The sequence below is a fragment of the Molothrus ater genome, chromosome 7, assembly GCF_012460135.2.
Source record: "Molothrus ater isolate BHLD 08-10-18 breed brown headed cowbird chromosome 7, BPBGC_Mater_1.1, whole genome shotgun sequence".
Taxonomy (NCBI): domain Eukaryota; kingdom Metazoa; phylum Chordata; class Aves; order Passeriformes; family Icteridae; genus Molothrus; species Molothrus ater.
In genome coordinates this window covers 7,469,018-7,613,196 of record NC_050484.2, presented here as the reverse complement: position 1 = coordinate 7,613,196, position 144,179 = coordinate 7,469,018, and the positions used below count along the sequence as shown (strand labels likewise).

Below are 144,179 nucleotides of genomic sequence, written 5' to 3'. Positions count from 1 at the left end.
CTTTGGGAGGACTGTAGAGAATTCTTGGCTTGTGATCTATGGGCTGAAAGAGCTTTTGACATAACTTTGCTAGGGAAAATTACTCTGTGTAACGGAAGCAGGCTGGCTTTGCTTTTAATGGCCACAATGATGCGAAACCTTGTGCCAGTGTGTTTGGCCAGCACTGCTGGTAAAGGATGGCATTCCTACATAGTAGAGAGTCAGAGTTCAACGTTAGGGATGCCATTTCTTGACTGACACACTCCCTTTGAGGGGAGTAAGCAAATCTGTTTTGAAGTCATTTTAGTGAACCCAAGTACACCCTGTCTGTGACTTGAATTGCCTCTAGAGGTTCCTATTCATCTCTGATCACTGAGGGGAATACAGCAAGCAGTACCTTGGGTTATATATATCAGCCAAGTGCTTAAGATTTAATGTGATTGATATCTTGTTGTTTAAGACGTCTTGATAAATTTTTCTACTCTTGCCACTATAAAATTGATATTTTCTACTATCAACTTATACAATTGCATTTTGCATTAGGTTCTCAGAGGAGGGAGAAGGTGAAGAAAAGCAAATCAGTTAACTTCAGCTTAATAGTACTAAAAAAAGAAATCTCTTTGCTAAGAGAGAATACTGACTGTGAGAGAATTGGAACGTTGCTCTAATTGAAAGGAATGCTGAACTAATGTTTGTATTAGAATAAATTACTGGAAAAAAACAAGAGCAAGTATGAAAACATATCTAGACCACAGAGTCAAAATAGATTAAATTTTAAGAGAACATAGGAATGAACTGGAAATTTCCTGTTATTCTCCTGAGTTAGATTTGTAATAGAAATAAGAAAGTGGTCTTAGCTAGAAATGTATTCTATTCTTGTCTCTTTTTTTCTTTTTTCATATTACCTTGAAAAAACAGGATAATGGGTACCAAAAATAAGAGGTCCATATGCCCTAGCGCACATGCTTTTCTGATTTATATTTTTGTTGGAAAAATTCTAATTCATATTTGTGATGTAAATTCGGGTATGAATGATATGAAAAAAAACCCCAACTTTTTTCCCTAATTGAGAATAGAGGGTACTCCCTACCCTGCCATGCCCCAGGATCTGTACACAGAGCAAAAGGACATGAAGGAATGGGAACCCTTGAACTTTAGAAAATATTGAAGTATTATCATTTGTTGTTTGATGTTGACATTCTCTAAAAGGAGATAGTGGCTAATAATAGACTTTAACCTTTTATGTGAATTTATGTGAATATTTATATCAGACCTTTTGTCTGTGCTTTTTAGCAGTGAGAACTCCTACAAACTTGGGCTTTTTGGCAAATATCAAGATTTCCATCCTTTTTTGGGGGGAGAGAGGAAGAAGACCAAAGGGAGACCAAGCTCAAAAATAGGCAAAGCAGAATAAGTCTATATCATTTTATGGACATTGTTGCATACCTTTTGCAAACTTACCTCAATGACAGCTCAGTTTGTCTTGCACCCAAAATCCTGTTTTTCTTCAAGGAAAGTGCAAAGAGTTTTATCAGCTATAGGGGCTGCTTCTGAGATGTTTGCCTCCAAAATTATCCTGCCTACTACTCCATTTCACAGTACTAATTTAATTCACTTCTAATCAGTAAAGATGTTTTCTCTGACACTCCCTTTTCCAAATGAGTTTCTAGGTTGGAATATGCAGCTATGAGTAAGAAAGGATCTGGATATTTGTATTGTCCATTTAAAAGTTGTATTTCATATACTGTTGCATAAACTATCCTGTCAAGGAAAAACCCCTTACCCCTGCTCCAAACCCCAACCCCTGCCTGGGGCCATCTTTGTAATTCCTGTCAACCTGTAGGTACCTCAAATACTCAATTTAGCCAGGAGATTATTTCTAATTGTACATTGCTTAGTCATCCTATCTGCTTATTCCTTTTTTAGTTCTGTCTGTGATTTGCAATCCCATCTCTTACACTCATTTCTCTGTTACTCTTTCCTGTTTTCACCATAATGCTGTTACAACATAAACTTTGCCTGGTACCCTGGTACTTCTAAGACCTTCCACAAAATAAAATTAAGTCATCAGTTGTTTGAGTATATTCTGACAGGAGTAATTTAAAATATGTTCAAGCTGCAATAACTTGGTTAATAAATGGAAATACTGGTCTATTTTAGAAATATGTAGAAGCCAAAAAGTAGCCACAGCATATATTATAGCTTATAATTCTTGAAGAATTACAACCTGTCAGTGTATTTCTAGTTGTGTAGTAGGACTGCAATTTAAATACTCTATTTACTGAAATATTCCTGCTTGGTGGTAGTATGACCAACTGAAGTTATGGAAATGGTATGTTAATAATGTTTTGAGAGATGAAGTAATATTTTGAGTACTAAAAAGGATTGTCTTTCTTTAAGGATTTTTGTCTTGATCTTCTGAAGAACTGAAGAGCTTTCATTTGTGTGGATTTTATGTGTTTTATCCAGAGGGAAAAAAGTTATCATCTTCTAGTTCAGTGACACAGATCCAAATCCTATTGAAGTTTAAGAACTTGCTATCTGTTTCTGTAGATTTTTGCATCAAGTTAGAAGAGAATATCCCTTTGACTTTCATGCAAAGTGATCCACTTGTGTCTCAGATCATAAATCTAACAAGCAGTGGAAGTCAGACAGAAGAATGCCTCTTTGTAGGCACTGAGCCATTGTCTAGGATTTTTACACACACTCTTTCTCTTCTTGTTTGCAAGTAATGACTGAGCAGGACTCTGCTTTCCAGGGGGAAGGGCTGATGAATCTCTTCTTCCCCATTTTTTCCTCAGGGAGCAGACAAATCCCATCCTTCCCCAAGCTTGCCCAGCATGGTGTCCTCCTAAGAAAGCAAGAATAAGAAGAATGTTTAGCACAATTCTTTCTCACATTTCTTCTTTTAATAAGTCCTGTGTTTTATTTTCCTTGTACTGGATTTACTCCAAATGTTTCATCATGAGCTCAGAGTTTTACTTAAATTGTACATCTGTTAAATTAATCTATTTGTGTGTGGCAGACTGCTACAATGATTAATATTTCCCATCTTGGTGTAGACAGTTGATGCAAAGCACAGGATAATATATTTAAAACTGAACATTTCTAACTAGAATCCTATTAGTCATCTTTTCTAGACAAAAATGAAGGGTCATGTCTACACTCAAACTGAGGTTAGTTTAAAAAGCAGACAGAAAATATCATGTAAAAGCTCACAGCATTTTCAGACCATGCATTGATATATGTAGCTTTAAAAAATTCCAGGGTGTGAGTTTTTTCATTTCTGGAAGAAAATACAGATGTTCAAACTCCAGCATTACCCACAGCCCTAGTCATGTTTTCCAGGTTGGCTTCCTAGATGGACTGTGGCTTCCAGTCTTATATCTCTGGGATTCCTCTTCAACTACATCAATATCTGGCACAGTGATTTTATACAGTTTTGTTACTACTTTCCCCATTTAAAATACATACACCATGAAAAATATTACAGGATGGTGACATATATTATCATACAAAGGAAAAAGGTTGTGCTGCAAAACATCACCTCTGCTTTAATGGTTAAACATGAAGATTTAAGTCATGGGAGGATAGACACCCTGGTCATAACTTTGATTTAATTTTATTTTTCTTACCACTGAATAAGAACTTTGATCAAACAATAATCAGTAATAACCTAGGCATCTGAGTCATGCAGAATGACCAGTCTGTGGAGCAGTGGAGACACCAAGGAAGTTCTCAGTCACAGCCCAGTGACCTTTAGAGGGCTGCTGTTGTCCAGGCCTCCCTTTAGCAGCACTGAAAAATGCTGCTGAGAACAGAAGGTTTCAAAGAAGGGAAAGTCAATCATGGTTCTTGTTTATTCTACTTAAAGATGACAAAGCAGGTAAATAACCCATGTGTTGAACAAAATTGAGTTTTGAGAATGAAAATAATGCCCAAGGTGAATTTGGGGCAGACGGGATTGTGACAAAATCAGTTGACAAAAGGTGACTTCATAGAATTACAGACTTGGTCACTTTAGATCACTTCTACAAGTCTTTAGTTTGCAGCACCCAAATTGCAGGGGTTTGTCTTCAGTCTTAAATCACTCATTAAAAAAAAAAAAACATGCTGTATTTCCATTGCCTTTCTCAATTCCTCATTTAAAACTATGGCTTTTATGGCTTTTATACATTTAGTTTTATATGAGGCCTGTGCTTTATGATGTCATATAAGGTAATTTCTACTATTTCTGCCCAGTTTCTGTCAGAGTTTCCTTAACATGTAGCTCCATGTGCTGCAGATACAGTTAGAGCTGCCAGAGCTGTATCTCCATGTTACCAACGTGGCTGAGCTGCACATAAAGTCATCTTGCTGGGTCTCAAAGACCAGGGGTTTGCAGGACTTAACTAGCTTGAACTTGGTGACTTCCAAGGATACTGGTAAATAAAATGTCTCTGCCAGGCACATTAAATATTTCTATTTTAGATTAAGGAAGAGGAAAGTAGTAGCTAGCCAACATTCTGTGTTTTAGTTTAATTGCAATTTGTGTAATCAAATTAAATCATCTAGTGCCTTAGATGTAGATTTCAGAAATTGATTTAAAATTAATAATAACAGAACTATTAATTCTTACATTTAATCTAGTTCAGACTGTTCCACAACCCAAAGCAAAAAGGATGGCTTATATGAAATTTTATCTTCTAAGTTTTTCATTTAATTAAGTAGTCCTACATGTCTGTCTTTTTCTTTAGTCTGACAATGGTAATTGGAATTCACCACTTCTGTGGAATGAAGGAGGGGAGCTGAATTCTGAGTACAGTAGTAAATGTAACTACCTATATTCCTTCCTAACAAGGAGTACCCACTGCCCTGTAATTCAGAGAGGGGTGGCCAAAGCTGCCTATAAGCATATAGTCATAAAATAGGAGCCCCAAACATTAAACCTTGATGTTTTCTTTGATAAGAATGCATCTGAATAAATCAATTAATAAACACTTTTATTCCTCCCAAACTCTCCTAGCAGTTATGCCATTGTAATGTCTTGCTTCCTGCTCTTCCTGCTTGCATTCTCAGAACTTTCAGAGTACAGTTTGACTTTCTACTGTAGCTTCTCAAGTTTGCCAGAATTTCTGAACTGTAGTCATCTTTGTAGCTGCAATCATGGCAAAGTCTCTTGTCTTGTGCTCCCCTGAGAGTGCCTCTTATTGGGATTCTTGGAAAATAAATCAGTGACTGTTTCAGCCCACGTTCTAGCGAGTGGCCGACCTCTGTATCCCTTTGGATAGCTCTGAAGTGACTCACAAGTCTTGTCCAATCCTGGCTTTCCTAGCATTTTTCCATTCACTTCAGTTGCAGAACAGTGTTTTTCCCTGCACTTGGGCTCTGAGAACATAAGGGAATTCTATTTAGCATACATTCAATTAGCAGACTAAGTCTGTGCTCCTTACTAACCTCTTCACGTGGCACTTCATTTCCTTTTCCCTGCCATGATCTTCTGAGGTAGAGTGCTGAGCAAGCCAGGTGGGCATCTCCTGGCTGGCCCTTGGCTCTGTGTGCCAGCAGTGTGACTGACTTCTTCTGGCACTCCACAGATTGCTGCCATGCTCAGCCTGATTAAATTTACCCCTTTGCACAAATTGTATTTTGAAAAAGAAATCTGGCCACACTGATATGTGGAACAGTGCGTTGACAAAACCTCTGTGCTGCACTGCAGGAAGTTACTCATCTGTTTGCAAAAATGGACAACCCAAGTAAAGTATGCAGCCAGGACATAAGATTTTTAAAGGTACAAAACCCTACCAGGAATATGACAGACATTAGACTTAGTTCTCATACAGCATTTCCACTAATAACCCTTCATTGAAAACCAGTTACAGAAAATTATATTCCATTCCATGTACTCCACCAGAACAGATAATGAGACCTTGAGGGCTGTGGGTTCACCATGAGCAGGTTTCTGTAACTAGGAAACCATGGCATCAGTATTGGCTCCCCACATTTTGGGGAGGTAATGAATTTCAGCAATCTGCTCTATAAGACAGCTTTGTCCAGTCCATCAACAGAGTTCTTTTCAGAGCTTCCATAAACTCTATCTCAGTTTACAGTACTTTGTAATTTACTCCATCAAAGAGCGTGATTTCTTGTAAGAAGTAAAACTGAATGTTGTAATATTTCATAAACTATGAAAATGTATGATTTTCTTTGTATTTTTCTAGTTTTGGGAATTTATCATAGGTGTCATACTTTGTCAGACAAGCAACCTGAGATTTAGAATCATGGGATGATTAAACCCAGGTTATTGGAAGTATTTATTCATCTTAAGAGTCACATCAGATGTCTAAGGGCAGATCTAAAAGACATTTAAACAGCCAACAAAGTGCTGGTTTTGAATGCTCCCTCTGAAAGGCTTTATAAAAAGTGAGCAGTGTCAATTTTAGTTTTGTTCAGGTTTTGAACACAGCACGAGTGTGGTTGCTGTACCAGTCCCCTGCTCTTGCACAGAACCTCCTGGGTCTGTCTGGGTAGTCAGGCTGTGCCTGGGGTTTCACTGATGTCAGGTTTGGGTTTTAGTCCTTACCTGTTTCGAGTTATAGCCCAGCCTCAGTTGCTGGGTTGTCCTTTCCATATTGCAGACAAAATCCTGTCAAGCCAGATTTAAGATCATACCACATTCCATATAAAACACAATATCCATCTGCTGTGACAAAGTTTAGCAATCACAATGATGGATTTATTGTGTGGTGTAAAAGGCGCAGGTCTCCTGATCTGAGTCCTGAAAATCATCTTGTATGCATAAACATGTTTATGAAACAGTCATTACAGAGGGGAAGGCTCAGTTGTTTGAAAACAAAATGTGTAATTTTACAAATACAATTTTGTAACTGGAAATTTTTATCAGCAGATTTGATCTACTTTACAAGAAAGATCTATTTTGATGAAAAAGATTGGATCTGAGTGATGGAATCTTTATTCTCAGGGAGAGATTGTATGCAGTAAGTAGCAGAAATATTTTGTGATTCTTACTATATTCTTCAAATGTTTAAGACTCCAGCATAGTGTGCAGTAGAAATTATTTTATTGAGGCTGAGTTAATGATGTTTAATACTACTAGCTTCTGGAATGGCTAGAGCTCAATTTCTGTAAAGGGTTACCTCCCTTACATAGTTAATATTAATTTGGCTTCCCCCCCTCCCCTCACCCCTTTCCAGCTGAAATAACCTAGTTTTAGTCATTTAACAAAATACTGTTCTATGGCTTCACAGAGCTGAATCCAAGGGCACTGATACCTTTCTGTATTTACAGTACCTACTGCATTCTTCCAACTTTCACTTCCATGTAGTGGGTGAAAGAGAAGACTCACTGATCTCAAGTAAAAACAGCTCTCAAAGGTGCTGAAAAATAAAGATCTGAATGTTAGATTAAAAATATAAAGCTGCATTTCATTATAACAGCCAGCATTGCATTTCATGTGTTCCAGTATCAAATGGAGCTTTCTGTGCTAAACCCCACCCTTTTAAAATTTGTCCTTTTTGAAACACTAGAGATTGTTTTTTTTCAAATAGGGTAATGTCTTAGCAAACCTATGCCAGAAAGGTGTGTCTTTTTAAGAATAATTAACTGCTGAGAAAAGACAGCTTTGAAAAAGTATAGCAACCAATAATTGCAAAATGTTAATTAAAAAGCTGGCTTTACATCTGCAACTGATTACATTTCTGTGATTATTTTTCACAGCAGCCAAGAAATAGGTGCTTACTTGTTAGCAAAAATAAATTTTAATGACAGCTCTGAATCATCCAGGTTGCCAAGAGGTTAATTCGCAAACCAGGTGGTACTAGGTGGAGTGGAAAAAGTGTGCCAGGCACTGTAGGAACTTTTCCACAAGCAGTCAGGAGACACTTCCAGTACCATGCAGCTGTGTCAGCTGGAGGGTCAAGGTAGGTGAATTGTAGCCTTCACAAAAAGCTTGGGCAAGTAACCCTTGGATGCACTGTCTTTGACCTGGACTTCTAAACCTGCAAAATGTTAAAGGAAAAACCAAAATGAATCAACTGCCAAGTGGAGGAGTTGATCTCTTCCTGTTCCTGAGAAGTGATTCAGGCGGCTTCATTTTTTATGTATTTCACTTGCTTTGAAAACAGCAACAACAAAAAACCCAACAAACCAAAATTCCACACCAAACCCTGCCTTCCCAGAATCCAGAAAAGCCCCCACCTGAATATATGCATCTGTGAACCAGATTCTTGTGATGTTTGCCCTCATAGAGCTTGTTTGTGATAGAGTATCTGCAGTTTCTAATCTTCCCTCATATATTTTCCAGAAAAAAAAAGAGAGATATTAACTAGAGCAGTAATAGAAATTGCTAAAAAAATTACTTTTATCTTTTTGAAATAACCATAAAGAGCTTTCTCTGCAAAATTCTACTCTTTTTTTGGGTGGGATTTCTACTTATGTGATAGGATTTGACCACTTGGTAAAAATTACCAAATCCTCTAGATTCCAGAAATCTAGAGCTATGTGGGTGGTGTTGCCACCAAGTCCAGATAACTGAAAGTATCAGTTCTGACCTCCTCTATCTTTATTAGAACCAAAGAACTCTTCAGAGATGCCAGTTTACTGCAGTGATAAATCTTGAGGAGTGGAATTTTTATTGTTTTCTGTTAAAGGTTTTAAGAACAGAGTGTTGCAGGCCAATTGCTGAAGTTTATGAATCAGAGATGTGACACAAAAAATCCCACAGGTAAACTCCCTGTGCCTCTGGGGCTGGTAAATCACCCAGTATGTGGAATGCTAAGGGATCAGTGGTAAAAACTGTAAAATCAGTAACTAGTTGAAATTTTTTTGTATGTGCCAGCATTTGTGTCACAAAAAATGTGACCAGTTTTTGAAGGGTTATCTTAAATTCCTCTTTGAGTTTCTTTCTGCAGGCCTGTGTGGTGTCACTGAACTGCATTTACCCAACAAAATTGATTTTACAGGTGGGATATTTTGGATCAAAATGACAATCCTGTTTGTATAGAGTTTTGTAAGTTATAAAGACATAATTGGGCATTTTATATGAGCAGTATCTAAGAATGGTTGTGTTTTATCAATTTGGAAAGCAGTAAAGCTTGCACAAATTGTTTGCATTAGCCTTTGAAGTCTGCTGTCTTAACATCTTGAATTCTACTTTGGCTTCCTGGCTTTGTGACAGAGATGCTCTCTGGAATAATTAAAGAGTGGTAGCAACTACACTTGATCCCAGCTGCTTCAGTGAATCCAGGCTTTGGTACATGGTTCTTATGGCTTCCAGAAAAAACTATAATTTAAAATTGGCCAGAATGAGGAAGTCTCATTTGTAACATCAGTCATAGTAACACACTCCTTGAAACTCCTGCCTGCTAGAAAAGTTGCAGAGTTGAAATTGTATGAATTTGTTCTGTATTTCTACGAAGTAGAGCAAAAATTCTAAACTTATGTATTATGTTTTTTTTGTTCCCTCTCTCCTCTCATAGGAGCTTAATAGGCACTTTAAGCATTGCAGTAAGTCACTGCAGGTTTGATGCTCTTCCATGCTGCACAGATGTGTGGGGTTTTTTCTTAGCTGTGATTCTCATCAGGTAGTTTGGACTCTAAGTTATGTAGCAGAGGAGAAAAGAGAAGAGGCTTGTGAAAAGAGAGACATGGACTTTAAGACCAAATAATAAATGGGAAAGGAGAAGAGAAACTTTGTTATCTCCAAAGGAAAAAAAAAAGGTGGGATTTTTTTCCTACTGGGTTTTATGAGGAAGACTTTCACAGCTGTATGGTGAGGTATTCCCACTCAAATTCAGCTGTAGTTGAACACTGAACTCCTCTGGAAACTTCCCAGAGTACATTTGAGTATTGGGAAAGGGCTGCATGGCTCCCTGCAAGCTTGTGCAATGACTGGAACATTCAGAGAGCAGCTTAATTTGTGGCTTCTAAAATCACTGTTTGTGAAAATGATTAATAAAATGTGGGGAAGGAAATATTTTAAGAATTACACTGATGAAAAATTATGAGAGAACTTGTAAGAGAGCAACAGCCAAAATAACCTGAGCAACAACAAAATTCCAAACCAACTGAACTGCTGATATCAGTGTTCTGTAGTTAAAAAAAAAAAAAAAGCGTACACCCCAAACCCCCAAAAAACTCAACCCAAAACCAACTCAAACCTGAGATTCTGTAGTGTTGTAAACCCATGGTATGCTATTTTTAATGTGAAAATTCAAAGTGACTGAATCATGCATTCCCCCAGTTTAATAACATATAAGCCAACAGAATATACTTCCTAAAACTCTGACTACAATTGCTCTTTTTAGATTAGGCTGACAAACCAAAAATTCTATCTGTTTATTAAGGGTTTTGTTTTCACAGTGGGTTAAATTGTGAACAGACTATTTCCCTGAGCATCCTTGGAAAAGTGAAATTTTGTATATATTCTAGAGTGTATTTTTGGAGTGAAAAAGTTTTATAAATACTCCATACCTGTAGGACAAGAACACTGTAAAATTAGAAAGGTGGAGAGGGGAATGCAGTGGAGAACACAATGCTAAATCCCAAAGAAGCTGTGTTTTTCCTCACCCCTTTTTGGCAGTGGTGTGGGAGCTGTTGTCACCCTGAGCTGCTAATCACTTCCTGGGTGACATTTGCTGACAACTAACTTTACAGTCATCAGAAGAAAATTCTTTAAAAGGCACTTGTAAATTACCCTAGTTCCCTTATTATATTCTATGTATTAGTAATATAACTCTCCGAGTTAAAAAGGGAATTAAGTGCCTTTGATGTAATGCATTGAAAACCCATATGGGCAGTGGTCTCAGGGATTTCTGATGCCTGGCACTTTGCCCTGGCTCATGTTTCCACAGATACTCTAGAGATGAGTAAAAGGACACTTTTCCTTCAGTCTGTAAAAAGCTGATGGAGCATTGCTTTGGTATGAAAGACAAAGACCTGTCTATGAATTATGCAGTGGAAACTATATGGGAGAAATTAATACTGTAGGTATGGCTCTCCTTCTGCTGGGTCTTGGCAGTAGTTCCAGGATATTCCTGTGCACAAGTGCTGTGTGTTACTGACAGAGGGGAAACTTCAAGGCCCCATGCAGGTCTGGAAAATTGCTTTAGGAAAATTCAGTCATGTCAGACCAAGTAAAACAGTAATGCAGAAACCGTAATAGGAACAGCAAAAACATTTGCAGTGTCTGCCTGCCTGGTCTCCTCTTGCTACTCTTCCTTTTCACTCCTGAGCACCTCATGGCTGTCAGAACTTCTTGGTTTTGTCTGTGCAACTGCTGCTCATGTTCTGATTGACTTACTGAGGAAAAAAATGAAAACCAAAACCCTCCAGAAATTAAGATGAACAGTTCCCACAGAAAGCAAGAGTGAAGTTTAAAAGTGAGGACTGGAGAGGACTTTGACAATTCTTGTCCTGACCTCCTTAATGCTTTATCTGAACTTCTATCTGAGTTTTTGTTGAGGATTTTGGGCAAAGATTGATTTATCACATATACAGTTTTCATCTAAAGCTGCACTCAAGTCATGAATGGGTAGGATAGGATTTGCTTTTGTGATGGCATTATAAAAATAGCACTGTCTGGAAGCAATTGGAAGAGTCCCTGCAACATGAACAGCACACTTTAAAGGCTTTCTGACTTATAAAATATTTTCTATGCCATCAGACTTAACTCTTCAGTGACTGTAGATGTGTAGCAGTAGACAAAATACATACAGTGATGTGATCTAGCAGGAGACATGCCACAAAGGACATAAAATTAAGATATTATAAAGTCAGAGGTATGGGTATTCCAAAGATGTGAGGATAAATTATTCATCTAAGTAGCATACTGCAGATTAAATGTCCGAAATACTTGTGGGCTTTTACTAAATATTATATAAATATCATATTTACATAGATGCATAGAATTGAAATACATGTGTGTTTTGTACTTTAGATACATTTTTCATGAATATTAACTGGGTTTGAAGTCCAGAAAATACTTGGACTTAAACTGTTAACAAACACTGTCCCAAGGGCACTTTCTTTAGAGAGAGCTTTTATGTAGGTTGGAAATGCTTTGCTGTTGATGCATAAGTGCATACACAATATGGACATTATAGGTGGGTGTGTAAAACAGCATCTGCAAGTGGTTTGTGGCCAGCTCAAGCTGCAAACTTCCATCTGTGCCCAGGGATTTCACTTCTTGTAACAACAATGAAAAGTGTTTAGTTTGCTCTAAAACTTTGGTTTCTCAATTGCATTTTTAGTATAAATAAAAGATGTGTCTTGTCTGGAAGTAGCTGATAAGACTATTATTCTTAGCTTCGTGTTGTCTGAGCTGCTCCTGAATTGAATTGAAGTCCACTGCAATTTCCCTTGTAGCTCTTAAAGAAAAGTGAACTGTTGGTTTGTGTTTCCTTAAAATTGTGTGAATTGTGCCAGCTGAGGAGATGATTACTGAATATTCCAGTTGCCTCAGGCAGCTGAGGCGACTGTCTCAGCAATTTTCCCAAGCCAAGTCGTTTGTCTCTGTGGTCAGTGAGCTATGGCTTATTTCTCTTTTCCAGTGTATTTTGGACTTTAATGTACAGCTTTTTCTATTCCTTTTTCCTTAAAGAATCATGAATTGCAGTGTTACTGTGCTGAGAAAAAGAATGGCTGGTGTCCCAATAAAGGCCTGGTGGCTGAGGCAGGCAGGGCCAGTGTGAGGAAGGGAAGCTGCTGCAATGCAAGTGCTCCAGACAGGGTAGCACAGAGAGGGCTCGGATGGAGAGAAGTTTACTGCGTGTCTGTATAGTCTACATTGAGGAGAACATCTTTCTCCATTGATATGTTGTTTTCCTATGTGATTGGATAGATTATCTTCTCTAGCTGAAAAGCAGAAGGCAGAAAAATGCAGTATATTAGAGCAGGCCAGAGGTTTCAGGTTCTATGAGCAGCGAAACACATTTCTGGAGGAGCATATCTTATTGCATAACCTCTGCTTAGCAGCTAAAGGAGAAAGCAAGCACTTTCTCCAGGCTAACAGCCACTCAGGACATGCTTTTTACTCCAGTCTGAGAAGCTCACAAAATAGCCATTTACTCTGTACAAGTTTTCCATGTGAGCTGAAAGAATAGCTAGAGAAGATAATCTATCCAATCTGCAGCTATTACTTTCATCCAGTGTCAATGCTGTGTTCCAAAAGGTCTGTGTTTAGTCTCCAATGAATGAAAAAAAAAGTTCCCTGCTCCTACTGAAAAATCTTTCATCTTTTCCAAATAGTTTCTGTGTGAAACAGAGGATGTGTCTGAGCAGTAGAGGTGGCAGCAGTTATGCTATGCTTTGGCTACAACGGGAATTTGCAAAGTTCTCTCTGTCTGTAATCCAGGCTGAACAACCCTGCACTTGACATGCCCATGAGAAGGCAGGATAACAGAAGGAAACCATGTCTCTTGTGCTCCCTGCTTAGGGATGCACACGAGCAAAGCCCTAAAGGACCAAAGCCTGAGTGAATTTCAAAGTGCTTTCCTTTTATGAAATGTTTGCTGCTTTACATATTAGCTTTCCTCTTTATTTATATACCACTAAACAACTTGGTGGAGGATATCTAATTAGGAAAAAATATTGCACCTTCAATTTTGATTTTTATTTTAAATTCGTTTCTAAGATTAAAAGTGCAAGCATTTTACAATAATGATTCTTTAGCATTTTAAAGAAATATTAATTCAGTGGGATCTTTTTTATTTGAAAGTAGTATTGAGACTTACCATATGGCTGTAAGAAGATTTTTAGGTTATTCCAATCTGAAAACCAGAATCAAAACTGCATTGTGTCCTTACTGTTCTTCATACTTGTACAGAAGCAGTTTATGAAGCTGTTGTCTTAGAGAGGTGGGGGTTTTACACTGACCTCCATCAGGTAGAAATAGGTCTGCAAAGAACAAAGCGGAGGGAATCAGTCTCTGGTGGCTCAGTGCTCTTTAACAGCTTTACATATGACGTGCAAGTTCTCCATCTGTGTTTCAGAAGAGAGGGGTTGGTTACAGCAGTGCCCTGGCCAGATTCCAGCAGGGAACTCCAGAGCTCCATCTGCCAACTCCCTCCCGCAGTTACAGATGGGTAACTCTTGCCTAAATAAAGCATCCACCCACTGCAGACTCACTCCTGTGCACAAGTACATGCAGTATGCACAGTTTAAGTGTCTTCATGCCTATGTCTAAATAATCTTCCTGTTGTGATAGCACAGGAGCTTCTCATTGTTGTGTGTTACATGGCCTGGATGCTTGACCCCCACCAAATTTTCTGAAATGCCTAATTATTTTCTTTTTTTCCCCTCATATTTAAGCATGATTTTGGCTTTAGAGAAATTTTTTTTACTCTCTATCAAGTTCAATACTGAGGAGGAAATTGGCAGGAATTTCTTTTGTGATAATGTCTAAAAGTATCAAGTGCAAAATGAAGTACTATTATATAGGAGCTGGCAATCTCTGTGAGGTAAAGCAGAGAAGGCCTGGCATCTCTCAGCCTGAGGATACTGGAAGGAGGGAAACTTCTCTCTCCATCCAAAAGTAGGATTTAGGTTTTACAGCAGACTTTGACTTTTGAAGACATGCTTCAAAGAAGCAGTGATTGTAGTTTTACCTTCAGGAAATCTACAGTGCTTGTCATGGACAAACTAAACGTGTGTCTTTAGCAGGATATAACTGAGCATTTTTTTCCAGCCCTGCATTTTGTCTTTGCTTATTCCAAACTGCTCCTTTGAACAAGAGACAATAAAAAAGAAGCTATACAACAGCCTCCCAGGAAGGAAAATGTTTGTTTTAATGAAAAGAGAAAAAGACATGCAATTCAACAGAGGCTTCTGATTTGAAGGATATTTGCAGACAGTGGCAGAAGGCAGTGTTAGTCTGACACAATGAACATCCTGGGCCAACAGTTGCGTTGCCTTTTTATTTTTGCTGTCTGCAAACCAGAGAAATTAAGTCAATTTACCCTGAGCATTAGTGTTATGTATATGGTATTTGCAGGCATTTTCTGACTGCAAAAGAAGTAACGAACATCTTTATTTGTTGCTGAAATAATATTTAATATTACTGTTCGAATGTATGTTTCTACTGTTACAGAAAAATAACAATTGTAGAACCATTGCCATGCTGCTGCTTCTACATTATTTTTAGTTGGATGTGAGGGAAAATGAAGTTCCTTATCTCTAGTTTTCAATAGATTTCGTTTTCCCATTTCCCCAAGGTTTGAGAAAGCAATTGCTCTTTGGCAGTCAAATTTGCAAACAGATTTCTTTGGCGTATGTGCTTCTGGCATGGCTGTATGTTGATAATCAATTTTACAACAGAATTGATACAAGAAGTAGATGATGGTAATTTAATATTTCTTGGATAATAAAAGGGTTATTCAGTATGTATTTTTGTACCCTAGCCCCAGACTTATGTTAATTGTTGCTAGACTCCTGCAGAATTCAATTATTTATAAACTCTTTTCATTGTCAGAATAATGGACAGTAGTTAAAAATCTGGGCATATCAGATGCTAATAGGACTTCCAAAGTGATAGGATTTCACCCTTGGATTATGCTGAGAGTTCTCACTTGAGAGATGCCTGAAAGCTTAAGCAATTTCTCTTTTTTTTTTCTACTGGGAAATAAGTTGTGTCAGGCTTATGTCAGAATCCATCCGAGTGGGTATGGAAACAGGCAAGTTCCAAAATCACTTTAAATTAAAAATCAGGCCAATGATAGTTCACATTCCCTGCAAGCAAAAATTTCTCAGTATCCAAATATAGCTTTAAAATACATGGCCCCAAGAAAGGATTAGTACCATCTTATGATAAATATGATTAAATAGAAGAGTCTATTTGAAGTTCCTCTGGAATTTGCCACTCCTATATTTGCACACCTTTAGCTACTCCTGGAGGAAAGTGAGTGAAAGGAATTTTCCTGGGATCTGTATTTGAAAACTTCTAAGAGTGAAGGAGTCTTACATTACTCTAAAATTTATTTGGAATATGAGAATGTGAGTCTATTCTCTTTTTTTGTATTTTATCATATTGCTGATAAACAAAATATTGTGATATTTCAACCACAAATCCAGAAAAGCTGTCAGTCTTGTAATGCAGTAGAAGGTTTGGGGAAGTTTTGAGTGAATGGTTTCTTTTCTGAATGTCTAGTAAAATGAGTGTGAAGAATACACAGATTGAATTTACATTCTGAAACAGAATTTTGTGTTGAAAATAAGGAAAAAAACATGCAAGGGCTATCCTCTAAGCAACAATCACAGAATAAAAGTATGAAAAAAAGTATTCTAAAATGTATCATTTTAATCTCCATGTTTTGTGAGACGTAGCAGGCTGTCACAGTCTTGGCAGAAAATGAATGCATTTAAAACTTAATGTGAAAATACAGGAGGGCATGACACAGGCAATGGATGTTCAGGGCGTTGAGTACTGTGGTGGTTTGGTAGATGATGGCACTGTGTGGCTCAATGGATCTTCTCCCTCCCTCATTTGGGTGATTGCTTGACACCAGCAATTTATTTACAGATGCAAACAGGACGGGGCTGCTATGGAAAGTGTCTCAAGCTATTTATTTTTTTCAGCATCAGTCTCATTACATGATTATGATGATGGAAAGATGCTAACAGCTCACAATCTAGGCAGCAGGCTAGAAAACTTAATGTTACAATATACTTTATAGGCTTCTCGACCAATCAGGCAAAGCAAAAGCATATTGACAGTAGTTGTATCCAATCACCATAAGCACACGTAGCTTTGGTTAAAACAATGCTTGCTTATTTAGAATTCAATACCCGTTTGTAAGAAACAACGCACAGAGCTCCAATCCTAAGCTTAACCTTCCCAATATCTTGCTAGATAAACTTTCTGCAACTTAGAAAGCTATTCAGACAAGCACTAATACATAGATTTATTGTTCTATTTGCCCTTATCTTTTCTACAGTTAAATAATTTTTTATGCTGACCTATTTCAAAACTGCTGCTTTAGCACCGTTCACAATTCTGCTGTATCTGAGGCCTGCCTTTTACAGCTTTCCTAAAACCCTCTAATTTTATAGATTCCCACAATTCCTCATATCCTCAGGACTTTTGTCTGAACAATTATTGTCATGGAAATCACCAGGTGAGCAGTTCTGTAAATGATTGGTACAACAGGTACAGAGGTAGAATTTTTGTGGCTGCTAAAGCTGTTTAGCCATAGGCATACTTAAGGGATCAGGAATAAGTGTTTCCCTGTTGGATGCTGCCCTCGTACTTCATTCTGTTTGTATGGATTCTATATGTATGTATAAATATGCATGTGTAGAGCGCATATATCATGTAGAGTGAGTGAATTTCGTAAATGGAAAATTCTAATTTGGCAGCATTATTAGGCAAAATGGTTGGGAATTAAGGAGATTCTGTCAGGACAGTAAGGTCTCAGATTTTTTTTTTTTAATTTAACCAGACATAATACTTGTGAGAGGTGTCATGTTGATAATACTAAAAAATAAGATTTATCTTTTATGAGGACAGACTCAGTTTGAGCAGGTATAGATCAAGCTGTTAATTTACTTACCCTAATTCAGAGAGACAACTTTAAAACATATTGCAGCCTCCAGGGCATCTTTTGATGGATAGGTATGACAGTTTATGTACTAATAGCACTTGTTCACTAGAAAATAATTTTGAAACCATAGATTGCCTATGTAGTAATCCCACAATTTAACTATCCATCATTGTTGGAGTCAACTGCATTTGAGTCACAAGCCTACCAGTCAAAATTTTTATCTTTCTTTATGAACTCTCTGGTCCTGTTTTCTCCCCAGAATTATTTTATTTAGGCAACTAAATAAGCTGACATTTATTTTAACATAATTAGGGTAAATAATATTGGTAACTTAGAAAATCAAAGTAAAGTAATCTTGGGCAGGGTTATGAGAGATGAAAGGTCAAGCTGGTGTGTACAAGGTGGGTGGCCTTTACAAAACAGAGCAAATTCATTTAATAGTGTAGCTTTAAAAATTCATGACCTTAAAAATTCATTCAGGTTGCTGGTGTCTCCTTTGCAGTGTAGGTAAATAGGCTGCCTTTGACAGCTGCAGACACCATGATAGCATACAGGCCTCATATTTACTGTGAAAAGATTGAATAAAAATTTGCAGTTCTTTGACATTTCTGCTACTCTTAACACTATCATAAGTGCTTCTTCCCTCTTGACTGGCTACAGTGTTCCTTTTTTATAGTGGAAAACCATGGCTGATGGTGAATCATCAGACCAGCAACTACTGGCCTTGTCTGTAATGATGTAAGTGGTAGATGCATGTGAAAGGTAGTCATTATCTGAAGCAATGCTGAAATTACAATATTCTAGACAAAAAGAAAAAACCCAAAAAAACCAGCTGCCACAGTAAAAAGGTTGCATTTTGAGCAGGATACTTAGGTTACTCAGGATACTCTGAAAATTATCATAGAGTGATGGGTCATTTCTTGTTTGAAGCAGACGGGGTTGTTCATATGTAAGTCTCCTGAGGAGCTTCTGAGGAACTCTAGACATGATATGTCGTATTTGTCCTATAATTTTACTATCATGTGCTGTATTGCTGTGCAGTTGACTTTTAAGTTGCAGTTTTAGATGTGTCCCTGATGTGTTAAGTTTAGAGTGATCTATATTTAGCAAGTGCCGTGGTTTTCAGGGTAGCATTTTTCAAATTTTTTTGGCATATTGTTCTGTCAAAATGCAGGGATTGAAACAGGTTTGTGCAGAATTCAGTGCTTGCTGAATGGAAGTCCATTCTTAGCACCTAAAATGGCAGCAGGTCCATGAGCACTGAAGATTCACAGCCTATATATTTTAAACAATGGAGAACACTTTAAATGGACCACATTTAAACGTTGTACTGTCATGGAGGTACTATTAATGCTTTAATTAAGATCTGTTCTTAGTCTGCTGCTCAAATGCCTTTCAGACTCAAACTAGAAATGCAAAGCGCTTCAATGCACAGTTAAATGACTTATGCTTGTGTTGAGTCACATCCTGCCCCTTAAAGGAAATGAACACTGGAGACATTAGATTTTATGCCAGCAATGCTTAATGTGAAACACTTGGCCCTAACAGACCTCATTTTCTTGCTTATGCTGATTTTGCAGATTGGTAACTGCACTTATTTCAGTGGTGCTAGTGAGATTTCATCTTGGAGAGCAAAGCTGTGTTCACAAAGGGTAGAATGCAATCTTCAAAATGCATTAACAATGGCTTTGGGGAGAGCAAGAGTTTTTCATTTTCTACTCTACATGAAGATACCCATAATTTCTACACTAAGCTCCTTATGCTGGCTGGGAGAGGCAGTATGAATTCATTACAGCCTGGATAGAGAAGGTTGCTCTCAAAGAGAGCTTGAAACAAATAATTGTAATATAATTTTACTTTATTGGCATTGGTAATTAGGCACAACAGTTGCTGTGAAGTTCTGTAGGTGTTTTAGAGACAGAAATAAAATTAAATTATATATTTTCTGTGTCTCTACAAATCATTCTGTGAAAATCTGTTTTTTAATGAGACAGAGCTAACAATTTTTCTATCATTAACCACACCAAAATGTGGTGTAAGATGACTTTAGTTAAACTCTTGAATAGTTTCATGACTGCCTTGAGATTGCAATTAACTTTTTGTTTCATGGAGTACAATGTTATTAATAGCCAAGAGAACAGTGAGCTAACATTGTAACACAAATGTCTTGCTCAAATGGAGAATTAAAAATGGGAAATGTTAATGCTGCAGTGGTCTGTGAAGTGAATTGTTTATGGTTGATCTGTGCTGATAAAAGGTAGTTATCAAAAAAAAAAAAAGATGGTGGGAGAGGTGCAGTTTTAGGGAATTTGATGACAGATGCCTTGAAGGTGGAGAGATGCTCCCTTAGTCTGGAGAAATTGTTGTAAGCGCCCAGAAAAGTCTGCTCCAAAAGCAGCATTGGAGAAACAATCAGCAGAGTTTGTCCAGTTTGTGGCAGCTGACAGGCAGGAGGTGACTCTGCTTTGCTTCCTTGTGGCAGGACAAGGCTCTCCAGCTCCTCCAGAGAAAGGGGCTGTGCCTGGAAGTTTGTTCCAAACTTTTCATTCTGGTCATAGTGCAGTATTTCCCTTTAGGTTCAGGTTTCAAACTTTTGAATGGATTTTTTAGCAGTATTGAGAGTTTGGACACATAATTTAGAGTTTATACCAATTTACTTTTTAAAGATGTGTATGAGGTTCAGTTCTTGCCCATGTTTGCTCAGCAAAAGTATTTTATTAATTAGGCAATGGAATATGACTGCCACACCTAATTTAAAATGTTGTAGGTACTTTTAAAGTCAAGAGGTGTGCAAGAAAGAACCTATTCAAATTTCTTTTTTCACAGAATCATAGAATGGTTTGGGGTAGAAGGGACCTAAATGTTACCTTGTTCAAACTCCTCTGCCATGGGCAGGGACACTTTCCACTATCCCAGGTTGCTCCAAGTTCCATCCAACCTGGGCTTGAACACTTGCAGGGATGGGGCATCCACAGCTCCTCTGGGAAACCTGTGCCAGGGCCTCACCACCCTCACAGTAAAGACCTTTTTCCTAATATCTAAGCTAAACCTGCCCTCTTTCAGTTTGAATCCATCTCCCATTATCCTATAACTAAATGCCCTGTTTTTTCCTATACAAAGGTGTAAACCATATTTACAAATCTTAGAAATTTGCATTTCTAAACTAGCAGATTTCAAAAGGGTACCATCTGCACTGTTTCTTGAAAACATATTAAAAAGGCAAGACAAGTGATCTGTTCTTTAAAGAAAAAAGGATATTTTAGAATGCCTGGGGCTGCACATATACAAAATAAGGTTGTTCTTTCCTCATCTTTTTCCTTTCCTTCACTTGAACATAGTTGTGGAGAAGCTTAACCGCTCTGGAATACCAGACTACTTTGGTAGGAACATAAATGATGACAGATGCAGCTATTTTAGGGACTCAAAGATGCTAATCCATGTAATTGTAAAAACACATGAAACTCCATAACAGCTTTTTTGTACACTGAAATGAAGATGTCCACTTGCACTTCTCTTTGAGCTTAATCTTAAGAACTCAGGGCAATCAGACTTCCCAAGAAATGGGGGTACCTCAAAAATAGAGTCAAAATTTTGGCAACCCATCTAGCAGTAAGTGGAATAGGCAGGTTGTGCTTTCCCTGCAGTGAAAATCCAGCTGTGATCCCTGAGGATGTCAGCAGGCAGCAGACCCCCAAGCTGGGTCTCAAATGACATTGTTTAAGATCCACTGCATCACTGTAGTCAGAGGATCACCTACTACTCTCTGCTCTGAAATGCCAATATTTGATCATTTAGAGTCTCCTCTTAGAGGGCACACAGCTGTTTCCTTTTATTATGCGTGGCTGCACATGTGAAAAGGCTTCTCTTCTATAAGCATAGGTTGGAAAAAATTCCATCAGAGAATCAAACTTGTCCAACCTGTGTAACTTGGACAAAATTTTGCTTGGAAGCATAGATTTTTGACATAATCTGTCAGTGATGGGTACAAATCAAATTAATTTGAAGATCAGAACTGTAGAAAAGCCAGTTGGCTTCCAGGTTAAGAATAAGGTGGATTGAAATCTATTTAACAACAATTAATAATATCTGGGGAACAAGATGATCTACCAAAAATATCTGTAACAATACAAATAATATAAAGGTAAATATAAGTGCTATATATTAGAAATCCATTACATAAGTTTTCAAGAAAGAGAAATGACATCTGTTTTTACAGAATGTAAAAACATTTGCTATTTCATGTAGCAAACAGGACACAAATTCAGTGAAATGTCAGTTTAGAAAAGTGTTGCACAATTGCTACATTTTGTTTTTACATGACAGGCAGATAGATTTCTCTGCCTGGAAATGGCCTTCATAATTGCTGTCCCTGTTTGTGCCACTGAGGTGAGACATCTAGCAAAGGGACAAACATAAAAAGGAAATGTCCATAGGGAAATTCTGCACAGAAGTTGGGTGTGCTGATGGAAGAGCAGCCCCCATTATATGATGGTGGCTGGGCTGGATTCTTCATCACTGGTTTTAAAGGGCAAGAGTATCATCCAATTGCATTTCTCCTTTCACACTAGGATACCATCAGGTAAAACTGAGGTCTGCCTGAAAGACTTTTGTTCACTATCAATTAGACTTGCAATGACTGAAAATCATTGAAATAGCAGGCAACTGAGTGGAAAGACTTCCAAAGTAAAAAGTCAGTTGCTTGTTTTATACAGTTTCTCAACCTGTGTGTTCCCTGTTCACTTGAGAGCATCCACAGATGCTTGGCAGTGCAGGAAATGATGCATAAATCATTACTTCAAGGTTAGTAAATTTACTACTGGAAGTTAAAAGTTACTTGTGGTCAGAGAGAAGCAGTAAAACCTTTTAAATAGAGGCTGAAGAACTGAAATAAAATTTGAACAAACAGACAAATATTCTAATATTATGTATGTGTTTCTACTTTTCTTTAATAATGGCTAATTTAAATTTTTGTGTTTAAGGGAAACTGCATCTTTGGCTCTTTGGTCTTTTCTGAAAATGAGAAATATCACCATTAATGTGGAAACCACTTTTTTATGTTTTATGGGAAGATTTTACTCTCTGTATTTCTATAGTGGTGATACTTCAGGTAAAGCTGTGACATTCTGTGTCTGAAACTTGACTTTTCTGCCAGCAGCCCACGCGCCCCTGGCACTGTAGCTGCTCTCTGATTCTTAACCCCTTTTTTCCTGGCTGAATCTGTTTTGTAGGCTCTTGGAGGTATAAAGGAGCAATAGCAGCACAGAGGTCTCGGTGTCTCTGTTCCCCCTACTTACATCCCTGTCAGACAGCTATGGTTGCCCACTCCTGTGGGAGCTGGCAGCAGGGATGTAGCATGTTCCTGTCAGGCTGGATAGGTATTTCACCATCAGGTATTCCCAGTGCTTTGGTGAAATGCATTGAGGCCCAACAAGCTTATTCAAGGAGTTTCATTTAATTCAAGTGCCCTTATTATCCCTCAGTTACCTGCTCCCATTGTGATGGTGATGCTCATTTAATTTCTGTAGGGCAGAGCTGCCAGGACATGGGCACAGTCCTGGGTAAGAGCTAAAACACTGGCTCACGGAAGGAATTAAGAATTTGCTTTTTGCTTCAGCCTTCTGGTATAGGGCAATTACAAATTGCAGCTTCCAGAAAGGGCACATCGCAGCACTGCTCCCCTGCACACTGATGCACTCTGAGATCAACAATCTGGTCATTCCTTCCAGCTCTGGGAGTATGAATATTACATGGACACGTGGATGCTTTTAGGCACACAAATAACTTTCATAATTTTCTTGTCTCTCTTCCTTGTAGTTATTTTGTACTTTTCTTCTTATTCTTTTACTTAAAATTTGTCTCAGATGTCTTTCTTACTGCCTATGGCCTTCATCTGATTGCCAAGGAATGGGGTTTGGGTGCTGAATCTTCTGGCTCAAGTCTTCTTCCATCCCTAGCTCAAATAAAAGTGAATTGCTTCTACAAAAATAAATGCAATAGAATCACTGAACAGTATTGAGGATAGGAGTAATTTTTTATAAAGAATAATATGTGGCCAGGGTTTTTTTCCCCTATTTCAAGACATGTAATCAATACTGCTAGTTATCCAAAAATACTGTTTTTACATTTCGAGCTTGCCCATTCAGGAATGATAGTATACCTAATCTAGGACCACTAATGTAATGAGTGGTCCTAGCTCCAATTTTTCCTACTGTTGGCCTGTCCTTTTAACTTTGCCTTGCTGGGTAATTTTTTAGTGTAATGGTCTGTGTTCACTTCTGGACCATCATCTTCATTTATCAGGCAAATTAAAATTTTTCTTGTTTTCCACATAGGCAAACTGATGAAACTCTCATCTGTTGACTTTGGTAAGCTTCAGTCAAGGCATTGCTGATATTGCATCTGAATCTGCACCTTGTGATCTGTCATGACATCCCATAATGTGGATTTTTCAATGGTTTCCAACATGCCATCTGCAACTTTTTATATGCAGTTGTTATTGCGGTCTTTCCCTTTGCTAATTTGTTAATTTCAAATTTTTTTTTTTGTTAATTTCAGATTTTCAGAAAAATTTATGTTAGGAGCTATCTCTGCATGCTAACTAAATAAACTTTAAAAGCCTGAGGATTGTTATGAACACTGACTCCATCCAAGTCAAATTTTATTGTGGCTATTAATATATGGATATTGGTATTTTCAGCTGTGGGCAGAGATCCAAAAATCCATGCCCATTTTCCTGTCTGATTTACTTACTGACTTGTGTGTGCATGTATGTGTGTGTGTGTGTGTGTGAAGTTGAAATATTTTATCCTGGACCCAAGGCACAGGTACTGAAGCATGAGAATAAAGGATGAAAACAATTAGGGAATAAACACCATTGCATGGAAAAATACCATTGCACAGTGTTTTAAAGTAAGCTATGGAATTGGCCCAAGTATGCAAATATTTTCTAATCTAATTTTGAGTAGGTAAAGATGTGCCATGCCCCAAATGCACAATTGTTTTTCCCATTACCTGTACTTGAAGAGAAATAGGGCCTCTTATAACATCAATTTTTAAAGGAGGGCAGCCTAGCACAAGGAGTGTCCACATAAAACACATTATGTTTTTTCTCACCCTAGGCAGCTGTATGTAACCTTGTCTTTAAGCAATGTAATCTTTATGCTAAGTCACTTTGGTTTAATGCTTGAAGTGCCCATGGGAATCTCTCAGTTCAGCAGCAGCCTCTGTGTCATAGTCTTTGAGGTGACATGATGCATCTCAGAGTGACATGTTCATCTGGATGCGCTTGAAGAATTTTTAAGTGAGATATCATCTTCCTCTACAAAAGTAAAAGGCAACAGGTTTTTAATTGCTTCAGTTGCTTCCAAAAAGTATTATTTTTCTCTTATCTTTTGCATGTTATCCAAAGATTAATAAGCTTTAAAGTCTCATTTTTAGCCCTTATTAAGACCTTGCATTTTAAACCATGTTGCTTTAGTGTGGAACCGTCTCTTCACTGGATGTTAATAAAAAGCAATTGCAAAAATAAAAAGCAGGATGTAGTTATCTCTCTCTCCTGTTTACTTTTAATTAATTTTCACACTTTTCTTTTCATGTAATGTATGTCTGCCAGGTTAATTTAAAATAGGGTTTCCTTTTCTAGGCAAGTAGCAGACTATGTGTTACTTTTGAGAAATATTTTGGTCATCCTTTCACAAGACTTATTATTTCTGTACATTAAAAAGGTAACTTCTTCAGAGCTTTCCTGGAGTCAGGAATACCTTAGCCATTGAGTCAGAACCTCTTCATTCTGCCTTTTAATAACTTTCCAGTTGCAATGATTGTCTGCATTGTTTTTTCTAAACCCAAATATGTAAAAAAAAAAAAAAATTCTAATTAAGTGAAAACAGACTGAAATGTGACTCATCCTTCTTGTCAGGGATTGGTTTGCAGCTGTAATTTTACTTTCTATAGCCAAAACCTGAGAATAGTTATAGCTAGTCTAACATGATATTATGTTTCTGCTCAACTAAATTAAATCTCAATACTTGTAAAAAAAGTTGCAATAAGAATTATTTTCTTTCAGCCCTCCGTTATTAAGTAAATTTGAGCACTCCCCAAATCAGTCCTGCACTCCTGCATGTCTCACTAGAACTTAAAAATCCAGCAGGGAATTTTTAAATAAAAGAGCAGCTTTTGTGTTGCAGTAAGAGGGATTCCTGGTTGATGACTGCACAGCTGTAGTAACCTCATTGTTCAGGGGAAAATGAGGTATTCCTTAGCATAATGCTGAATTTCCAATCTCCCTCTGTATTTTCTGGGGAACTTTGCTCTGAGACCAAAAAACCCACTTTCAACATTGAATTGCCACAGAAATACACAGGAAGTTAATTTTTGATACATTATACATTCTTTGGTGCCAAAATACTTTAGCTCACAATCTCTTTGCTTGCCTTATTATTCTATTAGCCTGGCTGGGAAAAAAAAGACTTTAAAGTTCTTATGTGGGAGGAGGAGGGAGGAGCAAATAGATTAACATCTGAGAGAGAATTACAAAGCTGGGAAATAAAAATAGCTTTTGGGACAGTATTGTGAAGTGAGTCAGACTTTTGGTTAGGGACTTAGATGAGGCAGGGCTGGGTAAGGAAAAAGCCATCTGCTGAGGGATGGCGTGGTGGGAGGATGCTTGGCCATCTGATGGAAAGGGGAAATCTCAGGCATGTCTGCTGCTTGAAGAAAATGATTTATTTCATGTTTCTCAGCTCTCCTAATCTAGCCAGAATTGTGTTTCTTGGAATTTGCAGACCTTTGAATGTCCTCGGTTGGGCATGAAGCTTGCACAGAACTGTCTTTGAAGCGGTTTTTGGCTTTTGAGCTGGTTTGAAACAGTTCTGGTTCTCTGTTTGGCTCTGCCCTAGCCCTGACCTGCTTTTAAAGCCCTAGAAGCTTTCATAGCAATTTAAAGGGATGTATTTGGAACCCTAGTGAGAGATGGAAATGGGTCCTGAGGAAAGAGGACCCTGCCAAACAAGGGATCAATTGTGTCCAATCCCCAGAGCTGCTGCGTGAGCCCTTCTGGAATTTCATCACTGGGAGCAGACACCAGCAGCTCTCCTCATGGCCAGGTCTCTTTCTGAGAAGTGGGAAAGCTCAGAAAACAAGAGGCTGAGTCACATGGATGAGCCCTCCTTTGAACTGGCACGTGTTGGGCTGCCAGGCTGAGTCCCTTGCTGTCCCCTGGCAGTGTGGGGACAATGGGAGGAGCTGTGCTAGTGTGAGCCACAGATGTTGGCAGCTCCAGATCCAGCTCCCAGAGCTAAGTCTAAGCTAACACAAAGCCAAAAAAGTTGATTAATCTGTTGAAACATACTATGGCTTTTGCAATTTTAAATTATAATCTGGCCTACAGTCATAAAAAGCCATGAAAATGAGCAGTCCTTCAAAAGATCTGCAGCTGTAGGAGAGTGTTTTGCTCTCAACAAATGTATAAAATGTTAGTTAAGTTTAATGAGACTTACACAGGTGCATGATGACCTTGGGATTTCAAAGTATTTAATTTTTTGTTTGAGTACTAGTGATTGAATTTTCCTGCCTGGCACACAGCTGTCTTTCTTACAAAAATATTTATCTCCAGTTAGCCATTTAAACCCTTCCCCATTTCCACAATGGGAACAGAGAATTGCACAGATGAGGGACTGTGCTAATTTCACCTGATTTCCCCAAACAAGTTCTGTAATTACTCATTGAGTATACACATAATTATAAAACTGAATGTGGCATTACACCCTTAGGGAGGGTCATTCCACAGAAATTCTGCATTCATCAGTTCAAATGTGAAAAAGTAATATTTACATGAGTTGTTTGCTAGCTCTTTACTTTAGAAGTACATTTGCTTTTAAACGGATACTGTGTCACTTTTAAAAGATATGGAAAAAGTATTCACTGGGAACATTTTCCTAGATTGTTAAATCACAAACTACTGAAGTGCCGTAGACATAAATCTTCAGAGATGGAGGAAATAGGTGAATTCCTGTAGAATTCCAGGACCAACAGAAATAACTTGGAGAAGGACCAAGTTCCATAGGCCTGGTGTAGATCATGAAGGTTTGCTAAAGAAGCAGATCAAACTTCAGTTATGTCTATCCTCAATAATATGGATAGATACACTTCTGAATAAAAACAGGAAAAAAATATTTAGGGCATGCTTGTCAGGATAAGTACTGGGCACATGTATGTTTAGAGAGGAGTATTATAGACAAGCCAAGCTGTAGGATTAAAGCCTTCCAGTAGCCCCTGTGTAAATGTGAGTGAACAAAAGACAGAACTTTTGTTCCGTCCAATACTTTTGGTATATCCTTCTTATTGATAATGGAGAATGATTTCCATGAAGGCTGGTAAATATCAGAGTTTAGTTTCAATAGCACTTACAATAATGGTTTCCACAGTTTCTTTGACTAATTTCTCACCATCATTAGAAAAACATCATTTGGCTTTGAGTTTTCTGACATTGGCTGACATCTCAGGGCATTTAGAGCTGACTTGATTCTGACTGTGTAAATGTGACACTAAATAAAGCTTGAAAATAAACAACTGCAAACAGCCTTTAGATGAATTGAAGGATTTACTGAAGCATCCACTGTTGTAGAAACTAATGGTTCTTTGGGTACAAAATACAGTTTAAAACCTTACAATAGCACTAAAGGGGTATGCTGTTGGAAGGGATCCAGCTGTGTGAAAATAAAGTAATCATTCTATGATTCCTTTCTATTATTTTCTTTCATATATAACTTTGGGTAGTGACTTTTTTTTTGAGTTTGAATTCTTTAGTTCCTGCAAAAAGTGCGTGATTTGACCATGTTCCTGTTTATAGAGACCTGTTCTCTGCCAAAGAAAATATTTGTCTGTGTACCACTCTAACTAAGTACTTCCTCTAGTCTATGTGTGTGTTAGGTTCAGCTTGGTGTTCTGATGGTCTGTTGGAGCATATACATATAAGATTGTGGGCTTTTAAAATTCCTTGTTATAGGTCCAACAGCAAGCATTCAAATAGCCACTGCAAGATTGTCATAACAACATTGTATCAAGGTCTGACATCCACAGAGAGTGTAAAAAGCTCCATCTACCTTGTTGGTTTTTTTCCTACTGGAATCTGTATTTTATTTTGCTGGTGACAGGCAAGTTGATTTCCTTTGCTATCCTTTGGTGGAAGTCCTATGCCAGGATATGCTTTAGCAGGTCAGTGGGCTGAGTTTCTTCTACTACTGATCCTGAAGCTGTAGTGCAATGAGCTCTTTGTGGTCTATTGGTCCTCCCATCATTGGAAATGGCTTTATTCTAGAATTTGAGTCATTTTTCAGGGGCCTAAAAATTCTCCTTCATGAGTATAAATAATATTTTTAAAGATCTGTGGCGCTGAGAGGTTAGGAGTAACTTTTCCCCCCTCCCTTCTCTTTCTATTTTCTACACATTAGAAACCTCACAAGATTATTCAGAAGGGCTGATGTACAAGCCTCAATCTAAGATTTAAAAAAAAAAACTAAGAAAAAGAGAAGATGTATTAAATAAACTGGGTCCTGAAGACTGTCTAAGCCCTAGGGATATTTGACCAAATGCTGATAACTTTTTAAGAATTTGCTATATCCTTGAGTTAACATCTGCATGGAGCCCTGTGGCTTCAGTGGGGAATTTTTGACAATTCGTAAGGGAGTCTTGCAGGTAAGACTGGGATCTTTGTCAAGTTCCTGACAGGACTTTACCTCTGAAATGTGTTTACTTTCTCTTCAGAGGGACATTGTCAGAGGCTTCCTGAATGCAAATAAATTAGATCAAGATTTTATATTGAAACTTTTTCTGTGTTAGAAGAGTAGGGCTAGAATTTCACAAGTCTCTTATTCTTAGGTGTAATTCTAAAAGGAGTTCCAAGGCACAAATGATAAAATCTGAAAATTCTTCCAGCTTCATTAAAATTGTATATGAATTGATATTTTCTATTGCAACCTTTGTCAGTAACAATAAAAAATATGATATGAATTGATAATAGCAGATAGTTAAAACTTGCATTCTAGCTGCAAAGGATAAGGTTTTTTACACTAAGCAAAACCACATACTTTATCCTGCTTGAAATGATCCTTCATGCAATTTAAACTTTGCTCTTCATAGGAGAATTAATGCATTGCTGAATGTTGGAAGTATAGAGAAGAAATTGAATGAGCATTTTCATCTGTTTTCTACCCAGTGTATGAGATGTTTAAGTATAAGGATAAAAATAGCCAATTACAATCAAACATTTAATTCCCAGTATCACAAAATCTGTGGAACATCAAGTACTTGGTATTCAGGTCTCTCTTCTTCCTAAAGATGTGATTGGGAGTGTATTTTAGAGACAATAATAGTCACATTAAATAACAAAGCCAAACAATCCTTTTGCAAGTATGATGATGATGATCTTACCTGAATGACTGGTAAGAATATCATGATCAAAATGATAGTACAATATGAAATATCAAAACAATATGAAATATCAATAAACCAGCCTGATCACAAGAAATAAGTAACTCACAAGTAACTCATACCTCTGCTTGGTTTTGTGGATATGTTTGTGCTTGGATTAAGTAAAAAAGCTTAGTCCGGTAAGTTTGAATATATGTGACAATTAGAAATATAAAATAGTGGACATGGAATGAAGTGGACAGAGACTATTAAAAATCTGTCTTCCTACTGCCCATGTGCAGAGTGCCCTGCAGTGCCAGGCCTGTGTCCCTGAGCAGTGGGGGCTGCACTGTATGGGTAATTTCCCACAGGACTGGGTTTGGTTAGGGGACCCACATAGAAAGCACGTTAGCTGATGGAAATAAGCATGGTGAGAGAGATCTCTGGGGTTTGCCCACATTTTGTGCAGAGCTTTTTCACACATGGCTCAGCTTGCGTGGGCTTTGCTCTGTCTAGCAGTGATCAGATTTGATTTGCCTGCTGAGGTGATGTGGGTGTAATTTAATGTCCCAGCAGATTTGAGGAAGAGTATATGTGACATGGTCTGGTACTTTTCAAGTACCTGAATATGAATAATTTATGCAAACCCTTGCTTTCTAACAAGAACTCTCAATCTTTTCCAGATAGCAAACAGCCATTAACTCAGGGGAAAACGAGCAGTCCAGTTACCTGCTGTGGCTGTCACTTATCTCTGGGTGCATTTCAAACCCCCCCATCACTGGATCCAGGGCTACAAGGTGAGGTTGTGTCCATGTGCTGCAGGGCCACCAGGTTTGAGTATTTCAGCTGCTGCCAGAAATGATGTAACAAGAGGTATAAGAAGATTTTGTATGGTATTTTTTGCCTGCCATGAGGATCTTAGGGTAGGGGGATTTTTGAAAAGCAAATAAGTTATGCTATTGGGGAAATGCACAACCATCTTTAAGCTTTAATAACTATTTTCTAAAATGACTGAGGCTCATCTAAGCTATCAATCTTTAAAAAGGGTAAGAGGCAGATTTCCTGAACTACATCATAAAAGCAATCAGTTGAGTCAAAATAAAGCATATCAGTGAGTATGGAGAGTAGATATTCTCTTCCACAATCTGTTTCAGTCCATTAACCAGATGAAAATCCACTTGGTGATGGGTCATAACTTAGAAAATAAGCCTACCTCATAAAGAGTTCTGCATTGAAATAAAAATTTAAAATTTTTTTCTAAAAGGGCTTAGTTTGCACATTTTTCCACAGAAAAAATTAAATGTAAACTTGATGAATTGTTTCTGAGTAAACTATGTTTTCAATTAGCACTTAATGTTTAAAGGCAGTCCAAAATGTGCTCCACACATGCATTGACAGAATCTTAGTGCAGTAAGGCTCATAAAAGCTATAAAATATTGGAAAGAAGATAGCATGGAAAGGAAATAGAAAAGTAAAGCAGGCAGAATAAACCTCTTTTGCATTCTCTATTTTAACCTAGACACAGCTGTACTGACATTTATTTAATGTTCTGGGCTTATAGTTCTAGTAGTGACACCAACATCCCCAGTGCTAGAATTATACCTCTGTTACAGAAATTTTTCTTTGTTTCAGCTTTGTGTGAATGTGATGCATAAATTCAAGTCTTATATCCCTGACCCACACAAATTCTGATTCCTTTTTTCCCCCTTTTTCTCTATTACATCCTTCCACTGCTGTTGTTATTCCCATTTCTTTTATTAATTATCCATAATTTTGTCCATGTTGGCACAGTTTTCCCCTGTCTGCTTAAAAGAAAGAAATAGGGAATATCCATGTCAATATGGAAAACACTAAAAAGTTTTCCTTTTCCACAAGTTTTCCTTTTTCATGATTTTTAAAATTGCTTTTAAATTGGGTTTTATGAATGCCCTAGTTTTCCATTTATCAGATCTTACTACCTGATAGAGGTAGATCCTATTTTATAGAAGACTCACTTTTAAGAAAGAAGATAGCCTTTATATAAATTACATTTTCTTGCTAGAAGAAAAATAGTGCTCAAAAGAATCTAAAAGAATCATCTCGATTATTCCAATCCTTTAAAGCAGATGAAAGTTTATGTATTAACAGAGTGATGAAAGGATGGGTAAAAAGGGGGTGGAAGCTTCCATGGGAAGAGAAAACATTAATTCAGCAGCTGAAATATTGCTGTTAACTTCAACAGGGGCAATCTTTCACCTCTGTGTCTACTGCTTTGAGTTGTTGTCAAAAATGCCTGCCCCAAAATTATTAAATCTGTTTTTTTCTTACTAATTAAAGATATTGAATAATGTATTTTAAGAAGGTTACCTTATAGAAATCTGAGCAATTTCAGTAAGATGCTGAGCAAGGTAAGTTCCTTTTGTCAATGGAGCCTTTCCCAATTTTAAATGGTAAGTAAGTGGAATCAAAGGCACTTCAGCCATCCAGGACAAAAACCAACATGTTTAAAATTGGGGTTTTTCTGGAAAATGTATATTTAATATAGGGCATTATATCATAGACTATCTTAAGTTGGAAGGGACCCATCATAATCATCCAACTCATGCCCAAGCACAGCACACCCCAAGAATCCCACCACATGCCTGAGAATGTTGTCCAAATGTGTCTATAGATACTGAACATTCACTAAACATCTGCTAAGGTTTTTTTAACATGGGAAACAATATCCTGTGTAAATGGATCCCTTCAGTCCTACTTTATAATGTGTGTAAAGTCACAGGCACTTTGTTTCATATGGATGTAGTAATAAATGTGGGGTTTTAGGGGGGAAAATATATTCCTTATTTTAGTGGCCCTTTCCATGTGAGGGAAGACACTCCTTGGACCTGTCTCCACTTTTGGCTCGCACAGTGCCCCATCTGCTCAGGACACTCCCTTCTGCAGGCCACCCAGCGTGGTTCCCCCATAGCTCCCTGCAGGCAGCAGGCTCAGGCCCAGAGCCACTGCTGACAAAGTCTCAGTTTGAGCTCACACACATTCCAGTGCATTTGGTCACCTTGGGGTTTATCTTACTTGGAAACTTAGTCTGTAGAGCTTGATCAGTAACTAACTCTCCTTGGAGCATTATGTATATATTTTTCTCGAAGATTTATTTTAACATATGTGTTCTGTGACTGGCTTGGTGATTCTAAAGTCCCTCCTGGAGCTGCTTTAGCCATTCTCCAGTCACATCTGTAGGCCAGCTCTGTTAATTGGCATGTAGTGTGTACAGGCTTCTCAGCATTTTTATTTTACCAGGAAATCAGATGTAACTTGGGAGCAGTGTGGTTTGTAGGACTGCATTCTGAACTTCTTGCTCATGTTATGGTTGGTAAGAATGTTGCTACAAACTTAAATGTTTCATTCTCCAGTTTTCAAGTAGATGAGTCCATCAGCTTTAGATGTTCTACAAATTCAATTCTAAGGCTGAAGATCAGTGCTTTAAAAATAGGAGTGTAATGATAGGGAAAACAATTGGCTGGGGTATTTACTATACTTTGGTCACAGCCTGATAGTGGCCCCTGGGATGTTAGTCCATGAGACCAAAATGGAAACCATGGGCTCTTTTTTTTACCCAAACGGAAACAATTATAAAGACAGGAGAGCTGAACACAGGCCGGCCCAGGCAGCATGCTGTGCTAATATGACTATTTTTGCTTCTGGTAGTTGAGGACACACACTCTTAGGTCCATACCTTGCACATTAATACAGGTGACTAAAGGGCTCCATCTGCATGGGATTTCAGATAAGAGCGTGGGCAATGAGTTTAAGTGAGCTCCACATCATCTTCCTGTTCTTTCAGTGGGGTCATTGGTGCTTCTTATGTTGTGAGAATAAATTCTGTAATATTTCTGAATATGTGAAACCTGCAGCAATTTAAATTTTAAATTAAAATTCACATCTCTTTAAATAAACAGCAACAGATACAAAACTTAAACAACCATAGGTGAAATCAATGCATAAGATTTTAATCATGTCCTTAGTTTTCACAATTTAAACTCTCAAAGACAGATACTGTGGGTTTTTTATTCTTGAAGACATGTTGTGTTATACTAGAACATGATGACAAGTTACCAAATAGCTCATTTTGTGCTTGGGGCTGCACTGAGCATATTAAAGCATAGTTCAGTGGTCTGAAATCTGTGTTAGACAAAGTAGTTCTACATAGTCTTGGATTTGAATTTTAAAATAGAAAAATGAAAATGAAATAATACTATTTTAAAACTGTGCATAAAGTTTAGTGGTGGTGATTAAGTAATCCTGAGCCTCAATATCTTATAGCAAGTTTATGCCCACAAGAGAATAGGGTTAAAAATAAACTTTCAGCCAAATTCTTTTTTTACAGTCCCATTGGTTTAAGTGATTCCCTAGGTCAGAAAAATTATTGGAGTTATGAATATGCTTGTTGCATAGGTCTTTAACTGCTTTTTCAGGGACTTTCAGTCAGTGAAAAGGAACAAAGTAAGCTATCTTAGGGTCCTCAGGTAAATTATTAAATATTAGGAAAAATAGTGAACGCCATCAGCTGGGACCCATTTGAATTACTGATTAGCATTTGCCCTTGCCACTTAACTGGGTAGCTTGCTGTGATCCTTTTATGTTCTCACTTAATCAGTTTAAGTTCTTAGGCAGACAAAAGCCAGCTTGACAATGAATTTGTAATAAAGAATAAAATAATGATGCTGTTTTTCCTGTTCTAGGTAAAGAATAAGTATAGTTTTCAGAGGACTTCATGCAAGACTTTCCCTAATTACTTCCCTAGTTAATTCCTTGACTTTTTTGCTTAGACTAATGTTGAATTTAATTTAATTGAGACATTCTAAAGGAAAGGCTGCCAGTGCCAAAACCTTATTGAACTTACTGGGTTTGTAGCTCCTCATAGCAAAAGCCTATTTATGGTGACTGACATAATCCAAGACTCCTCACTAGCAGTTTTAAAGCAAAGCATCATCCTGTGTCCCAAAATTAAAATAACTGAAACATTACACAGGCTGCATGCAACCAAGAAAGATATCTTTCCTCTATTAGAACTTGAATCCATTTATTAAACCTTCCTACTCAAAAGTTGATGGGAATATTCTCCTACAACTGGGCAGCAGTGTTACTGGTGTAGCATTGTTTAAATCTCTACCTATTCTAGTTTTTTTGATGGATTTCTCAGCAGGAAGATTATGATTTGGAGGCTGTGCAGTTTGCAATCTAGTCCATTTAAAATATGATTGAAAAGTAGTGTAATATTCCTCTGTTTTCATTCTTGCCCTTTTCTGTAGTTTCCTATTACATTTTCTCATTTTAAATAGCAGAATTTTCTTTCCTTTTACTATGTGAAAGACCTGTATAAAATGGGGAAACTGATTCCTCATGCAGTAATGGTCTTAAAAGTGCAAAGTGAACACACTTCAAAGGTAGAACTATTTTCCTCTCATATATTATTTCAGTCATGTTCTTTTTAATGGTTAATTCCAAGAAAGGGCAAGCATTTTATGTGAACTATATTTTTGCAAGTTAAATATATGGTGTGGAAATTTCCTGCCCTTTTTTTTTTTTTAAGCTAAGTGTGTGATCGAAGAAGTTATACAAGGTGGAAATTTCAAACAGCACTTACTGTGGATTTAACTGCCTACATAAAACTTGATGGCAACTCTCACATTGGCATGAGCTCCCTTTGGTGAAACCACACTGCTTTTGAAAATCTTGCTTGTCTTTGAACAGATACCCTTTGAATTCAGCTAGAGTTTATTTCCAGTTTCCATGAATCCACTGATTTCATATTGATCTAAAGCACTGGTGCAGGTTCTCATATGTAGCAGATGGCTCGCACATTTACGTGAAGATACTTTCTATCAACTTGGCACAGATTAGTTTAGAACAGGAGCACTGTCACTCTGTATGTAAAACAGTGTGAAAGGTGAGAGAGGCTCTTAAATTCCATTGGAGAGATCCTCATGGAGATTGGATTTTAATTGCTCATATGTATGCATGCTTGGATGCATCTGAAGCTGCTAATTGAGTTTCTCTGGCCCGACTTTGAGATTTTAAGTGTGTGAATTATATTTTAATATATTTCTGTGTCCTCACAATTACATAAGAGTATTCCCTAGCCACATCTATCACTCACAATGTGCTTTGACTTTTGAGTAATTTTGAATTTTGCATGTGACTTTTAGGTCAGATAACTTACAGTACTGACTTACTGGCTGAAAGTAGGTAATAGCAGCAAACAGGATATTAGGGAGTATTTAGTTATATATTTTTTCAGAGCACTGTATCTTGACATTTCTAGGAGTGTCCTAGCTTTGGGGAGCTCTCATTTCACCGAGACTTTTTAGAGCTTATCACTGAGTAGACACTGCTTCTGTGTGAAGATTTTGCTGTTGTGATTTGTTGTTTCCCTACCTGTTGTATAAAGATTCTTAAAACATGATGATTGCTCTAATGTGAAGCATGAAACACCTCTCCTGTGGCGACAGGCTGGAGGAGTTAGGGTTGTTCAACCTGGAGAGGGCTCTGGGGAGACCTTATAGTAACCTGCCAGTACCCAAAGGGCATCTGTCAGAAAGATGGGGACACATATTTTGGCAGGGCCTATTGCAATCGGACAAGGGGTAATGGCTTTAAACCAAAAGAATGTAGATTCACACTAGGTATAAAGAAGACTTTTATGATGAGAGTGATGAAATTCTGGAGAAGGAGCCTCAGGGAGGTGGTGGATGCCTCATGTCTGGAAATCTTCAATGTCAGGCTGGACAGAGCTCTGAGAAGCCTGATCTATTTGAAGATATCCCTTCTTGTTGCAGGGGGATTGGACTAGATGACCTATAAAAGTCCTTTACAACCTTAACTATTCTGTGATTCTATTAGAAAGTGATTTTTTAATCATGTCATATCACTTTTTCATCTCCTGTGAGTAATCAGCCACAAATTGATAGACGAGGCAATCCTGAATTCAAAGTGTCTCCTGCTGGTGGAAAGAGCCTGGTTTTGTTTCCTGCTTTTCCACATTTATTCCTCTACTGAGATGGACTAGACGAAGAGGATTCAGTCCTATGACTTCTGCAGTCTCTCTGTCTACTAAATTACTGAGGACTGTAAGCTGGATGTGTAACAATGAAGGAGGATTGGGGAAGAATCTGCTCCAGGAGTTGGGGCCCAGGATTCTCCTCCCAAAGAATTTTCTTGTTGTGTAAGTTTTCCTTGGCACAGAAGAAAAATGAGCTCCAAAAAAGGCTTTACTAGTGAATCCATGACCTTGGGCTAATTTGCGAAATTCCACATTCCTCTGATCTTACAGAATCCTAAAATCTATGGAAAAATGTGAAAAAAAAAACCCTTGGAGAGAAGTTGCTGCATAAATATACAATATTATTCTATGCAATGTTGGCTTCTCCCCTATTCAGAGGAAGAAGGGAGAAGTGACTCTGAGCATACTTGGACTTATTTATCTGCCCACTCTTAATTACCTGGTCTGACTCTATTCACAGTAGTGGTACCTGAAGATTTTCTCTCACTCATATCCAGTGGAATGCTATCAAATAGCTTAGACCTGGAAGTGAATTTGTTTAAATGAAAAATGATAGACTTAATGATTCCATATGATGCTTGTAATAAAACTGAAACCATCTCTAAATGCAGAACCATGATAGAAGGAAGTATTTATAAGGGAGCATAAGGGCATGGATTCAATTTGTGTCCTTTTCTATTCTGTTGTTCATCTGTTTCAGTTACATGTCATAAATTGGTGGTGGAACCAAAGCAGAAATAGATATGAAGGGCAACTTTTAGATATCACTGTAGGAATCTCTTCTAGGAGTGAAATCAGAGAAGCTATCTTTGAATACCTCAGGGAAAAAAAAAGTGTCAAGGCAGCTTGGTGCAAGAGAGTAGAGAACTTTGATGTTGTTCTCTTTCAGTGCATTTTTATGGTCATCACTGGTTTTGCTATTCGAGTAGGTTTGATGTAGCATTGCAGGACTGTAGCCCATTTTCTGGGTTACCTTTCTTCTTCTGGGCATTCTGGTCCTTTGAAGAGACAGAAGAAAACTTCACAGGTTTTAGAATTCTGCATCACTGAGAGGTGCTAAATCATCCTGTGATTAGCCAGGGAGTTTCCAATCTGTATGAATCCAGGTGAAGATGTTTACTTCAAATAGGATTGTTCTCGAGCTGAAATAGCTGAACACAGAAAACCTTCCAGCAGATGAATCTGTATTTCCCTGCAGCAGGTATAGATGACCCCATTCTTAGCTAATGAGGGGATTAGTGACTGAGCTTCCTTTCAGCAGACCATAAACACTGTGGGAAGAAAGAAATTTAACATTCTACTCCCAGTTGCAAGTGATCCACAAAAGAGAGATTTGCTTAGTGCTCACGCTAGAATGCTAATTAAGGCACATTGTTAAGGGCTAAATACTAGGCTGGGGCTTAGGTAGGTTTGTCAGGGAACAGGGGCAGAGAACGCTGAAGAAAAGCAGGTATTTGAACAGGCATTCTGGTATTAAAAATGTAGAGCATCTTCCAGTGATTTCCAACAGTCTGTCCAACTGGTAGGACAGTAAATATAAACCACGTAGGCATTCGAGGAAAGATTATTCAGCAAAAGAATTCATTTGAGAATGATTATTTCCCTTTGGGTGAAGGGGGCTTATTTCCAAGTTGCTGAAGCAAGCTGCCTTATTTTAGCTCTGTGAGCCCCTCTCAAGGGACTGGAGTCCCTACTGATAACACAGCGAGGCAGGGGGCAGTTATCAGGGGAGAAGAGGAAATCCTCCTCTGGCGTGCTGGAAGCGATCGAGTTCCTAATAAGGGAATCGGCTCCAAGTGGGGCTATACCCTCCATTTCCAGGAAGCGTGTGCTGGGTGTGGTAAAAGCAGAGCTTTCTCTTCCTGACAGCTTCTTAAAACTCTGCTTTTGCTTGCTTAATAAATGGTCCTGAAAAAGCACATGCACTGCACAGCAGCATGAAAGTATCCCGCAAGTGTGCTCGTAAAGAGAAAAGTTCAAGGAAGAGTGAAGCCGGCTCTGATTCGGTTATTTACCATCAATCAGACTGTTGCTTGGCAGGGAGTGGATGGTTAGGAGCCTGAACGAGCTGAAAAGGGGCAGGAAGAAAGTGGAGGCAGCATTCTTCCTATTTAAAGCTGCATCCCCTGAAAGGAGTGTTTGCAGACTGCGCTGGAGCTGGTGCTGAAAAGAGGGCTCGCAGACTTTGTCCTGGAACTGATGCGGAGAGGCAGAACGACTCCTCAGCTGGCTTCATGGTGCTAAAATAACCTTACGATTCTGCACTTTTTGCTGCCCAGGGAGGATACATGCCTAATATCTAGGCATGATGGCAGTCTCGGTACAAACGAGAACTTTTTTCATCCTCGCTGCTTTATTAGGCCGATTTGTAACCATAAAAGCGCAAGAAGTGGAAGAGTATGAAGGTGGTGAGTTTCTCTCTACCTCTAAAACAATTATCATAATCCCCCCTCTTTGCATGCGGTGTGTTTATTGTGAGATTTGGCTAATAAGTGGAGCGGAAAACCTCTGGGATACCAGAGTAAGACTTTTGCTTTCACGTTTTGAGAAGGGGGCAGAGAGGGGTTTGCGCTTTGGCTTTTTGAGCGGAAGACCGAGGTTTGCGGCGCTCGCTGCGGGCGCAGAGCGGGAGGGGCGGTCAAAGGCCAAGTGCTGCCGCGGGGCGCTCGGGCTGAGCCCCCGTCCCGGCGGGGCTGCGGCCGCTGGGAAGTTCCCAACAAAAGAAAGGGCTTGGGACGCGGCTGGAGGACAGCTGGGCAAGCGAGCTGGGAGAGTAAACAGCGAAGCCTCGCAGGGTGGAGTCGTTTGCGCTGAACTACATCTGCTTTCTCACATTCTTTGTTTTAGAGAAATGCAGAAACGTGGATTCTCCCTTTTTTCACCCCTCCCCCTCCTCCTTTTCTTTTCATTTTCCTTTCTTTCCTTCTCGGGCTCGTTTTCCCCCAGGCTCTTGCGGAGGGGCTGCCTGACGCCGAGGATGGCACGGAGCCTCCCCTCCGCCCGGGGGCTGGCGGAGCGGGGCAGCGGCGGCTCGGGGCGAGCTCCGTGCGGGCAGGAGCGCTGGCGAGCTGCGAGCCTCACCCGCCCGCCTGCACTGACTGCGGCTGCTTGGTAGCCCTTCGTGTTTAGTGCCATTTCAGTCCCTGCGAGGGAGACACTGATGGTCAGGAGAAGGCGTAGTGACTGTACTCTTTCATCAGTCGGGATGGATGTCGTGATCTGTGTTGATTTCCTGAAATGTGAGCAGGCTGGTGGTGGGACAGTCTGGAGCTATTGTACTCCGGAGCGTACTTCCTAGCCTTCTTATATGTAACGCTGGCTTCTTTTCCAAATTATACCCCACAAAGTCGCTTTGTAGGGCATTCCAGCACATTGTAGGATGTACCCTACAATGCAGTTTGCACTTACTTTATCGTGTATTTTTAAGAGTCTAATTTTTCTTGTAACTGAACCTCTCTGGTAATACGCTGGATTGCATAAGTGAGGAGGAGTCAAAGCCTGATGAATAAACCAGTGCAATATTTCTGCAACTTTTGTTCTACAAAGCAAAATGAGACTGTCGTGCCCGTGCACAGCTGTGTGAGAAGTCCCATAGAGGGGGCACTTTATATAAACTTGTGAGTGTAATTCATATACTTGCTATAAAGGGAGGCATATATTATGCACTTTTCAGTTACATGTAACAGCAAACAAAACACTTGTGAAAGTACTGACTCCATTTTTGGTACCCATTTAATAAAAATTATAGCTTTTTGCCTATTTAAAAAAATTGCAAAATTTATATGAGTTTTCTGTGGGGCTATTACATTTACTAGATTTTTGGAATGATGGAAATTATGGGATAAGCCAGTAATGTAGCAACACGTTCTGGGATGTATTTCCAATGTGCTGATGGCTGAGGCCACTGAGAGCTACGTGGTAAGTCAGAGAGCAAAATATGTTGTAATAAATTAGTGACATCTGTTTACACTTACATCACTTACTCATCTTCCTGTTTGAGAATTAATAGCTTTTGTCTATTATACAGACCCTTTTCCAATGTTCATTATATTAAAAGAAAACCAAGCCCAGACCTATTTTAATGTGGTGTGAGGGCTGGTGCAGTGAAGGTAGAAGTAGGGTACATTCTACACATTGGTCTGGTTTAATTGTATAAGAAAGGGATTTCACCCTTCATTTAGTTCCTGATGGGTGGGCTGGAATGCTGAAGAGTGGGCAGGTTTTACCCTTAGTTTGTCTTGGGTTTGGTATTTGTGTAGAGGTCTAACATCAGCCAACATTGTATTTTACTGCAGGTGACATTGTCTGTAGAGTTGCTTTATTTCTCATTCATTTATGTACTACTTGAATATAGGTACTATCAGATAAACAAATATTAGAGGTGCCTGGGAAAGCAAGAAGGGCACTTCAGGAAGTGTAGCTTAGAAAAATCTATCCATCTTTCAGAAAGGATGTAAACCAGTGTTGTACCAGTCATTTTTCATGACAGTCCTAGAAAAAATAAGGGTTGAATGCTGCTTGTCAACTTTAGATGCAGTGGCAGAAAGAAATAGCTTTTGTGGTAGTATGTCACAGAATTTATCATAAGGGGGATTGATATTGATAGATAAGTTGAATATAATAAAGCAGATAATATGGTTAAAAAACCTTAATGAAAGAACTGTAATGCTTCAAACCAAACATACTGCTTAACTTTCTGGTACATACCATTCCTGTGCTTTTAAGCTATGCCAATTTCTTTATTATTTCTTTTCCTCTTGAAACCCTTGCAGATTGATCTGTTCTGCTCAAGAGCACTTGGCTGGTAGTGCTACATTGTGCATGTGCTTAAAATGCATGTAAAAATGTGAAAACCAGACACTTCCAAACCTATTACAGCAAAATTGGTCATTTTGAGACTGTTTAAATGTGCCTATTTAAAAGTTATTTCTCAATAAAGTCAGTGCTGCAAAATCCTAGAAGGACTGAAAGATCCTGGTTTTAATTTCTTTGTAGAGACCTGGTCTAGTTCAGAAATGCAACAGGATCAGAAATTTCTCAGGAGGTGACTGAAATTTTGTGCTGTTTAAGTGCTGAATACCTGAAAGATCTGAACCTTTCATACAGGGTTTTCCACACAACTCTACAATCCTTCCTCTTTCCCTAGGGCTTGGCATAGAGGGAACTACTAGCAGAAGCAGGATGTGCTTCTGGGATCCTTTCCTGTCCCCTTGGGAGTGTAAAAGTTTTTAAAAAATAAATTAGAAACACACCTTTAGTGGAAAATCAGTACACTTGAATCAGATTTGAAATTGTGGGAATCACCTTGTTAAAGAAGAATTGCCTGTGCAAATTGCATGTAGGTGTGGCAGTGGTGGTTTATTGCCACCATTTCCCAGAGTTCTCTTCAATTCTATACTTGCCTTTGGTTCTCATCAGTTTTTGCAATGTACCTTTGTCTGAGTTATATTTTCCTGTCCACCTCTTGTGGTGTCAACACTCCTTCAGCTGAGATAAGTGTGAGCCCTGTTATTGATTTAAAAATATCTAATTTTTTTGATAGTGAACAAAGGAAAAAAATAAAGGGTCATTGTTCTGTTTAGATTAATGATCCTCTTTGCCTTTTTTGGATTCTCAGGATCTTTCATTTTGTCTGGAAACCATGCAAGGGAGACAGGATTGGACTGACTTTGGAGACACAAACAGCTCAGCTGCTGGAATGGGGGCTGTTAACTGTGTCCATTATCTTCTCACTGATATTATCTTTAGGGAGATAAGGCCTTATTACATTGCACAGTCCCAATAATGGGGCAGATGTTGGGAATAAGATGACAAGTGAAAGTCCTCTGCAGCTGTGAGAAAGTAAAAGAATTATTTAGTGTTTGTGCCAAATGCTTCTTTGGATTCTATAGGTCTTTCATCTGTGTAAATAGTCCTCATAGCTCCTAAGGAGAATGATATTGTACAATTCTACATGAAAGAGGAAAAGCACCCCTGTTTTTACAATTGTCACAATTTTAGTGAGGATCTGATAATACTTAGAATTACAGAATTATTGTTTAAGTTAGAAAAGACCCTTAAGATCATTGAACCCAACTGTTTGCACAGCACTGCTTCAGCAGATTGATGCTCCAGCTCAGCTTGGTGCTGGCTGTGAACTTGCTGTGATCCCCTCGTGCAGATCATTGGCAAAGATGTTGAACAGGACTGGGCCCTGTACTGAGCCCTGGGGAACACCACTGGTGACCAGATACCAACTGGATTTAACTCCATTCACCACCAAACTTAGGGCTTGGCCATCCAGGCAGTTTTTTACCCGGTGGACAGTGCACCCATCCAAACCATGAGCAGCCAATTTCTCCAGGAAAATGCCTTGGAAAACAGTGACCAAAGCTTTACTAAGTTCCAGGTAGACAACATCCCAGCCTTTTCCTCATCCCATAAGAGGATCACCTTGTCATAAAAGAAGATCAGTCTGGTCAAGCAAGACCTGCTTTTCATAAATCCATACTGATTGGACCTGGTTATGTATGTAAATGTAAATTATAATCCCCTGGTTATGCTGTATTGTTTTTTTTTCCTCCAAAAGTTTCAGATCCCCAGCTTATGTCTTTACCTCTGCTCTATTATGTCTGTACCTCTGCTTTCTTAGTGAGAAAACCTGCATTTGTGGTAGGTATATGTGTTTGGGGGTTTAAGCATAGTAAATAATTCAAAAAATAGGAATTAATACAACTCTAAGCAAGCAGCAAATAGGAATCTAATATCTGTTAGACAAAGTTGTAATTCTATGGGGACTAACTCATTGAATTAGAAAATTTGGGGTTGACTTTCCTGACTGTAAAAGTGTGGGAAGGATACTCTACACAGAAATTTCTACAAAAAGATTCCTCAAGAGGATTCCTTCTGTTCAGCCTGAGCAAAACTAAGCTCAAAATTATGGAATACTTAAAATTGAGGGTCATGTTGAACTGTCTACATTAACCTGTAGTTTTTTTTGGAAAATACATTATGATTGAAGAATAATTGCACGCTGTGTTTGTTAGTGCAGGCATTTTTTTCTCCCTGATGTTTACAAATATTGATTATTGCCATAGAAACTGAATGGTCATTTCATGACTCATGTTTTAACATGCTCAGTCTTCATTTCTTGGTGAGGTCTTCTCATCCTTGCAATTTGTTTCACTGTGATAATGTTCTATCATCTTGATTTGTTCATGCAAAACGTGCAGGATCGGTCCTGTTTAACAATAGTTAAATGTAAGTTGGTTAAAAATACATACTTTTAAACTTGCTAATGCTTTAGAAGTTTTCAGAAAAAAAGAAATATCTACTAAATCCCTTGACTGATGATAAATGCTCCTAGGAAACCCTGCTTAGAAACAACTCCTGGTGTTGAAGTTGTGTTTACTATCTAGGTAAACTATAAGTTATGATTTTTCTGTGGTTAAAATTAAAAGTGGTCAACTGGACACATAACTTGGTTTTTGGTGGTTTGTCAGAAAAGAAATAGATTCTTGTGTGTATGTGCAGGGAAGCAGGAACTGCAAAGGCAGATCTTCATGCAACAATATAATCCTTTTAAAAAACTGAGCAGATGTTCATGGCCTGTATACAACTATTTTTCCATATACAGAGGAAGGCAACAAACTCAGTGCCAAGAAATAACAAAGTAATAAAAAATAGTCGAAATTCCAGCTGGAGGCATGTGATCTATCCTTATATGTGCACTATTTCACTTATGTTTGTCATTGTGACCCTGTACATTTTTGTGTGTAAAGTCCTGATGATATAATTTTCTCAGAAATTCTTCTTAGAAAGAATAAATCAAAGTGTTATTCCAGTGGATTTCTCAGTTGGGTCAGGGAAGAGAGACTGGACTTGCAATTCAGTTTATTGTGTAGACAATCCCCCCATTCTTTATACAACCAACAAGGCAAACCCAAGTATCCTTTAATGTAAAATGAATAAATTAATCAGATTAACTTGGAATTTCAGTTTTTGACAAAGGCTTCTTGGAGTTTGAACTTTCAGAGCACGAGGAAGGATTGTTGCACTGCCTGAAATCTCAAGCTGCAACAGACCCACCTTGTTCAACTGTCCTTGAATGCCCTGGTGAGGCTGTCATGTGCAGAGGGGCAGGTATGATTTGAGCTGGAAACTAGGATGCATTCATTCCAAGTTCAATGAAGAAAATGTATTTCTTTCCATGGCATAAAATGAGAAACCAGGTACTTTCAAGCAGGAGAAAAATGGCTCTTAACTATGACAGTCATGTAACGCTTAGAGGAACAGAGGTACCCCAGGGGGTGGCATCATGTATTATTTATGTCTTTTATGTAATCAGTGCATTGCGTATGTACAAATAATACCATTTCTCTAGATACTGTTTTTTTTTTTTTTTTGGTCATGGATTGTTTTGTGATTCTGTGCTTTTCCTAGCTTAAATTTAGAGAAATTTGAACAGTTAGTGCTGTTCCTGAACTACAAAAAAGGATAAACCAGTGGTACTGACTATAGGAAGTAACACAATTATTTTAATATAAATGGTTATTTTATAATGTGATATAATTATGAAAACAGTAATGTGCTGGAAGCTTTGAATGACCATAAAGGCTTGATTCTGTGGTAATTAAAATATCCAAACCGTTGCTTACAATTATCTCTTCTTAGTAAGCAACATACATTTTTCATAGCCTGCTGTGCTGCCTTTTATTCTGCAGTGAGAAACAATTCCATTATTCCACTATCCCACCCGCATTTGCTGCAGAAAGGTCATGTGTTATATAAGCACCAAGACTAAGAATGATTGTCAGAGGGCCAGTGGTGGGATGCTCCCTGTTCAGGAAACTTCTATTCATGCAGACCCTCGGGATTCTGTTTGTATCTGCTGCTGAAGATAGGTCTTGTCTTTGGAGAGCTGTCCTAAGATTGTTCCGTGGCCATGCTGCTGCCAGCTGAAACTTGTTTGGAGCTTTGGAGAATTTGCATTTTTCTGCAGCTCTGTGTGAGCAGTATAGCTGGGAGAGTGATATAATGAAGTTGTTTTCATACTGAAAAGCTTTCATGGTGGTTTGTGTCTTCACTACTTTTCATTTATAGCCTTTGGACTATGCAGCACTAGCATGGGAGGACTAAAGAATTAATTTGAATCTTTGTGCCCTTGTTCTTTGGATAATGTGGCTGAATAGAAACACAAACAACGACTCTGATACTGCTGGCAGGAATTCAGAGCTTTGGACATGAACTCATTTAGAGTAAGAACAGAAGAGTAAACTGTGTCCCTGAGGTCTGCTCCCTGCTGAGCAGGAGATGTCTGGCAGAGAAGGTCCATACAGTATCTTCTCCAAGTATTCTTTGGTCATTAAGTGCTTGCCAGCACCCTTCAGCAAGCTGACCACCTGAAGTGCAGGATTGTGGGCATAATGGCAGTGTAGTGTAGGAAGAGATTGAGGGAGAAAAAGGAAGAGTCATCACAGAACTGTACGGGTTAGAAGGGGCCTTGAAGCCCATCCTGTTTCACCCCCTGCCATGGGCAGGGGCACTTTCCACTGCACCAGCTTGCTCCAAGCCCCATCCAACCTGACCTTGAACATTTCCATGGATGGGGCAGCCACAGCTTCTCTTAGCAACCTGTGCCAGTGCTTCATCCAACGCACAGGAGAGAATTTCTTTCTAGTATCTAATCTAAACCTGCCAATTTGTGAGTTTGTCCTGGCCCAGTTGCTCCAAGATTATTGCTTCACATTAAAATGATAGTGAAAATCCAGCTAAAAGTCAGAAGGAAACTGTTCCTCATTTGAGGAGAACTGTCTCGGGCCAGCTGTATCATTGTAGGTACTCAGAGATTATGCTGAGGGAGCATTTTGTTTAAAGCAGTTCTCTCTCTTTCAAGAAATCATAGACAAGCTTGATTGACATTAAATCACTTTCTAGTCTGAAATCTCATGTCTCCTGTCCCAGTAGATCAAGAAAAAATATTTAAGAAAAAAATTAAAGCAGAATCAGCAAAAAGAAGCTGTTTTACACTCAGCTTTTCACAAATACTTTCTTTACAGTATTCCATCAGATCTTCAGATCTAATAAAAATGTGCTGAATTGCCATAGTGATTGCTATCCTATGACAGTTATTTATGACTTATTTTCTGTCTACTTTAAAGTAGGAGTTTTTCCCTTCAGCTGGAGTTTCTCATTTTCCAAATACTGAGGATGATTTAGTCATCTTTAAGCCATTTATGCTATTTCAGAAAAATCAAGTTACCCTGAATTTAGGTCATCCAGATTATGAATTATAGTTATTGTTCACAAGTGATATAATCAATAAACCAATAAAGTTCTGGGTTTTTTAAACCAAGTATGATCTATTTTTGGCTTTCTTGCTTATATCAGTGATGAGCCTCTTGGTAGGAAAGATACCATTGAGTAGCTGGGTTATCTCACTTCTCAAGGGCTCCTGAAGGCTTCCTGAAATTTTTCTGAATAATCCTCAGTGTGTCCAAAGCTCTGAGAATACAAGAGGAAGGGAAACAAGAGGCAGGAACTTCCAGAGGGGGGTTGGTAGTGTGATGGGGCTTGGACCTCTCGAGGAGCCCTCAGCTCCATACAACTGAGGGGTCATTGTCCTGTTGTGACTTTGGGCTGTGGAAAAGGGATGGGAATAGCCTGCATTTTCTACTCCTTCATAGTGGAAAAAGTGCAAAGGAAAAAAAATGTTATCTCTTTTCCTCTGTATTAATTTTCCATTGGAGTGACTTCTTTTGCCCTTAAAATTCCCACACCAGCACACATGATGCATGCATTGAAAACCCGTTGGTTTCTAATACTAAAAAGATTTCATGTGTGAGGAAGAGAACACAATCCTAAGAGTAAATAACTGTACTTTAGAACTCTCTGGAATCAGGAGTGTTGTGGTTTGTAAAGATCCCCAGTATGTATGCTTACATCTTTAAAGAAAATAGCATGTTTGTAACTTACTGCAGGGTAAAGATTAAAGTGGCTTAATATATGGTGTGTTAGATTTTTTTAGGGCATTTTACAGATGTATGTGAGCGTGGTGTCTTTGCACTGTATGAGAACTACAGTGCAAGGCAGATGCACCTCACTGGTGAAAGTAATGGAGGATGATTTCCAGATGTTTAATGCTTAATGCTTGCTTTGGCAAGAGGCAGAAAGGACTGGAACATGCATTGGCAGCAACAAAGGCAGGGAAGAACCTGATGTCAGAGGCATTGAGCCTGGTGACAAGCAGAGATGAACATGGAAAATGGAACCATGTGGGGAAGGAAGAGCCAACATGACAGTATGGCTGCTGTCACCACACTGAATCTTGGAATTATAGCGGTGCCTGGCAGAGTGGTGGGAGCCTACTTCAAAAATTAGGACTGAGGTTAGACAAAGTTATTCTTTACCCTTTTTTTCCCTTTTCTGTAATGATAGACAATTCCATCTAAACCTGGACAGTGAGCTTGAATAACTTTAGCATGCTTTGATTTTATATTTTCTCTGTAAAGTGCAGGGCCTTCCTATGAATTTGTGCAGTGCAGAGCACAAAGCATCCTTGATATCAAATGTAGCCTTAGGGTACTACTGTAATATACATACTGAGTCATTGTGCTAATAATACATCTCTGGAATGGCATGGATTTTCATGTTGAATAGCTGGCTGGTTTCAGAAGTGGAATCTGGCTCCTCAGCAAAGAAATCTCTGGCTAGTGAATCACCTGCTTGCTGTAAGGTTTCAGTAAGCACCTCTCTGGGGCTGGCTGTCCTTTTCAGTGTACACGCCAACACTGCAGCCTTACCACATTTTAGCAAAAACACTCACAGTTCTTGGTTTGGTTTGTTGTTTTTTTTTGGAGAGGAGTGCAAGGTGAGATCGTGGGGAGAGAAGAGCTAAATCTTGATCTCTTTAGGCTGTGCATGTTTGCCCTTATGAATAGTGCCAGGGCCAACCAGTGTGAGAGGCACTGCTTTAATGTTAGTGATATCATTCTTGTGGTTTTTAAAATGAGGGTATGGAGCACTTAGTTCTTGGGGTTAGCTTTTTTTTTTTCCCTCCAGCTGTTCTCTGTTTCTTTGAGCCTTTCCTGGTTTCCTAGGAAACCTCTGCAGTATGGAATTTATCTATTTTACAGGCAGTTTATTTTTTTCTGTTTGAATGTAATGAACATGGGAAGTAAATATGGTAATTTGTTACAAGTAAATGTAATTTAATTACAAGTAAATGGTAATTTAAATCTCCCTTTCAGGAGAGTAGTTTAGACCCTAACTTGAGGCACATGAATAGTCTTATTTATTTAATGAGACAACTTATACTTTTTTTTTTCTCCTTAATGAATGAAAAATTTAATTATTTCAGTTTTTCTTTTAAAAGAGGGCAACAAGCTTCAGGATCTTTCAAGCTGAAGTAAGATTTGATTAGGTGAAATGATGCAGCAATGAGTTGTCTTAAATAGAATCGCTTTCTTAAATAACTTTTATCGGTTATACTGACATTTTTGCACAAACTCACGTGGTTTGGTTTCCTGTCATCAGTAAACATCAGTACAGAAACACAGCCCAGTTTCTGGTTTCACTGGAAACCAAGGGAATATTGGTGGTTTTGGTTTGAGTTTGCTTTATGCTCAAATCTGACATATTAAAGGTTCTTGCATCATCTCAGATATACATGTACAGAAGAATATGGAAGTTAAGGCTTTTGGAGTTCTCAAGATCATCTGTGTGCCTAATAATGCTTAATGTAATAGATGAACTTCTGGTAAATTTTACATGAAGCTACAAAAGATTCAGGAAAGGTTTAAATTTGGGACAGACTTCAGCATACCTTAGTCTGGAGAGTGACTTGGCATTTGGTGCTTCTAACATCCTGATCTGTAGCTCTGTCTGGAAGAATGCTTTGGGACCCCTAGGGCTGGAGTGATGATAGCAGAAGGGAATGTGACTGCCTGGAAAGGGGATGCTCCTATGGTCCTGTTTTCTAACAGGATACAGCTGTGGCTTAGTCTGAGTCCTATAAATGTGAGTGTTGACTCATTGCCATGAGAGGAAACTTTCTGGTGTGACAGTACCCTGCCTTTATTTTACTGGGGTTGGAATCACACCTGAGCAATTCCTGACACGCAATTTCAAAATGCCAGAGAAGAGAGCACAACTCTGTTGCTGCTCTTCATGGCTGCATCCACATCCCTGCATTCAAAGCCCAAGTTACATCATTGGTACTACCTGCCAAGTAGAGTTCTCTTGAGAAAAGGAGTAAAGCATTCTGCCTGGGCTGCTTTTTTTCTCTTTTAAGTCTACTTACCCTATTGGTTAAATGTTTAAACTTCTGAAAAGGAGTCTGCAAATATAGCTGAAATACAGCCCTGCTTTTGAGCTGAAGCTGGTCTGTGGGCTGAAATATGGGTTGGAGTGAAAGCATGCACTCTTAATTAGTATTGTTATCCAGACTTAGTATTTGCCAATAGTCAAATTTGCTGGGGTGGTCTTAGGATGCAGGAGAATAGGTCCTGGAAATGTGTAGCTTCATCAAATAATGCCCTCTGTGCATTGCTCTTGGACACAGCTGGGAGACACTGTGCAGCACTTACTGTAGGGTATTACAGTAGATGTATGGGCTGTGCTGAGCCCACATTTAAAGACCTTTACCCAGTTTGTCCTTTGGTTTGCACCCTCACATAAGAAAAAAAGGTCTGGCTTTAATGGATGCCTGTTATCTCCCAGCATAATCATATAAATCTGAGTCTGGCTAGGATTAATGGAGTGGTTCATCTTCTGACTTTCAGCTGTTTACTTTGAAAGCACAGATCTGGGGCTGCTTTAGCAAAAAAATATGCTTCTACTAAAGTTAGTTTTTAGTTTGTAACAACTGCCCCCTTATGCTTCCAGTCACCAAAATCAAAAAATCAGAATTATTTTTTTACCCCAAAGTGGATTTTATTTCCTCATGAGATGGCTAAATAAGTCTTATTCTTGTGTGCATGTACTTTCTCTCTCTCTCTTTCTTTTTATTTTTTTTTCCCCTTAAATCTCCTCCCTTCCGGAGGCTGAGAGACTGAAATTCCTCCTTGAAGTTTGCATGACTTAGAAAATTCTAAGTAACTTGTTTATACAGTGGAATGCAGCTCACAATGAGATGTAAATACCAGCGCACTGATCCTCTGGCTTTTGCTTTTGTCTTGAATTATAACTATTTATTGAAATGGCAGAGTGAGCTTTAGGACATTTTGTCAGAATCAGGCAAGACAAATAGCTAATTATTATGACCCCTTTTGATATCTAACAAACTGTGAAGTTTGAAGCTAGATCTTGCTTTGGCCTGGTTCTTTTTGTATTTGTCTCAGGAGGCACAAGGCAAGATTTTTTCACAGGGTGATATAAGTTTGTTAGATTTTTGGGGGAATGGGCATAGGTTTTTTTTTTTCTCCTTCTTCCTGGAGTTATTTACCATAAGGAGGATGAAGATGTACAAGGGATTTCGGAGCTAATGCTGAAGAAGCTTCTCTTTCCTTTTCTGTGTCTTGTTAAAACAATGCTTCTTGTACTTCTTGCCTCGCTCTGAGAAGACATCAACAAATGGTATAGGACAAGCCTGGTTGAGACAAATTTAATAAAAAAAAATTGCAGGTGGTTCTGGCTGACATTAGCCTCTGTCACACTGAAAAACTTCTCTTCAGTTTGATTAGGAATAGAATGACAATGTTTCAGGAATACAGATATGAGAAAGAAGAATCATCTGCTGTGTCACTTATAGGTTGCTACAGCAATTATATTTTTGTGCAATGCAGCACAATATCTTCAGGCACCTAAAATGTTTCTTTCAAGTCTTAATGAACTAAACATAGCCCCTGACCCTGAGGGTGATGTAGGCGTGCGCCGTTCTCTGCTATACATTTTTGTAACCCAGTAGGAGATGTGAGGATGCAAGAAATTGCAGATCTAAATATTATCCCTAATGATAGATGTACTACTAAAGAACACAATGCATTTCTTCAAAATACCATTTTTGCTGTTCTAGCTTACACTACTTTTCTTGTTGGTTGTTGTCTTTTTTTTTTTTTTTTTCAATTCCCATCCTGTGGGAAACTTGTAGGAGGCTGCAACCAGACCGATCTGGTTTTGGAAATGAGAGTGTCTTCATGCAAAGTGCCTGAAGGGTAATGTTCTCCTTTTAGTCCAACTAAATGCATAATGAGTTTTCCAGTACCTGTGTTAGCACACTCAGAGCTATACAAGGAAGAGTCTGACATGCTTGCAAAATGCAGATTTTTGTAGCCTGTGAAATTTCTGGCACGTCATACGTGACTAAAGCTCATGGCATGTGTTATACCAGGGCTTTAGACTGTGTTTACTCAGAGAAACTTTCTGCAGAAAGAAATGGAAGTAGTATGGACTCTAATGTGGACTGTTTGGTCAGGGCATGAATATTCCTTTTCTAATAAAAAAGAAAATTTGATGATGTCTTGAACAGGCTGGTCTATATGTTATGCAGTCTGCATAAGAGTATAAAAATAGAACACAGAGCAGAAAATGAAACATATTGCAGCTCTTTTTGATCCAAAACCGACTTTGCTTAATTCATTGGGAATTTGAATTTGAATTCATTCATTTGAATGAATTTCTGCTTAATTCATTGGGAATTTGAATTCTCTATTTTCCTAACATGTGAATAGTTCAGCAATTACCTGGAATTAATCTGTTGTTGTGTAAGAAGGTTTCCCACTCAGCTTAAGGTGTTACATACCTTCATAAGAAGTTAATATTAGGGAAGATTGTACCAGGACACCAGGTGCTTTTGAGGCCTGATTGAAATGAAGTACATTTGTAAAGGCAGTTCTGGAGCCTGTGTGAAGCATAGCCTGGCTCATGTGCAGAGCACTTCTGAGGCAGTAGTATAAGCTTTCCTGGACTCTTAGGCTTGACACTAAAATGGCAGGAATATTCAATTGTGTAGCTCAGTTGCAGGAGGATGTTTTGCAAAAGACTGTTAGACATTTTTATGTGCAGTCCTATTTGAAAAAGATGCTCCTGTAATCAGATGGATGAATGACATCAATGCTATTCTGTGCTTTCAGTGTTTATTTCCAGGTGTGCATCTGGGATTTAATTTATTGCCCTTGAGAGATTCTCAAGGGTAATTATGTTCTGAATAAAGCAGTCACCAGTACCTTACCAATTGGGTCTTCTGCCTCTGTGCCTTTAGCACTGGGCTCCTCAGAGTGTATTCTTTTCAGAGACAGCTTGCCAATGATCAATGAGGCCTTTTTCCAAATTGACATCAAACTGTTCTCGATTACATAAATCCAGGCAGCCACAGTGATGAGATGTGCAGAGAAAATTTACTTCATGGAGGGACTTTATAGAGCTTACAGTGCAGTTAAGTTGAAATTACATAACTGTTATGGGAAATGCATGGTTAGTTATGCCTTCCCTCATGCTATGCCTTCCCTCAATTCTGTGCCATGAAAGAAACACATATCATTCACTCCAAGTTTGTTTTTCTTGTAGATTAATTACTTTGAAGGTAAAAAGGGAGAACTAGTTTCTTTAATATGTATCAATTCCCATTAGTGAAACAAACAGAAAACTAGTGCTTGACTGCTGATCCTAATTATGATTCCGAGTTGATTCCTACATTGGAAAAAACAGAATAAACATGTACACTTTCATTGTTTGCCTTTATAGATCAGCATGAAGGTAAGAAAAGTGATTAATTTCAAGTAAATGTTTTGAACAGTGAAGTTTTATTTTCACAACCAAGGAGATTGTGAAGTGGAAATTTGATTCTGATATGCTTGGCACTGAACTACTAACCTTAGATATTTTACATGTAGTGAAAATACTATTCACTGAAATAGCTTGAAGGAGAGCCACCTGTGCAGATTTTGTGTATAACTGAGATGATAAACACTTTATTTGAATCTGATATTTATAGGTTTATTTGTACAAGAAAAATTTTGGCTGAGAAAATGATGAGTGAAACTTTTTTTTTATTTTTATCATGCAGCTCCCAGGTTTTATTTGTTCACATGTTTTTTATTGTTTCACATGTTTTATTTATTTTTCCTCTGGTCTGCAGAATGTAGTGTAAATTCAGAGTTTGATAAACAGTGGTCTTTGGAAAACCGCTTGGAAATTTCTCCCTTTTGCCAGAAGAGTTTGGGCCTGATGTCAGTGCTGAGACCCAGGAGCTGATCCTGAGGTGACATCCAGACTGCCACTGTGTATGATGAGCCTGCTCCCTTCTTTTAGGCTGTTACCTTTAAATGTCAAGCCAATCTTTGTAATTCCTGAATTTGACTCAGAACCAGTGAAATAAGGGCAAGCCACCATTTATTTACTTCAGCTTTCATGAAGGAGGCCTATCCCAGGCTCTAGGCAACCTGCCATCAATTATCCATACAATTCATAACAAAAAAGGCAAAAAAGCAGTAAACCATTCCCACGTTTGCCAACTGCCTTAGCTTAGGGGTAATGAAATCATCCAGCCCCTCGCATTCCCTTAGCCCTCTAACTCTGCTCCTATCAAGCATTTGTTCCAGAGACAAGCTACGTCTCTGTTGGAGTTAAAAATGTACATTTTAATATATTCCAACAGATAATGAAATTTCCTAGTTTAGAAAGCTGGCTGTGCCAAGCTCCTCTTCTATAGACTATAATTTCCTTTCTGAAGAGAGAAGGAGCATCTGGACCTACTCAGTCCCCAGCACAGAGCTCGTCCACGTCAGCAAACTGGAGCTCCAGTGTGGCTGCCCAGGGTCAGCTGTGGGCTGCCTGGAATCTCCTTATTAAACAAGCCCAGAATTTTGGATCTGGACCAAGCCCCTAGAACTGATCATGCTGGGACATTTGAAAAGTCCCGTTTCAATACCAGAACTCAATTGCAAAAGGTCATTGATGCATGCTGCAGACATTTCCCTGTGTGCTCCAAGTCTCAGATTTCGAGTGCAAAATCTTATCCGAGCATAACTATGATTAAAAACACAATTAATGGCAGGGTCTGCTTTCATTCATTTCTCCAGTGGACAAGGGAATAGATTGTGTTTAACTTTAATGATCTTAAACTGTTAGTGTGAGATTGTCTTGGTTTCTATAGAAATATTTGTTTAGAACTTATATTCTTAGCCACTGACACTTGATAGAAATTTTCCAGCAATTAAACTTCTGTCAAAGGCCATACTTGAATTGCGGTAACATAAAGTTACAATTTGGCATTAATGGTAGATTATTAATTTTGGGGAGAGGCTGGTCTGAATCTAATTTCAGTCCTGGTTCTGTCTCCATGGTTCTTTCTAGATGACTGTTCTGACTTCACTAATAGAATATACACTAACATTATTTTTGGCACTAAACCCAAGGATTGTTGGCTACTGCCATGCTTGGGTAGATGTAGATATACAAATGGGATCCTCAGTACACATTAGTCAGGGAGATTGAAACAAGATGCTTCCACGGGACAGCAGTTGTCTCTGGACCTGATTGCCTCAAAAAACCCCAACCCCAAACCCCACACTAGAAACCCAACCCTCTTATCCCTCAAAGAAAACCCAGTACCAGTCTGGGTTTTCTGGGTTTCAAGGTGCTGTGTTGGCAGCCAGGTCCCACCCAGGATGTCTCTGAAGGGCTTGTTTGAGCAGTGCTGAACCAAGGTCACATCTGCAGTGGATTCTCTGGGGTTGGTTTTCAACACCAAATAATCTTGCAGTATATTTTTCCCTTAATGGCAATTTCATACTTAGGTTACTAATGCATGAAAAAAACGTACTGTCAAATCAGATCATTTGACTTACTCTCCTGACATTTCTCTTTGGAAGAGGCAGATCTTGGAATAGGTCTTCATCTGGTGTAAATTACAGTGCTACCGTTACTTCAGTGGAACAATTTGTGCAAGCTAAAGATCTGTAAGATAATCCAGAAACCAGGTGCACCCCCTGTTCTGTGTTTGTTACACATTGTCTGTAAAATATCATGTATTAATGACTGATGAGATCCTATTGTGGTATTTCTTGTGGTGTCTATAGCTAATGCTGATCATAGTTAGCAGTCACACAATGAAATTCTTATTACTAAACTTAGCTTGCATGTAAAGGACATGCATGAATTTGGAAATATTTCCTAACATCCCGGCTATAATTTGGGGTTAGGAGAAACTTCCATAAAGCACACACGCTTCTAAACTGGAAAAACAACTGAAAATGTAAGAAGCTGTTGTTGGCTACTTTTTGGGTTCTCATCCAACACAGTCCTGAAAAGCCTGAATAAAGGTTTGGATTAGGGACTAATCCAACAACTAATAACATTAGTTGTTATGATGTTGTTACTGAGATTCACAGTTCTTTTTCCTAATTGGAGAACATGAAAAATAGCTTTTCTTCCCTCCTGGGTGAGAAGTTGGGCCCTGGTATGGCCTTGTATTGAGTGATCAGTGGATACCATTTCAGGTACCATGTGATGTTGCACAGGAAGGGAACAGACAGGTTTCAGCGTGTTAATTCCTGTTCAGAAGTAGCTAACTTGGTATTTTCACTGATACCATTGTAATGTCTTAAAAGAGGAGCAGATCTTTTTGCCTGGTCCCTCAGGAGTTGGGCAAGTCCTCGTTAGGACTGCATGTGTTGCCTTAGATTCTGTGATATTACTAGAATTACTAATAGTACTACCTAAACGTAACTGTAGGAGGCTTGTTTGTCTCCTCCTGACTGAAATGCTTTGTTATTTAAATAAAGCATTGGTATATCATCAAGCTTGTGGTCCATTGAAGTGAATAAAATTAGGCAAATTATGTCCATGCTATTTTCTGTATGTTAAATCAGCAAGAAAAGCAACTGATAAGATTAATATCCAGATAAATGAACATTTGAAGTTCTTGAGATCACGTAATCTCCTGGAAATATAGAAATGTCCTGATTGCTACAGAGCTCTTCTTAATAGACTGGGATAAATGCTGAAGTGTGTGTGAACAAATCTGTGTACGCATATGTGGGACAAAAGTAAGAAAAGCATTGACTATGTTGATGAATGAATATTAGAGTGTATCACTTAAAAAGAAAAGCAAGGCTTTATGAATGTTGGCATAGTGAGATATTATTTATTTTCCTCCCGCAATTTTTATGGAAATGTTTAGGAATAACTTATGCTTTAAAATTTCTTTATTTTCTGGTCAAACTGTATTCCCAAAAAAGAGGCAGAAAATAGTATAAAACAAATTTAACTTATTATGAAAAATTAAACTTTTATGTCAACAAATTTAATTACTAGACAAAAATGTGCTTAGAAATCAGACTTTTTACCGTAGGAGAATTGCATAACTGGTGGTCCTGTGTAAGTAGTCCTTAATACAGTGAGATAAGCACCCCCCATCTCTTCCACAACATTTTTAACTGCTGTCCCCAGAGCCAGGAAGATCTCTATCCTTGCTAGAGCACTACCATGGATGTTTCCAGTGTGCTGAATTGATTCAAAAATTATGTAAACAAGAAAAATGAACATGGAGCCAGAGAATTCACAAGCTGTGAAACTCAGGGGGGGAAGAGTTGAGCCCCATGTTGAGGAGAGACATTTGTTGTTTCACTGGTTCCTTTCTTTGCAGCATCACACAGCAGCACTGGACTGTTGGGGAGAACTGGGAGGGGAAAAAAGGGGGAAAAGAAGAGTATACCTTTCTTTCAGCCTTGTGCTAAATCAGCACAGATTTCAATTAAAACTAGGGATTTTCTCTTTGTTAAAGACCTTAATTTTCTGTGCTACTTAGTGTTCTCTGGAATTGTCCCAGAAGTTGGTAAGCAATGTGGTTGAATTTAAGTCATTATTTAATATTGTGTATTGGTTAATAATATGCCTTGTGTTCCAGAATGAAAATAATCAAGAAAACATACATTAAAAAAAAAAAAAAGGCTTGACATGCTTTTGTATTTAATGACTAATTATAATGGGATGAGATACGTTTCTCTTAATAACTATCTTCCCTCCTTTTTTCCCCCAGTTGATAAGCATAGTTTGGGAAAATGGAAGTATGAAATATGACACTGACATCAGATTTCTAAAATTATATTCTGACAAGCATTTTTTATACTTCCATTAGATCTTGACAGAAGTGCAATCAAAATATTTTGTAGCCAGTGCAGAAAGGCAGGAAATACTGTTAATCTTTGTGGGCTGGGGTGTTTATTTTTATAGCTCTGGATTAAAGCTGTCTCCTATATTTGGCAGGAGAACTTATTTGATAATGCTTAGTAACTTGGCATCACATTGGTTTCCATAATTGCTTTTCCATGTATTACACTGCAGTTGTTTTTTTTTCCCGTGATCCAGGTATTGCACTCTGAGGTACCTGAGATGAAATCCCTGTACTGTGTTAACAGGTATCTCTCCTGTGGGTGTAATGGTGGCAAGGCCCTTTAGAAAATGACTTTCTGTATGTTTATAAATGAGTTAAAAGTGTAGCTCTTCATTTGGAAACATTTCTGACTGTAAGTATGTTTGTCACTCCAGTGTATGGAATAAACACTGCAGGTTCTGGCTTGTATTTCTGGAGGGTCAACATAAATGCTTATTTAAAACAATAGCAACAAAACTTGTGTTATCACACAAGGCTCTTTGGTTATGATGAAAGTAGTGTAAGTAACTGTGTGTAGCAGTTGATCCTTTTTTTCATGTGCAAATGTTTAATGTGGAGAAATCATATTTCCCTTAGTTATGGAGGGGACTAATGATAAAGTTTGTAGAGTAGAAAAAATAGGCAGAAGTTACTATGTAGTGTTTGAGAGTAAAATCTGTTCAAAAAGTGCACATAGAGTTTTAAAACCCACCTGGGGAGTGTCTGTGCATGAAAATGGGGGTTTCCACCTAGAGTAAACTTCAGCACCTTTGAGGCAGCCAGATACCATTTTTTCTTTTGAAGCAACTGTACCAGAGGATGGAATGTCCTTGCAAAAATATTCCTGTGAGGAAAGGTACCCAAACCATGAGAACTGGACAGCTTTGATTGCATTTGATAATCGCTCGTGAGATGAAATCAGACTGAGCAGTACCTTTGCTTGGCTGTTGTCTTCTGTCAGGATCAAAATGTAGTTTGTTCAGTGTGACAAAACAGGACATGCAGTGTATTACAGAGACTTTTGGCTGTGAAGAGCAGGGATTAATCACCTTCTAGTAAAACTGAACCACCCCCCCCCCCCCCCCCAGATATTTGTGGAGCATCTCAGAAAAAAACAGATTTTTCTTTTTTTCCCAGTAGATGAAAGGTAGGTGATTGACTGTGTCTTTTCAATAAGTGTCGTTAATGTTGCATGTGATGAAGCTGTATTTCTAAGTAAAAGATACTCCATTAAAAAAAATAATCTCTAAAATACTTTAAAAAAATAGCAAAATATACTCAGCAAATTTAACTTCTTGTCCTTCAAAATCAGGTGAAATTAAGTGCAGTCATCTTGAGTACTTTTAAGACATGACCAGAGAGGCAGATCAAATACAGTATTGCTCCTGTAAAATTCTGGGAACAAATTTCTTTCCAGGAAACAGAACTAAATGAGTTCTCACAATGTGTGATTAGGCAAGCAATGGTGAAATGATTACAGAATTTTACATAGAATATCTTGTGTTAGACAGGACCTGCCAGGATGGTGGAGTCCAAGTCCCATCATAACATGAACACCAAAATCATCATCATTATTATTATGGAGGAGCAAGTAAACTAAGCAATAGTTTTCAGTCTGATATTGAAAATACTTTCAAATTTTATAAAAGTTATTAATTTAGATAAATCAGGTGTTAAATAGACTCTAGCTAAAAAGAAATTGAATTTATCTTTCCAGCTTAGTGCAGACTAAGGTCAAATTTCTGCTAAGTGACCTCTGGTTGGCCTGCCAAAAAAAAAAAAAAAGAGGAAGGAATGTACTTGATGAGTAGCTGTCCTCACAGTATCTCAGGGTGAATGGGCCTACTATTTTGGAGAGGTAAAGATTTCAGTGTTCTAAATTGGGATACATGTAGGCCTGGATTTTTGAAAGAAGCAATTTATTTGCCCTTTTTACTTCAGGTCGAGTGGTGGTTGTGCATCATTTCATTAGAAAACAACAATAAAAGAAGTCTTTCCAGCTGAACAACCACAAACAAGGGACAAATACTTTCAAATACTACACATTCCTCAACTATAATATAGGAACAAAGTAATATTATATAACCTAAGGGCTTTTTTTTGAAACTTCAAAGTATTTAATATCCTTTGATGGAAATAATTACATTTCAAAACGTTTTATGTAAATTAAATGTCATCTTCAAATTGCTGTTTCATGGTATGATGGAAAAAGATCGCCTTATGTTACAAATTTATTAAATAATTTTCTTTAATGTTAATCATAACTAAAAAGGTAGCATGCTCAAATCACGTCTGTGCATTTGAAATACTTTAGAATGTATACATAATAGATGCATGGTACAGAATTTTTTCAATACAAGTACAGAATCCTGATCTTAGGAGGAGATTGTACAGGACACTTCATAAAGTCTGTCTTTTCTGAATTCATTCAATGAACAGAAAGAAATCATCAGGAAAAAATTATTTTCAAAAGAGTTATCTGAGAACAATTAACATTAGTAGTTTTTAGACAGGATGTGTGCAAATTGTATCCCTGATTCCATTATTTGTCATGCTACATCAAATGTTTTAAGGACTTCAGAATTAGCCAAGATACTCTGCCTTTTCTCTGGAAGGCATGACATACCAGCAAAATATTTCCAACTTCATTAAAATTTACAGCAAATGGTTCATGTTAATTATGCAAAATAATATCTGGTAAATGATTTTCGTGTTCATAATACGAGTAAAAACAAATTATGGTTTAAGGCTCTAAATAATTTTGCAACTGGAGGATTACCTAATGGTTGTATTTGAATTCAAATATCAGGTTTTTGCAAAGCCAGACATGTGCAAGCTGAAACTGGAATGGAGTCAAACCAAAACACAGGTTATTCTACAAATATTAAAAACCCCCCAGCCTTGTGTGTAGGTTATTCAAAAGTCACGTGGAGCTTGCACACCAGTGCCAGCTAAAATCCTGAACATCCCAGCATGACCCAACCTGCTGGTGAAGCCACATGACAGCCTGCTGGAGGCACACACACTTGGAAAAGTAGTATTTGTTATCTACTAGGTCTACTTAGAGGTTGTCCACGCCTTGGTATCCAAAATATCACTAGAGGACCCATATTTAAGCAACTGAATCAAGCCAAAAATATTGATGAATGTGTTTAAATAGCTATTTGTGCCTACTTTGCACTTGAAGTAATATTCAGACATTATTTTTGTTTAGTGCAAACCTGCAGTTTTTTGGAGGGCAATTCACAGCCACATTTAAATTACTAATTCATGTTATGTAGTATTTTGAATCTTATAAAATGCCAAGAATTTTTTGAGTGAAACGTATTTTACCTGTACTTTTGATTTGAGTGTAAAATTGGATAACTGATAACAATGATGTGATTACAGAGTAAAACCAGCACACATGTTAATAGTCACCTGTGCCAAGTCTGTATTGAGAGGGTTACAGTGAACCAGTTGGAAGATGCATAGCAGGTCATGAGAAATGCAGCCCACAGCAAGGTTCTCAGTGACACACAGACATCAAGGGAAGTCAGGGATGCATCAGGAGAACTAGGGAAGGAAATCCTGAGCAGGAGCAGGAATGAGGGCTCAGGAATCCTGAGCTCAGCTGTGGGAGGATGTATGTCAAGCAGAAAGTAAACCAAATAGCTTTCCCTTATATAAATAGCATAAATAAATATAAATAAATATCTGATATATCAGGATTTCAGTTTGAGGGAGACTGATTGTGAGTAGTGCAGACCTGCCAGAACCTGACACAAAACATGCGAAAGGCAGCAGGCCAGGACTCATCATTAAGCTTTTTCTGTTCTCATGACCTGGAAAGGATTTAACAGCAAAATACCTGAGCTCCATTTTATTTATAATTGAGTTGTTTTCTAAAAGGTGGGAAGGTAAACTAAGTTCAAGCTGCTTGATAATGCAGAAAACCAGTGTCCCCTTCATTGTTTTTGGATCAAGGCATATGATGAATGCCTGTTGCTCTGATGCTGACTAAATGGGAATTTGTTAGCTGTGGTTTGCTTTACATTGTTTTGTGTGACTCTGCAGATGGTTTGTGGGAGGAGAATGTAGGAGCAAAGGTAGGAGTTGGAAAATTATTAGATGCATCTGATACATATATTGTTGATGTTAGGCTTTTCTTGAAAACTGGGGAAATGCATGTGCAGTTAATTAAGACTTGGTTACTAATAAAGCATTTTGAAATGGAAAACTAGCACTAAACAAAAAGAAAGAACATTCTGATGCTGATAATGGTAGATGAGGTAAATGTCATGAAACTAAAATACAGATAATGCTGCGTCGCTCATTAAGATCTTTAATTCTATGAAAAGTTAGCTGCTAAAAGTATAAACCATGACTGAATAGTACATTTGGTGCCAGAGATGACATTATTAAGCTTGTATTTTTTTGTTTAAAAGACTACAACCTCTCAGAAACAATAGATTAAATGCAGCCAAAGTGGGAGGATGCTTTCTGTTTATGTACGGGGGAGATGAGCAGACAGACATGTGCAGTTCTTGCACTGACTGCTCTGTATGAAATGTGTTTGAGTGTGACAGCAGCAGAGCAGGCCAGTGTGTCTTGTGTTCCCTGGGGCTTGTTCACATGTGCAGTCAGGTAACTGCAGTGTTCTGTGCAAGGGCTGAGTACTGGGTGTCTCTTACCACCACCATCAGGTGTGGAATGGTTTGGTTATCGTTTGCTTCATGCATTTTTTTCTTGCTCAAAATGTGTCAGTAGGTTGGGCTGCTGCTGTGGGAACATAGCAAAGGTCTCTTTTTTAGAAGGTCAAGACAAACAAACCAAGAAAGAGCTTTTCTGAGTGTTAGGAATTACAGAATTAAGGGTACAGTTTTGACAAGGAACAACTTATAATTCAGAAACATCTTAATATCACCTTAGCAGAGCCTGTCTATAATTTTGCCTGACATTTGTAAAATTGAAACGACCTTTTTCTGGAATTCAGCTGTGGGTGGGACTCCACTGTGTTTAAAGTAAAAGGTGCAAACATAAGCTTATCTGGGAAGAATTCCACTTCTATTTTTCCTTAATTTATTGATTTGTAGATTGATATTTTTCTTTGATTTTGTGTGTCTAAAACAGAAAAATCAGGAATAAACCTGTGTGGTAGTGAGGCTGATTTTATAGATGTCTTCTGTCCATTTAGCTTCGGGTGCCTAAAATTGCAGTGGTTAGCAGGTTAATGATACACCATGTACATTGATAATTAAATAATTAAACATCACGTATATGGATAATCAACACCAAAGGTGCTTCTGGCTTCATATCAGCCACCAAAATGAGAGTTTATGCATTCTAAATGAATCTGTGAACTGTTTCAATACTATCAGATGAAATATATTTGAAAACTGATTTTGTGCCAAAGTGAACAAAAAGATAGCTTTGTCCTCAGTGCCAAGAAGATGTGTTTTCACCACCAGATAATTAAAGTGCGTTTACTCATGCCAGTGTGGAAAACCAGCCTGGATTTTGCTGTAAGGTAACTGTGTGAGATAGAGTTACTCTAATGGTGGTTGACCTTGTCTCCATTGGGATTTTCAGTGTACTTTCTAATGCTAGTTCTTCCACGTTGAAAAAAAAGTCCAACAAAGGAAAAACTAAAACAGCTGTTTTGCTCTCACTCTAAGAAACCAAATTTATATTTATAAAGATTTTTTTTCATAGTAATAGTTATCTTAGTCTATATTTATTCTTTTCCAAGCAGCTGCAATCATACCAGGCAAGGAACATGAATAGGACAGGACTGGTCTGAAACTGGAAGCCCAGATAGTGAGGGAGAGAGTGCCAGGTGTTTCTTTACTTTCTGGAAGGACAATAGAGAACTTAAGGGGATGATGAAGGAATGTTTTAGGGAATGAATGGAACTGAAATTCAAGGGACAGAACATGCTGTGATTTGGTAAGAAAGGGGATGCAGTCCTGACTACACACTTCTAAAGGGATTGCTGGAACAGAAATGTGTCAGTATTTCCAATGCAAAACCTTATGAAATCATGAGTCATATTAAAAAAAATTAAAGTAAGATTAGCTTTTAGTTCTCTTCACCACTGGTTTAGGCTTTTAGTTGTCCCTCCATGCTTTTTTCTTTTTTTTTAAGTTACTTTGTTTTTTAAAGATTTCCTTTGCATGCTTAGGGCTAAAATTCTCTTTCTTTTCATGAAAGATTAAATCCTCATAAATTATATGACCCACAACTTAGAGTTTTAATAAAAGCACTGTATATCTTCAGTCCCATCATCAAATCATGACAGGAGATACAGTAATGTATCCACTATATCTTATTCCTTGGTACTGACAGATGTGATTATGTTTGGATGATATGCAAGGTGGAAATGGGTAGAATTCACATTAAAAAGCAATTTAACAATGGAATAGTTTATAATAATCTTTATTATTGCCATTATGATAAATATGTTCTACTCATGACAAGCAGAGAAATAGATGACTTCCTTTGTCATGGTGAAAACCATGTATGTTAGACTAGTCAGTGCTTATAATTTATTGTCTCTCTGTAAATCAAAATTTATTTAAAATGAAGATTTTAAAACTTTGGCCTTTTATTTTTAATTTACACTATATTTGTCATTTTGAATTATGCAGAGATATATATTTTCTCAAAGTAGGAAGGAATTAGAACACATAATGCAAGTATTTGATATACCAGGAAATATCTAACCAAACTAAAACTTGGTGTTACACCATACAACATGGTGTAAAGTTTCTAAATGCTTTTTTGTACCCTTCTCCTTAGAAATTTCCAAGGCTGTTCACTATGCGTAAGAAAAGATGATACTGATCAGACTTCAGAAGCAAATGACAGATAAGAAATAAGGCTCAAGAGTTTAAAAATAACCAGTCTGAAACACTTTCTGAAAGAACTATTTTTGGACTGCACCATACCTTAATTTTTGTGTATGTGAGAAAGAAAGAGATGCTTTAATGGATTTTTGTCTAACTTAATGCTAGGAAATTATTCTCAGGTGTGAGGCTCCTGTAAGTAAGCATTGGAACAATGATTTTTGAGGATAATTGATAAAACCTGCCATCCTTTATGTAACAATTAAATCCACACATAAGTAGGGGTTTGATACTGATTTGCCTCGAAGGACTTGGAAGTTTTCAGCTCAAGGGTTGAATGCTGTGCTTGGTGGTGTTGGGCTTCTTGAATGCTCTTCTTGCCCTGGTTGTGTGAAATAATGTGTCATCAGAGGGAAAACTGTGTAGCGGTCTCTAAACCAGTACAAAGAGACACAGTTTTAGAACTGTGTGCATCCATCCCCTTTCATTATCATTGCTACCAATATATTGATTTGTGCCTGAGTGCAAGCCATGTATAAATTCTACTTTGGGTTTTAATATACATATACATACACACATATATATAAATATATTCATATCTTGTGGTTGTAAGCTGAAAAGATGGGAGGGAGGTGGTGTGATCTTTAGTTGTGCTATTTCATCATCTCTAGGGGAAAGAATTACTTGTATAGGAAAGTGCTCTTCATAAAGACCTAGTGTGTTAGCAAGGGACCTTTTGTGGGAATTTTGCCACCATGGACCCATTGTTGTAAGTAACTTCTGTGGCTAGTTGTATGATTCTGTGTCAGTGAGTGCCACGTGTCAGAAAAGGTAGCCATTTTACATGTGAGGAACATTTTTAGAAATAAAAACCTGAAGCAATTGAAATTTTACAGGCAGGAAAACAGGAGTCTTTGCTTTACTGAAAGGAAAGTGCTCCACCAGTGCCTGCTCTGCATTTCCCAGACACACTGTGTGGTGAGCACACAGTCACCACACTGAGGAAGCCCTGAGTGTACTTCATTAAAGGCTTGTTGGAGCTGCTGGGGTGTTCATACTCTACCATTCCTACAGCTCTCTGGAATTTTTATGCATTTACTATGATGTTCCATTTGCTTTATGAAGTAGATGTTGGTTAATGCCATGCCATGAAAATGGTGTCTTCTCACCGCCTAGTTGGTACTGCCTGCTGGCCATGAACTACATTCCCCATAAACTCCCCTTTGTTGATGTGTTTGAGACTAAAAAAAATCAGGGCCAAGCAAGCAGCTGACTTAGGGCTCAGCCCAGTGGTGCATCTCTGCTGGATTATGCTTTTCTCTTGCCATGAATGGCACCATTTCAGGTGCTGTTGGCTAGACCAGGCTTTTTCTTTATTTTGAGTAAGCCAGGGTGATAGCCTGAAATAGAGAGGAAAAAATGCACAAGCAGTGATTTGTTGAGTGTAAATGGGAAGGGAAGTAAACCCTGGCCAAGGGCTGAAAATGAATCTCATCAAGCTAACCTGGGCCTTCAGACTGATTTGTATTCCACATTTTCTGGATTTAATCTGCCTTGGGATTTAGGAGATATTTTTAAAAAATGGAATAGTTTTCTGAACTCTGGAAGACTGAAGCTATTTCCATTTGAAATGGCCTTCCTGGCTATATCTCAGTTTCCCTTATGTACTAAAATACTTGAAAATGCGCTTTAGTTCTTTTGTAGTATGGTGGGATGTAATCAGTCATAAAGACACATGAAATGTAGATTTTTTTTTCCCCCCATGCTTGGGTTAGTAATTATCACTGTTAGGAATTTCCCCTTATCAGTCTTTCATATTTATTTATTTCTCCAAGTACAAAATATATGGGAACTGCAGGGGGCAAGGGTGCAGTGACTGCAGGAAAGGAAACCCACAGATATTTGCTATGAGTAACTGATCCCTGGGATAATGGCTTTTCAGCAGTTTTTAATATGTAGGCCCTGAAAAATGTTGGGAGTGCAGTGTACTGCAGAGCATTTAAAATCTGCAAACAACACATTGCTTTTCCCTCTGGCTTTCTTTAAAGTGAGGGGCTGAGGTGCATCTCCTGTGTACATCTCAGTTCTGTGTTGGAAAAAGGGGAAATGTCCACAATTCTGGCTGGTTTCTTTGCTTTTATGCCCTGAGTTTTTTTGGGAAGAAGTGTCAGGGGCTGACTTAGAAGTAAGCTCTGATGTTGTCTGGTCAGGGCCCAGGTTTGGAATGTCGGGACACCTGGCTTCAGCCAGGACACGCAGCTGCATTTACATTTTATGCACTTCGTACACAGCTGCAGTTATCTTAGGGGACCTCTGTACATTAATAATGGATACATGAAATCCATTTGGAACTATATTTAAGAAACTATTTAAATAATTTGAGTTTAAATGTATTTTTCCTGTTTCTTATGTAATTCAATGTGTATATTTAATATGCTCTGAGTTTGATAAGTAAACAGTTGTATTTGCATGTAGTTCACAGAAATATGTGAATGATTTGTGAATTTAAGTTTGGTAGACACACTTATAAGACCATAAAAGTTGCAATGGAAAAGTGATTGGAAAGACATTTGCTTGATTATTTTGGATTGAGTATTGCTAGAAATTGGTGGCCATGATAGCAACACCGGAAAAAAAGAAGTATTTTCCAGAAATCCCCCCCCAATCCACTTTTGTTGTCTTTTCTGTCAGGAAGTTTTCTGTCTTTGATGCCTCTTTGTATTACTATACTTGGATAAATAGAAAATAAATAGAATAAAATAATTATTAACAATAATATAATGTATTCCTAATACGAATATATTGATGCCTTCTCTCAAATTAGTTTGATTTTTTAAAAAATACAGCCCTACTGTCCTGATTTGGTCCTGGCCTCCTATATTATTATGGTGTCACTTTTTTTAACTGGTCAGAACATGAACGAAATGTCTGTTAAATACAGTAAGCTGAATCTGGTACATTTCCAGACTGGCCTCTTTGAAAGACAGAAGGAAATTTAATGCATATAAATCCATAAAAAATTCAGAATGAATGAAATCCCAGAGTGATTGTGTCTGTTTTCCATTTATTATATATGCTATCCTGCACAGAGCAGGATATTATAAAATAATGTAATGCATAAGTCATGAAGAAAAATTTTGTGAGGGATTTTAATTCATGGAAAGAAAAAGGAAAACTCTGGCTCACATTCCTTGAAGTCACAAACTCCTGAACAGGACCTTCACCTGAGGACAGCAGTGTACATTGTAACCTTGTTGTAGGGTGGTACTTCAAGTGAACAGGTTTGTAGAAGAGATTCTGCACATCTGCCATGTATGTATCTTTTGGTAAACAGTTAAAAAACCCACTGTGTCAGTAATTTAGATTTTGTGTTGCCAACAGAAATTATTATTTTGGGTTGTTAAAAATTCTGGTTTAGACTCAAATCCATATTTTAAGAATTTCTTTGTAAATGTGAGATAATTCTTGGTTTAGCTTAAAATAGGAAGAGAAGAAGAAATCTTTTGTTACTTTATGCTGTTTACCATTATTGACAGATGTATGAAAGTACTTTTTAAAAGCAGTTGAGGCCATTTCCTAACAAATAAAATAGATCCCGAGCAATGTGCTTGTTAGGTGCAGGGTTGTATCTGATTCAGCTGCTTCAGGTTTCCAGACCATCCAGCAATGGAAAGGGATGCAATAGGTTCGAGTCTCCTGTTCCCTGAAGTAGGATTGACTGGAGTCTTAGGGATGAAATACCGGAATCACAGCCTGGCTGTGATTAGCAGCCAGTGCCAGAAGATAAGTAAATAGCAGCAGGACATATTTCTCCTCACCATATGAGACAGAACACTTAAAAGGCAGAGTTGCTAGTAAGCTCTAAATAGAAGAGTCTGGAAAATAAATTCCTGCAGCATCGTTTTGATTTTCACTACATGTCTCAGAGCTTTGAAGTTGTTCTGGCAAGTGATGATTGGTTTGTTGTTGTTGGATATCTCAGCATGTATTCATTATGCTTACAGCACACATGAAGATTGCAAATAAATTAAGTAAACCATTTAAAATATGCTATGTGATGTAGACAGAGGAAATTTGAGGAATGCGTTTAAATTTTAAGCTCTCACCACCTGTTTGCAGCCCAAAAAAAAAGCTGATAGGTGCTGCCTCCTTTTTGACTCTAAGCTATGGGTAACTTCTGTGGAGGGATTCCTATAACATAGAAGTTGCTTATGTCATGGGGTAAGTGTTTTTCAAAGTGGTATTTCAAGCTCCTTCACATACATTCACACACACACAAAAAGGGTAGTTTTTGTTTGCTGTAGTCAACTTCTTAAAATTTATTGTAAATAATTTGTTAATGATAGTAGAATTTTTCTAGATGTATTTATTACACTTAATTATGGTGCAACTGAAGCAATCTAAATTTACAGAGAGATCAAGGAAAATGGACTAAAAATTGAAAACCAAAGACTGAGCATCAGTAATGGTCTGCAGAGGGCAATTTTCATATGTGTTAAGGTGAAGAGCTGATGCGGAAGATTGATGTGTACTGGAACTTCAGTTTGCAAAACTTTGATCAGTGTTTTTTTTAGATAAAGTTCTTTGATCTGTGTTAAACCAGAGTTCCTTCTCTGGGTATTTTGAAGTGTTCACCATGAGAAGCTACAGTATGAGTGGGTGGATCTGGCAGGAAATTACCACTTTCAGCCTAGAAAAATGATCTCCTGTGGCATAAAAATAGATATAAAATGTTGCACAGAAGCTCTTTTGTCTCTTGGGTTTGGCAAGCTTTCTGTGAGGATGGAAATTTATGTGAAAGTGCTTATTGAAGGTATTGATCAGAGGTTTACCAGTCATCCACTGAAGGAAAATGAAAGAATTGCTGTACAGGTGGTTTTGAACCACTTGGGATTTGAGAGCCAAGAAATACATCTGCAATAATTGAATAGAAGTCTAAAGGTGTTATTTGAGTTAATCTTACCTTAAACAAACACAATTATGGTAGTTTAAACTAATTTAAGTCTAGTTACTTTTCTGAAATGCTTTGTTAGAAAAATCACTTTTAAAGCTTTTAGAACAGATTTTCATGAAGAATGAGAATCATTGAAGGATAATTAAGGCAGATTTTAGCGTTTGATTTAGAAAGGGACTTGTCTGTTATTGCAGCATAGGCAATGGTGCATCAGTTTCAGAGGACAATGTGCTTTGCTTGGTATATTGAAGAAGTCATTGGTTACCTCTCATTCTTGTCAAGTTGTTTTTGGACTGATTTGTGAGATCTGACATTGCCAGTGGGTCTTTGTAGCCACAGGTCAATGTCTTGGTTTCTGCTTTTTATGAAGTAGATGTCAGTATTTCAGTTCTATTGGCTCATGCTGTTGAGATGAAAGCATCCTGCAGAGCATATGCTGACAATCTAAAAAATGGCAGTTTTGTTGAAAATACCCAGTTTACATGTATGAAAGCTTTTACATACCAACGTGGCAATAAGCATCTCTAGTAGGGAAAAAAGTAACCAGTCTGATTTAGTGATTAGAGAGTAGTTATTTCATAAAGCTTAGTATGCTGACTCTCCAAGCTGTTCCATTGGCCTGGGCATCTAGGCAGCTCCCAGAGGAGCTGCTGGCTTGCTGCAGTCTGGGGCTCAGCATCCTGCTGGCTCTGTGCCCTTCCAGCCTTGCTCTGGGATTTGTGCTGGAACTGCCCCAGGCTTGAGCACACCCTGCAAGCAGAGTGCAGGTGTGTTTGGAGATGTCCATGGAGAAACTGCATCTGCCTGGGCAAGCAGAATCTCCTCCACAGATCTTAAATACCCTCCTGCTGCTCTCTAATTGACTCAGCAGGAGATGGAATTTATCACTTAGGGCTGCTTTTTTAGGCACTGCAAATTAGGCTCAGGTTGGTATCCCATGTTGCCCTGTGTGCTAAGAAATTTGTAGAAATCACTGGTTATGAAAATACTCAGGAATGACTCTTTTCAACATCCCCAAACCTTACCTGGATTTCAAATCCTGGACCATGTATTCTCACAAGCCATTATGATTAAGTGAGGAAGTTTTGCTTCCCTCTTTATGATCTGAGGTGGCATCTTTGGCATTAGGCTAAAATGGTTTCCTATTTGTGGAGATGGAAAAGTTCCCACCTGTTGAAAGGAGCATTATAAGACAGATGTGTTAAGGCTGAACCTTGCTGTTTGAATAACTGCTTAGTGTCTGTGCCATGTATTGTGACTTCAGGTTGGAGCTAGAGTTTCAGAAGGCAAACATGGAACAAACATTGCTCAGTTCTATAGATGGTAATATAGATAAAAATATATATAATACACACACAGTGAATACAAAAGGTTGGGGGTCCTTGTGTATTTACTACTTTTAAACATAAGTGGTCAGTGCTGAAGAGGGATTTTCATCACTATGAACTGATGTTCACTATATGAACATCATATCACAGTATGATGTTCATCTGTAAGCCATGGGTTTCATCCCAGAACTTTTCTCCAGTATTTAAAGAATAATTCTTCCTAAGTATTTGAGTGAACTACTTATTCCATAGCACCAATAAAGGATCCTATAAAATTATACAGTTTGGAGTAAAAATAAATCATGTTGCCCAAATATAAATATAGGTATGTATAAACCAGAAATTTCTGTATCACTTTGTTAAATTTCTGAAAGATTATTCACTGGGTTCTTACATTTGGAGGTGAAAGTAATTGTTAGACCATCCATTATCTAACCCTTTTATCTCATACTTCATTCCCTCTCACCACTTTACCCTGAAGCTCAATATTCTTTGTTTTTATTGATAACATCACTATTGAAAAATGTAGTGTGCCTCATTATCCTAGTTTTTCCAGAACTGTTAAAGGTACCTTTTAGTTTTTTGGTGGCTCCTCACCTATCTAGCTGGAGAATGTGGTCCCTCAGGGAGGTTCTTGTGGATACTTGGTTCCCATCTGTGCTTCTGGATAATGTCAGTGGGGTCTAGTATGTCTGGTGTGATCCAATGTCATGTCTGTTTGCAGGCTGGAAGTCTTGGGGTCTCAGAGATGCAGAGATGTAGAAGAGTCTTGTCTGGTATCTCCACTCTCATTTCCTAACAAGACAGAATCTTTATTATTCTTTAGTACCTTGGTGCTAAAGCTCAGAAGTGACTTCTGTTACTTAGAGTTTGAAATTTTTACGTTAAATCAATATTCACGTTGACTTGAAATTTTGTCCTATGATTGTTTGGGGGTTTTATGAAGGCTGACTACAATGTGGTTGTTCTCTAATAGTGGATCCCATTATAACTTGGGAGGTTGCACTGCCTCTTACAGTGAGATTTAGTGGTTGGTCTTCAGTGATATTTACCTGGATCTGTGGAAAGCCTCAGAGATCAGCTCTAGTACAAATAACCTCCTTTCCAGTTGTAAAAGTCCTGGAACTGCTGCTAAACCAAGTGTGATGAGGCACAAGTCTCAAGTAAATTACATTATGGATAATAAGAAAACACACTAAGAAATTATACAGAATTTAAATTATTTTTGAGAGAAATAATTTAATATGATCAGAATCCAATTGGTATGCTGAGCTCTTATTTCATATCTAATATTATTTCTTTAAAAATGAGCAATGACTGGCCTACTAACATAATAGTTAAGAAAATATTAGATTAGCAGCAGAAATTGAAATATTGTTTGAATCAGATCTTGAAATGTAATTACTAAGTGCTGTGTAGTCACTATGGAGAATGTGGTTTCTGCAGATGTACCTGAGAGCATACAGAGGTGATCTATACCAAGCCAAAGCTTTCAATTAATTTGACAGGTTATATAATAAAATCAATAAATGATGGTGTCTAAGAATTATTTTTATGGTGTAATAATTTCAGTTAGATCATTTGAAAGCATTATTATCAAATGATATCTTGTTTTATATATAGAAATTGTGTATTTTCTGATGATTGAATAGAAACTAACAAGTGCAGGTATTACTGGATTTTGCATTCAAACCTAAAGAATACCAAGTCTTTTAGCCTGTTTCAATGGCCAGACACTCAGCAGCTAGCCAAGGTTATTTCTTAGAAGGGACATTTCTTATTTATGGTTAGTTCTTTATTAATGCCACAACTGTATCTCACTCAGCAGTCACCTTTCTGATTCGTTGGCAAGATTTTATGAAGTGCAACAAGCAGCCTGTGAGCTACGTGCTTTTGTAAGTTGTTATATTTGATTTATAGACTGTATGGAGTGTCAACTGCACTGCTCTGCTTAATATCAAGAGTATAAGGGACCCTGAAACAACAAGGCTGTTTATATTCTTCAAGTGTTGATATCCAAGGAATGCCTCAGAGTCAGGTTTGCTTCAAACACAATATATTTGTAACTTCATTAAAATGCTGCAGCCAAACATGTGGAACTTGAGAATATTTAACTTGCATTGTTCTTCTAGTACACTGAAAAGATCATTTGCATCCCAGAACCTTTTTGATGCAGCTCTGTCAAGTTACAATCTTCTAACATATGACTGGATAATTTACAAAAATGAAGGTATACTTTGTAGTACCAAAAGAAGTTTATGTTTTTGGCATAATATATTTCAAGAACTAAGTCAGACTGACTTCTGGTATTTGCTCCTGATAGGAAAAAAAATCAGAAAAGCAGCAAATTACACTGTTCTGGTTTTAAATTACTGGATTTCTAGTAATTGGTGAGTATTGTATTAAAACCAAATCAGAGTGATTTCTATGTAATATCAGGCTTATCAGGTGTGCACAGTGGGGTGTTTCTGATCTTGAAAGTAAGCTTCTCCCTGTTTCTCTTACAGTGCCTCCACAGGGAAGATTCTTCACGCACTTCAAACCAAACACAAATCTATATCAATTTCTTGTGTTTGCATTTATGGATTCAGAATTGCAGAGGAGGCTGCACCCCTGCTGAAATGTGTAGTCTCCTCTGCAATTCTCCTCTCAATACTCAGCTACATCGGTCATTCACTCAAAATTTTTTCAAAAAAAACCCCAGCCAAACCCAAAAAACGAGAGTCTTCAATTTTCTGAAAATTGCCTCTTGGGGGAATTTCTCTATCAAAACCCCCATGTATGTAATTTGCATAATATATAATTTAATATTTATATATCTATATAAAGTTAATACCTAGCTTTAGGTGGGTGCAGCCTTTGTTGCACTTTGTACATTTTCATGGTTTACGTATGAGAGTAACTGCAATAGCTCATGGCATCTGATACAAATTTAATCTGTCATGTTGACAGTGTTTATTATTCATTTTCAGTGCCTTCTACAACAGTAAGAAAACCAAAACAGCCCGCCAACTGCAAATAAACCCTGTCAAAAATTCCCCTGTCAAGCAGTTGAGCATATTCCTTGTCAAGAAAGGGTTTGTGATCCATATATAGGAGGAAATTCAAATACTCCAAAGTTTCTAAGCAGAAGAGCAGAGTGCTAGTCAATGTGAATTCTAAATGTACAAAGAGGAGCCTGATCCAAATTTATTGAAGCTAAAAAATGTTTTTGTAATTGTTGAATTAAGGGGTTATAAACGATAACATTAAATTCTGGGTTGGATCTAGAACACAGTAAGAGGCACATTGTTAGATTTATTTTTTCATATGTCTTCAAAATAATTGATTTTCAATAGATAAAGTTAGTGAAAATACATTACATTATCCCAGGTAATCATCAGTACTAGATCAAAGCAGTCAATGCTTTTGGGAAGGACAAAGCTGAACTAACAATTTCCAAAATGTATCTGAATGTGACTTGTTAACTTGGGTTTTGTTTCAGCAGTAATGAAATCCATGCTGGCTCATCCATTAGAGAGAGATTTTTACTGGGATTTTTTTTAGGACTGACCCAAATAGCTGTTTTATCTGTGTTATTTTTGGTTTCTAACAGGTCTTATCCTTGGTTGAGGAGTATTCATATAAATATATTTTGTATCTGCACCTCTGGGCATAGATGGCATGGTGTCCAGTGCATCTTGGACAGGACAGGGATGCTGTGGGTTGGGGCTCTGTGTCAGTGAGGTCACTGCAGCAGTGCCTGAACAGTCACCCAAGCTGGTTGAGGTACAGCCCTGCACAGCCCCTCCTTTCTGTCAGAAATACCCTCACACCCTCTCCCAGGCTGTCCCCCAAAATACCTCCCCTCTCTCTTTTCCAATGCTAGCTCAAGGATTACTCTTCCCCTGGTTTTTCCAGGTTATTCTGTGGTTTTATCTTGCTCATTGAGGTAGAAATGTTGGCTGCCAGCTGGAAACTGCTGGAAACAGGGAGGCCTTTTATGGAAATGCTGACACAACTTTATCTATAGCATAGCAGTGCAAACCATCTGTTTCCAATAAGATGCTTATTATCTTTTCTTGTCAAACTTATCACTACAAAAATATTTTGCTCCCTTTAATATAAAGGGGTGCAGTTATGGACATGATAAGGATGAGCTTTATGAAGGATGGTTTTCCCTTCTGATACTGATTTATGCGTGTTTATTTTATTGCCAGAGGCAAAAAGCCATATTCCTTTTATATTCTCCCAGTTCATCTGTTTTGGTAGTTCTTTAGGGATACAGCACAGAGGACCACACTTATACATGTGTCTTATTCTGTGGCTTTTAAAATTGCTGCAATTTATTGTTTAAAAACTGGTGCACAGGTGACTGTGCTGAAGGGCAGTGGTAAACAGAGTCTGTCAGTGAGAATGTTGATCCATTAACCTCAGTGCAACTCTAGTTCTTCACACAAATTCTGTGTACTTAGTCTGTGAGAATTTGTCTGGTCTTCTGTTTTGTTCACTTAATGCAGTTCTGTCTGTTGTTTTACCATATGTAAAAGTAAGAATCATGACAACAGGTAGAGGTTAGGAGAGCACAGGCTTTGAAGGATTTTACTTTAAACATTGAATAAGGCCTTGGTGAATAGAAGTAGAGACGAATTAATTCATATGATGATACCAACTCAGTGCTGAAGGCCTGCTGCTTGTGGGTGGTCTATGAGTATCAATTTGTTTTATTACATTCATCTCCTGTGTGTTGCAACATTGCTGAAAGCCTGAACTCTCACATGAAGTTTTGAAAGGAGCCAGGCAGAAAGCCCTCTCCCATGGAGATGTTCTTTGGTGTGTCAGCACGTCGCATTTCCATCCCTGCTCTCCTTCAGGCAGAAGTTACCTTGTACCTGAGGGCTGGTGAAAAGCTGTTTTGGGGTACTGGCTGTTCATTGAGTGTTTGGGAGGTCTGGGTGCAGCACACAGGTGAGGCAGTTCTGCCTGGGATGAGATGCAGAGCTCGGTCTCACTGCATGTACGATACAATCTGGCTCTTTGCTCATATCTTGCCTCAGTGTTGGTGCAGATCAGTTGTGTCTCTCTCATGTGTTGTAGCTCCACTGTGGGGCACTCCTTTCTCAGAGTGCTCTGTCTTGAGCACTGGTGTGCATCTTTAGTGGGCTGAAATTGTCACTTCTTAAGCCCTGCAGTGCATTTTATTTGAGAAAGCTTGATTATAACAACCCTTTAATGAATTTGATTCCAAGCCTACCAACCTCGTAGGATTAGTGATAATATAATGTAGTGATGACATGTTTAGCCTGATTTGCAGAAAAGATTGTTGGCGGTGGTTGCATGAGGCTGTGTTAGCCCAGACCACCAGTGGAGAAGGAGTTAGTGAGGCAGGGCATTGGCAATATTGCATTTCTTCACTAGTGTAAATAAATCTAGCAATAGGGCACTGCGTTCTGGAGATTGTCACAAACCTCTTTATGGGTAGATGCCAACTATTCTAATCCTTTGGGAATTGTCCAATAGGTAGGTATCTATGTGAAAAACAGCTCCTGAGCAAGGGAGTGAAAGCCAGAATCTTCAGCTAGTGTTAACTGGAGCAGATACAAATTTCTCAGAGCTGGCTCTTCAAATTAGATGTGAATGCAACGTATTTCCAGCCATTTTCTTCAAGAAAAATGAGTAGTTCTGGTGGTACCCTTGGTGATTTCAAAGTTCTAAAGGAGCTAAAAGATCAGATTTGTTTCAAAAGTTCTGCTAAGTCCGATCTATAACATCCTTGACTGACTAATTGAATTGCAGAACCAGGTAGAAGAAAACACATTAATTTGCAGAGATGTTCCAGTGTTGCTTTACAATAAAATGCAAGTAGTGACCTAGGCAATAAAGCCACCACTTAAAGAACTTGAACATAAATATCTTACAGGCTTTGAAGAACCAAGATAATGGTTTCACTTCCGTCCTTCAATGATTACAAGCATTGGTTTTTACTGTTACCTAGAGGGTATTCCAGCATATTCAGTGCTTGGCTGAACTGGATTCATATTTCTAAATTCACAGTAAAAAGCAGTCAAATGATTGCCTATTTAAGGTGTTGAGGTTTACTTCTTGCTTCAGAATTATCAATACCTAAAAGAGTCGAGCAGCTCTTAAATGGGAAATTGTAATGTTAAAGTGCTTTCTTGGTGTAACACTCAGATGTGTGAGGTGTTGAAGTAAGGCAAATATATGGGTTTTCCTTAGGGAAAAAGTTTCAAAGAAGTAATTTGGGGCTTGAATGGAAAAGTTGAAGTGGAAGGGTTTTGTGGTTCAGAAAATGAAAATATGTCAGAACCTTAAAAGATAGGAAATGAGGTTACTTTTGGAGGAAAAATAAGACCGCTGAAGACTCTGATGAGCTTGTGATAAGCTAGAGTTTATCTGAACCAAGCAAAACATTATTTGAGCTTCCCCAGGGACTGATTTGAAAAATATTGCAGAGATTTGGTGAAGGGACTTGCATTATTTTTGTATGCCAAACTGCTGTTTCAATCACAGTATATTGTTTTAATGCAAAGCCGGCAATAATTCCTTGTGCAAACAGAGCCCACAGGGCCTTTAGGTGGACCTTTATGTTGTTTATGAAAGTCCTGAACTGTAAGGTTCAAACAAGTGATTGGGCTGTTGTTATTTGTCGTTTGTATTGCAGTCTTAAATGCTGTGTGAAAGATGCAATTTGAGATGCATTTCTTGTACCACAGATAATCACTTCTAATGATCCCCTGCATTAGAGAGAAGAAAAAAACCAAACTATGCCAAAAGGTGTTTATAAGAAGTTGATGTGATGCATCATGAAATTTCAGTGCCTCTAAATGTAACACAATTATGCTTTACATGGGATTAAAGCCCACTGACATTAATAAGTGTTTTTTGATGCCATTGGGTCTGTCCCCAAGGGTTTATCAATTAATGGCACTGAAGTCTTAAGTAAAAGAAAAAGGCTGGTTTACAGCTGGGTTTGTGCTAAATTCTTTCTTGAAACCTTTTCTCTAAGGAAAATGTAAATATTTGTTTTACTTACTATCATGTAAATTTGGAGATGGCTAAACTAAGACACTTCTACTGTCAAACTGGGTCAAAGGTATTGTGCAGGATTCCTGGCTTCCAGATGATGATTTCCACTTCAGAGCCCAATGTTTGGTCCTGTTAGAGCCCAGTTTTATGTCAGGGTTCCCTGTATGGATTATACTGGTTACTGAGTGCAGTGAAGGCCAAGTTTTGATACCAGCAATGGGGCATAGTCACATTAGAGTGCCCACATACCGTGAATTGTTCCCTAGATGGTATCTTGAGCCTAATGCTGGAGTTGCATCCCTTAAACACGGATGCTTCTCTCAACCACACACAGGTTTCCATTCTTTTATAGAAATGCTTTATTTTCTCTTTTGTATTTTATGCATTTACATCACCTAATTTCAGGTCCTAGCTCTGCTTTGGAGTTAAGTGGTGCAACAAGATGTCAGTATTCAGAGTGCTTTGCTTTGGAAAAAAAATGTTATTGTAACTTGGATGCTGCCTCCTTGGGCTTTTAAAGGCCCATATCAAAGAAACAATAGTAGGGTAAAATTAAAAAGATCTGAAAAATGATGAAGTAGTTTTGAAAGGAGGAAGTAAGGGAAATACTAAATAGATTAAGTTCAAAGCAAACAGTAGCTGGAGGTGATGACGGCTGGTTTGTTTTAAACTAGGCATCCCTACTTGAATTTTAATTCATTCCAAACTTTTTAGTATGGATTATTTGCCTGACAAAGTTCATAATGCTTGCTCCCTGAAGTATGGAATGATGTCCAATGATTAGAGCAGGAGAGCCTGCAGAAAAGCCTTTCATTTCCTCTGTCCCAGAAACCATAATCCTGCAGCAGAGCTAAGTAATGGCTGGTATGTATCCATTTATCACTGCTATGCATCTAAATGACAGGGTGGATAGTATGTCTTCTTTGCTGACCTTTTTATTTTCTTTTTTTTTTCCTTTTTAAAACATTTGTATGGACTAAGAATTGGGACAGTACCAAAGACATGTTAAAATTAAATGGAAATAAAAATATGTAGTTTTTTCCAGTGTGTCATACCATAACACAGAGTCTTCAGGTGGCAAAGATACCTGTAATTCTTCTTTCATGGGATTTTTCTTACAAAGTTAATGTTACCATTTTCCACTGTTTCAAGGCAAAAAAAAGAAAGTGGATTTGGCTTAAAATTATTTTTTAAATGTGATGAAGTTATGCAGCATTCTGAAAATGGAATGAGGATGTTCTTCCCCTGACCTAGCTCTGTTCTTCTTCCAGTGGGATTTAAAGTACGTTGGTTTGCAAATATGAGTCTACTTGAAGTCATCCTTGTTGCATTGTACAATCACCAGCCTGTGCTAGAGGGGAAGCTGCTCTTAAATAACTGAGTTTTCCCTTGCTAGCCTGGATGAGCTGGGGCAACCTTGAAAAGGTCTCATGACTCAGAAATGATGAAAAAGATGGAATTGGGTCAGGTCAGTGAAAACATTTTTCTGCAGCTTGACTTAGATTTTTTTACAAGGCTTTTATTGGTGTGAGGTTCCCTCTAGCAAATCCCAGTGGGTTTTTTTGACTGAAATAGGTGATTTCAAGTATCCTGAGAATGAAAGAAAAGGTTTTCAAGTTATGTAGCTAATAAAAGGACTGTCCTTGTTATTTCAGTAATGAAACGCTCTCCAACAAAAAATACCCTCAAAAAACCCACAACCTACATTGTAGAAAAATTCCTGAGCAATTCTAATTGTCTTGCTTTTATATTCAGTCTTAAGTTTTTTATCCTAAACCTTTATTGAAATGAGCTGAGTCCTACTCACTTGTTACTAACATTGCTCCTTTTACACACTGAAAGGAGGGAAACCGCTTATTGATTCTATATCGGTAAGTAATAAATAAGTTTAACTCTCTCTTGGGCATGAGACAAGTCCAAATCTCTGTCTCTTCCTCATGTACATGTGTGTGATTATCTTCAGGATGACACTTGAAAACTAGGGTGCTCCTTTAGACCCTCCCTCCCTGATGCTGTGTGGAAAGCTGCCATGGTGCCCTGAGGGCTGCCAAAGTCTTTTCCATGTCAATTAGGACCAGAAGTTGCTGACTGAGCTGTCTGAACTGTGGTAAAGGTAGTGGTGGCAGGAAAGAAACAAGAGGCTTTGTTCCTGAAATTTTTGCAGATTTTTTGCTTACCATTCTTCTTTTTTACTTTCTTAGAGGCTCAGAATTTCAGCAAATGAATGGCTTTGCTGTACAAACAGCATATTATGAGTACAGCTTTCCAGCAATACCTTCCTACTCCACCCAGACACTGGGTAGTTTTCACTTCAGTTTGAAATGCTGAGCCTGTTGGAATGCAAGGATTTTTAATTATGGAACTGAGTTTTCTTGCTAATTACAAATCTTTATTTTTAGTTGAAAAGGAGGGTGATATTAGCCAGCAAGGATGCATTTAGAGGATTACAGGAGTCCATTTTACAAACCACAATGTAGAATAGCTTTGTGGAAAAGGCAGGGTGTAATGATAGGTTGCTATTGAACTTTGATGTGTATGGCTTCAAAGAATGAGGGTGTTTGGGCAGCAGCAAGTGTTTCTCTTAGATATAATAAGAAAAGACATCCATATGCATTTTGTGTGACTTCAAAAGAGCTAAATCCTGCAAAACAAGGAAGGCAAACCAGTTATTTTGCAGTTCATTGCTCTTTTACCAGTTAGACTCAGTGTTAGAGCAGATGTGAAACTGGAACAGGAGAACTTGTAAGATTTGGAATAGATGGGTAAGAGAGGAGCAGACAGAGCTAGGGGCTATTTATTTAATGCATTTTCCCCTTTCCATTGAATTGGTTAAATCTCATTTCCTTCTATGAGATTATTGGCTTGGTGCACAAGTGAAGCCACTGTTTACTTTTGGTTCAGCAACGCTTCTGACACCATCTCCCACAGCATCCATAGAAAAATTGGAGAAGTACTCAGTATGGTACTGAACAGGTGGATAACAAGGTGAATGATGAACTGGTGGGACTATTGAGTTCACAGAGTAATGGCTGGCAATTCTGAGTCCAGCTGGTGGATAGATCATGGTGATATTCCACAGGGATCTGTGCTGGGAACACCAAGAGATGGTTGTTTCAGAACCTGGCTGACATAGTGCAACCTTACCCTGCACGGCTTGTTCCTCAGGCCATAGGTTTCTGGCTGACTGGACAGCCAGGGTGGCTTCTTGTGAATTATCCCTAGATTTACTACAGGATTCCAAATGGGCTGTGAATGGAAATTGTGTCTAACTGATAATGGCACAGGAAGTAGCTGAGAGAATTTTCTTCACAGCCAAAATGCATTATTTTTACTAAATCACAGCAGTCCAAGTCTAGCTTTTGGAAAGATAAAAATCAAACATTTATGGATTCCAGAAAGTGAGCCAAAATAGACTGTAGAATAATATTACATTTTTACTGTAATCTTGCTATTTTAGACTTAAGTTTAGAAATATTATGTGCAGTCATTATGTTGTGATCACATTTACTTAAATTTCCAGTAGCAGCAAGTTGGGCAGGATTTCCACTGTTGGGGTGTGTTTGCTTTCAGAAGGTTTCAACCTCTTACATTTTGGGAAATGTGCTAATTTGCAGGTTTAGTTTTGTTTTAGTTTTAAAGACAGTTCCTGCATTGCTGAACTTGTGTGTGTTCAGCAGTGCCAAGCCTAGGCCCTGCCTCCGCTGCCTGAAACGTGTTTGCTGTGTGTTCTCTTTGTGAGCTCCCCACCAAAAGAATCTGATGTTTCTCTGGGACCAGCCTGTCTTCATGCAAATGAAGTGATTCCTCTTAAAAATGTAATTCCTTAGTCAAGAATGTGCTCCAACGTTTTGCTTATAAAACGGAATGATCTCTGTTGCCTCAAGCTTCTTTTGAGATAATAAACAGAAAAATTGCCCATGATAAGCACTTTGTTTAGGCTTTTTCCACACTGAGTCAGCAGTAGCTGGACTGACTTTAACTACCTTGCATGACAAAGTCAAAGCAGAGCGTTTGTGGCTGTGTGGGCTCCAGCAGAGACCAGGGACCCTGCTACCAACTTTGCCTTTTGACTGATTTGCTCCAGCTGCTGAAATCTGCAGTAGTGTTTTCACAGGCATGCCCTGAATGCCTCTCCATGACAGTCTCTGTGCAGCCTTGGACATTTGGAAGTAATATTTTTTCCCATTGTATGCTGGAGGCTTGAATGTGGTCATCCAAGAGTATTTGTATAAACACTGCTGGCATATCAGTCACTTCAGCTCCCTCCTTCACCCAATTCTCCTGCAGGCACCCAGCAATGTGTCCAGCCAGCCTACTTGGGAAGTGAAGTAAAAACAGAGAAAAACAAAGTTAAACTTGTTTACATCTAACCTTGTTCATGGGATAACTCTAATGAGTTAGTTTAACTGAGTGCTTTTGAAAAAGACACGTCCAAGACTGGGGTAACCAAAAGGAAAGGACCAGTCTGACTAAACTTTGAGCAAGGTTGCTTTTGCGCAGTTTCCTGCTTTGTCTGGAGTGTTGACTCAACAAGGGTTGAGGTCTTGTTCGGCAGCTCAGGACCAGTGAGGTTAAGATGCAGATACAACACCATGATTTGCTTTTAGGGAATTGAATAGTGTATTAAACATTGGATAGTGCTGTGGGACTGGTGAGAGAAAGTATTTTCTGCCTTTGTATTCAGCATGTGTTGGATCTTGTAATAAAAACATTGTTGATTGTTCTGTGTTGGAAATGAAAGTTATCCATAAAAAGGCAAGCAAAACTTCTCTTTGCTCTGATGGAGACATAAATTCATGAACCAGTGAGAAAAAGGAGAAATAGGGACTAAGGGAAATAGGAAATAGGGAATGAAGTTGCATACTTCAGATATTGATTTATAATTACTTTGGAGGTTTTTAAACTGTATCCTAAGCATAGTTTTTCCTATTCAGTTTTCCCCATTCAGTCAAAATTGAAATCACAGTGCTGAATGGAAAACATATTTATTTATTTATTTATTTATTTAGGCACAATTTTCTGGAAGAAACAAACCCCAGCTGCCAGGTGGCACTAAGAAAGCCCTTCTCCCAAGTCAGGGTATATTGTTCTGCTGTTGCTTTCTGTTTCTGGACTGCTGTTTAGAGCTTGGAGGCTGGATTTTCTTATTTGGTGAAAATCTGAGGTTGAACTCCCTCCCAGCCAGAAGCAACTGGCCAGATGCAGTGTATGACTTTAGGAAGGCTTCATTGATGGTCACAGCAATTTCAGCAATTAATTATCTTCTTGGGAGCTGACTTGCACCTTGATGCTTCACAGTATTAATTCATACTTAATAGTATTTGTGGCCTCTGCAGAAAAAGCAGTTGAGCCTGTAATTTTTCAGTTGAAAATACATATTTTAAAATTATCTACATTATTTAAGAGAATACCCTGGAACTTTTCTACTTCTAAAGTCTTGCAGCTCCTTGTCTAGAGAGCTGACCTCCTCAATCACATTGAAACTCACTTGGACTTTAAAGCATTCAACACCTTTTATTCTGTGGAATGCTGTTAAAAAGGCTTATTAATTGTCAACTTTGCAAATTATCCCCTAGGATTTTTTAAAGCAGGAACATTGGAGGATGGATTAACCCTCCCCCACCTCTTTTCCTAAGAAAAAGTTCTGATGAAGTCTGGTTTCCTACAGGTTTGTGTTTTAAACTTTGTGCCTCTATAAATTCCCATAAATACAATGGAAGGGATTCGTTCTTACTCACTTTTTTACAAGGGAAGTTGGGCAGTAACTTGGAACTCCCTTCTCTTCCTAAATGCTTATGTGCACAAGATTGGCAAAACTGTGCATCAATTCAGTCTTTTATTAGTAAAGTATTCCAGGTTCATCCTCATGTATGTAACTGTAAAGTACTTATGTGAATTCTCTCTGTTAATCATTATTAACAAGAATTGTTTCTGTGCAACAAATGCCAAATAGATTTTGTATTTGTCAGCACTCCTGAAAACTGATTTTCAGAATAATTGCTGTTGATATTATAATTTACAAGTCACAGTAATTATATATATTAGTATTATAAATGATACATATTAGTGTTATAAAAGATAAGACTTGATTACTAAGAAAAAGAATAACCAAAAAAAAAAAAAAAGATTCTTATTGGAGTGAATGGTTTTTCCCATTGATTTAATGGGATCTGGATCATGCCCTAGATTATTGTTGCAGCAGGCTGGCAGTCAAACATTATTAAGCCCAAGGTCCTCTTGTCCCTGTCCTGGCAGTCTGTACACATGCACAGCAGTACATCTGCAGAATGGTTGCTAGCACGTATCATCTTTCATGTTGATTTACTTCTGCACCTCTGCTTTGTGAGTCAGCAGGATTAACTTTTGTAATTCATATCTCAAAACTCAGCTTTTCATTTTCTAGCTTTTTAAACTTTAAAACCACTGTATCTGTGTAATCTTATATTTCTCTATGCTTTTCACAAGCTAGCATGAGGATGACAGAGAGAGGATGAGAAGACCCCTGTGCAAGCAGTTTTATTTCCAACCCTTTTTCATTAAATAACTGTACCCCTTCTGTTCCAGTCTTTTTATGTTAAACAATGCAAAAGAATTGGACTTTGGTTACACTATGCATCAAGAAGCCCCTCCTGGCAGAAGAAAGCCTAAAACTGGCAGACTGCTTTCAGTACCAGTCATCATCTTTTTTGCTTTTGTTGGGCTGTGCTCTCTACCACTGTAGGTCTGTCTGCCTCTAGATTCCTTTAATTAGCACATTTGGTAGGACCAGTAAAAACGTGATGAAATGGAGCTGCTTTGATGCCAAATCCTTTTCTTTTCCTTGTCATTTCATCTATGACTCAATGCTGTTCATGTCTGCAGAAAACACTCATATAAGCAGGTTTTGCTCAGGCCATTTATTTTCTTCAAGTAGGTCATTGAAAGATGTATTCCTGTCCTTCATATATCTGCCATCACCTCAGCTGAGGTGGTGGTGGTTCACTTATTCTACTTTTTATGGTACACAGTTTTGTCATTTCCCCTCTTTCTTTCTGTCTTTCTTTCTGTCTGTCTTTCTTTCTTTCTATTTGTTCTGCTTGGTTCCATGTCCAGGCATTACTTTCCTTTTTCCATGTACAAGTTGGGAACCAGGAATCAGTGAAAACAATATGGGCACAATAATGTGAAGTAAGTAGCCTTAAACAACAAATGAAGCAGCAGTAAATTTTTAGGTTTTGCTTTCAAAATGATGCGGTGAAAAATTGAAATGATTTCATATGCTGTCTTTTAAAACCCTTGTTCTGCTGTTGGCTTGAGAATTAACCTTGAGAGAGATGTACCTGAAATGAAAACAAGCTCAGCACAAGCAGCCCAAAGGAGGTTTTACACACCTGGTCTGTGCAGGACCTTTGACACTTGCTCGTGATGACTGATGGACATTGACAGCCATCTAGTGGCTGGGATGGCATGTTGGGTCCCCGTCCCCTTCCTCCCCTCTCAGTAATTAGTACAGCTTCAGTGGTGCCACCAAACTGGCTATGGCAGTGCCTGGTGTGATTTTACTTCCAAGCTGCTGATGCTAGCTTCTGCATCTGAGAATCTGGTAAATTAGCTGTAACTGACAGTTTGACTGCTGATAAATTAGATCTTTAAAGTTAAACCATACTCCAATACATATAGCAGAAAAAAAATTGCATTTTACCTACTGTGCTTTGCATTGAAATTCTCTTTCTGAAGGTTGGTTGCTGTGTAAGCCCATGGATGAATGAGTCCTTAAGTGTATCATTGAGTATCTCTCCTACCTTGCCTTTTATATTTGCAGACTGCTTTGAGACTTGGTGGGTTTGAATCCTGTCACTTTAGTCGGGTCCAATACCAACTAGAGTTGTATTTTTTGTTGGTGAAAAAGGAATTAGTTAATGGCCTAGCAGATCCTTTTGCCTCATTAAAAATTTCCAAATCTGCTTCTCAAGCCACTCAGCACCTAATGTTACAGCTGTAGAGGTAGAAAGAACATGTGATATACAAAGAGTTTGTAACTTGGTCTCTGTGAATAAAACAAACCTGCACATTTGCAAGGCAGAGAGGAAATGGTAGAATGGTTTCCTTTGCTGCCTTTGCTGCTCTGGGTGTAGCTGGATAACACGCCTGCAGTTGAGGCCTGGGAATAGAATGTCAAAATGTTCTTGTGAAAGGAGCTGGCTTTGAAACAGCTGCCCTTTCCTACTCTTTCAGTGTAATGCAGTCACAGCAGAAAACAACCCCTAGGAGTACTACATGTAAATAAAAGATGTATCGTTGTGTTTTCTGACAATATTACGAGGTGGTATGTTTTTTTCTTTTTGTTTTGGCTTGTTTTTTGGATTTTTTTTTAATTGCCATCATATCTACAATCTGATAGGGAAGCAGACTTCTTAGTAGCTTTCAGAAGTTGGTATGTGCTTTTCCCCCTGCCTTTGTCTGCCTCTTTCCCAGCCACTGAGCAGGACCCAGGCAGAAGCTAGTCACCATCTGGCTCAGCTCTGATTTGCCAAAGTAGTTGCTATGTGGTTTATTTGAAGTTATGACAGAATGCTGACTTTGGGCTCAATAACTTAGAAATTTCATTTATGCAAACTGTTGCTCTTTTGAACAGCACAACGAGTTCTGTGGGTGATATGTTAAAGAAGACATAGACCATATGCCAGACATCTGGGGGGAAAAGGCTAAATATGTCAGACAGTGCATTATGTCATGCTCACAAGGGAGAAATGAGAAGAGTGGTTTCCAAAATACGATCTGCAGTTTGGAAAATGATTCTCACAGTGTCATAAATGGACTGTGCAGCATACTTAGTTGATGTCTTTACTTCACACTGAAAACATTTCCTCCCGAGCTTCTGCAGCACCTCTTCGAGTCATTTAGTCTGTTGGTGTGATAAAGCAATTGAAGAGGAGCTGACCTGGTGAAAATTTCAATTTGAGTTTGTGTTAAAAAGCTGTTAGTGATGGCAGGCAACAGTTAATGACACATCTGCTCCCTTTCTTCAAGCTTTGACTTTGATGGAGTAACTGGGCTTGAGATGAGGCACAAAGCTGAAATTCCAAATCTGCTCCTATTTATTACTTTGTGATTTTCTATTTACATCTGGTTTAAATTAGGACGGGAATATATAGAACAGTGAAATTGTCTTTGTGCTTAGAGCTGTTAATTTTTACACTAGTAACAGGTTTGCTTAAACAAACAATGGTTATGATCATTGATTAGGCAGATGTGTCCTGTGTATATAATTGACTCTACTCCCAGTCTTGTATCAGTTAGAAATTAGACCTGTTTGGGAACTTTCAGTAGTGCTTTTAACTAGATTGTCCAATTTCAAAGATATTTTGGATAGGAGGGATTTCTGTGGTCAGATGAAGCTCCCACCCACGTAAGATCAGTCTTTTCTGCAGCATCTCAGGGGTCAGGACAATAATTTTTGGACAGTGTGTGACAGCTTTGCCGTGTGTGACTCAGACACTGTCTTGGCACTGGGATTCTTGGTTTGCAAGTTGCGACACATGGTCTGTGGACAGCCTGGGGATGGTTCTTTGGTTTTGCAGCTGCTTGCTCCTTTAGGGGATAAAATATTTCATATTTGAGAAATTTCATTTCTCAAAATGAAAAAGTCCTTTCTTGCTACTAGGGTATTCTGTGAAATGTTGGATACACAAGCAAAACTTTCTACTTTACTTGTTTTGTGATCTCTTTCTCAGACATATTTTAATTTTAGGAGAAGATACTGAGATATACTCAGCTCATGATTAAAAAAAATTCCAAACATATCCAGTGTGTTTGGCTACAAAGTAGGAAGAAAACAAAGGCAAAGACTTATATATGGTAAAACAGTACAAATATGAACGTGACTGTGTGAATAGGTAAATAGAGAGGATGTATACATATAGTCAGTCCATACTGGTCCTGTATAAAAATAGTGACAAATATGGTTATGGTCTTTCATATGGTTAAAATATCTAAGAGCTATTTTGTATGCAGTTAAGATATATCCATGGCAGTATTGTGTGTGTGCTGGGTTAATCATGTGAGGCTATGACGAGCTGGATTATAAAAACTGGACATAAATCATGTGAGGAGCCTCTTGTTACTCAGGTGGAGACCCTGCTGCAAGTACCACTGTACCTGCTGTTGCCTCTGGACAGAGGCTGGCTGTCCTGTTTGGAAGACTTGATTCTCTATGCTGGTATTCCCCCACACCTGTACAAAAACCTCACTCAATAAATGAGTCTTTTATCTTTCCCCCAACTGCTGCTGGGTCTGTTGCGCCCTGTCCCATCTGGCTGTGTAGGCCAGCAGGGAGCAGGCAGCCTGTGCTGTTCCAGACAGAAGTCACAGGTTCTTGTCCCCAGTCAGACTCTGCAATGAGCTGTGCTCAGCACTTACACAGAGCAGGGAATTGGCAGGAGCTCCTCAGGGCAGAGGTGACACCCCACTGAGCAGAATGATATCCAAAGACTCATGAGGCAAAGTTCCTTTGATAGTGTGGGGAAACTGGGGACTCTATTTTACTTCTTTCTGATAAAGAAATGAGGTGGTAAAAGAAGAAAGACACATCTCTTAAAAGTCCTTAACATCAGCTATGCTGGTGTGTTGTTTTCTCTGTGTATGTAATGCTGCTTCTCATCTCCAGATGGGCTCCTTCCTTGTCCAGTCCCATTCCTTCAATTTCATGGTTGGAAAATGTGTTGTATATTCTCTCCTCTGTCCCAGGAGAAGATGGTGAAGAAATAGCCTGCACTCAGAATGGACAGATGTACCTGAACAGGGATATTTGGAAGCCCTCACCGTGCCAAATCTGTGTCTGTGACAATGGAGCTATTCTTTGCGATGAAATCCAGTGTCAGGACCTGCTGGAGTGTGAGAACCCCCAGGTGCCCCCGGGAGAGTGCTGTCCTGTGTGTCCCCACACACCACGGGACTTTGACCCCACCATAGGTAAGAGCCTTTTCTAGTTTGAGAGGAGAGGCAGCCCAAAGAACTAGAAACCTTGTGATACTAAAGTCCCTAAAGCTGTTTTGATGGTGAAAATTTAAGTCTGAAAATCGCATATACTTGGCACTTATCCTCCCTCTTGGGCTGCCCCATAGCCAACTCAAAACCGTTTGCTTTGGAACCATGAGTCTCATATAAGCCCAAATGGCTTTAGAGCTAAAAGGTTGATCTGCAATGTCTTGATGTTTTGAGGAGGTTGAATTCTGGCTTCTTTTTGTAATAAATATCTTATTAAGATATATAAATATCTTAATATGTTTATTATATATACTTCTCTTTCATCTGAAACTGAAAGAGAAGTATATATAATAAACATACTAAGATATATAAATATTGAATACATAACTATATATAATAAGTGCATTCTTTCAAATGCTCAATTCAGGGACCCTCTAATAAATGTAAACTGAGTCAATGTAAAATGTTTCCCCAAAGTGAAAACATCCTTTTGTGAGATATAAAAGAAGCATGAAGTATTATTGACTCCCTATTTGCATCTTTTCTATTATATGCCTTAATCCTTAAGTCTTTTCTTCCTGAAGAAACTTAGATAAAGGAATCCCCCTCAATTATCCTAAAAGAAAATTTTTCACCTTGCAATTAAAGCCATGTAACACTGTGTATTGTATTATTAGAGCTACAGTGAATGCATAATAATTAATTTCTTCAGGAAATATAATTGCTGTTGATCAGCTTAATATTGAACAAAGTAGAGATAAAGACAAAAGCAGGGACTTTTGTAATTGAGCAATGGAGCAAGATGTGGTGAGCATTAATAAATAGATGGTGCATCCTGCTCTGTGTTGGGAGGCATTGGGCCAACACCAGCAGGATACACCCAGCAAATATAAAAGCAGTACGGATACATTCCCAAATTCCTTATTGTTATTCAAGGCATTTATAAAATTTTCTTATGAAGGATTTTTGTGGGCATGAGTGTGGCTATATGGCTCTGAATGCACACTCATGGTAGTGTAGGTGCTTTCTACAAAAAAAAAAAAGGCCAAAAATCCCTCTGTGAACTCTGTCTTCTGAAAAATACCATGTAATATGTTGTGGATCCATCAACAGTTATTGTTGGAGTCAGTAATAAAGCTTCCCTTGACTTCCTGTCAGTCATTAGGCCAGCATCTGACAATCCCTCACACGATACTCTGCTTTCCCAATGTGTTTTTTGTTACTCTGTGCAATGAGGAAAAAGGCTGAGAATTAGAGGACATTTTTGCACAGTGTTGTGATTCCTCACACCCAACCCAGGGAGTATGTGTGTCCCTGGGAACTCCCCCAGCTCCCTGTAGGTGATCCTCTGTCTCCAGGATCAGGGATGGCTCTAGGTGCAACACCTTCACTCAACTCTTACTATTCTGTCTCTCAGAGTAAAATCACTAATTTCTTCTCTTTTCCTCTTTTGTCCTTTCTCATAGGTAGAGGAAGAAAGGTAAGATTTCCTTTACTTTTTTTGTAATGTATTACTACCATTAAAATACTCCCATGCATCTCCTTGAAGCATATCATAAAAGACACACATAATCTCTGTTAAAAATATATAGTTCTTTCTCTTGGCCTTCCTTGGTGGCAAGGGAGATTGCAGTCCACATGAAAAAAACATTGGGATGCAGGCAGAAATCCTGATCTTAATATAGAGAATCCCCTGGCTGAAAATCCCTGCTGTCTACATCAAAGGAATTCCAGTTGGAGTAGTGTGGTTGTGTCACCTCTAGCAGTGCCACAGGCTGAGGGAAGGGATCATTGTGTCAGTAGATGCTAAACTGATAAGGCTTGCAGCTGGTTTATGTGCTGAGGCTGAGCTGCCCAGTGGGCAGGAGGTGGCACTGGAGTCATGAGTCCTTGCCCAGAGCCAAGGTTCTGTGGGCAGCTTCTCTCATTGTGTGCAATTAAATAAAGGGAAGACCTGCTCTTACAGAAGAAATGTAAAGGCATTCCCATAAATAGGCTTCTAAGATAGTAAGCAACTGCAAGAAATAATTGAAATAACTTTTAGATGATCCATAACTTTTAGTTTATGGAAATAAATGCACTGTACCCACCTTATTATTTATTATTTGGTAAGCAAGGCAGGACATTTTTTATCTTTGCAAAGCCCTCTTTTTTTCCTTAAAAAAACAGTTACCACCAGTAGGTCTAAACCCAGTTATTTGATGTAATCATTGTCAACACATTCAACTCAAAGAAAAGTCAATTGTCAATTGCAGTTGTCCTTCACTCTGAAGCTATGCAATATCATTGTATTATAACCTGTCTCTAGGCTGCAGATGGATTTCTATATCTATGGATTTGATGATATGTATTTTAATTTAGTATCTTGAAGAAATGGACTCTAAAGACTGCTCTAGGCTCTGTATTTCACATGAATCAAGTCATCCAACAACAGAGCTCCAATGTACTTTCTAGCACTTTCTAGCAGTTCTAACAGAAAAGTTTCATGTTTTTTTAGTTTGATTATTCTTTCAGGCAGTATGTTATGCAGCTAGAGATAATGTTAATTTATGGCCTTCATTTAGTCAGTGTCCTTAGTCATGAAAATAATACGGATTATTTGTCACAGGTACTTTAAATTAGTCTTGTTGTATTTTTAAGCAAGCCTTACTCTTATCACAGTCACAGGGATGGTGTTGCTGAAACTGGTACTGGTAATTGCACTTCTTTTCTGGCATCTGATGTTCTGGTGTCTTTTTCCTACAGGGACAAAAAGGAGAACCTGGAATAGTGCCACCTGTAAGTCACTATTTTCTTCATCCATCAGCACACCCTAGAAGTGCACATATTAGTGCTTTAAAACAGAATTGTAGTAATGAAGTAAATACAACAAAACCATACAGCCTAGGAATGAAAGGAGTGGAATTAAGTATGCTGTTTTACATATATAACATTAGAAATTCCTATTATTTGTTAGTTCTGCCATAATTATTTTTATGGTTAGATTTTTGTAGAAGTGTAATGGTAAATTAGTATCTAGAAAGGAGTGAAATGTAATTTCATTACCTATTTAATCCTTTCTAGTGTGAAGACAAACAGATTTAAATAATCAATAATTTGAACCTAAACAGTTGTAATTCACTTATTTATTTAATCTTTTTTAGAGGAGCAGTGATCCTTCTAAGATTTTACTCACATTGCTAATAAAAAGACTGCAAACTGGAAAAAGATAACTAGTGCAAATTATATTTACTACATTTTTTCCCCCTTTTCCCTAAAAAGCCTTTTAGCATGCTTGGTACTTTAATGTCCTGCCTTGCTATTTGCTTTTCAATGACTGATTTTCTGTAGGGCAGTCAGGACAGATGCAGCCATGACATGTGATGACTTTAATTTATGTTCCCTGCTCTAGGTTTCGGGCATACGAGGCCGCCCGGGACCAGCCGTGAGTACTTTGTAATCTTCTGCTTCTCTGATGAGGCATCTGCCACTGCCTGCCATGCCTGCTTTGTGTTGGGAGGGTGATGTGAAGGAGGATTCTGGATTCTTCCACCCCTCAGTGGGTGCTATCTGCAGAGCCACTGGCTCTGAGGAGGCAGGAAGATGATGGGATGTTTTTACCAGTGTCAGTTCAGCCCATGCCTGGAGTGAATGGATTGTGGCACATGGACATCTGAGGCCCTTAGTGCTGGGTGGGTCCTGGGGAATGCCTCCCCAGCTGGGTCCAAGCAGGAGTAGGAGGAGCTGCAGGATGCTCTGTGCTGTGGCTGACCACAGAGCAGTCCTGGACTAGCAGGGAGGGTGTCTCAAACCCAGCATTCAGAAAACCTCTGCTAGATTAACCTATGAAGCACATGAGAGATGAAACCATTCTGTAGATCTCTGCATCATGGTTCTACTCCCTTCAGGCAATGTCCAGTTGAGAAGAAATATTGAATACTTGGTTATTATAGCTGTCGTCTTCATGATGATGTAGGAAAAGACCCACAAATTATTTTTCAAATAAGCATTGGATTTCATATTTGCAGAGCTTTTAAAATCATTAGGTAGTTTAAAAGAGACTTAATATTTCTGGTCTTTCTTTTAGGGACCTCCAGGCTCACAAGGTCCACGAGGAGAACGAGGACCAAAGGGAAGACCTGTAAGTTATTAAATATCTCAGAAATAAAGTACCTGAAGCAACTTCAAAAGATTAAATGGCTTTAAACTGTCTCTATGTCTTCTAGAGTTACCAAAACTGTCCTCGTATTTTCCAGGAATCAGGTAACAAAGAGGAAAACATTTGTACTTCATCATTGCTGGGGTAGATTGAACCCTGAATATTTTGAGAAATGGACAGAGGTTTAGCAGTAATTCCACCACAGCCATACTTTCTCAACAAACATTCTCAGACAGAACTAGAACATCACATTCTCTTGATTAGAACTCAATGGTTGCTTGCTGGTGACTGCTGTGCAGCAGAAGCAGTGTGAGCTGCGTGGCTCAGAGCACTGCAGGAAGCTCAGAAGTTAGCAGGAGTTAATATGTGACTACATTTGTTGGTATGCTGGTGAATAATGTAACCAGGATTGCTCAGTGGAAATAAAGACTTCATAAGGGAATTTCGGTGTCTACATGTGGAGAACCACAGAAAGGCCAAAAAGGAGTGCTTGAAAATACCCCAGATGACATGTTCCTTTTCAAAAAGCTAGGTTGAAGAACAGAAGCTGCTAAAAGCAGATTTGAGAGTCAAATCATTGTAATTTCAATGTGGATATTTTCCTAACCCTCAGGAGACAGCAAGCCAATACTGAGGTTAGGCATAGGCCTAACTCAGACTCCCTTGCCCTGTTTCCAGTGTGTGCCTGTTGTCTGGAGGTGGTAATGACGTTGTTAAAGCAGTGCAGGAAGTGTGCAGCCTCTCTGAGATGCTGGCCAAGCCACTGCTGCTCTTCAGATCTCCAGAAGACATTTGTCAGAAGAAAGAGTATCAAAATGCTTAATAGAACTCTTGGAGTCCTTGTGCAATCTTGGGGTGCACAGAGAAATCTTGACTTGTGTTTTCTGAATGGGGCTGTGTCTGAAGTGCTTTCCTTATGTGCAGTATTCCCAATGAGATGTTAAATAAATTCTGATTCCCTGCCATTCATCCCTGCCATTCATGCCATTCATCCAGAGTGGTTGGTGGCCACAAGTACCTAAAATCCCAAGAGGCTGTAAATGGCTTTGAGTCCTTTTGACACAGGTTATTATTCAGCTTTCGAGGAATAACACAGGATTGAGAAGCTGTCAGCTTCTTTGCAAAAGTTCCATCAGAGTTTTTGATGAGCTGTGTGTATGCCAGAGTGTGGGTCTGAGACCAAGACCACTGAGACACAGTGACTGCTGGTGTAGGGGTTTATTTTTACTTGTGGAAAAGAAATGTTAGCTCACACCTGCAGTTTATATTATGAAAAAAACCCCTCATGGAGCAGATAATCTTGTACAGACTGCTCTTGTAAAATTAATCTGGTTAAATACATTACTGACTGGGGATGTTACTAATGCACTAAGCACATTTCCAAGCTGTTTATTTATTTCTTCAGATTGTTTTTTGTTGTTTAAAGTCAGGCTCCTGCTGACTAGTGAGCAGAAAGAACTCAACCTTGCTGTGAGTCTCCACCTTTTACAAAAGCAGGACCCTTGGATGTAAAATTGATTCAGGAATATTAGCATACTTTTTATACCAGATTCTTTGTTAGTGTAACAGTGAGAGACAGCTAGGGAATAGTATGGCTGCATTTTTAGAATGCATCTAGGGAGGGGGAGTTTTGGACAATGATGACATTTTAGTTGTTAACAAATGGTCTTTTGAGGACAGAAAATAAACTTGGACATCCTCAGACCCATTCATATGTTTTTCTTTCCATGTGGATTTACACTCAATTTTACTTGCAGTAGCAGTTTGAGTAAATAGAAATTTGGGAGTGTCCTACCGTGAGCTTCTTTTTCCTTTTTTTTTTTTATTATAAGCAAAACCTTTAATTGTTTCCTGACCAGCAGCAGCAGTGGGCCAGAATGAGAAAATTGTGTTTAAAGGCTGCCACCTCGTGGCATTTGTGAGAATGTTTTTCCTTTTTCCTCTTTTTTTTTTTTTTTTTTTTTTTAAACCTTACTGACCTTGAACTGTTGAAAGAAAACGAAAGGGCTTTTTTTTATACATATAATCTATAAATGCTGAAAAATAAATAAATTGTAATCAATATTTTATTAAAACCCACCAGATTGGTTACATACCACTAGCTACCTACAAATACAAACATGCATTTTGATGACTTTTTGGTATTGAGGTATGTAGTTGCATTTTTGCTTTTGAACCAGTTTGAGTTTTGGTGACTAAAAAGTAGGTCCTTTTATAAAAAGGATTTTAAAAAGGCTTTTTTTCTCTATTAGCTTTTGTTAAGGTGTCTTGTGTGGGTATTGAAAATCAGCAAGGACACAGAGTTGCCAAAGTCTTTATAGCCAGCTGTGGTTTTGTAGGGTTTTTTTCTCTAATGCTTAGCTTTGTTTTCTTTTTGTTTTGAGAACAAACAAATAAGGTATCTCATTCTTTTCCTCCTTGGGACAGTAAGCACTTTTAGATTTGGCAGTGTGTACTTGTGTTTATAACAGATACATTTAAGAATGAAGTTTTGTGCTGAAACGTTCTGCTTCCATCCAAGATGCACAGATCTTCACATTTGTTCAGAATACCATCTATTCACTGCTCCTTCTGTGAGCCATACTAGTTCAAACCATACCACTTCAGACATAAATTCCACTGAAGTATATTGCAGACACAGCCCTCACCTCATGGAAATCCCAGCAGTCTGATTGTTAATTGTGTTTGAAAAGATGACTCAGTGAGCCAGGCTTCTTCTAAAAGTCTATGTTTAAGGATCCTTAAAATGGAAGGGCTCATTACATAGTCTAAAACTTTATCTTGCCTTGGTCAAGCATGTTATTCTAATGAAGAAAAGTAGTAACAAGCACTTTAAAGTCTGTATTTATGATTGAAGCATGTCTGTATTGGTCCCATTACTACTCATTTTTCTCCACTAATGTTTTATTAGTTGCCTCCATATTTAATTCTAGTTCTTATATGAGTTGAGTGCAGTTTAGGAATTAAAAGTGGGAGACACATTAAAATGAGAGCTACAGGATGGGCTCTAACCTATTCTGTAAATACTGGCTAGAGGTGGCTTCAACGCCAGGTAACTTTCCTTGCATTTCTGGCATTACAACTGTGTTAAGAATTCAACAGTGCTATGAACTGGCTAAACCATTCATGATGTCAAGTAGGCTTTAAAAATCCAGCATTACTCTGGAGTTTCCTAAGCCTCTGTGTATATTTACACTTACCTGAGCTGTACTCATTTTAAAAGTGAATTAACTTCATTCTATACAGTGGGCAAAGCCAAGGAGGTTTTTGAGGAATAGTATACTCTAGTGTGGAATGATAGGAAGCCTGAGTTTCTAAAAAAGCCTGTGATAGAAATTACTACAGTTTACTTAATTGTTGGATCCATGATAAATTTCAGTCAGTGCTTCTGATCTGAGGGTGGGAACAGAGCTTTAGGGATGTTGTTTTTTTGAAGATCTTTCTGTAGAAATACAGATTTATCCCAAAGAGGCAAGTGTTTGCCAGTTACAATGATTTCAGTGAATACCTTTGCACACTGCTGGCATTCCTGATTTTCTTTGTAGGGTCCTCGTGGTCCTCAAGGGATTGATGGGGAACCTGGTATCCCTGGCCAGCCTGGTGACCCTGGTCCTCCAGGGCATCCCACTCACCCAGGACCAGATGGAATAAGCAGGGTAAGTTTACATTTGCTCTAGCTCAAAGTGGAGTGTTAGGCCACATCCACATGATATTTATTTGCATAAATGGTGATTTTCCTTTGGTTCTGTGACCATGGAACGCTGTGCCCTCTTCTGTCTCTCAGTCATGAGGGGCAGCAGAAAGTGGTACTGCAAATTCTGCCAAAAACTGGGACAAGTTCCATGTGAGAAACCTGGGAAAGGATGCACCTTTCACAGCAGATTTTAGCATCTAGCAAAGCCAAACTGCCCTAATCTAGAACCACCACAAGGGTTCTTTTACTTTCACAAGCCAAGGCATCTGAGCAATAGTACAGAGGAAATGAGTGCACCAAGTTAGGAACATAGAAAAGTAAAACTTAAGATAAATGAATTAGAAATAACTAATGAGAGAAACTAAAATGTGGTTGATAATACTTCTTGCTGGAAGTATTCAGACAAACACTGAGAAGATTGAGAAATTGTTTGTGAAAGCAGTGCTAACCAGCCTTATAGATACAGACAAGGTATTCTGCAAAACTTTTTTTCTCCTCCTCCCTCTATTGGATACTAATTATGGTTGATAATTAAATACATCTTTGAATTTTTCAAGTGTATTCAGTTATGCATTTATTGCTGTTTTGATGCCTGTTATGATTTCTCATTCCATTGTTCCTGAGAAGTTACTGAAAACAATAGTTATGGTGACAAAAATCTGCAATCTTCATGTTAGGCCAATAGCTTGCAACTTTGGGCAGCATTTCATGACCTAGACACATTTCCCAGCAGTTCTGAATGCAGTAGACTCAGCCCAAGTAAATATCTTCAGCACACAGGAATCTCTTAGAATCACAGAAGCACCATAATGGATGCTAGGCTGTTATCCTACATAGAATTCCACAGAAAAATGGAAGAAAGGTGTGGCTGGAAATCTAAGACATTTTTTGTTTGTATTCCTGTCTCTGACCTCAGCTCTGGCCTGCTGTGAATGAGGCTCTGACTCTGAATGAAGCAAAATAAAACTGTTGATTTCAACTATTTGCTTGCATAAGAAGGAGGGCACTGAAGTTTCTCCCTTCATTGGTCTCTGTTAATTAATAGGAACAGCAGTGGCTTTCAGCTTTGCTGGATAAGGGCAAGATGCTTAAAAATTCTAATTTGTCATAATGAAATCAGTTACATTTCCATTTACCTTAAGATATTTCTGAACTTGAAGCATGATAAGTGAAAAAAAGCCTTAGAAAACATGAAGGAATATGGCAGTTTTGGTCTAGATTTGTAAGTCATGAAAAAATGTAATTAATTTAGTGGGAGGCTTTCCTCTTTTTTGATAATTTTATACTTTTTTAATATTAGAGTGGAAATAGAATAATAATCATAAATCTTTGAAGCTTTAAACACCTCATATTTAGAGGAGAGATAAATTTTGGTTTAGTGTTTAAACCAAAGAATTGAGCTGTTATCACTGCAAAAGCAAGGTAAATGATGAAGATGTGATTGCATGGATTTTCGACTTACAAACCATCACCATAACTTACAGCTGAAATCATCCATCTTATTTTTCCAGCCCTTTTCAGCTCAGATGGCAGGACTGGATGAGAAGTCTGGACTTGGTAGTCAGATGGGACTGATGCCTGGTGCAGTGGTAAGACCACATTAGCCCTGTACTGTAAGAGATGCTGGAAGTGGATTGCATGTCCAAAAACCCGAAAGGGAATTCATCCTCTACAGCTTCCTGTGCCTCTAGAACCTGGATGTACAGTATAATCTAGGAGAGTTTTGCACAGTACCTGGGGAAAAAAGTGTTTCTCTATTAAATGACAACTTCTTTTCCCACCTCTATCATCTCTCCTGAAATTTAGCAGCTACTAAGAGTAAGGTACAGGAGAAAAAAACAGCTCATTGCAGAGTGACTTGAAGTTGTCAGGTATAACACAAAGCAGAATAAACAAATATGTAACTTCTTTTCACATGTGACATCAGATCAGGGTTTTTTGTTAGTAATTAAAAAAATTTACGTTCAAAACCAACTCTTAACTCAAATCTGTGCTTTGTTGTTTCAAGACAGACTTCCTCTGTCTCTCCAGTCAGCCAAGTTTTTGCACTGGCATCCCTCACTATTTAGATATGCTCTTTACTTTGAGTGCACTGGGGACTTAACGGTAACACTGAAATTTTCTGTTGTCTCTGAGAGCTGTTTGAAGAGATATCTGAAGAGATAACCACCCTAAATTATCTCTTCTGGAACTCTTGGGGTTTTTTCTTAATAATACCTCTCTGCCCTCGTGCACCTCTCTTCACATTTGATATCTTGGAAATACTGTTACCCTCTTCGCTGATATTTTTAACATCCATTCTGAAGGAAACCATCCTTTAGTGATTGTATTGCCCATGAGTTTGCCCACCTGAATCTTATCCAAGTCCCTTCAAGTAGCCTTCATAATCAGTTCCAGTGCCATGTGAAAGGTTCCAAAGATAAGATGATACTTTACCTTAGGACTAACTTTTGCAGTGATTTCTTTAAAGAACTTTTTGATGAATGTCTCTCTTCAGTGAATTTGCTTTATGAACATAAAATGATTTGTTCCACAAGTCTGTCCAGTTTGGCCTGTCTGTTGCTTTAATTGTTTTGCTTAATCCTTTCACTCAGTTTTTCTCAAGGTGTTGCATCTCTTGTGCTGCCTCTTCTCTTATCATTCTCAAATATGATTAAATTTAATATTAATATATCTATGGCCTTACACAAAGTCTGCTAAAGTCAGTTGGCACTCACTTGCTCTTTGTCATGTTATGTGACATTCTTTTTTCATTCTCTTGTAAACTGGGTAACTGACAGCTGAAAGAATGTTTTGTTTCTAATGTTCATTAGCTTTTTTTTTAAATGGCCCATTGCTAACTCTTCTACATTCACTTTTTAAAAAATAGTAAAAAATATATTAAATTTTAAAAGACATAATTCTTGAATTTCTTTCAAAATGAATGGTTGTCTGTTATAGATATTTTTGTATTCCTAGAACCAAGATAATGACTTTCAAATAAGTTGATATTTTGTGTTACAAGTTACAGTTAGGTTTGAGATTGTTCCTAAAAGTACCATGGCACTTTCTGAGGGACAATCTGAGTTTTGTGTAACTAACCACAATGATTTGGAAAGCTCTTTTGGTGGTTTGTATGATACATTTAAACACATCCTTTAATTACTGCTTTTCAGCTTGACTGAGAACAAGAAGATTAATTTAATTTGTCATTGATTCCATTATGAGATTCATCTGGGTAATGACATTCCCTTCAAGTGAAGACTATTCCCCTCAACTCTTACTTTGTTACTACATTTTTTTCATGGAGCTGGACAGACACTTTGGTTATTGTGATTCCAGAGACTGTGAGGTTGGAGGAAGCAGCCAAGTCCGTATTTTCAGCTGCTAATGAAATTACACTCCTGTGGCTTTTGGACTTTGAAGATTTCATTCAACATCTGTTTGTGTTTCATAACGCCAGTTTTCTGAGTAGAAACCTTTCAGGCTGTAGAAATGCTGGTGGTCACTATCAGGCCATTTTGCCCTTTCTAGAGTGAATCTTACTTGGGAAAGGTTGTTTTCCAGTGTGTAACAAGTTGTGTGTTCAACAGGGTCCAGTGGGTCCAAGAGGTCCTCAGGGTCTCCAAGGAAAACAAGTGAGTGCTTCACCTGAGGGGATTAAATTGGCCAGAGATGAGGGCAGAGCTTGTGGTGAGAAGGGTTTGTGCATCTCTGGGGCAGTGTCCATCCTCAGTGACTTGTGGCTGAGTGCACCTTCACCAAGAAGGGAATTTAAACAAGGGCTCTGCTCCAGATGGACTCCATACACAGGAATTGGCTCCAAAAGAACAGCTTATTAGATCTTTAACAGGGTTTTAACCCAACTTGTTTTTTAATGAGTGAGCAGCAATGAAAATGGAGACTGTTCTTGTTTCAGTATTGGCATGGTGTTAAGTTTCCAGCGGGGTTTGTGTATGGCACAGGATTTATCTACAGCTTCAGGGGAACTTTCACTCCTATGGAAATGTGAATTAGTTCTGAATTAGAATCCAGACTCTCAGCCCTAGGCTGTGATTTTCCTGGTCATGGATTTTAAATTATATCCTTATAATTGCTTTTGGAATTTGTAACTGTATTAATCTTTGGTTAATTTTAGGGTGGTGCTGGTCCCACAGGCCCACCTGGTGAACCTGGAGATCCAGGACCTATGGTAAGACCAATAAATGCAAAGATTTCTACAACAGAATTGCAAATATGCTATACTTTTTAATTTCAGAACAGAATTTTTGTCATGTTGTTTCAGCTGAAACTATTAACTTCAGTGAAGACTTGTGCTGTTTAAAGCATGTTGTCATGGATCAGTGAATTTGAGTTGTTTTAAATGTGAATAGCAATGATTATATTAGAAACAATCATTCTCACTTTTCCAACACAGGCCTGAGAATGGTTAGGCACTGGTAAAACCATACCTGATAGTGTAACTTATAAAAAGGATGATGAAAATATTTTTTTTGAGGCAACAAAATGAAACAAAAGTAAAAGCAAGAGCCAGAGATTTGAAGCAAACAGCAACTGTGATTTTTAATGTTTTGGGTTTTTTTCCTAAAGAATCCATCCTGTATTTTCTTATAATACAATGCAGGTTTTCTAGAGTCAGGATGGTTAGAAAGAGCACCACAAAGCTGAGCAAATGTGTGCTTAGGCATAAAATCGTCCTTTTTCTACATCTGTTTTTGTAAAACCAGACTTTGAAATGAAGTAAATAGATATTTAAGTGATGGCTAACCTGACTTCTCAACAAATATATTAATTTCCTAGGGGCCAGTTGGTTCTCGTGGACCAGAGGGACCTCCAGGCAAACCTGGTGAAGATGTAAGTTTGTTATTCTTTGTATCTTGTTTTATTTTTAATAAAACAAACATTGGCATCTGTGAGGCAGTGACTAACCAGCAGATGTGCCTGTTCTAACTATTGTCTGCTTTCCTTTGTAATTGTACTCCTCATTAAATCCAGCATCTCAGCTGTGAATCTTGGCAACCATTCCCCAACCCCTCCTTTCTTTTCCTTACGTGTCATCATCATACCTAAAGTCTAGCACCATCTCTATTTCTTGTCTCATTAAGTTCTTAACTGAGACAATCTTTCTTGAAATCAAACATAAAAATAAATCACAGGGAGTCATTTGGAGGCATCTCCTCTCTTTTGGGATTGTATGTTGGGTTAGAAGAGCAGTAATGGCAGCACACACGTGTGTCTGGATAAGATTTTAATATTTAATTTATTTTAAAAATTATAATTGATTATGTTCCTAACTGATTTTTTTTCTTTATCCATGTATGCATACATATATATGTAAAATGTACGTATTATATATATTGTATGGGTGTATATGTACTGCTCAACAGTAGCTTACTGGTGGGTGTATGTTAGTTGTTTGCAAATCACACAAAATCCATCTAACTGTAATTTATAGCTTGGAAATTAGTTAGAAAACTGCAGATGCCATTTTAGTATAGAAATTAGTCGTGTAACAGCTACCTTCCCATTAAATTGTACAAGGTTAGGAATCCTTGGCAATAGTTAACTCTCAGTGCAGGGAAGTCAAATCTTGACACTGCTCTAAGAACTTCCCCCATTTCCTTCGTTTGGGTGTCTTTAATTGCATTTGTGAAGCCCTTTGCCTTCTCTCTGACCTGAAATTATTTTTCTGAAGCCTTTCATACTTCTGCATTCTGGTGTCCTGGGTATATTTGAACTGACTGATGCATGTAAAGGAATATTTGGCTGTGACTCTGGTGGGCTTTGATTCATCTTCAAAACATACTTGTTGGTTTCACCATATTGTTTTCCCTATTGCAATACACAGAAAATAGTCACTGTCCTAGAATGAAATTATACATATATTAAAACATTTAAACAGAAGGAGACTCACAAGCTACAATGCAGGTAGTTTTAAATTGCTGTTCCAGTGGGAAATAACAGCAATTTGATGCTCTGTGAGAAGATGACATAAAGTTGACTCATTAATTCCCAGGAAAACCAGGTGGCAGCACCATCTCCTGATGACTGGGATACATTGTGGGTTCAGCCTTTCCCAGTTCTTGGTTAAAAACCCTTTGTGAGTTAATGTGTCTAATGCACGTTTGCTAGGCACATATTCAGTTGATTTATGTCACTGACATTGCTTCAGCAAAGAGAGTGCATAATACTGATGATGTCTTCATTTGTTTGAGTGGAAGAATGATACACAAAGTCCATTTTAAAATCTCATGTTTTAATGAGTTCCTTTTCTTTTCTCTTTCCTTAGGGTGAACCTGGTAGACCAGGACAAACCGGTGAGCCTGGATTTCCAGGATCTCCAGTAAGAGCATGATCATTGAAATTTTAGCAAAATAATCATATGTCATCATATGATACTGGTTCCTTATTGCTTCATACTGATGTGACTCATCAGTATTGCTTTTAATTATGGGTGCAAAATTCTGCCATTCAGTATCTGAAGTCCTTGTCTTAGCTCACTCCTAGGCTCCAGGTTGGTGTTTGCTTTGTTGCTGAGAGGATAACTGTTGTTATCTGAGATTTCTGCTCTGAATTCATATTGCCAATATTCTGACACAAGGCACTTCTGTTAGCCTTTCCAGAGAAACTTGGTAGGAAGCTAATTGCAAGAGAGCTTTGGTTCAGTTGCTAAATATGTTTTGGTAGCAGTTGTTTATCATGCTTCTGGACTGACATATTCTGAAAGAAAGAACAGGTACAGTTTGCAGGTCTGAGTATCTAGTTCATTTTAAGTGTTTGCTCTGAATTTTGATCTCAGCCTAAGTAATGTTTGTCCATATTAACCCTCAAAACTTGACCTGCCACTCATCTATTTCATTATTTTTGTGAAATTTGAACTTTGATCACACAACAATATAAATGATAAAGCTTTTAATGTCAGTGAAAATGTGTGTAATGCTGAGAATAACTTCAAGGCTGTATCATCTGTGAGCTGCTCAAATGCTGTTCTTCACTATGATGAAAATTAAGGAGTGTTAGCAATATTAGTATTGCTGCTGTCCTTATCCCTTTTAGGACCATGATTCCTGGGTTTATCTGCAGAATCAGGATTATATTTGTTTTTTTTCTTTTTCATACCTAGGGCCCTCGAGGCTTTCCTGGTGCTCCTGGTCTCCCAGGTCTCAAGGGTCACCGGGTAAGAGACAAGGTTTTCCCTCTGATATAGATGATGTCTCCTGGCAGTTTCAGAATGAAGATTTTTCTTTGTATCTGTGCAGAATTTGCCTACGCTACAGATGAGGCAGCTGCAGCAAAAATCCTGGCATTTGAGAGAAAGGGGACCTTGCAGAAAATCAGTACAATTCCCCTTTAAGCTGACCTTTGTATTACATGCTCCAGTGCTTTTTTACTCTATTTCAAATGTTCTGGGAATCTGGAAGGAGCTTGCATGAGCCCTGCCAAGCTTCAGGAGGCGCAAACCTGACAGTTCTCTCACTTTGTTGGCAAGTCTTGCATTAGGGTGGGGAACTTGAGAGGTGGATATGTTTGCAACATGGAGTGATTACAAATTACCAAGTTTTCTGGCCAGAATTTTACTTCAGGGAGGAATAAATTGGTTTCCTATGGCTCAGAGCCTCCTCCTTGTTGTTTTAGGATTTTTTTTTAAAAACTTTTTTGTTTTAAAAAGGAAACCAAATCCAGGGAAATGTACCTTGTACAAATGGTTTCCATTTAGGAAATGTTTAAAAACTTTTATTCCATCTGTTTTTTTTCTTCTTTATTTTTTTCTTTTCTTACTCTTACCACCTCAGATCCATTCTTAATACTTTAATATCAAGTTACTTTAACAATAATAGTGGGAGTGCTCTCTGTATGTACATATATAAATACAATTCCTTTATCTTTTTATAATTTACAGGGATTGAAAGGCCTTGATGGTCCAAAAGGTGAAATTGGAGCAGCTGGAGCAAAGGTATTTTTATGGCCAAAACAAATAAATGATTAAGCATGTTCTGTGTAGTACCAAAATCCTGAAAGGCAGGAGATCTTTTGAACACAGCTTTGTACCCTCTCTGACCTTTATATGGGGGATAGAATTCAAAGGTGCCAGTCCCAGCTGCAGCTGGGGCTGCTTTAGGCCTGTGAGAGATCACTGGGTGAGCTGAGCGCTCTATTTGTGACATGTGTGTAATACTGAACAGCAGAGTCTGTTAATAAAGGCCCCATGCACATCTTGCAGTTCTCCACTTGGACAGTTCATGGTTCCTGTTGGCTCTATGGGACCAAGTTGAACATTTTTTATTATAATCAAATAAAGCAATGCATAACTAAAACCTGGCTGTTCTCTTTCAAATTGTGATAGATTGGCTTAAAAGAAACAGGCACTGAGAGGAGATGTATTGTAATCAAACAGACTATCTTGTTAGTTTATTCTCAGAATTTTTCATCTCCATTGGCACTGCACCACTCTTACAACTTCAGATCAAAGCAGTGGTAACGCAGGTTAGCCAGTTGGAGTCAGTCCTTTCAAGATAGGTTAAAAGATGTTTTAAAAGAGAACAGAACACTTTTTCAGGCTTTTCCACTTTCATCAGTGCTGATGCTGAAACATTTTTGGCCTGGCATAGGTGATAATTGAATGTGGGAGAGAATTATTCCTTTAGATTAAAAATGTAGTGAATGAAGTGAATCTTCCAAAATCTAAATTTAAGTGTGAGATTAGTAGTTAAGGAGAGTTTGTGTAAAAAAATGTTTCTTTCCCAAGATTGCCAACCATTTCCTATGGAACAACAACAGCAGCAGTCTTGGCAGAGACGACATAAACACTCAGAACACATAAACATGGCATTTCCATCAGAGTAGAGAGCAGTGTCCTTGCCAGGTGTGATGCATGCAGGTACCTGTGCAAACCTGCCCCTGAGGTCCATCATAAGCACAGAGGACAGGGGTGAGATGTGACTCCATTTTCCTTTCACCCATTTCTCTAATAATTTCATTTCTTTTTCTAGGGAGAGTCTGGACCAACGGGAGCCATGGGTCCAACAGGTCCTCTAGTGAGTGTCACATGCATTGGGTGTTGCAGAAGTGATTGTCAACACTACTGGTAGTGGGAATTGCAGGGCTTTGATATTTGTATCTGAGCTCATGGAGCTGAACTTTCTCTTCATGAACACTTGGTTTCCGTTACTCTGACAGTGAATTTGGTCCACTGTGAGGTGTTCCTTCCCTCCATTCACAGACATAGGTAATAATGCTAAATCTGAAGGCTCAGCAGAGACTTGGCTGTAGGTGTGGTGATGGTTTCCCAGCTCATATAAGTGTAGGGTGATAGTGTTTTTGCATGTTGATGCCTCATGTGGAGTGATTTCAACATGAGAAATACTGGCTTGGGTTGCCCTGAAGTAGAACTGGAGTAATTTAGATCAGGAATGAACTGGCTAAGAAAACCATGGTCAGAGGGTTTTGGAGGTTATGGTGAGGGTAAGTATGCATGACCTGGAAGTGAAATGGAGAAACTTTTTTTTAGAATACTTTTCATTCACACGTAGTTTTGGAAACTGAATATGCATGAGTAGTGTTACATGACAAAAATTGACTCTCAGCAGTGCTCCTGGAAGTAAAGCCTCTTTCTGATATCAGATAATGGCATCTCTCTGTGAAGCACTATGTTGTGTGTAGAATTTAATATCCCTGAAGTGGAATCTAATTTGTGAATGAGATTTAGTGAAAGAAGTTGCATTATTGTCACTGGTAAGTATATAAAGAATTTATTCTAACGTGTTTAAAACTGGAAATACTGTTAGAATGGAAAACCAGAAATTACAGTTTGTTAAATTTCCACTGGGCAAGCCTGTGAAGCTGTAAGGATTTTTATGAGCTGCTACTTCTTTTCTGCTGTAGGACAAGATAACTTACTCCTGTGGGGTGAAAAAAACAACCCTTTTTTAATTCTGACATGATGACCTCCTGAATAATGCACTTTTTGATCTTTCTTCAAGGGACCTAGGGGAATGCCAGGAGAAAGAGGACGAATTGGACCACAGGGTGCCCCTGTAAGTAGAATCTTCCTTCTCTCTTGTAATCCTCTCTTGTTAACTTAAATTTAAATCTCTGAGCCTGAAAGTGTTGGTTCATGTGACTTGCCAGTCACTTATGTTGTGAGCTCTGCTATAGCTTAAGAAAGTAAGGGCTGAGCAGTTTTGTGGGGTGAGATCTGTACCATAAATTTTAAAAGTTAAAAACACTTTTAAAATGAGAGTGGTAACTATATGGTAGCTTCTCATAGCAGAGCTTCCCATGAGTCCAAATACCCTCACAGCACGATTTTCTGGGATATAAAAATGTCTTCTATGTTTCTATTGGATTTCTTGTGAGAGATTCTTTTCAGCAAAAATTACTGAACAGGAAATAATGTTTCAGTTTTATCTGGAAAAAGGTTTAAAATTAAAGTCAAGATTAAGTCTTTTAATTCAGATTTCAATTTAGATGAAATCTAAAAATTTAATTTCAAATAATAAGGCTATCTTCTTAAAAATATTTTGATTTTCAGCAAAAAGAGGGATTATCCTTGACATGAGATCATATTTGAATTAGAACTTTCATCCTGCTGCTTTTATATCCAGTGTCAAGTATTGTTTTTCTGGCATTTCTCCCCTGACTTTTATATGATCCACTTCATGTGTCACGTGCCCCATACAATGACACTCTCAAAATATTGTCCTTTCTGAAAACAGAGAAATCCATTAACTCAAATGGGAGAATAATTTCTTCCAGAAGTTTTCCATGCCAGTGTTTGGAGGAATGTGCAATCCATCGTTTCTTCAATCACCTTAGTATATACAGTTTTATCACAAATGCTGACAGTAAATAATTAAAAAATAGGTAGAGTTCTTGCAAATACTCTGTGTTTTCTATTTTCCTGTCTAGGGTGGACGTGGCCAGCATGGTATGCCTGGGAAGCCTGGCCCAATGGTAAGTGACTGGTTCTCAATCAACCACTTTTTCACTCTATATTTCCACTTGCCTTTTGACACTACCAAAAAAAAAAAAATGTTGGCAGTTGCTGGTATCAGTTAAGTGCATCTGGAATTAATTATCTGAGAATGATTCCTAGTTCTACTCATTTTAGTTTTAGTGCTGCCCTCTGCAAAATTTTCCTCTGTAGTTTACTTCATCTAAAGGTTTTAATTTGCAGAGGAGTTGGCCATAGCCTCTCCTGGGGAGGTGATGCTCTGCTGCTCTTATGGAGCCCATATGGTGGGGAGGAAAGTGGCCCAAGTCCATGCACTGCAATCTAAAGCAGTTCATAATTGAATGTTATCTTCCTTCACTTGCAAAGCTGGCAAATGAGGCTTGTTGTCAGCAAGAAGAAAGGCACTCACTGATAGCACAGCTTGCTCCCTGCAATTGTTCCATTACCAAATGTGTAAAAGGGACTTTTAATTAAGGACAGTCACTTTTTGAACTGAAGGACAGAGGCCTGTGTCTGAATGTCTGCCAAGCTGAGAAAGCCTGGCTTTCAGGGCTGTTGAAGTTCTCCCACCATGGCAGCAGGGCTGCAGAGGAAGACATGGCTGTTTACACTTAGACTGTCAGTGTAGGAATGTTGGTGCTGATCCCACAGTCCAATCTCTCTGCATTTGCAGAATACATTTGTGTGAATTCACATGAGTCAGGAGTGTTTCTCACATACAGTTAATTTTGTGTTGCTTTTGCATGTGAAAACTGGTGATGGTTTTGTACTATTTGTGCAAGGCCAACTTCCACTTTAAAAATGTGGTATTTATGTTTGCTTTTTTTTTCTGAAAGCATCACTTGTAGGATATGGATAACAGCTTCTACCCATTGATGTAGTCAGCCTTAACCATTTTGTGATGTTCAGCTTAGAAAAAACCAAAGACCAACAACCAAACCAAACATCCCAAAGCACTGCACAAAAAAAACCCCTCAAAACCCTAAACCACACCTACTTGCAGTTAGAATTTCATTTTGTGCATACTTGTTATTTACTTGAAAAAGTTCTGAGAAAAATACACTTACCTGTGTCATCGTAATGAACAGCTGTTTATTAAACACTTCATTGAGAAATAATTAACTGTAATAGAAGCTCAAAAGATGAGTGTAAATGCCTAAAAGCTACAAAACTCAATTATTTAGTGTATCATGAAGGAAAGGTAAGTTGTTAGGAAAACCTTTCAAACAAAGAAAATATTTTTTTCAGTATTTAAACTACACAGTTAAAGGAAGCTGGGTGGCAAGCTGTGAGGTATGACACGAACCTTGTAATTTTTCTTTGGCATAAAATGTGAACTCAGCTTCACTGTACATGATAAGTGGTTGGCTAATATTTTTGGAAAATCCCATCAAGTGTCCCAAGGGAGATACTCATCCTTAATGTTTCTCACTGGAGAAAGTGTTACTGAAATGTGTTGTTATTTGGGTCAGTGCAGTGGTACAGCTTAATCCTGGAACTCTTCCTGCAACAAGAGAGGAATTTGGCAGACATTATTTGTGATCCAATAAACTGGGACATAGGTTTTCAAAAATATACTTGGTGAGCTGTTGCATCAGTTCTGTAGAAATCCAGTGTAAGGTCATGGCAGAAATGTTGTCTGTAATTAATGCTCAGTGGGACAGATTGTTCTGATTAAGTTTGTCAGGAGAGCTTTATTACACAGAACATTTTTTCTCAGCACGAATCATATTTTACAACAAGACAGAAAATCAGGAAAAGATAAAGAGGAATTATCTGGGACCAGTGTTGCAGTGAGTATTGATAACCACTGTGTGCCGCCCTCCCAAGCCTTTGCAATAAAGTAGAAAGTTCTCTTGAATGTCTTGTACACCACAAGAGACATTATGGAAATGGAAACATCTTTGTCTCTCTAGCCCTGAAATTTTGATACAAAGTCTGTGTTTTACAGCTTTCAAATGAATTTGCCTGTGTGTTTAGGAATCTTAATTCTATAATTGTTCACCGTGGATTGTGTACATTGCAATTCAGGCATTAATAGGTGAATCAAGAGCTGTAGCTTTGCTGAAGTCAGCAAACACATTATTAAAGAACTGCACCATAATTCCATAAAATGTATATATATTGCTTAAAAACCTGATATTTATAGTTATTCTGGTTTTGTTATAACCAAATGTTTTATGCCTAAAAAATACAGGTAATTCTAGACCCACATTTACCCAGTGATGGGATACTAATCTGTGTAATCTAAATCACTGAATTACAGCTTTGTGTCTGTCTTTTCTAGGGACCACTTGGTATAACTGGATCTCCAGGTTTTCCTGGTATTCCTGGCCTAAAGGTAAAAAAAAAAATGAAAGTGTCTTTTTAAAATGTCTAACAACACACAACTAAAAATGTGTAGTAGACTGCACAGAGCTCAGGCTGACATGTACACAGATCCCCAGGAGCTGTTGTGAAATCAGTCTTAGTTAAGACCTTCAGACAGAAGATAAAACCCAAAGCCAAATGAAGCAATTGCAATTCACCACTGTTAAGACACTTTGCTTTCCCATTTGCTCATGTCAGGAGGTGATTAAAAGATGACTGCCATGCTGTGCTTCAGGAATCTTGTCCAGAATATTCAAAGAATAGCAAGATACATTGATAGAAGTGAGGTTGTGAGGGCAAGTTGAAGACAATATGGAGGCAGGACCTTCTAGCTCTGGAACTGCTAGTTTTGGCCAAGAACACTTTTTGAGATGATCTAGACTGGTAAGGGGGAAATGCCTGAACCCCCAAAGAAATGTGCAGCTCATCACAAAAGAGCAAATTACAGGTACTACCTATTGTGGCTCGGAGTGATTGGCATGAAAACTTTTCACTTGTTGTAGCACTGTCTTTGTGGCACTTCCTTCCTTCTCTCACTTTGCAAGAAAGCGCTCTCTTTTTTTTTTTTTTTTGTTTTGCTTCTTAGCCTTGAGGCCAATGTCTTCAGAGATAGAAAAGACAACTCATACAGTTTCCTTAGACTTCTTATATATGCCCTGCATCCATGATAAGAAAATGTTATACAAGAATTGGTCAGGTAGCCAAGATCAGCAGATGTTTTTGTGTTGTTGTGAAGCTGGCAAGATTCATGACACTGTTTGGAAACAAGTCTTAATAACAGTATCAACTTAATCATAGAGTCATAGAATAGCAGGTTACAAGGGGACCTCTAGGATCATCTGTTCCAACCTTTCTTGGAAAAAGCACAGTCTAGACAAGAGGAGTGTACAGTTAAATGGTAGCCCTTGTAGTGCATGTCATAAAATGTTTTAGTATGGCTCAGCATTTTACCTAAGGAAATGTTTAAAAAGCTGTCACATGATGAATCACTTAGAGCTTTTGAAAAGGAGAAGCTACCTTCAGTTTGATCATCAGATGATGTAAAATTGGAATAGTTGAACTCATAAAAGCTCAGCAGATTATACAACGAAGATGTAGATTTGTTTTATGAAGATGTGACATTAATAGCCATCAGATCCAAAAGGCATATTTCCTATATAGAATTAAAATTCAATGAAGATTCTGGGAGGAATTTTTTATCATCCAGCCTAATCTTACAGGGATTTGATATTTAATGTGTCTGGATTGGTATTTAATGTACACTGTTGTGTAACAGTGAGTTCATCTGTGCTGTGCAAAAAAACCCCCAAACAAACAAACAAACCAAATCAACCAATCTCAGATGTGTTACCATATCTAAATCTCAACAGCCTTGCTGTTAATGAAGGCAGAAAAAACTTGTAAAATTACAGACACTTAGTGGGATTTTAGAGAGACAGGTCTGTTCTTGATCTTATTTGGACTCCTGGATAGTGCTGCTTTTCTGCAGAGTTTCCTTGTCTTGTATACACTGAGAAAAAATCCTGTCTATACTTTTAATGTTCTCATTCACCTAGAAGTAATAGAAGCAAAATTAGGTAAGCAAAATTTCATTTTAAGGGTACTAAACTATTTCAAACATGAATTATTTTTCTGTTATAAGTTCAGTATTCCTCTTGAATTACTTTGTAGTGCTGCATTTTAGAGCAAAATAATCTGAAGTTGTTTTCTCATGTGGAATCCTAGGGTGAAGCAGGTCCAACAGGTCCTCGAGGTCCTGAAGGTCCTCAAGGACAAAGAGGTGAAACGGGTCCTCAGGGCCCAGCTGGGTCACAAGGTCTTCCTGTAAGTACATTGAATTGAGTTCCTCAGTGCTCAGCCTGTGCATATTCATCTGTTTATGGGGGTTTTTAGTGCCCTGACAGAGTTTTACTCAAATGAGACCTCTTTTCCTTTTCCCAAGGAAAAGAGGTCTCATTCATTGGTTTTGTGCTTTTTTTATTGACAATAACTATTTGTTATTTTATTACAAGTTGGAAAACTGAAAGTTGCACAATCTCAATACACTCTCAATCCTCAAAGAATTTAAAACTTAAGCTTAAACATAAGATCTTCAGCATTAAAAATTACTTTAACTTGCATGCTTTATTGCTCTTTTTGGCATTTGTGTATGCTGCTATATTTATTTAATAGCCTTTATTTTCTGGTCTTGTAAAGTGGATAAAATAACTATCTTCTGCTTTTGTGATTGATGCCCATCTCATTAAAATTATTTCTAATGATTGATACCTTATCTTTAGGGTGCTGAAGGGACAGATGGTTCCCCTGGTGCAAAAGGCCCTACTGTAAGTAATCATATTTCCTGTTGAAGAAATTGTGTAAGTTAATTTCTTGTATTTCCTTATTTTGATTGCATTTCCTTACTGTGCTTCCTGTTTGTATTTGTAGGGATCTCCAGGCACTGGAGGCCCCCCTGGATTATCGGGCCCCCCTGGTTCCCCAGGACCACAGGGCAGCACCGGCCCCCCTGGGATTCGAGGCCAGCCGGTAACGGGGTCTTTGTCCCTTTGGGAATTGTAGTGCCTGGCACGTGTCACTCCATGGAACAGGGATTAGCAGTGGGCTTCCTTAAATACAGCAGTAGCATACTCAGATCCTGTGAATCTGCTGTGTATCCAAAATACAACTACTTCTTTCAAAAAGAAGTGTGTCTTTAAAAACCTCAGAAAAGAGATTTATTTAAGTTTTTTTTTATATAACATAATAATAAACAAGCATAATAAAGGTAAAGAAAAACCATTATAAGCATCATATTATACTACCTACAATTAGTCACTTAGCTAGGAAATGTTTGTTTTATGGCATAATACAAAGTGAAGTGGTTTATGCAGACTTTTAACTTTACTGGTGCTATTCATATGTTTGTTTTCAGGGAGACCCTGGTGTCCCAGGTTTCAAGGGAGAAGCAGGACCCAAAGGTGAACCTGTAAGTCTCCATATGCTTTTTAAGATGAAGAGGAAACACAGAGGCTTATAACTATGTAATTTTTGGGAGATAACCAACCATGCAGAGTTTGAGTTGGTTTATCAACCAGTCTTCAGCTTTTCTTTCTCACCAGTTAAATAATCATGTATTAACTGACAAAAATATAGAGTTGAAGTAATAGTTTCTTTACAACTGGCTTCTCCTTTGAAAATTTCTATTAGTCTCACTGAATTTTGACTCCTTTAAAGCTTGAAAAAGTACAAATTACAGTGGGTGATTATAAGAAGCAGTGTCCGGCCCATCTGCAGAATTACAGTTTATTAGCTTATAAACATTGCAAAAGAGAAAAGCAGATGCTGAAAAGCTGTTATTTTTAACTGATCCAAGACCTAACTATTTTCTTCTCCTTTATCTGGAAAAATGTTTATAGTGTCCAGAAGACAGTCTGTTTCAATATGCCTGAGAAATGGTGAGCTTAACAATGTTTTTTAAAATAACATTTTATTCTCACTAGGGCCCACAAGGTCCCCAGGGTCCCATTGGGCCCATAGGTGAAGAAGGGAAAAGAGGCCCTCGAGGTGATCCAGGGTCAGTAGGTCCACCAGGTCCTGTTGGAGAGAGGGTAAGAAATCTACAGGAATAATATATTTTAAGAGATGCACTGCTAAGCTGAAAAACCTTTTGACCTATCCATGGATGTTCTTACAGCTTGATTGTGTATGTAGTCAAACCTTATTTTCCTAACAGTAGTTACTACTATGTGTTATTTTTTCACACTGGATACTTTTTTGTGGAGATTCAGTGCCCAGGATAGTATGGGAGGAGAAAGGATGGAGATAGGACAAGTTCATTACAGACTTTTCCCTACACCTGTACAACTGCTCATCTTGGCTTTCCATGAGGCTGTTCACACAGAAGGAGCTGTCCAGCATGCATGAATGAGACACTGATGTTTTTACCATTCTTAAGTCATAAACTCACCCCCACGCCCCACGTTAAAGTACTGAAGTAAGAAAATTGTAAGGAAATGAACTGAATCTTCAATCCACAAATCTGGTCCTTTATTTGTAATAACCTATGTAAAAATTAAGATAATTGTCTCATACCTACTGCTTTTCCTAGGGTGCTCCTGGTAACCGTGGTTTCCCAGGTTCTGATGGCTTGCCTGGACCAAAGGTAAATGAAATTGAAGTTTCCATCATTTATTGTGTAGTTTGTTAAATCTTCATATATATAGACATATAAAAGGGAAGTGTTCCATTAAAAATTTCTGCTTCTGGGCAAACAGGCAGATCCAATTTACAAATGCTAAAAGGGGATCTGAATGCTTTGAGACAAAAATTTTTTGGGAAAAGTCACTTTCAGTTCCCATGATGTTCAGCTGTGCTTGCTTGTCCCTGGCTTAAAGCTCCCTTGTGTAGAAATATGCACAGTGAAGGATTGACCTGTTCTACTCCTATATTCTTTATGTATTACTGTGTAGGAGAGGGCTCTGTGAAAAATTGCCTATTCTTTGTGTGTGGTGTGATTTTCTAGACTTGTCCCTTAAAAAGATGGGTTTATCTGGCTTTCCTAACTGCTCTAACACTTCCAGGGAAGTGACTCATATAGGCATTTGTCTGGTACTTCTGTAAATTCCTACCTTCTTGGTAAAAATACAAGGATTCTAAAATGCTTATATAAACTTGCTTTAAGGAAGATAAACATTTAAGCAGTAATTTTGGGGAGAAAGATAATAATTAGGAAACTAATAATGGTAAAAATATTAATGATTTGTAACTTTGTTTGCAAAAATAGGTCCTTAATAGAACATAATGTTTTATTTCACCTGCTCTTCTGTCACTGTTCTAGCTGTTAACTAGTAGCTCACTTGTGTCTTTTTAGGGAGCCCAAGGAGAGCGTGGTCCAGCAGGATCTTCTGGACCTAAAGGAGGTCAGGGAGATCCTGGACGTCCTGGTGAGCCTGGCCTTCCAGGTGCAAGGGTAAGGGACTGCTAGCAGCATAAACCCTATAAACTGTGGTGCCTTTCATTTTCCAAAGGCAGCAGTGAATGCTGGGGAATTCAGAAACTGTTATGCAAGGGCAGACAGTGGGGCTAAAGGCCAAGAGACCTGTCTTTATTTCCTGCCAATGGTGGGAAGAACAGGTTTTTTCTTAGCAAAAGGAGAAATAGCCCTGATTGAGAACAGCTGATGCAAAGGAAGGATGTGTGTTTGTAAAGCACAGTTGCCACAGGGAACATGGATTGAAGGCCAACCTTCATTGACTTGGTGATTGTTCCATAGAAGATTGAGTGGTACATATCACCTAGAGATTTTTTTTTCAGGAAAATTATTGGAGGACAATTCAAAATATCAGAAAAAGGGGATAAAAGGAGCAGTAGAATGTGATCTAGATCATGGCAGAAATAAAGATGAGCCTGTGAGAAGCTCAAGAGGTGTAAAGCAAGAAAGAATAGGAAGAAGAAAAATCAAAGACAGTGAGGGATGAAACTGTAAAGTGAATAAAAGAATGAAGACCTTTAACATGGAGAAGTTTGTGCTATAGCAGTAATAAAGCATTTCTTTGGGATTTTTTAATGTTTCTTGATTATTATAGAATTATAGACCTAACACCAATACTATTCCTGCTTTTAGGGTTTGACAGGAAATCCAGGTGTTCAAGGCCCTGAAGGAAAACTTGGCCCCTTGGTAAGTGACAAAAATTAGTCTCTTCAGTTAATGTCACAGTAATTCAAAGGTCCCATCTCACTGAAATTGCCTTTATTAACATGAGTTTTCTTTATTTATTAAGGCTCTTCTCTTTTGATAGTTCACTTTACATTCCTAACTTCAAAACTAGTACCAATAACATTTGTTTAGTTTTGTCTGTATCACAGTGTCTCTTGCTTACCTGCTGCTGCATCATTGATAAATGTTTGAGCTAAATATTTTCCTAGTTGTTGCTTTAAGGACACAATAAATTATTTGTACATGATTCAGTTCTAATAACTGCATAGCATTTGGTTAAATCCACCAGTATGCCTATTGTTATATCTGCTGTAAGGACATTTTGACTAATAAGTGAAGCCCCAAGCCAGGTTAATGTTATATTTTTATATATACAAGAATTTTCTTGGGATTAATAAATTCATATGAATAAATAGGAATAAATATATTTAGAATTTAATGTGGGAAATGCTTTATCTCTGCAGGGTGCTCCTGGGGAAGATGGACGTCCAGGCCCAGCAGGTTCCATAGGAATCAGAGGCCAGCCAGGCAGCATGGGCCTTCCTGGGCCAAAGGGTGGTAGTGTGAGTATGGCAATCCCTTTTTGACTTTACCCACTTTTGTATATTTTATGGGTGAAAAATATCTAAACCTGGTCATTTTTATTTCTGCAATTTAGGGTGATCCTGGAAAGCCTGGAGAAGCAGGCAATGCAGGAGTCCCAGGACAGAGAGTGAGTGTAGATGTTATTTGCAGTGTTTACGGAAAATGGTGCGTTTCTGTTATGTGTGTTCACTACACAAGATTTTTTCCCCTGTCATTTTAATGTAGGGAGCTCCTGGTAAAGATGGTGAAGTTGGCCCTTCTGGTCCTGTTGGCCCACCAGTAAGTCAGTTTTTACCTCTCTGCCTGCCTGCCTGGTACTCTATCTACTCACTCCTCTTTTGGCTTCTATTCTTATCAATCTTCATGCCAGTTGCTGATTCCAAGCAAACAATTCCAAGAACATTTAAAGAAAAATTGTCCTAGAAAAATTGCCAGCTTTGTATTAAAATATATATCTTTGTAGTCTAATTCCTTTTACTAACCATTACAAAAAATAGTGCAAGGAGTAAAAAATTATCATAGTTAATTTTCATATCTTTCTTGGTTTTAATGGAACTGAATGTTTTCCTGTTACCAGAGAACCTTTAGGGGAAGGGTTTAAAAGAAATTATACACATCTTATTACATCTTTTTAGACAGGCTATCTTGTCCTGGGATAAGTAAAAATGTATAGTGAATAAATACCTAATTGAAAATATGCATATTCAGAGAAAAGAAAAAATTGTGGAGCCTGCCTGTATTTCTCTTCTGTTTACTTATTACTTTCTTTTGTGTAGGGTCTGGCAGGAGAAAGAGGAGAACAAGGCCCTCCAGGTCCTACAGGGTTTCAGGTATGTGCATCCATTTTTAATTTTTTTTAATTTAAAAAATAAACAGCCATGTCTTTATCAACTTAAATTGGAAAAAATTCAATCAAATGATGCATAATATAACTTCAGAACTAAGGCAAGGATATTCAGAATAATTAATGATCCATAAGTTTCATATCAGCTGTGCACTAAACCAAACTGGCAAAGGCTTAAACACCAGCTCTGTATCCCTTGAAAGGACCTTTGATGTCAATCAGTTTTAATTTGAAGATTTTCCAAAAAGGTTCCAAATATGTAGCAAAATAATTGACTTGATAATGAAGTATTAATTAAATCAATATCTGTTTATAGATAACTTACTTCTAGGGCTGAGATGTCCTGCAAATGTTAAGGAAGGGCTGGTATCTGATTTAGAGAGGGGGAAGCACTTTGGTGAAATATTCATGCAACTCTTTCCTTTGAGAATGCTTGAGAGTGTGCTCTTGTACTGAGTGTACAGCAACATTCATGATCTTGGTGTCCTAGTTAAGTCTGGATTTACATAACTTTCTATCATATTAGTGACCATTTTATTTACTTTTTACAGGGCTTGCCTGGTCCACCAGGTCCTCCAGGTGAGGGAGGAAAGCCAGGTGATCAGGTAATGTATGTGTAACATAATATTAAAAATACAATTTATAAAGTAATTTTATGTTTTCTTCTCTCTCTAATTGAATTTCCCACTCTGTTTCAAAATACTTACTGATTGATGTAGTCTGCAAGCTAATTACTGCTTTGGCATAAAATAATGATGAGAATCTGTGTTCTTGGACTGAGCTGCACTATCACCTCTTGTCATTGACAGATAGGATTTAGAACTGGCCATCTACATTCACAGTACTTTGGAAATAAAAATGTTTGTCTCTAATTTCCATAACTATAAAATTATGAATAGTGACTTCATTCTAATGGTGAATTTTTGTTTTTAGGGCGTGCCTGGAGACCCTGGAGCTGTTGGTCCATTGGGCCCCAGGGTAAGTGTTTTCTTTCAGAGTTTAAATATTCATAACAGTTCTCTGAGGTTGGAAGTTGATGCATGCCATAGACTTTAACAGCTGAAGTCAGTATTTGACCTTTTCTCCCACCACCAAAATGAACAAAATGGTTTTAAATATGGATGTGTTTTAAGCTGGTTTCTGTAAGATCTACCACCTTTAATAATTTTGTAGCTCCTGAAGTGGTGTTGAGTACTAACTGCTAAATGATTTGGTTTATGCTGTAAATTGAGAGTTTTTAGTTTGCTGAGCAACATATTTTCCCCGTGTCTAACAGCAAAAGCATAAAGCTAGTTTTTATTTAATCAGTTCTCCTAGAATTTTTTCACAGGCTCTGCTGCATTTATGGTGTATTTAGGATTTTACCTAATTCTACCCTGCCTTGTAAATAAATTACAATCTTCCATTTTGTAGGGAGAACGTGGCAATCCAGGGGAAAGGGGAGAACCAGGTGTCTCAGGTCTCAGGGTGAAAAGGGGATGGCTGGAGGCCATGGTCCTGATGGCCCAAAGGTAAACTGAGTAGAGATTTGCATTGCTGCAGTGATGTGATGTATAATTTTGATCATTTGCATGAACATAAGAGAGATTTTCAATTATAAATATGAAGGCATCTCTGTTGTATAAGGAAGGACACACAATTCCAGTTATAACAATATTAAAGACTTGCAACGTACTTAAATGTTGAGAATTCACAGTAGAACTGGGCAAAGCCATTTCTGAACTGCAGAAAACCTTCTAGCAATGGTGTAAGAGCCATGCCAGTTTACACAAAGACACTTGGCAGGGCTAAGCAGTTAAAAGGAAATGCTGAAAGCTTCATGCCTGCATGCATGTATCTGCTGTGGATGTGACTGGGCCAGCAAAGTCAGGTCAAGCAGAGAGTGCCTCTAGTTATGTGAGACCTGTAATAGACATGAGCATGTCTGCCCCTGGCAACTTCTACCTGTACCTAGTTTCTATACTAAACCTATGTGACATCAATTCTCAAGCTTCTTTTTTTGTCTATTTTTATCTCTGGTATGCACTGATTAAATATTAATGTATTTGGAAGAACTACGGTATTACAGTTGAACTTCCTGAGTAACACAATGGGAAAAGAAAAGTATTTGGATGTGAATAAAGTCCAAATGTCAGATAAAATTATTACTTAAAACTGTACCCCAGAGACTTCAACACAGGCACAACATGTTCTGCAGCCTGGAGACAAAGATGCTTCTCAGATGAATAGGCAACAACTTGTCTTTTGTTCCAGGGAAGCCCAGGCCCTAGTGGGACACCTGGAGATCCAGGACCACCAGGCCTTCAAGGCATGCCTGGAGAGAGAGGGATTGCTGGAACACCTGGCCCTAAGGGTGATAGAGTAAGTGTATTTATTGCTGTCCTCTTGAGTAGCATGACCTGTCCCTTAACACCGAAGTTATTCCAGGGTGTGACTTACTCAGCATTCAGTGCCATAACTGGGACTTTCTGGGTGTTTTCCATAGGGCGGCGTAGGTGAGAAAGGTGCTGAAGGTACAGCTGGCAATGATGGGGCAAGAGTAAGTACATCTATCCTTCCCTTTAGACCTGCTCTGCTCTTCACACACTGTTTGTGTACTGTGCTAGGGGACTCGGCTTGTGGAGTTAAACACAATGCAGTGTTATCATGGTATGTCATATGTTTACAGTCATTACCTCACCCTCCAAATCTTCAAGTTTTTCAAAACTGCTGTGCACAACGTTTTGGGGTCTCTGTGTTCCAAGCCCCTATTTGGTATCATCAGTAATGCAAGTTAAGAGCTCAATGGAAAGGATTCACAGTTGATTTGGGATTCGTCTAAGTTCACTCTAGTAAAAAATATGAACAAATGAGCAGGCAGATCTTCCAGATCTCAGTCTTGGACTAAGACTCCTTCTCCTTGTCTCCATCGAGTTGCCCACAATCTCTCCTAAATTTCACAGGTGAAAATTCCTGTCAGTGTACTAAGCTTCACGTAAGCAGTAATTTGCTGGCACTTCTAGAAAGTTTTCAATCTCCATTGCATTAATAAGGTCTCTAATCTGCTCAAGCTGTGTTCAAGACACATTGCACACACTCTGCTGCACAGACAGTTGGTGTGTATTTATAGTAATCTCTATTGCACTGGGTTTTCTTTGTGTGCACTGACCATTTTTCCTTCCTAGAAGTTATTCAAGTTACTTTTTACATGAATTAAGAATATATCTGAGATTTGTGGGTTGTGCAAACCAGTTGGAGTACTAGCTGCTAAGCATTTGGAAACCTGAGGTACAGTCAAAATACAAGGATCCTGTCTAGAATACATTTATTGTTAAAGAGGAAAATTTTTTCTGAGAAACCCTATTTTACAGAAGCTCTAATAAAGTTATCATCTGTGAGCTGGAATTGGTTATTTAAATCAAACATTATCTAAAGATACAGAGCAGTTCTTAGTCATCGTAAGGGATGTTTAGAGCTTACAGTAGTTAATGAACAGGTGAAGTAATGGTGAGCTGAAGGATCATTATGTGGAGTTGGTGGGTTTGGATAGAGAGTTTGCAACCTATATGCCTGCCTTATGAATGGATAAAAGATATTTTTGAGTAGTTTGTAAGATCTAAATGAATATTCAGAAAAAATGATGGATACTTTAAAACTAATTTAAAAAGTTAAATACTAACATGAAAGAAACAGAGCACTATGCAAGTGGGAAAAAATACTTGATTCCTTTTTGAGAGAGTAAAATAAATCTGGGGCTTTTTTTTTTAATATCATTGCCCTTATTCATGAATACTGCATAAAGCAGATTATGAACTTAGAGAAGAAAGAGAGAATGAAGGAAAGCAGATATTTTGTGGGGATCTTGGTCGTTGGGAGAGGAAATGCAAGTCAATTTTAGACAAAGAGACAAAAGAAGTTTCCAGAGATAAAGTAAAATTCAAAGGAATGAAAAAGGGAATGGTAATATAGGAGAAATTTTAAACTCTCTTTTTTGCAGCATCACTTTTCTAACTTCCTATCATCTTAATTTGTTCAAAAGGGTCTCCCTGGTCCAATAGGCCCAATGGGTCCAGCAGGTCCCACTGGTGAAAAGGTAAACAGATTCCTTTCCTTGCTGAAGTTTCTTAATATTATCAGACTTCATTAGCATTTTAATGACCAAACAAGTTAGTAACTTGGGAAATAAAATTCTTTCATTTTATTTTAAGGGTGAACCAGGTCCTCGAGGTCTAGTTGGTCCTCCTGGTTCCCGTGGAAACCCTGTGAGTAAACATGCTTTTTTTTTTTGTCTGGTATAAGTTTACAATATCTAATGCTGATCCAAACTCCAGGCATTTTTCATATTTGCTGATATATTTTCCCCTTTTTCTTTCCCTTTCTCTGTAGCCAAGTGTAAATTCTGACTTGTTGCTGTGCACTTGCAAAAGTATTACCAGATTTTCCTTCTGTGACCTATACTTGTTTTAGGGCAAACTTTATGGAGTCACCCTTCACTTACCTCACTCCTGAAATGATGCCACCACTTGTAATTGTGTCAATGTTTTTAAAAGCATGCCCCTAGCAGATACCACTGCACATAAACAAATATTTAATGGGCAAAGCACAGAGGTAATCCTTAGTTCATCCAGTTATGTAACTCTTGTCATCTTCCATCTATTAGTGATTTGAAGTATTTTAAGGGTTGACTTCAATTAGGGAATTAGAGGCTCAGTCCTTCCAGATCCTTCACACTGCTTGAAATTGATTATGTCCCTGTCATAAATCAGAACACTCTTATTTCCAGTATAACTTGGAGGAGCTTCCACCCTTTTAGGGAGTGCTGGAGTTGGCAGCCTTCAGCTACTTCTTTTCCAAGCAAATGTTGAGTGGAAAGCTCAGTCAAAGCCTGTTGTGACCTTATAGAAGAGTACATCTTTGAACTACTGTGTTTTTTCCCCAGTGTGATTGGAGTGGTAGGTTGAATGCAGTGTGTGCTCTTTGGCCATCTCTGGAAGGGGGGGTGGGTTGTGACCAGAATTTCTCCAAATGCTGTTTTAATACTCACCTGTGCCTTCCATTTCTGAATTCTTAAAGCTCAATATACTCTTGAACGCATGGCAGCTTTTAACATCATAGCTAACATCCTTTATTTTGTGATTAAAAGATCATTTGATTCTGATTAATAGAGCAAATGTATAATGACACTTATGATGGTAAATAGTTTTGATGTATTGAACTGTAACTGATACTATCTGTAGAAAGATGATTTTTAAATACAGCTATTTCAATTTTTCTGCCCAGGGTTCCCGAGGAGAGAATGGCCCAACTGGCGCTGTTGGTTTTGCTGGCCCCCCGGTATGTGTTTTGAACACTAATGAGTTTCCTTTCCTCATGCTATGACACACTTCATTTCCTTCATTATGAATAATATTGTGGTGTTCTGGATCAGGAGTCACATTTTTGCTGCAAAAAGAGCTGTTTTTTCTCCCATTAGTATATCAAGTGAAGGAAAGGGCCAATGAGCACCCTAGACAGCTGAAAAGTGGTTTTCTTGTTAAGATTATGTAATTGCTCACCAGATCTCATATTTTCATTAGTATGTTATGTTACTCCTTTGAGATTAAAATGAGGGAAGTTAAAATGTGTCTATTGAAGGTAGCAAAGATTTATGCCATGAGAAGTGAAGGCTGGAATGAGGTTATGGAGCAGATGGACTGGAATACCCTAAGCTTTCCCACAGCCTAAGTATCCTGTTTCAGGATCCCTTTCACAGTCTTGCACCTGCTTCCCTTGATGGGAAAAAAAGCCTTGAAAAGACAATGTTTGTTTTGTAGCTGCTGAGGAAAATAGAAAATCTAAAGAGAAGAAAAATGTGATCTAGATAAGTAAAATATTTAAAATGGAAATACTGGCTTCACAGTATTAGAAAGATTAGAAAGATATTAGAAAATGTCATGTGTGGTCTTCCAATGACCATGCTGAATTGTTAAAAAAAAAATGCAGTGTTTTCTGGACTGATTTTTACCCCTGGTATTTTATTTTTACCCTTTTAAAAATTTTCTACAAAATTATTTTGTTAGAAAAGATTTGGTGTTGCCTGCCCTGATGTTTCTTCTAAATAATTTTTCTTATAGGGCCCTGATGGTCAGCCTGGTGTGAAAGGTGAACCTGGGGAACCTGGACAGAAAGGAGATGCTGGATCTCCAGGACCACAGGGTCTTGCTGGGTCTCATGGTCCCCCAGTAAGTACAAATAAAATCTTCTCAGAATCAGTGACATAGGCTGATATTTTTCATTAAAAAAGTTCTGGGTTTTCACTATCATCCCTCTCTTTCTGCTTTCCTTTTAGGGCCCTCCAGGTGTTCCTGGTCTGAAAGGTGGTAGAGGAACTCAAGGTCCACCTGTAAGTAGATATTATGTGTTGAGACCTGGCTGCAGATAATCTAATACTGAAATTTTATGTAATGTGTGTATTACTCCTTATCTCAGCTTGTTTTGTCAGTATGTAAATATAATTTGCTCAATAATTCAGTCAAGAACATTTGAGGTAACTAGTGCTCTGTTTCTTTTGATAAAGATGGCATTAAAAATGGGCTTTTTTTTAGGGTGCTACTGGATTCCCAGGATCTGCTGGAAGAGTTGGGCCTCCAGGACCGACTGTAAGTTAATTATAATTTTCCTAGTAGGTATGTTTTATGAAATGGTCACCAACAATCTGAAGGTTAAATAAAGCAAGAAAAGTGAAGCAGTGTTTATGGCCTGATACTATTGAAGAGAACATTTTGTCAGCACTGACTTCTATGACTGATTGCTTGCATCATTAAATAAAGCTCATTAGTCTTCAGCTTGGTCCAATGCCTGATATTGGTCCAAGGCTTTCCATTGGGGTAAGTAGATTTTCAAATTGCTGCTCAAATTCCTCCAATGACTTAATTGCTTAGAGGAATAGAAAAACCCAACTTATATTTTCCTCTATATTTTACTTTTTGTCCTTTTAGTGGTGACTCAAATCACGACAGTTTTTGGAAAAGAAAGAGCTTCTACTGGGCTCTTTCATTGGTGGAGTTACTCATAAGTCCCATTAAAATAAACTCAAACCCACAAACACAAAATCTCTTCTGTTCAAACATTTTCAGAAACACTATAAATAAATACTAGCTGTGGATCAAATTGAGGGTTGACCACACAGAGAACTGTGTCATGTTTCATATCCCTTTTAATGTTATGATGAAAAAAACAACTTGCATTCATTGTAAGTTATCAAATGTGAAGTTTATGGAAAACTTAAAATGCTTGTGAAGTCTTTTAAAAGTATTTGAGAAATGAACAAAGGTCTGTTGAAACAATAATTTGTACCATGGAAATGAAAAGTTTGGATATAAACTTTAGCTTGATGATAGAAAGAATGGGCTAGGGTGCGTTTTCTAGCAGTGGTTATATACTTGAGGTGAAAGAAAAAAACAAAAAAGAGAGAAACCAAAAAGGGTCTTTTAAAGAGTGAGTGTGGAATTGAAAATTGAGGGGGGACATGGGTGGAACTTGGACATAAGTTGATATTTATTTCATTTCATTTATTTGATCATAAAAGAGATGATAGCTTTTAGCTTATTCCCATTTGTTAGCCTCAGAGCATGCATTTATAGCTAATTGAAACACAGTCCTTAGAGTTTTATTGTCCTGGTCAGAAAAGGGCCCAATGTAATGATGTGTTTTCATTTTTTTAGGGAGCCCCAGGGCCTGCTGGGCCTATTGGTGAACCAGGAAAAGAAGGTCCCCCAGGTCTTCGTGGTGATCCTGGTTCTCATGGCCGTGTGGGAGATCGAGGGCCAACTGGGCCTCCTGGCGGCCCTGGGGACAAGGGTGACCCGGGCGATGACGGGCAGCCGGTACGTCCCTTGACTGGCCTTCCACCAGCTCCAGGCTCGCTCTCTTTGTTCATTGCTGCTGACATGACAGTGACTTTACTTCCTCCTCTGTGGATTTCAGGGCCCAGATGGCCCCCCTGGCCCAGCAGGAACTACTGGTCAAAGAGGAATTGTTGGAATGCCAGGACAGCGAGGGGAGAGAGGCATGCCTGGGCTGCCAGGGCCTGCAGTAAGTGACCACCAGGCCATGTGCCGCCAGCCTGGGATCTTCTGTGTGGGATTTGCCGGGTAGTGCTCCTTAGCATGAGGAGAAAGCTGGAAAACTCCAGTTGCAGGAGTGAATAGAGAGAGAATAGTAAGGAACTTAATCTCATGCAGAGGCATGAGATGGAAGGTTTACTTTGTTTATTTTTTCTGCCATAATGGAAAGTCTGAACCTGAGTTAAGAGTAAGTGAATAATGACATTAAGGCTCTGCCTAAAATGTTCCTATTTGACTTAAAACTTGATCCCTGAAAAAAACAGCCTTACACTGTCATTAATGTACCCAAATGTCACTTGAATGTGAGTAAATACTCTGCAAGCACTGTTTTATAAATTGTGAACTACAGCCTTCCAAATTGTCACTTGAGCTCTCTTTGCATTCATGTAGGATTTATAGATATTTGTTAGATGGCATAATGATCCAGTAGATCAAGCAATTAAATAGTAATAAATCAATTAGTAAAAAGATTGATATGGAGGATCTGGATCCATGAAGTCACTTTATAGCTAAAGTTCGCCAGAAGTTCGCTAACAAGGTTTGTTGTTGTTGAGACAGAAAAATCATGTTAATTATTTCAAACTTCATTATATTTTTCTGAAATCTAAAACACCTTACCTATTGCAGATAATGACATCAGACTTACTGATTTATCAGTAACTTCTTAAAAATACAAAGTATATTAAATATGTATTCAAATTATGTAAGAACCTTTTCTTTAAATATCAAGGGTTTTTTTTTCATTCACAAATGTAGATGGTATTTCAGTCTGGCAGTACTAGTTTTGCAGGCAGCAGGTTTTTAGTGCTTTCTTTGTTTTGTGATTAATATTTTAATCTGTATTTGTCATCTTTGTTTAGGGTACTCCAGGAAAGCAGGGTCCCACAGGGCCACCTGGTGACAAAGGTCCCCCAGGACCTATTGGCCAGTCAGGTGCCACTGGGCCTGTAGGTGAAGCTGGTCCAGAAGTAAGTATTACGGCAGTCCAGCATGCAAGAAAAGACACGGTCATTCTCCTTGACTTGAAGTTAGAGGTGGAGAACAACTTTCTAATTCTTCTAGAAATGCAGGATTACAGAGTTAATCAATAGCTTTATTTTTATTCCATAACTCCAGGGACCTGCTGGTAATGACGGTACTCCTGGACGAGATGGAGCTGTTGGAGAACGTGTAAGAATATATTCTCTTCTTAATTTTCTTCTGCAAACCCTCATTTTATTCTTGACTTATTGTAGATTTTCTTTTCATTCAGTTAACCTGATGGAGAGCTTGTTCTGAAAGTGTTTCCTAGCTTTGAATATAGTACCTCTCAAAGCTGAGGATGCCTGGCTAAGAGGCTAAGAACATCTGCTTCCACAAACTCAGACTTGAGTTCTTGCAGCAGGAATATCTTTGTAGGTTGCAATTGCTCAAAAATAGACTGGCAGTGCTACACTTTTGTTGCATTGGTCTAGACCAGTCCTCTTCAGATAAACAGTTGAAATTCTGCTTTGCAGGGTGATCGTGGTGAACCTGGCCCTGCAGGCTTACCAGGTTCTCCGGGAGGTCCAGGAACTCCAGGTCCTGTTGGCCCCCCAGGAGATGCAGGTCAAAGAGGTGAAACTGTAAGTGATGCTTTTTTAAAAAATACTTTGTTTATCAAAAACGATTGTGTATGGTTTTCATGCATTGCCTCACATTCTTTCTGTATGCAATCTTTGTAGGGTTCTCGAGGTCCCATGGGTCCCCCAGGCCGTGCAGGAAAGAGAGGTTTGCCTGTAAGTTGCCCATGGTCACTGTGGTTTTGTCTGAGATACCACTGAGGAAAGTGTGTGAGGAATTCAGCCCAAATGAGAATGCCAAGCAAGGCTTCACCTTGTGTTCTGGCTGCAAGTGGGTGCAGGTAGTTCTGAGCTGCAAAGCTGCACAGATTTGGATATTTGGATACTCCAGTAGTGCTTTGGAAGCCTCTTTATTTGGAGCATGTTGCTGTCTGGATAATGGTAGGACCTGAGTTGACAAATGGCTGGAGTCTGGTCTAAATAAGGGGTAAGGAATGGAATACTTAACAAAAAGGGACGTTTTTAGATAAAAATGGCAGAAATACAACAAAATCACCTGTTCCCATTAAAAGGCCTTAATTCAACTCATGAACTTCCAACTTCAGTCTGAAAAGGAAAATAAACAAAAATCCTCTTTTTTATGTTACTAAAGTCTTTTACATTCCAAGCCTGGAACAGAAAATTAATTGCAAACTTGGGAAATTCAAAACAATGTTGTCCTGTCCCTAAGCAGATGTCATTTGAGAGACAGTAAAGTTTATTGAGTAGTTAGTGATAATGATGCCATAGATAAACTATTTAGAATCTGGCATTGAGAAATTTAGCATGTAATTTGGGCTGAGAAATATAGAATTGAAAACAGCAGCCACATTTTGCAAGGATTCTTGAATTAGTGTAAGAAGTTTGCAATTAACAAAGCTAACAAGGAAATTGTGACAGTAATAGGAACAAAGTATTTGTGCTGCCTGGATGTTGTTGTCTGTAGTTAGGGAATGTAACTTCAGTTGTATTTTAATCATAATGAAGGTGAAAGAAGCTGTGAGAAGTAAAGATGCAGCCTGGATGATTTCATACTAAAAATATGCTTTATCATAATGAATCTGTGAGAGATCCTTAATATTTCAATCTCATTAACAAAAATCATCTGCCATATACAGTAAGGTGAAGAAATACATTGATATTTTAAAAATTGGTTTTCTAAATTATTTATTATCATTAGTACAGTTCCATGGGGTTTTTACTGTATTATGTAGCTAAGTAGAGTAAATTTGCTACAACTGTATTTAAGCACAGCACCGTTTTCTGTAATTATTTACCTATTCTTTGGTAAAAAGTTAAGATTCTTGTAGCTGCTTCAAGATCATTATAATTTCCATCTCTAAAAGGGAAGGAGGTCTGAGTCTAGTGTCTAAAATCAAATGAGAGAGTTTTGAGGTTGGAGTTTTTTTCCCATTTCAGAATTTCACTTTTCATCATTGATATTTACAGGGTCCCCAAGGACCTCGTGGTGACAAAGGTGACAATGGAGATCGAGGTGATAGGGGCCAGAAAGGACACAGGGGTTTCACTGGACTTCAAGGCCTTCCTGGTCCTCCTGTAAGTTGTTCTGCTTTTACTATAATTTTATTTGCTTGGTACTTAAATGGTGTATCAGGAACATAGTTATTTAAAGTGGAAAAAAAAGCAAACAAGTTATTTTTCCCCACAAGCTGTTTGAGTGGCCTGGTGTCTGTACTTGCTAATATTTTTAATGCAATTTTAAAATACTGTTACATGATGAGGTAAACCTCTTGTTGCAAGATGTGTGTTCTATTCTCGTTCCCTTTGCAAGGCCAATCCCTTACAGTTCATGACCTGTCAGCACAAGATGGTCACAAAAGCTGGTAGTTTGAGATAAGCAATTTGGAGTGTGAAATGCTTTTTGGCAGTGTTAGAATTCATTAGAGTCAAGGAACCCAGTGCAAAATCCCAAAAGGACTGTGAGAGCATCTCTTTCTAATATTTTCAAGAACTTTGTGATTTTGTTGTCAACTGAATGGAAATATCATGGAAAACTTGCTCTTTTTTTAAACATTTATTCACTGGTGCTGGGCAAATGCTGGAAGTTTCAACACACAGGAACAGCAGCAACAAAGAGAGCCCTACATCCAAATTACCTTTTCACTTGGTGATAGAGCTGTCATTTACTCTCTTGCGAGCCACTCTGATTAGAAATACTTCCAAACCAGGGCTTTTCTAGAGAAATAGCTTTACAGCCAAGCACCAGTGAATTTAATTAAGTTACTAAGGGATTAAGATAAAGGTACCCCCCATTGTTTATGTACCTTTTAATCCTATTCGTACCAAATTGTGTGTATCACACACTAGTGCCTTAAAACTAAAGCAATATGCTCTAAATGGCACAATGATATAATAATTTCTTCTTTTTAGGGTCCAATCGGTGAACAGGGCAGTCCTGGCATTCCAGGCCCATTTGGTCCTCGGGTGAGTATAACTTTTAAGGTTTTACTTGCTTGGGGTTTGTTTTTTTTTTCTTGCTCAGATGTCTATTTCTGCATCACTCTTATTTCAATGACTTTTATTGACTTTGATATCATGTGATCATTACCCTAATAGCTTTTGCTGAGACATCACCTTGTTTAATATAGTAAAGCTTTGTCATGAGTGTAGTTTTTTGTAGCTAAAGATGTTGGGTCAGAATGTCTACAGACCTGCAGTCTCTTTTTAAAGACACTTTTGCTGCAGCTGATACAAAGCCATGCACGTGGCAGCTCTGCCACTCATCCCCCATGTATGCCATTTACTCAAAAATAAAGGAGAAATACTGTCCCTTGGGAACATCCAAGGGAGGCATCTACATCTACCTCTGAGCCTGTATCTGAGGGTGTACAGAAGCTACTCCAGTCTGCACAGCATCTGGAACTGATCTCACTTAAATGGGATCAGTTAAGGAAAAAGATATACATCTGAACCAAGTTATATTATCTGAGGTGATTCCATTCAGAAGAGCAGCTTTTAAACTGCCTTCTTACTTTTACAGAAGAAGAAAAAAGGTGATTTTTAAAAGTTTGGTAATAGGCACAAGTAATCAGATTGGTTCCTGACAAGATATTGCATATAATGGGCTGCTTTGTAAAAATTTGTTACTAAATGCTAAAATACATTCTATCTGTCTCCTATATTTTCTAGGGTCCTCCAGGTCCAGTTGGTCCTTCTGGAAAAGATGGAAGTCCCGGTCCACATGGGCCAACTGGGCCACCTGGTGTTAGAGGGACTGTGGGAGAGGCTGGACCTGAGGTAAATTGATGGGAATATGGGGGAAAAAGTTATCTTCAAATAATCAGATTCTTTTTTATAGTCCATCACATTATTTTCTTGAACATCTATGAGCTTGAGACAAACGATAAAATGTGGTAGTTTCTCCAAGAAACATCCAGGGTAACTGTACTGGAAGGTTTCATTTCTTACTCGTTTCCATCTTCTGAAGCTGGGATGATCCTAGCCTCATCCACCTGTGCTCTTTTTAGGCTGAGCTGGATGTAGTTCTGTGGGTGGCTTACTGGATCCTGCTGGATCTGTGGTCCAACACGGCTGTTTGGCCACTTGGGTCCTAAACCTCAGGCCCAAGCACAGGCCAGCAGTGGCTCAAAGCTGGCAGTCCCAGAGAGTGAGCACAGCCACCTGCCTGACTGCCAGCACCCTCCTCCACTGTGCCATGTGTTAGGGAGATCCTTCACTCCAAATCAACAGCCCAAACTCTAACACTGAGCCCAGCTGACCTTCATGCTGGGCTGAGGTTTACAGACACCAAACCATGAGCTGATTCACTACTGATGAAAACTGGTTTGATCAGTTTGGAAAGAGTTCTAAACCTTGCTGAATGCCCCAGGCATATTCCACACGCACCAATTCAAAATACTCAAAAAAGGGTAGTTAAACTATTTGAAAGAAGATAAATTTTAAAAAAATTAGAGAATTTGAGAAAAGAGTGATCTGGGTGGTCATGGGGAGAATTAAAAAATTGATATTGCTTATTTTGTGGAAGTGATAGAACAAAATAATGGGCAAGAAAAGGCAGGCAGTTTTGGCTGTCTTTGTCTGGTAAGACATGGGGTTCCTTGTGTTTATCATGTGCTGATATTCTGTCTATTTCATTTGAATTTCTGCTAATTATCAGTATCTCCACTTCTGCCCAGACACCAAGACCTGTATGAAAAGTCTATGGCAGAGCATAAGAATAAAATATGTCTCTTTCAACTGTGTAATGAAACCACACAAGAAATATCACATTCCGGTATTTTTTGTTTTGCTTTCCATGGGGACTTGCATGCAGCTGTAAGTTGGAACTAAAAAGCAAGAAATAAAGGTTGAGATTTCACTTTTCAGACACAGTGTGTGTTAGTTTGGGTGTGTGCTCTGTATGTGCATTTGGAGCACTAGTTGTGAGTTCTGAAGTAATGACTCTCAAAGGAAAGGCCAGTTCTGATCCACCACCTGGTGCAGCAGAGCGTCAAAATTCACCTAGAGGTACATTACAGACTTTGTGCTGCCAGAGAAGGGCTGGCAGGGTGAGATATGTTTATTAACAGATATCTTCTCATGTGTCCTGGTTCATGGTGACAGAAGGACCTCAAAACCCACCATTTGGGAAAATTTACTTAGTCAGGAAAACGCCTGCTCTTCCAAGTAAGGATGATGTAGATTCTGTAACACAGAAAGACCAGAGTTCTGTGGCCAGAGAGCTCAGCACTGTGCTGGATAAATATAAAGATGTTTCTAGTGCCAAATTTTCCATCCAGGAAAATGATCCAGAGGCAACTTATGGAAAGCAGGAATTTTAAGAAATAAAGTTGTTAGGCAGGGATCTGAACAAGGAGGGACAGGTTTAACAAAGGAAATGAGGGCATTCCTTGGAGACCTTTTCCAGCTATTAGTCTTAAAATCAGGAGTAAGAAGAAGGCATTAAGGCAATCAGAGAGGACGTGAAGCAGAGTGAATACATACCTTAAATGCAGTTCTTTGAAAGGTGAATTCTTAATATCTGAATTTAGAGTGACTGGCCCAGAAGTTTTTGGGGTTTTTTGGTGGCAGGCCTTGCTGTCATTGGGCATAGTATTTACTCTGCTGGACCTCTGTTGCCTTCTTGTTTTGAACCTTAGGGCCCACCAGGTGAGCCTGGTCCTCCTGGCCCTCCGGGGCCCCCAGGCCACCTCACCGCTGCCATCGGTGACATCATGGGACACTATGACGATGCCATGGCGGATCCACTCCCAGAGTTCACTGAAGATGAAGCAGCCCCTGATGACCACAACAAAACAGACCCAGGAGTCCATGCCACGCTGAAGTCTCTGAGCAGCCAGATCGAGACCATGCGCAGCCCCGATGGCTCCAGGAAGCACCCAGCGCGCACCTGTGACGACCTGAAGCTGTGCCACCCCTCCAAGAGGAGCGGTGCGTGGTCACACCTCTGCTCTGGGCCCTCTGAGCCTGCCTCGTGCCCAGCATGGCCTTGGGCACTGCTTTGCACTGCTGCAACATCATTCTGCTTGTGTCTTCCCAGTTGTTTCAAAAATCTTTGTGATGCAACACAGTCACGTTTTATGTTCTTCGCAGGTGAATATTGGATTGATCCTAACCAAGGATGTGTTGAAGATGCTATAAAAGTGTACTGCAACATGGAAACTGGGGAGACCTGCATTTCTGCCAACCCATCCAGTGTGCCCCGCAAAACGTGGTGGGCCAGCAAGTCCTCTGACTTAAAGCCTGTTTGGTATGGCCTTGATATGAACAGGGGATCACAGGTAAATAAATACTGACACTCTTAAAATTGGCTTCTGTGTATTGTGGTTTGGAACTTTATCTGTTGCTCTGAGATGGTTCTGCTACAGTTACAACATTATACCTGATGATTGACTGGCTTATAGTCGATTGATTGTTAGTATCATATAATAAAGATAGGAAATAACTGGGAAAAAACAATGCAAGTGCATCTAATGCAGGATTGGCTAAAGCAGACTACTGCTGGACAAAAACATCAGCTTCTCTATCAGTCTTTTACTAAATCTCTGTCGTGTCTTAAACAACTGTACTTCTACCCTGATACATAATGAGATCCCTGCTGTTTTAATTGAATTCTAATCTTCCTTTCAGAAAACTTAGTACTACTAAAAATTACAAAACTTTATAAATTTGTTTTTGAATGAAAATATGATTGCTATCATACGATCAGGTTGATCCATGATGAATCCATCAGTCTCTAGGCAGATAAAATTTCACTCACGTTTCTGCTGGGGTTTTCCTCTAGGATAACTTCTAAGATTAGGTTTAATGATCCTGACAAATAACAGAAGTTTACCCTATGTGAAGTATATAATTTATTAACTAGTTTTTGCTATTTTTATTTCTAGTTTATCAAAAGCACAGAGAATATCTTCAAATGTTATTTCATAGAGCATTATTATCTTTAAATTCAGTATTTGGTGTGTGAAAAATAACGCTGTTATCAACTGGATTACTAAGAACAGTTCAGAACATTAACAGCTGAGAACAGATATGATATTGATGGCTTTTTTGAGAAGCTTTCACTTATTACTAAATTCAGGAAGTCTTGCCATGACCTAACATATCCCAGTTGATGTTTAGCTGCCTGCAGAGCTACACAGAGGGGTTTGCAAGGCAGTTGCTCTGTGGAGGAACAAATTATCTTCAAGAATACTAAAAAAAGAATATTTCAGTATTTTTGAAACACTGTCAGATTTTGTAACTAGTATGAGCTATATAATAGTCAAGTGCACTCCTTATGGATTCTAAGTAATAAATGTGTCCAAGATTACCGCACTTTATACATTATGACAGTACCAGTAAATTGGATTTTCTCTTCACCGTTTTCAGTGAAATGTATAAATTTTTAGTAATTCTTGATTGTTGTTCTTATGTTGGATTGATTCATAAAACATGAATAAAATGGAGCCTCCATGAACAGGGTAAAAAAAACCTGAGGAATTTCAGAATTTGGCTTACTGGTAGAAAAATTGATTGTTTTTTACAGAAGCACTGACACTTTGTGAAACATTTGCCAAACTTGTGTGCCAATTGATTAGTTTATAAGGCCCATATGCAAACTTTGTTTATAAGGCCCATATAGTCAAACTTTCTTCTGCTTCGAGATACAATACAAACCCTACAGGAAACAAGTTAATGAATTGGCAATATATCAGGTGCATTGTAAAAGATGTTTCTTTGCTTGATGTTTCTAACCTGCTTCAAGGTTGCTTTAATGCATTATTTCATATATAAGAATCCCTTTCAGAAATGAGGCAGAATTCATTCCAAAGCTTGGCATATCTGTGGAGGCCCAACTTCTTCTGAGTTCAGTTGCAGAGAATTATGATCAACATTCTCCAAAATTCTCCCTGTTACAGAATGTCTAAATTTCTTTGTCCTATCTGGTGGCAAATGACAAAAGAAACCACTCGTACATTTTATGTAATAAGGCTCCTACTGGTCATGTCTGAAAGATGACAATAATGGCAGATGTTTCTAAATTCATCAACTCTTAATTTCAGTGTCCTGTTAATTGACCTATTTCTTTATCTCCAAAGTTTGTGTATGGGGATACAGCTGTCACTCAGATGACATTCCTGCGCCTCCTGTCCAAGGAAGCCTCCCAGAACATCACCTACCTTTGCAAAAACAGTGTTGGGTACCTGGATGACCAGACAAAGAACCTGAAGAAAGCTGTGATTCTGAAAGGGGCCAATGACCTGGAGATCAAGGCAGAGGGAAACAGCCGCTTCAGATACACTGTTCTGCACGACAGCTGCTCAGTAAGTTTGGGGGCTTTGCCCAAAAGGACTTTTGTACATTTTCACTTCTCTCTTGAATTGGAGAAAACATCCACGCAAGGAAGTAATTAAAATTCCACAGGATTTTGTAATGAATTGTAGACATAACTGATGAAACAGGGATTTTGTTATAATTCTAGCTTCACATAATAAAAGTCTGCACTATTTAGTGGCTATTTGCAAATTCCTTCTTAGTGAGGACACTGAGATACCCATCTTGGCATTTTGCATTTCCCAGTACTTGTTTAGCTCTGAGCTGAGTGGAATCATGCAAACTGGTGAGATAAACACAAACTTTTGTCTGCCAGATGGGCAAGATTATTGCAGCAGTACTGTGGAGGAAACTCACTGAGCTGGAAAGGAAAACTCGCCCTAAAATTTTGTGGTGAGCACGGAAAACAGAAAGTAGTAGATTTTTCAGAAACTTGGCAGTTTCAGCCAAGACCAACATACGGGCAAATATTCCTAAATCTAGTCCTGCATCTGAAAAAAGTTAAGTATGCTTTGTGCTTTAAAGTAAACCCACAATTATGGGTGAAGGCACACATTATGAACACGTAGAGAAGAATTTCATAGCATAAGAGAAAAATCAGCCCTGATGTGTCAGTCTGATAGATTTGCTCATTAGAGACATTTCAAAATAACCCAGGTGTAGTGCAGACAGCGTTGCTCAGTGTTACTCAGCAAAGGTGCAGTTACACCCTCCTGAACAATCAGACAACTGACTCACCAGTTGCACTTCAGTCTGGTTTTGACATGAGCCTTGGCCTAATCTTTATTTTTCCCCCCTTCTTTTCCCTCTAGAAACGTAGTGGGAACGTGGGCAAGACAGTTTTCGAGTACAGAACGCAGAACGTGGCGCGCTTACCCATCATCGATATTGCACCGGTGGACATTGGCAGTACCGACCAGGAATTTGGAATTGAAATTGGGCCAGTTTGCTTTGTGTAAGAGCAAGGGGGGAATATAACAGATTACCCAGCAACAGCAGCATTAAACATGAACTTAGACTGATTGAAGTTAATCCTGAGACTCTTGAAGTAATGGCTGATATTGGATCAGCATTGTATATACAGCTCTTTCTAAATGCCCAGCCTCCTTTTGAATATTTATTTTACTTACAAACCTTCTGTTTTCAATGATTGAAACCAACTGTTTAATACAATTTTAAGAGGATTGATGACAACCTTCTAAAAGTAATATGAATCCTTTTCCTTGGTTTTGTTTCAAATTATTTTGACATTTCCAGGTATTCAAAATAGATAGATTTAATGTGGAACTATGTAAAAGCTCTAATGATTATTTCTTTTGCTTTGATGTGTACTGAATAACAGAAAAGTAGAGCACTTTTGTGAACCGTTGGCTGTACTTCAATCATACCTGCTCCCTGTACCCCAGTTTGTGTTCCTGTGGTTGCCATTCACAGAAAGCTGTGTCTTCTGTAAAAGAAAATCTCTTCAGACAAGACCATCTCAATTTGGCATTGTTTTTCTTGCACTTTTCTATGTAAGTCTGCTCAGAAGAGTGATCCATAGCCATGGTTAATTTATGAAGTAAAAATATTACTCGGGTAAATATCGGTGTCCCATAGTAGGGGTGTCCCATATCTTAACTTTTAAGACTAGATTTCACTTCTCACAATGTATCTATGTAATTCCATTAAATTATCCTTAATCTTCAAAATATGTCTTAAACCCAATACTTGTTGATTTTCCAATATTTGCCCATCTAAGAAGCCATTACGTATCAAATTATTCAGATGTCTTATATATGGTGCCAATTTCTGTGTGTTGCAGACCATTCACATGTATACCAGACCGATTGCTAATAAAGAAAGTTTAGAAATTCCTTGGTTTTAGCTGACATCCAGACATGCATCACCAGTAATTTGACTTGCTGGCCTTGAGTTGTCAAGGCAGGAAAGTTCCATCATTTCTTAGCATAAGCTACCTCATCTCTGGAAGTTGGGATGCAATTAATATTCCTGGTTTTCTTTTAGGTATTAAAAGGTGCTATGCTTCTGTTGTTATTTCAAGATAGGAGATAGGCAGGGCAAAAAAAAAAAAAATCAAAAAGTGATGGTGCTAAATGACTCTCTAGAAGGCTGATGAAATAAAGATGCCTGCTGTCAATGTCATGTTCAGAGCTTAGCTGTTAGGCTTGCAGTGTTTGAGAGAACAATGTTACAGTGCATTTAACTGTTGGTCATTCAGTATATAGAATGTTTTGTACCTCAACATGCTTTATTTTGTAAAGTATGTGGGTACAAACTTACTTAGGTTTTTTGTTTCTTTACTGCATCTGTGCTCTCCACGTTTTTTTGTTTGTTCCTTAAAAAAAAAATAAACAGCTGGGGCTCTCCCTAAAGAAAGTCATGCACATAGCTTTATTCATGTATCTTTGCAAAGCATTTAATTAAATACATGCTTCTCGCTATGTAAGTGGTTTCCTTTTTGTAAAACTCCTTCCAGTGTGTTCATTCCATATCAGTTCATTCCCAGGAAATTAAAAATAGAAGTACTTAATTGTTGTTTGTTTGCTGTTTGCATAAATCATTTGCAAGGCATTGTGAAATATTTTGAAGGCAGGAGTAAAGGAGTATTTGTAAAGTACCTTCTGTGTCAGTTTTTACAGATAGGTGTCAGTTGTACAAAGGAAATCAGCAGGCCTAGATAATCTACATAAGTAATATTATTCGAGACTCCAGAGAGAATTTTTATTCAAGAATGAAACGTGATTTGGCCAATTCTTAGTGGCAATAGGAGTTAACACTGAGAGGAGACAGCTTCTGGACAAGACATAAAGTTGCATTTGTAGTGAAGCAAGCAAAAACTTCCCTTTCCCCTTCTGTAGGGGCAGGGTCTTGGCAGGTTTCTAGATTGTCCAAACATGTGTCCCTGCAAGGGAGGTAAGGGCTGGGAAGTTGACAGGTTCATGCTGATGTTATCTGTTTGCTTTTACTGCCCATGCAGGAACTTTGATTTCTTTCTTACTGGCCTGAAATAATTTCTATAAATATGTGACTGAGAGGTTAACTTGGCATACTGGCTCCTAGAGAACTTTTAGGTAATGTTAATTTCAAGCTGCAGTGTAAAGGCTTGCTGCAGTATGTTCAAGCAGAGGTGGCTGTGGTCGTATCTCTACAGCACGTTTATCCAGATGCACAAAATGAATAATATTTGGAGGATAGGTTTATATTTGTAATTAGTTTTAATCTCTAATTTTAATCAAGTATAATAATCCACGTTTAATATAAGTAGTTTGTAAGGTTGTTGAAGGAGAAGATTATTTGATTATGAAGAATACTTTTCTTTTCTTTTCAAGTGTCTCTTTGCATCTCTATCTCCATATGAAGTGTGCAGTATTTCCTCAGCCAGGTGCTTTGAGCGCTGAAAAAGAGCTGTAACTAGAGACCCATCTGAGGTAATATTCTGTAAAAACCAGGGCTGGAGAATCACTAAAGGAAAGTCTGCTCTGAAGTGCAAGCTCTCAGGTAGTTAACTGAGGAGTCTGTAATGCAAGTGGTTGGACATGCTTTTCTCTTCTCTTGACTCTGTTTAGAGCATACATAGATATTGCACCTCTTTCCCTGTTTTTGCATTCCTCAAAAGTATTGTAGAATCATATTAGGAAGGAAAAAACAAAAAAGTGTGTGGGGGGCATTTTCTTATCCAGGAAACATGGCAAAGCCTCATGTAATATAGCTTTAATTTTGTGAATGAGCTAATAATTTGTTGTTTATGAAGTAACATTAAGTAAATGTCAGCTATAACATTTAATGAAGTTCTGCCTTAGTGACAAATAACTTCAAAAATGGTAGGAAAAAGCCACTTCAGAGTGATTAAAATAATATAGTGATTAAAATAATACAGTATCAGACTGAATTTAATTTAAATTAAGTTACAAGAGTTGGTTCTGTTTTCCTTAACTAATCTGTCCTCAGGGAGAAACAAATCCCAGGACTGCCAGCACTGACAGAAACCTTCTCTTGGTTTCTCAAAAGCAGTAGTGTAATATTTGTTTGGCAACCATTCATTAAAAGCTCATCTAGAAATTAAATTTCCAAACTGCTTCCCTGCCTTCTGCTAGCTTCCTTGTGGCTATGATAAATAACCAGCTCGAAGTTTTCAGCACTAAAAAGGTTCTGGAGAGCACCAGCAGTACTACATACAGTAGAAGAATGTACCAAGAAACACAGAAATCTAACAAAGACAATGTCATGGCATTACAGCTAGAAACAACACAGCCAAAGTCCACAAAACAGCAAGAAAATGGAAGATTTTTCTTCTCTGCAAAGGCAAGTAAAGAGTCTAAAAACAGAAGACTGTTTTTCTTATTGTTGTAGAATAAGAGCCCCTATGGCTTTCTTTTATCTCCTATAACTCCCTGAGACTGAGCATAGTAATTGAGCTGGTAAACACTCACATAACCTCTGGATATTTTAATTACTTTTTCAGGAAGTGCAGGCTATACTGAAGGTTTAATACTCACTGGGCAGTTTTTCCTCACTGAGAGAGTATTCCAGAAAGAGTAAAACAATTGCAAAAGGAAAAGCAAAACTAAATGGAAATGTAGAAATGCTAATGAAGGAAAAAAGATTCCCTGCAAGTATGCAAATATCACAGAGAAAAAATGGTAAAAATTAGAGCATTAGATGGTTTAAAAAATCATGAGAAAAGGTAAAACTAAAGCAGCAGTTCAATAGCTGAAATAGAAATGTCTTAGAAGCTGTAGACCCATAGACAAATTTTATTGTGAATTTGCTGCTCATTTGTGTGAGGCAATTACTGGACAACATCTTCAGGATCAGTAAAAGAGAAAAAAGCAGTTTTGACTTTTTCTAAAAGCCAGAAAAGAAAGGGCACAATATGAGAGCCAATGGCCTGTGCAGAGCTCAGGAAAACCTGAGCTGAGTGGTGCAAATATTAAAACTGAGAAGTTTTATGGTATTGCACAACACCAGAGAGCTTGATTGCTGATCTGTCTACTGTGCTCTTGGCATTACATGTTTTATCCTTCGCTGGGAGAAGGTCTGGAAAAGTACAAAGGCATCAGGCAACACTAGTTTGGGCAGAATGCTAAAGAGTCCAAGTTTAACTCCCTCCCCCATGTTTATTTTGTGCACATTCCCATTTCCTTGCTGGTAGAGTTGGAAGCCATCTTTCTATAAGCTCTGGCTTAAGTTTGGTTATGTTTTCAATATCAGAGAGTGGTGCACTGTCAAATGTTTCTGTTGCAAAATTAGTAATTTGTTCCTTGATAAATACTACTGTCCATCCTCCAGAAAAGGCTGCAGCCTTGTTCAGGGATGACTGTGCAGAGAAAAAGAAAAAAAACAACCAAGCAACTGCTTTTTGGCCTCAGTCAACTGAGTGAAAAGAATCTGATACAAACCCAAATAAGTACAACAAAAGAACATAACTACAATTCTAGAAATTCATTGAAATATTTCTGCATGTTTGGTATGGTACAATCTTCCCTGCCACAAAAGAACATGACAGTGACAGAAGATGGTGATGACTGCAGGACCCACCACTATAATTCAGGAGCCTCTGCCCTCTGAGGAACAAGCTGTGTGACTCTACACAAAAATCAGAGAAAGTCTGAGCATTTCTTTCTGCCATATTGCTATTTAACCCAGCCCTTAAACACCAGACAGGCACTTGCCTAGTCCTCAGCCCCCTCAGTGGGGCAGGGAGGAGAATTGGGGGGGTAAAGAAAACACAAGATTAATTGGATGAGAGAAAAGGAAAAGAAAATAACAAAAGAATTTAAATATACGAAACAATCGCGTAGAATGCAGTTGCTCGCCCCCCCAGTGACCTATATCCAGCCAGTTCCTGAGCAGTGGCCCCTGGCCAGCTTCCACCACAGATTTATGTCTGAGGATGACTCCATGTGGCCTGGAATGTCCCTTGGATCAGCTGAGATCAGCTGTCCTGATTGTCCCCTCCCAGCTCCCTGCGCTGGCAGCAATGTGAGAAGCTGACAAGGCCTCAAGGTAAGCACAGCTCAGCAGCCTGTTAGCAGCAAGATTGTCATCCCAAATCCCAAGGCGGTACTGGGAAGAAAATTAACTTTGTTGCAGCTGACACATATCAAGTCGGCCATTTCCTGCTAGGAATTTGATCCCTGCTTTACAGATGCACCCAAACTGAGAAGAGGAGTGAACAGACTTTTCCAGGTACCTTGGAGATGTTATAACAAATGCAGTCAAGCTGAAATGGGATATTCACAAAAACCCACAGGAAGCACATCTCTAGTGCCTCCAGGAGTGACCTTTCATTGACTGCCTTCTCAGTGGATGTGGACTCAACAATAAAACTTAAACTTTAATCTAGAGATGTCCATGGATAAGGGGTGTACTGAAAGGAGAGAAAGTTTGGATAAGCATAGATTTGCCAGATAAGACTGCAGGATTATAAATAAAAAAAGAAAAAAGAGAGTATCAGTGGGTTTCTCAGAAGGAGCCAGCTCAAGCCAGAGGAGCTTCTGTGATGGGGAAACAGTGTGGGTTACAGTCAGTCTTTTTAGACAAGACTCTAGGGTGAAGCTGTTGCAGGATGAGAGCAGTTGGGAAGACAAGACCTACCAGGATTTTGTTCTGGTGGACTTCATCCATCCTGGAACAGCAATCCCCCAGGTGTAGTGTGAACTAGTTTTTGCTTCCTCCCAATAAAGAGGTAGGTAAAAACATAGAAAGCATCTCTTCATCTCCCAAATCCTAAAACCTGCAAAATATCTTTCTCTTCTGGTACTTTAAATAGCGGTATCTACAGATTTTTCTTTTTAAGATCATAACAAGATACAGTTAAGGACATCTGATTACAATCTCAAGTTGTATTAAAATGTTAGATCATGATAAAAAATTTCATACACTCTGTAGCTTAAGATTTTTGCAACATTATGTATCTCATGAAATTTCCAGAAGAGAGGCACTTGGTTTAAATATGAAGTTTGCCAAACCCAACTTCTTTTCTGGTGCAAAGAACTGGATATCTCATTGAACCATCAGGCTTTTGGTCTGGGTTGAAATGAGTATGAAATGTGTATTATTAAAAAACATATTCTAATTTATTGACTACAGTAATGCTGTCTTATTGCCATAAATAATAACCAGTCCTCCAAAAGAACACCTTTTCCAGTCTGTATGAATAACATGCACCTGACAAGGAATAACGGACCTTACATTTTCCTAGTGAAGCTATCAGGACAGCCATAGCATGGCAAAGTGTTGGGAAGAACTTCCTCCTTTACTAATGCAAAATTCTTGTAGACAGCTCTTCATCCAGGTTGCTGCCTGCAAATGGAGGCTTAATACTATTTAGCTGAAAGCACAACAAAAGAAGAGTTGCAAATTGCACCCAATGCTTATTTAAAAGTTGATTTGTTTTAGGAGGGAAAGGTATTTACAATTTGCCAGCTTTCAGAAGAAATTCCTAGCAGCTTCTCAAATTCAGAAGCCATCATGAGTCCACTCTAAGTGCTGCTTTATCCTTGCCTGGCTTTAGGTGACAAATTATGGCTGGGAGAGGGGACCTAGGGGGGATTTACGGCAGCTGGCAGCCATGGTGGCCATGGAGAAGCCTTGCATGTCTCCCAGGGGAAGCTGAGGGTGTACACACTGAGTTACAGGTGTTTACAATTTGGTTCCAATTAGGGCCTGATCAGGTAGCAAAGTTTTTCACTTAGACAAGGGCTGGCTGGATGCTTGTCATGTTCTAGAGTTTTTTACACATAATTTTTGTAAAAAACCAACAAAATTGGATGTTGCAGTAGTCCCTGCGCCACAGACCATGGGATATCCACGTTCACTGGAAGAAAGGCTCTTATGTCCTACAAAACTGCTCTACCCTGAGATGACAACTTGCAGTTAACTGGAAAGGCAAATTCCAAGGTAATATTAAAGGCTAAATTAGTGATATTTTAAAGTCATTGATATGTCCTGAAAAACTCCTTGAGGAAGGGCGATTTCCTCTTGTTTCTTTTCTTCTCTCAGAGAGCCATGGGAATATGGTGCTGTGAAGTAAATGAGATCAGCTGGTGTAACAGAATGAGAAGCTGTAGATCCGAATTAGAGATTTCTTCTATCAGTCCTATTACTGTGTGGGCAACCTCTTTCCTTGATTTTTCCTGCCTCTCATTCAGGTTCATGCCTCTCTTTCAACTATGTGGAATATAATATTTTCTTCTTTTCTCCAGGGCACCTTGAAATTTAAATCCTTGAACGCAGGTGTTGGTGTTTTCATCTAGATCAGTTTATACTGAGCAGTTCCAGAGGCTTAGGATGTAAAGGAAGGCAAACAGGGAATTAATGGCTTCAGCCCTCTCTGGGTGAGAGGCTTTGTTCAACCCACACTTTTGGATTTGTGCACCTCAGTTTTAGACTAACAGTGAAGAAAAGCTTTATTTTTATGGAGTTTTCCCTCTATGGAGGGAACTAAAAAGTCCAAAGATGGATTTAGAGCAAAAAACTATTATTTTTTTTCTCCTACTCTAGGGTGAGGGCCCCTGGGTTTCTTTTCTCCCCTTTAGCTGCCTGAGACTGAGCATAGTAGCTATTAGACTCATAATCTATGGATATTTTAATTAATTTTTTCAGGAACTTGATGCTATACTGGAGGTTTGATATTCACAAGGCAGTTGGTCTTGCAGAGAGAGGGTTCCAGGAAGACAGAGGATAAAGCAGTTGCAAAAGGAAAAGTTAAACTAAATGAAAATTTAGAAATGCTAATCAAGGAAAAAAAGATTCCCTGCAAGTATGCAAATATCACAGGAAAAACAAGGTAAAAATGATAATTAGACAGTGTTGGCATTATAGTTTAAAAATCATGATAAAGGGTAACAATCAGCAATTCAATGGCTGAAAATTATAGTAAAATATATAGTAAAATATATAGTAAAGTATATAAATAAAAATATATAGTAAAGTAAATAATAAATATAAAAATATAGAGTAAATAAATAGTAAAACTATACAGTAAAAATACATAATAAAATATATAGTAAATATATATAAATATAATAAAATGATACCTATTCAATGTTGGTATTATAGTTTAAAAATAATGACAAAAGGTAACAGCAATTCAATGGCTGAAATAGAAAATACTAGAGAAACTGGGAATCCATAGATGTTGTCCAAATGGTGTGCTTATGCTAGAAAGAAATAATCTTGGATTATTTCTTTCACAGTTTGCTTGCTGGGAGTTCAAAGGTTCTGTTGAAGAGTGTGATTTCAGTCAGGTCCTGCAGAGTTCAGAATATCCACAAGGAGGCCGTTTGGGCAGAATTGCTATCTGAGTACCAGAACATTTAGAC

The 144,179-nt window shown here is 38.4% G+C and overlaps 1 protein-coding gene across 1 annotated transcript; it reads left to right on the top strand.

The window, feature by feature from the left end:
• Positions 1-39,128: 39,128 nt before the first annotated feature.
• Positions 39,129-136,707, top strand: COL5A2 (collagen type V alpha 2 chain). Its single transcript, XM_036387020.2, is given in 55 exon segments — positions 39,129-39,368; positions 88,891-89,115; positions 90,597-90,610; positions 91,876-91,908; positions 92,522-92,554; positions 93,197-93,250; positions 96,814-96,924; positions 98,474-98,551; positions 100,535-100,579; positions 101,080-101,133; positions 101,742-101,795; positions 103,231-103,284; positions 104,065-104,118; positions 104,842-104,895; positions 105,932-105,976; positions 106,922-106,975; positions 107,850-107,894; positions 110,183-110,236; positions 111,991-112,089; positions 112,545-112,589; positions 112,693-112,791; positions 113,177-113,230; positions 113,745-113,852; positions 114,353-114,406; positions 115,115-115,213; positions 115,868-115,921; positions 116,425-116,523; positions 116,619-116,672; positions 116,771-116,824; positions 117,322-117,375; positions 117,941-117,994; positions 118,323-118,367; positions 118,803-118,851; positions 118,854-118,900; positions 119,643-119,750; positions 119,875-119,928; positions 121,408-121,461; positions 121,577-121,630; positions 122,649-122,702; positions 123,482-123,589; positions 123,697-123,750; positions 123,953-124,006; positions 125,072-125,233; positions 125,334-125,441; positions 126,334-126,441; positions 126,590-126,643; positions 126,970-127,077; positions 127,177-127,230; positions 128,503-128,610; positions 129,445-129,498; positions 130,204-130,311; positions 132,174-132,465; positions 132,628-132,815; positions 134,616-134,840; positions 135,663-136,707. Coding segments are annotated over 55 exon segments (4,488 nt in total). The 5' UTR covers positions 39,129-39,265; the 3' UTR covers positions 135,810-136,707.
• The last annotated feature ends 7,472 nt before the right edge of the window (positions 136,708-144,179 follow it).